The sequence below is a fragment of the Crassostrea angulata genome, chromosome 7, assembly GCF_025612915.1.
Source record: "Crassostrea angulata isolate pt1a10 chromosome 7, ASM2561291v2, whole genome shotgun sequence".
NCBI lineage: Eukaryota > Metazoa > Mollusca > Bivalvia > Ostreida > Ostreidae > Magallana > Magallana angulata.
Genome location: NC_069117.1, coordinates 17815553 through 17946916, shown reverse-complemented (window position 1 = coordinate 17946916; position 131364 = coordinate 17815553). Strand labels below are relative to the sequence as shown.

At 33.3% G+C, this 131364-nt stretch overlaps 11 protein-coding genes across 37 annotated transcripts in view; 6 read left to right on the top strand and 5 right to left on the bottom strand.

Annotated features, from left to right (window-relative positions):
* Positions 1-766, top strand: part of LOC128192124 (pre-B-cell leukemia transcription factor 1-like) — an 18705-nt gene extending 17939 nt beyond the window's left edge. For all 13 annotated transcript variants that reach the window (XM_052864591.1, XM_052864583.1, XM_052864590.1 and 10 more), the window contains one exon: positions 1-766. This exon is cut by the window's left edge and continues 52 nt beyond it. In XM_052864591.1, coding sequence (XP_052720551.1) covers positions 1-113 — 113 coding nt within the window. In that variant the 3' untranslated portion in view covers positions 114-766.
* Positions 767-4488: 3722 nt separating this feature from the next.
* Positions 4489-8919, top strand: LOC128155443 (uncharacterized). The gene is made up of 11 exons (XM_052817144.1): positions 4489-4608; positions 4735-4767; positions 5225-5301; positions 6016-6087; positions 6178-6307; positions 6455-6549; positions 6869-6940; positions 7038-7185; positions 7391-7702; positions 7877-8443; positions 8821-8919. The coding sequence occupies exons 1-11, from the start codon at positions 4578-4580 to the stop codon at positions 8871-8873; spliced, it is 1590 nt and encodes a 529-aa protein (XP_052673104.1). The 5' UTR covers positions 4489-4577; the 3' UTR covers positions 8874-8919.
* Positions 8920-13065: 4146 nt separating this feature from the next.
* Positions 13066-17980, bottom strand: LOC128155483 (mucin-2-like). Of its 2 annotated transcripts, XM_052817204.1 has the most exons (13): positions 17919-17980; positions 17737-17775; positions 17421-17500; positions 17204-17275; positions 16923-17034; positions 16328-16419; positions 16155-16229; positions 15766-15868; positions 14772-15605; positions 14482-14602; positions 14150-14367; positions 13507-13630; positions 13066-13294 (listed from the first exon to the last, which is right to left on the bottom strand). In XM_052817204.1, exons 1-13 carry the CDS (start codon positions 17938-17940, stop codon positions 13114-13116), a joined length of 2073 nt encoding a protein of 690 aa, XP_052673164.1. In that variant the 5' UTR covers positions 17941-17980; the 3' UTR covers positions 13066-13113. The 2 variants fall into 2 exon arrangements, with proteins under 2 accessions (XP_052673164.1, XP_052673165.1); XM_052817205.1 differs by lacking the exon at positions 17919-17980 and having other exon boundaries at positions 17417-17500; positions 17737-17777.
* Positions 17981-27671: 9691 nt separating this feature from the next.
* On the bottom strand, positions 27672-29604 carry LOC128191185 (neuronal acetylcholine receptor subunit alpha-3-like). 2 transcript variants are annotated; one of them, XM_052863270.1, is made up of 2 exons: positions 29478-29604; positions 27672-29153 (listed from the first exon to the last, which is right to left on the bottom strand). In XM_052863270.1, exon 2 carries the CDS (start codon positions 29135-29137, stop codon positions 27923-27925), a length of 1215 nt encoding a protein of 404 aa, XP_052719230.1. In that variant the 5' UTR covers positions 29138-29153; positions 29478-29604; the 3' UTR covers positions 27672-27922. The 2 variants fall into 2 exon arrangements, with proteins under 2 accessions (XP_052719230.1, XP_052719229.1); XM_052863269.1 differs by having other exon boundaries at positions 27672-29299; positions 29478-29598.
* A 9344-nt stretch (positions 29605-38948) lies between these two features.
* Positions 38949-43631, bottom strand: LOC128155724 (uncharacterized). Its single transcript, XM_052817572.1, has 6 exons — positions 43515-43631; positions 43333-43379; positions 42325-42473; positions 41769-41936; positions 39256-39299; positions 38949-39020 (listed from the first exon to the last, which is right to left on the bottom strand). The coding sequence occupies exons 1-6, from the start codon at positions 43614-43616 to the stop codon at positions 39000-39002; spliced, it is 531 nt and encodes a 176-aa protein (XP_052673532.1). The 5' UTR covers positions 43617-43631; the 3' UTR covers positions 38949-38999.
* A 1010-nt stretch (positions 43632-44641) lies between these two features.
* LOC128155370 (dentin sialophosphoprotein-like) lies at positions 44642-55475 on the bottom strand. Of its 8 annotated transcripts, none has more exons than XM_052817048.1 (12): positions 55325-55471; positions 54493-54576; positions 53861-53896; positions 51714-53765; positions 51157-51340; positions 50514-50640; positions 50251-50379; positions 49883-50106; positions 49260-49523; positions 48898-48972; positions 48303-48590; positions 44642-46594 (listed from the first exon to the last, which is right to left on the bottom strand). In XM_052817048.1, the coding sequence occupies exons 3-12, from the start codon at positions 53876-53878 to the stop codon at positions 45765-45767; spliced, it is 4191 nt and encodes a 1396-aa protein (XP_052673008.1). In that variant the 5' UTR covers positions 53879-53896; positions 54493-54576; positions 55325-55471; the 3' UTR covers positions 44642-45764. The 8 variants fall into 8 exon arrangements, with proteins under 8 accessions (XP_052673008.1, XP_052673002.1, XP_052673000.1 ...); XM_052817042.1 differs by lacking the exon at positions 54493-54576 and adding an exon at positions 54324-54449; XM_052817040.1 differs by lacking the exon at positions 54493-54576 and adding an exon at positions 54324-54449 and having other exon boundaries at positions 53861-53893.
* A 13635-nt stretch (positions 55476-69110) lies between these two features.
* Positions 69111-70353, top strand: LOC128155528 (uncharacterized). The gene is made up of 2 exons (XM_052817290.1): positions 69111-70022; positions 70186-70353. Exons 1-2 carry the CDS (start codon positions 69117-69119, stop codon positions 70201-70203), a joined length of 924 nt encoding a protein of 307 aa, XP_052673250.1. The 5' UTR covers positions 69111-69116; the 3' UTR covers positions 70204-70353.
* Positions 70354-71085: 732 nt separating this feature from the next.
* Positions 71086-77004, bottom strand: LOC128155529 (alpha-tubulin N-acetyltransferase-like). 2 transcript variants are annotated; one of them, XM_052817292.1, is made up of 9 exons: positions 76807-77004; positions 76484-76553; positions 75344-75435; positions 74857-75028; positions 74360-74570; positions 73769-73905; positions 73524-73600; positions 72794-73126; positions 71086-72581 (listed from the first exon to the last, which is right to left on the bottom strand). In XM_052817292.1, exons 1-9 carry the CDS (start codon positions 76896-76898, stop codon positions 72392-72394), a joined length of 1374 nt encoding a protein of 457 aa, XP_052673252.1. In that variant the 5' UTR covers positions 76899-77004; the 3' UTR covers positions 71086-72391. The 2 variants fall into 2 exon arrangements, with proteins under 2 accessions (XP_052673252.1, XP_052673253.1); XM_052817293.1 differs by having other exon boundaries at positions 72794-72979.
* Positions 77005-77160: 156 nt separating this feature from the next.
* Positions 77161-84569, top strand: LOC128157362 (guanine nucleotide-binding protein-like 1). The gene is made up of 13 exons (XM_052819865.1): positions 77161-77334; positions 78721-78829; positions 79757-79847; positions 80682-80810; positions 81019-81159; positions 81353-81575; positions 81949-82038; positions 82118-82255; positions 82404-82456; positions 82571-82696; positions 83198-83351; positions 83489-83629; positions 83982-84569. Exons 1-13 carry the CDS (start codon positions 77259-77261, stop codon positions 84215-84217), a joined length of 1707 nt encoding a protein of 568 aa, XP_052675825.1. The 5' UTR covers positions 77161-77258; the 3' UTR covers positions 84218-84569.
* A 518-nt stretch (positions 84570-85087) lies between these two features.
* Positions 85088-98656, top strand: LOC128156426 (uncharacterized). The gene is made up of 8 exons (XM_052818577.1): positions 85088-85526; positions 85909-86131; positions 89291-89543; positions 91064-91188; positions 92593-92716; positions 93038-93232; positions 93422-93541; positions 93854-98656. The coding sequence occupies exons 1-8, from the start codon at positions 85481-85483 to the stop codon at positions 97202-97204; spliced, it is 4437 nt and encodes a 1478-aa protein (XP_052674537.1). The 5' UTR covers positions 85088-85480; the 3' UTR covers positions 97205-98656.
* A 10736-nt stretch (positions 98657-109392) lies between these two features.
* LOC128155678 (uncharacterized) lies at positions 109393-120742 on the top strand. 5 transcript variants are annotated; one of them, XM_052817503.1, is made up of 10 exons: positions 109393-109502; positions 109721-109746; positions 113340-113420; positions 114144-115423; positions 115850-115940; positions 116255-116302; positions 117596-117715; positions 117979-118098; positions 119043-119150; positions 119746-120726. In XM_052817503.1, exons 3-10 carry the CDS (start codon positions 113360-113362, stop codon positions 119976-119978), a joined length of 2061 nt encoding a protein of 686 aa, XP_052673463.1. In that variant the 5' UTR covers positions 109393-109502; positions 109721-109746; positions 113340-113359; the 3' UTR covers positions 119979-120726. The 5 variants fall into 5 exon arrangements, with proteins under 5 accessions (XP_052673463.1, XP_052673468.1, XP_052673464.1 ...); XM_052817504.1 differs by having other exon boundaries at positions 109398-109502; positions 113343-113420; XM_052817506.1 differs by having other exon boundaries at positions 109407-109450; positions 113343-113420.
* The last annotated feature ends 10622 nt before the right edge of the window (positions 120743-131364 follow it).

Genomic DNA, 131364 nt, shown 5'->3' with positions numbered 1-131364 from the left:
ATGACAGTACTGATAGCTGGTGCGCAGGCGCTTTTATGCAGGGGTTGGATGGAGAGGGAGATAATTATGATGGCTCCAGCGACGAACCAGGATTAAAACGCCCTAAAATATAGTAGTCTACATACCGTGACATTTCCAAGTTCTTGCCTGAATCAAAATGTAGGACTTAAACTTTTTGTGTGGTGTTCGTAGGGTTATTGATGTGTTAAACTTGAGACAGTACGTTGTCAATATCAATATCATTCTTTATAAAGATAAAACCGTTAATATTTTTTTTTATACGCAAAAAATTCTTTTATTACATCAAAAGTGCTCATATTCACATGAGTTTTGATATATATATAGAAAAAAACCAAAGACGACATATTTTTATTTTAAACTGTTTTACGCCGTTCGTTTTATGTTTGCTTTATATATTCATTTTTTTTTAATTTTGATTTTATTTTGTGATGATGTAGATGCTATATAAGTATGTTGTGCATGCAGTGTTGTGACGACAGTAATACCTATTTACACAGGCATAGGTTGTGATTTATTTTATCATTTACAAACTATTTGGAATCCAGTCATTAACAAAGCACACAAATAGAAAGCTGACTTATAAGATAAAAAAGCATGAGAATATTTCTTATTAACCATTACAAATATATACTCATGAAGGGTTTGTTCATTTCAAAATGATCTACGTTTATCATTCTAATGATGAATATCGATACTACTTTGTTACAAAGTTCGCTGTATTAAAAATAAATGATTGAAAATGGAATAGATTGTTTTGTTGTCGTAAGTTAAAATATTTCGATTAATGGGCGATTTTCTTGTAATATTGATGTTGTGTGTTCTGAAACTAAGGACTTGAAATACAGTCTCCGATAATTCAGATTCGATCCATGTGAAGTGGACAGCAACTGATCACGTGCTATGCCAGTAGTCATCAGTAAGATGCCGTTCCATCGGATGACATGCTGTCAACGGTCGGGATTTCTCACTGAAGAAGGCACAATGATGTTTAACATTTGGCCATGGGCACCGAAAAAGGATTGACATTTTGTTGCCAAAGACAAAATGACGCCGTCTTAAACTGTTGAAAATAAAATAAATTAAAAACCCTGTAAAAACGTTTAACCGTGAATAAAATTTGATCCAAATTGATTTCTAGTCTTAATCCCCCCCCCCCCCCCCCAAAAAAGTTCAAAAATGATTAATGCATTGTAGTTTATCCATGATTCTACTGTCAGTTTTCATCAGAAGTGAGTATTTATACAGATTATCTACGTTAATTTCTCTAAACTGCTTCGTATCTCTTCACTCGTACGCATTGAAAATCATATTTGGCTAATTTTTAAATGTTACTTCTGGTGTTAATTGGGAATTGACTATAAGTTCAAAATTAACGACTTCACATGGCTAATTACAAATAATATCTGCAATATGACTGGTCACATTGCAGATATTATTTGAAAAATAATACTATATAAATAGTGCCTGTTTGGGGGGGGGGGGAGTAACTGTTGAAATTGACACCCTGAGAAAACCATTGTTAACCAACGCTAAGCGGAGGTTGATAATTGTTTTTGAAGGGTGTCAATTTCAACAGTTATCCTCCCAAACAGGCACTATTTATTTTATTATACTGAATGTCTTGGTTTTAAAGAAAATTTTACTGCTTTCATAAAGAAATGAAGTGAATTCTACGGCGAACCGTACGGGCATAATTTACGCGCATGTAACAATTCGTTTTATTATACTTTCATGTTAAATACTGAAATCTGATTGGTTTAGACGCAGTTGATAATCCGTCCTGTTACCCTCAGCGTTAGCAACACACTTAGCAACGGGTATCACTATATAAATAGTGCCTTTTAAACCCCCCCCCCCCCCCCCCCCCCCCACACACACACACGTTAAACAGAACCGCTGTAGTGACAGTGTCGTGTCCCTTGCAGATCGCTATTTGAAATTACCTTAACTATTTCCACACTAGTTTGTTTCCATACTGAACTCTTTGAATAAACGTAAACGTACCCGTCCCCATCATTTGGCCTTTGTTTAACTCCATGGCAGTTATAACATAAATGAACTGAAAAATTGCAAATCTTGTTCTCAACCATATCAACTTCACGAATTTCGTATACATGTACCAACATTCTTCATTTTCTTTTAGAGGATTGTTAAATTTTCAAGAATTTTTTTTTCTTCGCATGAATAAAAGCGGTAAGGTGGGTCTAAGATCGGTGTTGACAAGAACTTGAATTTGTCTTCATAACGCCAATATATATGGTAGCATATTTACATAACTACCGGTGTTTTCTTACTTAAACTTGTAGGTTAATGGCACTGTGTATATGAAGTGAAGAGCTGGCTTCAGATACATATTATATAAATCTCAATTTATATTCAGATGCTAGGAATTTAAGAGTTAAAACAATTCAATGTACAACTAAAGGTCTTGGAGCTGGGTATATTTTAATGGAAATCCTGGTTCTAACCCATTCAGAATTATAGAATCTTTACAGGGCCACGACTTTGTTCAAATTCTTTTTTTTCTTTTTTTATCATTTAAAATGCTTTAGGAATGTATTTCTAATAATCAAATGAAATTTGTTTGTTAGTCGAAGAGTTATAAGCAAGATACAGGGCTTACAATTCTTTGTCATGTAAACAAGGCTCGTGCCCTGTTTTTGTTTACATAGGTCCAATATACCAGTAGAAAAATCTTCTTGAAGCTGACTTCTTCATTTTTGGCACAAAGAAACAGATTTTAACGTTTAACTCTAAAACTGGAATTTTCACTACACCATTCATAATGTAAACAGAAGCTTTGTATTGCAAGCTCAGTAACTCACTTATAACTCAACGAATGACACTCAAATTTCGATTGCCAATTAAAAATGCCTTAATGAAGCAATGTAAACATTAATATCGGAAAAACAATTTTTGACCAAAATCGTGACAAAGCCCCTTTCAAGTTTTGGAGCAGTTCAGAGTATGTTTGAGTGTTGAGGTAGTCACATTTTGAAATAAATACTGGTGTTTATCATGGCTCTATCTCCAGATATACGCGGAGACTGATTTTGATTATCGAAAATGTCATAGTAACCCTTAGACTTGAATATGGTTACTTGTCCATGAAATATAAGCATAGAGAAGCTTTGGATGTAAACCCTGATCTTGATAATTTTAGAGTTTGGGGGGTTTCTTTTCTTCGAGAAATCCAGACCAGGTTGTCTTTCTTTAGCTATTGTACAATGAATTGGTATATTTATCATTAATTTTAAGAATCACAACTAATATCTTTTGGGTTTGTTTTTTAGAAAGAGTGAGTGAATGCATTATTTTTGTTTATTCTAGAAGTGTTACTAACCTAAAGGGACATAAACAATTGTTTTTCATATTACTTATTGTATGATTTGGGGGTTCTGATAGTTGAACAATAATACAGTTTAAAAAATTTGATATTGACAAAAATGTAAATGTCCAAACACTTAAAAACAGCTACATGTATCAATTTACTAAAGTTATTATTTATTGATTTTGTTTCACTCTAATAGTTATATGTATAAAACAGGGTGCCGTATAAAGTACTTCTATATGCCTAAGCCAGTACCCTTGCATTTTTCTAATGAACATTATCATGTACATGTACCAAATTTATTTTTTCATACGATAGACCATTGACTAAGAATAAGCATACATGTACTTATTTACTACATTTGCATTCAGTGTGTCTCACATGACAGAGGAGGTATTTACCTTTAAATATAAACTCCACAGGAAACTGATAATTCATATCAATTAAAATTCAGTAAGATAAATATAAAATACGGTTGAATCTTTAAAAAATCTCCAAGAATAATGTTTTCAATAAGTTATAAATATTTTTAAAAAAATATCATTATTTCCTTATTCACACAAGTTTGTTCTCCTGTAGGAAATAGTTTTGGTTTTTTTTTTACAGGATTTTAAGACAATTAAATTGAGGTTAGAAATTCTGAATATCCTATAGGAAAATTATTTCCCCTTATGTCAATTTTTAAAAATAAAAATAACGGTGAAAGGTTAGATACATCAAAAACAAAAGTAAATATAAAACGTAAGCAAAACAGCAATGGTCTACCATAGGACAGTTTTGAACTTTTGGGAAAATAAAATAATTCTAGCAGGTACAAAAAATGCCACCTTTGCATGGTCATAAAATGTATACAGGGAAATTTTCGTCCCCGTTTTATTTTCGCTCCTTTCGCCCTTATTGTCAGCATGCGAATTTAAGACTGGGCGAATTTCAATGTTTCAAATCATATCTTTCTGAAGATACTGGGTCTGGACAAATTCAAGACAGGGTGAAACTGCAAGTGTAGAGGGGCGAAAATAACTAGTATATCCGAGAGAGTGAACTCAAAATAATGAATTACAGCAAGAATAATAAAAGATGATCAATGATTTTCGTCGACAGACACAGACAATATCACATGTACTAAGATGTCTGTAGATCCCATCTGAGTGTCAGTAAGGTCAGCAGTGTGACGATAAGGAACACGGCTAACACACAACTTACATTGGACGGCTCCTTATTCTCAATGGCTGGTTTTCGGGTAATCCATTTTGCTGGTACGTTCAGCATTGCAAATACTCAAGTGTATATTTATCAATTAGCGGGCTAAATCTATTAAATAATGTACGATATTTCATATGAATCTATGAGAGTATAGTGGTTATTCTACGATTTCTTTTTAGTTCTGAGCCTTGCTGTCATAACTGTAGTAGAAGGTATGCTAAATATACTTGTATTCACCCCTTCATTATGTATTGATATTATACCTTAAATCTGCCGATTAATCCCAAGGCAAATACTATTTTTTCTAGAAATATTATTGAACAACTTAAGTCCACTTCTCTCTTTCAAACAAATCAAATACTAAGTATGGTCAGTGCCAAAAATTAGGTGTTAGAACTTCTTCAGAGGAGAGTCATGCTTCTATCACAATAAAATAATGTTTCGATATCAAGGAAAGTGAATTGCAGTTTGTCGTGTTTACGATAAAGTTCAAGAATGGCGAATGTGAGTGTTTCCAATTTATGACATAACGTCAGGTTTTTGATCACTGTAACACTTTACCAGAAATAAGTTCTGCTTAGTTAGCATGTACATAAAAATCTAACGACATATTTATGCAAGGCATAATAACGATTGTTACTTTAAGATAATCATGTTTCCTTAACACAGGGTTACAGTGTTTCCAGTGTACCGGTGTATCAGAACCAAAGGACTGCACCACCGTCGGTAACTGCTCTGATCATTACGTGAGTAACCAGCCGCCATCTTATACCGATTTTCAATAAAATTGTTCAGCTTATAAACACGAATGATAACTAGAAATGATTACAAAGCTATCATTGTTCAGCGTTAACTGATCTCCTCAAAAGTAAGAATTGGTCAGCTCAAGGTCAGGACGATGACTAATGGGTCAATCCAGGACTAACATATCAAAGGTTAATGGGTCAAGCCAGGACTAAAATATCGAAGGTTAATGGGTCAAGCCAGGACTAAAATATTCACATCGAAGGTTCTTTGTAATGAAGATTAACGATTTAACAAGATCTTTGTTATCGGTTGAATAAAAAACTTCATACTGAAGGTTAACAGTTTAACGAAGAACTTCGTAATGAAAGTTAACGGTAAAATATCAAAACAACTTCTTAATGGAGGTTTAAGGTTAAATAAAGTACTTCATTATGAAGATCAGAACCGTGAAGGTAAAAACGGGACAGATCAGAAAAACAAGAATGCGAGAGGTTCAAATCAGGATAACGTAAGAAGGTCAACGTCCAAATCAACTGTAAAGATAACTGTATAGAAATACGCTTACTTTTACCCATTGTTATTTCCTTATGCTCTGTTAAAGTTTACGAAAAATGACTTATTCTGAGTCAAGATTTTTTTTTTTAAATCAGATGTAGAATCCCAAAACAGTTGTGAAATAACGTTTTGAGCATTATGATTTTCTATCTTTACAGCAATGTTTCACTGATTTTTACGTTACTGAACAAGGATTTTTGTACTACGACTTGGGTTGTCGTATCGAAGATGTAAGTACAAGCACAAATTGTTATACACGCCATTCGCGCTTAGGGTGACTTGTAAATAACAAGCTCTGCTCATATGCAACGTATTCGCAGACTTGCCGGGTTTTGAATGGTCGAAAACGAGCGGTGGCCAATCCTGCAAAGAGACAGTTTGAAAACCTGCATCTGTGTGAAGAGTGTTGTACGACCGACTTCTGCAACAGACAAGGATGCCCTGACAAAGGTATTCTACTTATTTCGATATGAATTATTATAGTAACATATATCTAGAGCGATTTGCTTAATTAACGAGTACTTGGTATCGTACATGATAAATATTTAAATAAAACTGTTTATGAGAGACCTTGTTTAAGATTTGGTTTACTTGTAGCTGTAAACTTAGTCAACAGCACCGTCTGCTTGAATTGCGCAGACGCAGAAAATCCCGGAAATTGTGACACAGTTGACGTCTGTAACTATGATGAGGTGAGAGAGAGAGAGAGAGAGAGAGAGAGAGAGAGAGAGAGAGAGAGAGAGAGAGAGAGAGAGAGAGAGAGAGAATTAAATATTTTCATTTTCCAGTGTCTTTGTCAGGGATAAAACTATTAGAAGCGATTTTGTAATCATACCATCAATGACTATTGTAATGTATTCAATCGTGTACTTACTGAAAATTATGTAAATATGAGTAATAAGGAGTCATTCTTTTGATCACGCCCGACCGTATCTGATCACCTCATAATATTCGAAGAGTGATTCTTTATTCCTTGATAAAGACCTCTATGCTATGCTCTTTTATTTAAAGATTTGTTTGGCTACTTTAGTCCTCACCGAGAATTTTCAGGAAAGGTATCAATTACGCTGTGAAAAGAAACATGTAAGTAGTGTGAAGTTTTAACAATTTTACGACGACGAACTCTTCAGTTACAGTAACCTTTATTGACAAGTTTGGGTATGTCTGGTTACCTCCTTAGGTTTGCCAGGATTCACTCTCCGGCCAGTTTCATGGGCATCCCAAATCAGCACCGCTTCCATTTGGCAAGAGACAGTTCACGTTCCCCTTGACAGAGTGCGAGTACTGTTGTGACAAAAGCTTCTGTAACAGCAAAGAATGTGTCAAAGGTTACCAATCAATTACGTAGATTAATCTGATCATTTATCTAATTAATTGATGTTATTAATAAGTAGATCAATTTGTAAAACAAGAGATTTTCTTTTTGATGAACGCGATTAAGTTAATGAATACTACGATCGACATTTATAAACTGGAAAATCGTGTGTTGATTTAAATGACAATGTTCCTTAAAGTCATTAAGAACTCTTACAGGAATGCCAACAACAACAACTCACAAACCTACGACAACAACTCATAAACCAACTACAACAACAACTCATAAACCAACAACAACAACTCATAAACCAACAACAACAACCCACAAGACAACTCATAAACCAACAACCACCACCCATAGAACAACACACGCCACCCACAAGCCGCATCCCACAACTCATATACCAACTACAACTCATAAACCAACAACAACAACAACTCATAAACCAACAACAACAACTCATAAACCAACGACAACAACTCATGCGACAACTACAACAAAATTAACAACAACTACTACTATCCCAGGTAAAGCCTGAAATTAAAAGAATTAATATTTTTTTCTTGCATTATCACTTCATTACTTTAAATCATAACACACGGAACAATAGCGAAAATAAGGTGCTGCAAACAATGGGTTTGTTTTTGATCAAAGGTATAGTCATTTTTTTTTTAAAATTTATTGATTTATTCATATTCCAGTTTGTGGTCCCAAAGCAGCAGATATTATTTTTGCTTTGGATGCTTCGGAGAGTTTAACCGCTGCCGATTTTGAAATTGAGAAGGAGTTTGTTTATAATTTTACCAAACAGTTTAAGATTGGAAGAGACAATGTCCAGTTTGGAGCCATAACGATAGCAGACCACCCTCACCCAGATTTCTATTTAAATACCTACCATGACCGACGTCATCTTTTAGATAAAATTCAAAGCCTCGTTTTCCTTCAGTCGGGTACAAACACAGCTGACACTCTCAAAATCATTCATGATGAGATGTTCAAAGGCGGTCATGGCGGCCGTCATTCCGCCTCGCGCATCGTAGTAGTTCTAACAGACGGTATGTCAAAGGAGACCAACAGAACCAGGGAGGAGGCCCATAATTTGCAAAAAGTTGCCACTGTCCATGCAATAGGGATAGGGTCTCTAGTAAATAACGAGGAGTTGGCGGCCATAGACTCCAACAGAAAACCGGGTACTGTGACGGGATTTGACGTCCTCCATACGATGGGGGATTACCTGATGGAGATAGCGTGCCCGGGGACACACACAGGTATAGCGTGATGACTCGAGTACTGGCCCCGCCGTTGCCGACGTTCCTCAAGTCAATTCTCAGACTTAAGTCGGAGAGTTTTTTACCTCAAATTCATGGTTTTTTCCATTATGGATTTGAGTTGAGGACTGAGTTGGGTGATATAAAAATGTTGGTAACGGCGGGGCCAGGACATATTTTATTTATAACATATGTTGCCAAACTTTTATTTCATTTTTCTGAATGTTTAACATTTCTTGTGTTAATGCAAATAACTTCAAGTAGCGAAATGTTTTTTTTTTAGGTTTAGTTATTACCTTCAGTTATGATTGAATGATCTTAAATGGATCAAAACTGCAAATTCATGATCAAACTAATTTTATTTTTTGGGTTTGTAGGTTCGCATGCTTCGCATGGTTCTCATACTCATATCACGTCAGTTGTTGGATAATGATGAACTACTGATGACGTAAATTTAATAAAGCTGCAGTTCTTACTCCTGGCGTTTTCTTCTTATTATTTCCGAGTCAGATCACAAAGATTAAAATCTGTTTGTCTGACCATCGCATTGCAAGAATGTGACAAATGTCGGTTGATTGAATTTGTTGGGTAGTTCAAAATATTTAAGGGAATGTGTACTTTATTCTTACACGAGTATTGATGAAATTTTACGGTCATCTTTTTCTTTGATACGTCGATGAAAACAAATTTTTCTTCAGACCGAAATGTCATGCAGAAGTCTAGTTTTAGGCACCGTTGCACCTTTCAAGAGTTTTATATACAGAAACACCTAATGATAGCGTTAATCTGAGATTAAAATTGGAGGACCTTAAGATAGACCCAGCCTTTTATAAATTTGTGTCAAACCAAACCTTTTTTTTTTTAAATATTTAAACAGTTAAACAACTTATAAACTGTCTAAAGAGGCCAAAACAACTACTTTGTATACCTCTGCACGTTTGTTTTCCTATAGTGAGCTCACAAGGTACAAGAATTCAACAGCCAAAAATTAACATAATGAAGCATGGTATGATAGTTTATTATATTTTTTTGTTTACAAAAGTTCATCTAAATTGACCAGCTAGTTTTTGTTTGGTAGTCTCTTGAACCCTCATATTGTTTTATATAGTTTTACAATTTGTTCTTGCAAACATTAAAACATTAAATGTGCCAAGTATACGTAATCAGTCACTAAAAAGTATCCATGCACTCAAACGTTAATATCATGAATAGAAAAGTTTGATCTTAGCTGACAAAACCGTAGACACAAGTGTAGTAGTACCCCTATCTCAGGCAAGTATTTTCCACCATTTTTTAAAAAACAGATTTATGGTTTTCCTCTTTTGAAAAACATGAGCGATGTATTTGTACCGAATCATACTTGTACATTACAAAACATGTTATCTTAAATGATCATTGATGTGCCCAAAACTATAACCGAAAATTTATTACACTGTGATAAGAAAAAAGGAACCGGACACGAAAGCCACTGGAGTCACCTTAATGAAAAAAGGTAAGTAACAAAATTTAATTTTTTTGCCGGTGTCCATGAACAAATTAATGTAAAATTTGAGAAATAAGAAAATTACAAGACTTTTTGAGTCGTTGTGAAACATAAATGTGATGTCTTATTTCTACACAAATCAGATATGAAAATGTGATGCGATAAAAGAATATGTGACTTTCTTGGGACGATCGTTCTGAATTTGTCCTTAAAGAACTCTTTTATCTAAAATGTGTTGGGTATAATTAAACCAACTGTGCACTTTCTATGACCAATATAGAAAAACAAGTACATTTTGTACATGTACAATTTCTATGCTGTTTAGATAAAGTCCAGCACGACATGTCACGGATGTTAAAGGGCACATAGTTTGTGTAGTTAGAGTATTGAACTCATTTCACTGTTTCCTAAAACTTTATAGCATTTAAGCAAATTCAATTTATTTTACTACGCCAATCATTTGTATAAAAAATGTAAATATAGTTAAAATCATTCATGTACAGTTAGACAAACAAGGTTCAGCATAAATGATACGAAATGAGCGAGAAACAGGTGAGAACAAAATTACTCAGAAATTTTCAATATTCTTTGTGTTTTTAGCCTTAAAAACGTGTTAGGTTAGGACACATAATTTTTTTTCTAAAGATACTGGGCAAAAATCATTTGCTAGGGAGGTACATGCATTATGTTCTGCGCTCGAGAAATTTTTCAATGTAACCTTTAGAACATCATGCTAAATATCAATTTTATAATACCAATTGTGTATATTCCGATTGAAACTGTAGAATTTTTAAAATAACAGTTTGGATGCTCATCAAAAACAGGAAAATAATTTCAAAAGTGTTTTCCAAATGAAAAAAAAATGAAAAGATACATCAGTGTATAGAATATTGCAAAAATATTAAGACAAAAACGATTTTACATATTATAAATACTACCAGACTTTGACCCGTGCGTGCAAGGGTTGGCATATTAATGCAGAATTCAACACTTATTCACCAAATTTTTTTACTCGTTTCATATTTACACACCATGTTGACATTCTGAACTCTCGGGGGTTTTTCTTATTAAATGAACCTTTGATAAACAGAATATATGACAATTTTTCATGAAAATTTACACGAATTTCTAATTTCATTTCTGAGTTTACCCATGCAAATGTGATATTGTGGAAACATAAACTAAAAAGCCTCCTGTGATTTAGCGTGAATGTAATGCGCATGCGCAAGATTGTAAAATCCAAAAAATCCAGATGATTTCCGGATTTTTAAAAGGAATTTTCGTTGATTATTAATTAGCGAAGCTTGATTGAGAAAAAATAAAAACAAATTTGTAATCTTCAAGTACCAATGATGTTTAAAATATATAAAACAAAAGACAGTACTCTTCCGATTTCTCAGTATTAAAGCCCAAGATTCGAGTCTATTATTTTAATATAGTAGTATAGATGGAATTTGTAAATTCAATTACACAATTTTATTAAACCAATGATTATACAAAAGCGTAATAAAGCTTAAAACAAGAACTCTATAGATTTTCGTTTCATTCAGGGAGAAATGACGGTGTCCTTTTTGTGCTGAATAAAATGCAAGTCTATGTTCAATGCCAAAATGTTGACTGTAATTAGTTTGGTAAAATTTGCAAGACGAAAGACAATTACAGACCAACAAAATTTTATCTGTTACGCTACTTTCATCAGTAAAGCAGATGCCAAAGGTTCTTACAATAATCAAAGTACTGAAGTACTGAGAGGAGTTGATTTTATCGATTAACATTTAATTTCAAATCAACTTATCTTGCATGGCAATTAGTTTCTAGTCTGTATTTGAATTACGCACTTTTTTTATTATATGAATTTTTAGACTTTTCCGACAAGAATTTCGAGAAACCCCATATGAATCATCTTGTGTAACATTTAAAGATAGATTTCAAACTATGTATTAGTAATCGAAACAATTCTAAAAATCGTATGGATCCAAGCACTATTGATATCGAATTCTAGTCTCGTTCAACCAGACGCTCGGCTGTCTCCGTTAATCTCCGACAAGCAAGAGAGCCTCTCTGCTTGTCGGAGATTTACGGAGACAGTCGAGCGTCTAGTTGAACGAGACTTTATTACACTCTGGCGTAGGAACACATGAGACTACAAAAATATATAAATTGTTCGTATTATATAAAATTTGACTGTTTTCAAATTGTGTTTATAGATATTAAGTTTCCGTGAAAAACAATGCTTCAGCATAAATTACATCGAATTTTTCTATTATTTTCAAGAACTAAGTCTTGTCAGCGGTGATAATTTGTGCTTAGGTCCAAACACTGTTTCACTTTCGATGATTAAAATCAACTCCCAAAAATGATTACGTGTATAGGATTCTGTATGTGTTTCGCATTTTCCGTTCTTCACTTAATTGCCCGCGCTTACATATGCCTTCATCTAGAGTATCATGATAACCAAATGAAAAACAAATAATGAATACAGTAACAAAATTACCATTCTCATGCAGCATCAATACTGTGAATACGCACTTTACACTCACCAAAAAGGAGGAAGAGAGAAAAAAAAAACCAAAAGAGGCCCATGGGCCGCATTGCTCACCTGAAGAACAGTTCCTATATCTCTTAAATCTTCAAATATGAAACTCTTTTTAAATATCATAAAACGATAAACAAATATTAATTTCTTTTGTATTTTCACACACCATAGTAAACAATAAATAACGGATAACAAAACAATTTAATATATAATTTAAAATTCTTTGCAATTGCGTTCATTTCAGTGGAGAAAGTCCCTCCATTACAATCTTAACAAAAGCACAACCATTCTTTAAAACTCCTGCAGTTTTCAATCAGACAAGCAGTTGTTCAGTAAAATAACAGCTCAAGAGCTCGTAGCCCGATAAGCATCTTATCAAGCACTGAATTTTAAACGCTTATAAAAAAAACCCTATAAAATATACTGTTCTTGTGAACATAGGTTAAATGCCTGATAACCATTCCAGCCTGCATGTAACTACCCGTCAAAACCTTCAACCCCCGCCCATTACAACTACTGGTGTTTCCACTTTATTTTTATTCACATAGATTCAATCGAAATAAATCATATACATAGGTTCTGCATAAACCAAAACGAAAATCGTTGAATAACGTATATTTATTTCTAAGCATTAGTTTACTAACGCGAAAGTCATTCTTTGTACAAAGTGTCCGGGGGTGGCCTCGCGTGTTCATTGCATAATGAAGAGGTACAACAAAACGTGCACTCTAGCTGCATGTTCTCAGAAATGTGTTCATGGAATAGGGAGCACAGTAGCTGATGTCTAGAGCCTTCGTAGTATTGGTCGTGACATTCTTGCTTCGTACCACATCTGTTAGGTCAAAATGCAAGTACAAATGAATTAGCAAACTTTTCTGATAAACAGTCAAAATATATCCTAAAAGAACCATTACTTACTTCCAGTTAATAGGAAATAGAATAAAAGATATTAGGAAATTAAAGATCAACGCAATGGCTTTAATCAACTGCACTTGTAAACGATTATAAATGGCAACTATAAATAACAACAAACCATTCACTCACCGTTTTGATACGTGCGATACACCCCACTGAGAGTTGCTGTAATGATTTAGACAATATGGGGTACTTCCGGTACACGTTGACAAAGTTCCAGCGCCTTGACAATCATCACATACGTAACAATCAGCTAGGAAATTTATGCATAAAGTATCAACAATTGTTTTTATTTTTTTGTTTAAAAAATACATAAATAATGAGTTGATCATTAATTTAAAAAATCACAAAAGAAATGAGTAAAAACATAAGCATTTTACACTTTTTATATTGGCTTGCAATATTGAGAGGACCGCAAGTTATAGTAGTTCAAATATTTTTGAAACGTTTCTGTACAGTGAGGTAAACGAATACTTTATGTCATCACAAAAAGCATTCTACCTTTCGAGTGAGAAAACTACCGGGGAATTTGAAGCGAGAAATCAATAACGGCTTGTTAGCCCTCATCTCCCCTATTATACTGTATACGTGTACCCCCTTTTTGTTACTCAGATTGTGTCAAAGCCCTAGCTAGTACATAAAGGTTGATATCAATCAGAGAAATCTCAAGGTATTAATCGTACAACCTTATTCTACTGTCCAACTGATATGGTACAAAACAACATTCATCGTCTTTTAAAAAGTAATCATGGATGAATTAAAGAGAAATTACTTGTTTTGACTGGAGGATTGGTGATAGGGTTGGGTGGAATTACTGTTGGGAGATATGGACTGTCAGGGGAGGCCACTGTGCCTCGGTTACAGAGCTCTCCAGTGCAGCAATAAGAACACATGAAATCGGCGAAGTATTTGTGGGAAGACGAGTATGCGCGACAGTAGAAAGAGGAGGACTCTCGCGGCATCCAATAACACTCACCGGCGCTGGCGCAACTAAAGAGAAAAAACATTTCAATACAACGTATGTGTAATTATGATAATTTTGAAATATGACAATCTCATTAGCTGATGATTTTAAAATAGATATAACTGATTTTGATTAATTACACTTTTTCGACCTCGGTTTTTCCATTTACATAATTTGTCAAGCTATTGAGACAGTATGGAGCTTCGTCCGGACAACCAATGACAGACTGAGTGTCCGAGTCCTTGCTAGAGCTGTAACACCCTAAAGATGAACATATAAAAATCTATAAATGCTTCATAATATTTACAAAAAGAACCTATGTGACAATGCCATGTACATACATTTTTCAAATGATTCCATTTTCATGGTATAAAACACAAGGTTTACAAATGAACAACATAACGCGGAAATAACATGTAGATATACTTGCTGTTGGCTGGGGGCTCTGTTGTCGTTGTCGGTATAGTTGTTGTTGTTTGTGAAGTTGTTGTCGGTATAGCTGTTGTCTGTATTGTTGTTGTCGACATAGTTGTTGTCGGTGTAGTTGTTGTCGGTTTTGTTGTCGTCGGTGTAGTTGTTGTCGGTTTTGTTGTTGTGGACATTGTTATTGTTGTTGTGTTTGGGACATGAGTTAACGTGCTTGGTACATTTATCGTACTTTGCGTTGCTTGCGTGTGTATTGACGATTGCGTAAGCTGAACTGTTGTAGGGCTATGCTGTTGAACCGATGTTGGAATGTGTTGTTGCGCCGTTGTTGGTGTATGCTGATTTTGTGGTGCTGGAGTGTGTTGCTCGACTGATGGTGTATGTTGCTCGACTGTCGGAGTGTGCTGCTCTACTGCCGGAGTGTGTTGCTCGACGGAAGGAGTATGTTGCTCGACTGTCGGAGTGTGCTGCTCTACTGCCGGAGTGTGTTGCTCGACGGAAGGAGTATGTTGCTCGACTGTCGGGGTGTGTTGCTCAACTGTTGAAGTGTGTTGAACAGTTGTTGCGGTCACCAGTGTGGACGAACTTAATCCTTGTGCTGTGGTTTGCTGTACCAGCGTTGAAGGGGGATTTGTTAAAGTTACTAATGTTTTTGAAGGGACCTGACTTTGTGTATGGTTGTTTGTATACTGTCCACTGTTTGCTTGAGTCGTAGTTATCGTGACAAAAGATAGCGGCACTCTGGTCGTAGAAGTCGTTGTTGCGGCTTCAGTTGGCCTGGTCGTCGAGGTTGTCGTTTTTGTCGTGTGAGTATTTGATAAATTCAAGGGTTTCAAGTCTGCATATATGTTGAGGCACAATACATACTTTATGATATACATCGAAATCAAATTTTATACAAATAAAGACTATTCCACTCTAAATCAATGTTTGAAGATAATTTAATCTATGAAGATAATATAATGTATTCAAAAACCATTTATTTCAAATCGACATACCCCAGAACATATTGCAATAATCTGTTTTACAACAATGTCTTTTCATCGCCAATTCTTCCCTCTTCCCAAATATCGGCGGCTGGCGATGAAATATTTCACAGACCTGTCAAAATAAACGTCACATTTCATATTTTTTAAATCATAAAGTGACGTTAAGTTTTGCAAAAAGCAAAAATATGTTCTTTTGAGGAGACTATGTTTTATTTTATAACAAAATCTATAAACAAATTCCTTAAAATATTCAAGAGCCATAATTATTATATGTGATATAATGATGATCAAATTGAATAGAATCATCCACGTCACTGGGTTTTTATGAGTCACATCGTAACATTTGTAATATATTTAATTTTGTACAAAATAGTAGTAGAAATCTTAGCCAGCTATACCTCGTGGTTCACACAGCTTAGATGAATTCTAGTTTGGTAGGTTTCAGAGTCCATAAACTTATAATACATGCACTCCTATTGAATGTAATGAGAAACAGCATGTAAGTCATCCAAATACTTGAATACACTCTGTGATGAAAAAAGAACGTGGGAGAATAAACCGACCTACCTACCTGTCCTGGGTTACACAGCGTGGCGTGCTGACACTGGGAGGCGTATTTCTCGTTCTCTGAGCAGCTCATACAAGCTGTTCTCTCTGCAGAACCTACCAAACACACGACCAACTAACATTACTTCCCGAACACTATTCTTTCCCATAAAGTTCCTCTTTGTGTGTTCAAAATTGTAATATTCCTTACTTATGATAAATTAATCTTATTTAATTAGTGTAGAATTGTTTCAAATCTAAAATTCGTGGAGCCGACAAATAAAAGAGGATTCAGATGTGTTAGATGTAAGATGTTACAAGTTTTCAAAGAATATGACAATATGAATATCACATACCCATTTTTTTTTTTTACAAAATATTTGTTTCATTTCATTTTTATGTTATTTTTTGTAGTCAGATACTACAAAAGAAACAAAAGATGATAGTTTTCATTATATGAGATATTTGTTTCATGGAGGGTAATGTCAAAAGCAAAGAGGGTTCATCCAGAGAATAGCGCTCAACATGTATACAAAAAGACATTGATGATGTGACGTTTGATTAACAATATCATATCTATTTCGAGGGTGTAAAAAATAATAATGTGTAAGGTTCCATACCCTGTAATCCATTGCAACCGTCGACTGAACAGCACTGTTGCTGCTTGATGTCACTTCCGGGAGGAAGTTCTCCATATTGGTCAACAGTAGTGGTATGAAGGTTAGAACAATCCTGTCATATACATATAGTATGATAATATCTTTAAAAGAAATTCATTAAACCAGACATGATTTCACTTAGTGCACTCTCAAGAGTGAAGAACCCAATATTACAATTTAACTCTATTTGCTCTAGATCCACAAGTTAAGCAACAAAGACATCGTAGTAAAACAATACTCACCGCGTCGGCCATACATCCGGTGTAAAACCACGGTTGTCCATCGTTTACGGTATAAGTTGTTGTAAAACATTTCTGAGACATTAATATACGTAAGACATAAAAAGGTATAACCTAAAAGTTGAATGTCAGTTTACATGTACTTGTATATAGTAAGTGAGGCAGTGTTATGAAAGTATTAAAGAACAGCTGACGGAAAATCAAAAGTGAACATACCTACCTCTCCGTGGTGACACAACTGGAAGTTGTTACACTGTTGTTTGTCCGTGTGTCCGTGGCAATGAGAGCACAACAGTCGACCTAATGCACAGAATCGGGCAAGGTTTATTATATGATTCTACTACAGCAAAGCGTATGCCCCAGTCGCACCTCACATAGAAAAAACGTAAATGGAGAGGGGACGGGCAAACGGATCGGAGATTTGCGAATTTTGGGGCACTCGCAAGTACTAGTATTATCCGTTGATGTTTTTACTGCTCTTTCTAATATTACTTATGGAAATCTAAAAAAGGATAATTGAAATAGAAATCCCCTACCATTTGGGGCTCCATGCACCACTGATATAAATACCAGAACTGAATAAAATATTGAATGAAAAACTGAAATGAAATTGATTAGACAAAGGAATAGATATATGTATAATTTTAATTTTTTCAGTTAAAAATGAAGTTTTAATATTTAGTAAAAGTGAAGGATACAAAATTACTAAATCACAAACCTCCAAGATAATAAGCGATCATGGCCGACAGATCGAGTAATTGGTAGCCGGAGATAAGAAGTGACCCCTTGGTCTGTGTTAGACTTCAGAAACTTTTGTTGAAGTGCATAAATATCATGAACTTGGTACATACTAAGAAATGAACCGTAGAGAAAGCACACTCCTGCTAGTCTCTCTTTCACATTTTCCGAAGTTAAAAGTTATTAAAAATATCAAACAAGTCAACTATATGCAATAAAATTTTCGTTATTAGATTTCGTATACTGAAACTAATATTACTGTAAAAAGATAATATAAAAAAGGATATGTAGCAAGAAAGACAACTCTTATCACGGTTTTATTAAACACATGTAATACGAACTTAGCGCTCATTCAATGATATTTGGCCAAAAGTAATTTAATTTGTGATTTCATAGCATGTTTTAAGAATAAGATTTTATTTATAACCTCCTTTAAAGCAATATGAGCTGTATTTCTTAGAATTTTATTTTACTTCAAAAACACGCTTGTATGATAAGTTTGCACTTAATTTAAACTCTTATGATAAAAAAGGTTTGAAAGAATTATTAGTTTTCGTCAGAGTAAAGATTTCTCTTCTAAGGAATATATAGCAGATCAATTTTTGTACAGGACGACAATAATTCAATTTTGCTTCATTTAAGGCTTCTTTACGGCTTTTCCAATAAAAATATGTCTAACAGAACTTTAAAAACCATGATATTTTTGTCATTTTAGTAGAAAAGAACATATTTCGTAAAAAAAAATTCAGCATAAAAATTGCAGCCCATATTGCTTTAACCATTTGATTATTCTAAGTGAGCTTTTATCTTATTAAATGAATACGCCAGCTTCTAAATACGTGTACACATACAAAGACAAACAAATAGGTAATTTAAGGTATACGTTTACTCAGAATGAAAAAAAATTCCACTGATGATAATGAAAAACCATCTATTGTGTGTTAGAGACCTATCATGGTAGTGCTATTTTTCACTTTCAAAAAAGAAGGTCAATGACCTACTTTTTGAGATAATGGCCATTGAATATTTTTTGAAAATTTAAGAAAAATCCCTAAAATGTTTACACTAAGATTGAAATTTTCTTAATTATGAAAATAATACAAATTGCTAAACTCTTTTATAAATGGAATACAGTTTATGATTGGCAGTGACACTAAACGGACACAAAACATCAAGTTTTCATTCACAATTTTTATAAATATTCCAGTCCGAATTTCCTCTGTTAGTTTTCAAATTCTTACCCTTTTTTGATTCAATTTAACAAAAAACTGAATGATGATAATACTAAATAATTTATAGCATTAAACTAGGTATATTGACCTTACTCTGCAGGCATAAAACTTATATGAGGTCAATGATCAAAATTTTGAGATATGGCGTCTTTTATCGTTTTTAAGCATTTTTCAATATTTTTGTAATGCGTGTAATTTGATTATCTAAACGAAAAAATGAGATAAAACCAACAGAAAATATGTAAAATTATGTTGACTAAGAAATAAATTCTTAACTTTGATTATTACAGTACTACCAAAAATATTTCAGTGAAAAACAAAATCTGAAAATTTTAATCCGAATTTCCTCTGTTTTGCTAAAAGTCCAACTTTGTTTGAGCCTAATTCCATAATGTAGTAAAACAATCGAATGGCATGTCAATAAATATTCACTTCATGAATACTTTTAGTGTTTAGAACAAATTTTACTCGTGACATTTAACTTTATAAGAATCCGAATTTGAGAACTCAAACCCTGAGTAAACAACATCCTTAACGCGCATCGTCGGTGACCCACGTGTGATTCACATCGATTCTCTCCAAACTTGTGGACTCAAAACCGTGGTTTGCGACGATGTCATCGAATTCATTCCTTGTTGGTTTCTAATTTTTAAGTAGCTGTCTAGATAAAATGTTCTCATTTTTCATCATAATTATAAGTATGAAACAATTATACATGTGTATTTGGAAAGACATTAAAAGGGAATTGCAAAATTTGGCATTATATATATTGCTTATTTTGTTAATTTTATCGATCTCAGTAAAACAATGCCTTTTAGAATCATTACAAAATTGAATAGTGACAAAACATTTAGGTTACCCCTGAGAAATCAACAATTATTTTAATCAATACATAGTCCATATAAAAACCAAGCAGTCGTTACAAAATTCACTTTTTATAATCTGGTTGGGAAGATGTTATTAACAACCAGAATCGTTTCAAAATCGAGCTGTGTAGGACTTGACAATTTCAACTAAAAAGAAACCCAGCTCAAATGAATGATATTTTTGTTGAACATTTTATCAATAGTTACACCAGTAAATATATATATTTAAACAAACAAAAATGAGGATCCTAGTTTTATTCAATAATTTTTGTCGATAAAAATAATTTAGTAATCTCCAGTTATCCTAGAGATGTCTGGCTTTTGGAATTCTTACTCATCAGTTATCAATGTTAATTTTCGCACTTAATCTTAATGTATGTGAGTTATTTAAGAGAAATTCATGCTGAGATGTGTAAATAAAAAGAGAAAATAATAGCTTTTTGTCTCCTTTTCGTGCAGGTGTAAGGGTTGCAGCATTGCAGATATATTCATAAACAATGTATCATTTTCGACGTACGGTTGCCATAACCTTATCGGTATTCTGAAGAAGCAACATAGATCAGCACACTATCTCTTTGTTCGTCACTCGGTACGGTGCTTGCCGTGTATCTGTGGTTATTCTTAAACAGAAACAAATTAAACGACTCAAAAAATCAGTCTAGGTATAAGTTTGCTAATGGAGAGTGTAGCTACAGGTCTGTAGCTCCCGGTCTGAACAAAAATTGGACCAGGGAGTCCATCCGAATTTTTTTAAACCGGTGTTGTATAGCAGTTTTTCCCCCATAGTAGATTCCCCCCCCCCCCCCGGAAAAGCTACTATATAGTAGCCTTTCCCCCCGGGGGGAAAAGCTACTATATAGTAGCTTTTCCCCCATAGTAGGGTTTCTCCCTCACGTTCTTGGTTCAGATTTTACAAAAAATATTAATGGGAATCCAGTAAGGATAAAATCAATGTTTCTACAATCCCAGGTTGCATATATCTGCATCCATCTGTTAAGTTTCGTTTTGCCGATTTATTATTTTTTGTGTTCTAAAATTGTATTAAGCGAGAAGAATTTTTTGATAAATCTATCAGACTAGTCTGTACTGTTTGTCTGTTTGTGAAAATATCATCCAGGTTCAACCTCTGTTTTAGAGAAATTTGTTTCCGATGGTTTAGAGCCCGATTTTTAAAATCCTCTAGAGATGACCATATCACCATATTTTTATAGTGGCAGTGGTTTACCACTTGAAGATGACTCTGAAAATTTCAGCCCTTAGGGTAGGGGCCCTTTATGTTTCAGGGCCCGATGTTTAAAACCCCATTATAATGATTGAATAGTGTTCTATAAGTGGGGACCCGAATCTCAAATCTAGAGATGATCAATTAACCATATTTTCACAGTGATAGTGGTATACCACTAGTAGATGACACCGAAAATTTAAGCCCCCATGCAGGGTAGGAGCCTTTGTTGTTTTCGAGCCCGATGTTTGATATCCAATTATAACGAATATGTATTTTTAGGGCCCCATATCTCAAAAACTATAGATGACAAGATGAACATATTTTTACGGTCATTTAAAAGTAAAAAAATCATTTAAAAATACACAATCACTCATATGTTTCTTTATCAAAATGATTGAAAATTACGTTTAATTCTGCTGGTTTTTTTTTTTTTTATTTACGAACAATTTTTTTTAAAAAAGGTACGCGGGTAAAATTCATTATTCTTCAAAACATATTCTTAAATCAATTCATAAGATGACTAATGATATAATAAATAATTAGATAAATAAATCAATGAACTTTTATTTATAAAAGGAGAAACCGAAAATCAAAAATAAATATCCAACCTAAGCGCATATACGACTATTTTACTTGTTAGTTGTTAGAACAACAAGCTTATATTTTAAAAAAAAAGTCAGCTCATCACAATATTATATATATGTCTGTTGTTTGTTTGTTTTGTTGTTTTTTTTTTTTGGGGGGGGGGGGAGTTTAATTACCCTTGTTTAATTGTTCGAAGAAATAATATGGTACACAAGTAAATCTTTATTGCAAAAATATATATGAATCAAATAGTACAAAATTTTTAGGTAATTGAATCGTACATGTATATCTTGATATATATGGCATCGTTTTCAAAATTGTATATTTATAAATCACGTTGCAGACTTAAAAATAGAAAAATTAGCAAATAGTGAGTGACAATATAAACATAAATTTAGTTCAGGCTCCATTTCACATTTTCCAAAGTAACCAGCAAAGATGCCGACATTGTTCTGGTTGTAAAGACATTTCATTGTTTTCTAATATTTATATCATAATATCTCGCGTTTCGTAGAGATATGCTTAAAAATATGAATATGCGTAACTTTTAAACGAAATGGTAAACACTAACTTTACACATGCTTTTAATACATAATTAAAATACCCCTTACCCATGATTTAGAACCCCATCAATCAAAGTAAAACTAAAACATTTCAGTTTCTCATCATATCATTGCATCCTGTCTCCCGTTTGATATTTAGAAGAAGAAATATATTATTGTTTTTAAGATCGTCAATTCTATCGGTATTATTTTAAAATTGATAGCCTTTTGGACGAAGGGAGTAATAAATTTTCCTTCCTCTCGAAATTAAGCCAAAATTGGTCAGTGAGTTCTCTGGGAGAAACTTATACATTGATGGTAATAAATTGGAAAATTAATGTTCCAAACTGGCTTATTTTCACTCAAATGTGTTCTCACGTGTTCATAACGTCGAAGTCAAAACTGTAGATAAGAATCGATTAGATGAAAAAGATTCGAGGTATTCCGAAATCCGTGTAAAAGTAAAAAAATCATTTAAAAATACACAATCACTCATATGTTTCTTTATCAAAATGATTGAAAATTACGTTTAATTCTGCTGGTTTTTTTTTTTTATTTACGAACAATTTTTTTTAAAAAAGGTACGCGGGTAAAATTCATTATTCTTCAAAACATATTCTTAAATCAATTCATAAGATGACTAATGATATAATAAATAATTAGATAAATAAATCAATGAACTTTTATTTATAAAAGGAGAAACCGAAAATCAAAAATAAATATCCAACCTAAGCGCATATACGACTATTTTACTTGTTAGTTGTTAGAACAACAAGCTTATATTTTAAAAAAAAAGTCAGCTCATCACAATATTATATATATGTCTGTTGTTTGTTTGTTTTGTTGTTTTTTTTTGGGGGGGGGGGGGGGGAGTTTAATTACCCTTGTTTAATTGTTCGAAGAAATAATATGGTACACAAGTAAATCTTTATTGCAAAAATATATATGAATCAAATAGTACAAAATTTTTAGGTAATTGAATCGTACATGTATATCTTGATATATATGGCATCGTTTTCAAAATTGTATATTTATAAATCACGTTGCAGACTTAAAAATAGAAAAATTAGCAAATAGTGAGTGACAATATAAACATAAATTTAGTTCAGGCTCCATTTCACATTTTCCAAAGTAACCAGCAAAGATGCCGACATTGTTCTGGTTGTAAAGACATTTCATTGTTTTCTAATATTTATATCATAATATCTCGCGTTTCGTAGAGATATGCTTAAAAATATGAATATGCGTAACTTTTAAACGAAATGGTAAACACTAACTTTACACATGCTTTTAATACATAATTAAAATACCCCTTACCCATGATTTAGAACCCCATCAATCAAAGTAAAACTAAAACATTTCAGTTTCTCATCATATCATTGCATCCTGTCTCCCGTTTGATATTTAGAAGAAGAAATATATTATTGTTTTTAAGATCGTCAATTCTATCGGTATTATTTTAAAATTGATAGCCTTTTGGACGAAGGGAGTAATAAATTTTCCTTCCTCTCGAAATTAAGCCAAAATTGGTCAGTGAGTTCTCTGGGAGAAACTTATACATTGATGGTAATAAATTGGAAAATTAATGTTCCAAACTGGCTTATTTTCACTCAAATGTGTTCTCACGTGTTCATAACGTCGAAGTCAAAACTGTAGATAAGAATCGATTAGATGAAAAAGATTCGAGGTATTCCGAAATCCGTGTAAAAGTAAAAAAATCATTTAAAAATACACAATCACTCATATGTTTCTTTATCAAAATGATTGAAAATTACGTTTAATTCTGCTGGTTTTTTTTTTTTATTTACGAACAATTTTTTTTAAAAAAGGTACGCGGGTAAAATTCATTATTCTTCAAAACATATTCTTAAATCAATTCATAAGATGACTAATGATATAATAAATAATTAGATAAATAAATCAATGAACTTTTATTTATAAAAGGAGAAACCGAAAATCAAAAATAAATATCCAACCTAAGCGCATATACGACTATTTTACTTGTTAGTTGTTAGAACAACAAGCTTATATTTTAAAAAAAAAGTCAGCTCATCACAATATTATATATATGTCTGTTGTTTGTTTGTTTTGTTGTTTTTTTTTTGGGGGGGGGGGGGGAGTTTAATTACCCTTGTTTAATTGTTCGAAGAAATAATATGGTACACAAGTAAATCTTTATTGCAAAAATATATATGAATCAAATAGTACAAAATTTTTAGGTAATTGAATCGTACATGTATATCTTGATATATATGGCATCGTTTTCAAAATTGTATATTTATAAATCACGTTGCAGACTTAAAAATAGAAAAATTAGCAAATAGTGAGTGACAATATAAACATAAATTTAGTTCAGGCTCCATTTCACATTTTCCAAAGTAACCAGCAAAGATGCCGACATTGTTCTGGTTGTAAAGACATTTCATTGTTTTCTAATATTTATATCATAATATCTCGCGTTTCGTAGAGATATGCTTAAAAATATGAATATGCGTAACTTTTAAACAAAATGGTAAACACTAACTTTACACATGCTTTTAATACATAATTAAAATACCCCTTACCCATGATTTAGAACCCCATCAATCAAAGTAAAACTAAAACATTTCAGTTTCTCATCATATCATTGCATCCTGTCTCCCGTTTGATATTTAGAAGAAGAAATATATTATTGTTTTTAAGATCGTCAATTCTATCGGTATTATTTTAAAATTGATAGCCTTTTGGACGAAGGGAGTAATAAATTTTCCTTCCTCTCGAAATTAAGCCAAGATTGGTCAGTGAGTTCTCTGGGAGAAGCTTATACATTGATGGTAATAAATTGGAAAATTAATGTTCCAAACTGGCTTATTTTCACTCAAATGTGTTCTCACGTGTTCATAACGTCGAAGTCAAAACTGTAGATAAGAATCGATTAGATGAAAAAGATTCGAGGTATTCCGAAATCCGTGTAAAAGGTGTTCCAAAAAGGTGTCAGAACAGGTGAAATAAACGATTATGACACATGAATGTTATGAAGACGCATGCCTTAGTTCATATTTGGGGTTGAAAAACCATGTATTTTATTCTATGTAATAATATATGCCATAATTATCCCTTTTTGTGAGAAATTAATATCATATCAGTTATTGCAAATTATTGTCACGAATGGTCCGCAATAAACATGGCCGGAAAGTAAACATGGGGGAAAATCCACTATATTAGGGGTTTTCCATGGGGGTAATCTGGCTATAAATAGGGGGAAAGATCACTATATAGTCAGCTTTCCGTGGGGGAAAAACTGCTATATAGCCATTTTTCCGGGGGGAAGAACTGCTATATAGCCATTTTTCCGGGGGGAAAGATGGCTAGGGGGAAAAGGCACTATATAACACCGGGAGCTACAGACCTGCAGCTATGAAGGATGTTGCTCTATTTAAAGAGTTGAATATTGTAAATGAAATTCAACATTAGGGCAACAGAGTACATGTATCCTCCCATATATAAACAATATTATTATAGTTAGCTCTGTCTTTTCAAATTGCCTGACACAGGTAAGAGCACCTGCAGATTTTAGTTGCTGTATGATAATGTTGATGGACAGGCTACTAGTATGTCTAATATTTTTTTCCTGTGCCAGCCCATACACTTGGAAAACGTTATAAGCAAGAACTAAGATTTTGGGAGATAGTTTACACATCAAACATGAGTTAATTCATGATTTTTGAAGTTCTTCTTTTGTAATGTCCGATTACATAATTTTTGGCGAATTTTACTGCTTTTTGTTTGGGCGGATGCTGTATCAAAACATTTCATAATTTTAAAAAGGAGATTTACACCATTTTGGTTGTTTTTAAGGGGGTGAGTTTACAGAAATTGTAACGTAAAATGGTCACTTGCAAGCATCTACATGCATATCGTAGATCTTATATATGAAATCCAATGTTTGGTTTTAAACATTTAATATTCACACAAGAACTTCTTTCGGAAAGGACACAGACACATGGAAGTTGTAAACCATCAGGATTTTTAGTTCTTCTTTTCGGTCAATTTAGGGGAGCTTATTTGCTTTTAGCAGATATCAATTGTTTATAAAATGATTTAACAATTATGATACACTGTAGAACAACTGGTTAATTCTCTAAATTAGGGTGGTGGGTGGGTTGGAACATATAAATTAACGTCAGAAAGTTAGAATATTGTTAACGAACTGTCAAAATGCAATTCAACATAAGGGCAAAACTCATCACTAGTTAGCTTTAGAATTTTAAATCAGCTGATTCCTCACAGCTGTTTGAAAGTTATATCATATTCGTACCGAAATGTTTTGATTGCATATAATAGATTACTTTGGAAAAGGATGCTTTATAAAATGTTTGATGAATAAAATCCCATCTGGCGTCAATTTAAATACTATTTTAACGACAAACATTTATCTTGTGTAACTATCAGCGTTCAGTCGAAATGCGGTTGCAAAGTAGTTTCTTGGAGCTATATTTGCCGTATTCAATGTATGTGTTTATATGTTAATTTTTTTTCATAAGCTACATAATTTTAATAAAACTCTCTCCTAATCATACAGCTTTTTTCGAACGCAATTAAAATCATTGAAGATTGTCAATCGGCATTGTTTTAGTGGGCCAACGCGTTTGGAAACGAGAGAGAGAGAGAGAGAGAGAGAGAGAGAGAGAGAGAGAGAGGCCTCCGAAAGGGGTAATATTAACGTTCTTTCTGACCCCCCCCCCCCCCCCCCCAGATACTGTGTGAAAAGGGTGGTCTCTATGTTTTTTTTATATTGTTAACATTTATTAATTCGAAAGGAAAGTTTTGAATGAACAACCTATTTTGTCAACGTCATTAAATTATTTTCATAAAACTAAATTTTGTAAACAAAATTCTGACGATCACTTTCCCCGCGCACATGCGTAAATCTACACAATTGTAAATTGTTTATAAATATGCATAACAAATTATCTATTTCACCTTTATAATACCTTAGTACTCATTTAAACAAACGAATAATAATCTGCTGCATTTGTATCAAGGTTTTCTTTTACACAGCTCATCATACTATGATTGGCTTGGTTTCCAACATGGTATTTTTAACGTTACTGTGACATATATAATTTTTACATCCTCGCCATCATAAGAAATTTGAAAAAGACTATCTTTCAATAATCTGATGTTTCAGAATTGAATAAAAACCTGAATACCATCTTTATTTCTACAATAATGACGTCATATGTGTGAAATAAACAAACCCAAAATCAATTATGCTTAAAATAAATAAAAGCAAACAAAATGGTCAGCCAGTGTGTATTTTTATCTTCGTAAAAAAATGTAAACAAAATATGTAACATTCATTTGACACATTAGTCAAATATTGTTTAGTATCTAAATCTACGTTAACACCAAACAAACTGATGTTGCGTTTTTTTCTATCTACTCTCTTTTCAATAATACTATGGAAGATTAATCAATGAATGTTTCGATACAACTGTATTTATACATGGTGCGGTTACTTAAACTGTGAAATAGATAAAAAAAATATGTGTCTAACCCAAGCTCACAGTAACGAAAAACGAAAGTATTAACAGAGTATTAATTGATGCTACAATATATCCAAACACTTTGTCCAATCTGAGGGACAGTTTCTGCCACGGGTCTGTTTCGTCGACTGCACAAGAGAGTCGTTCTCTGGTGTTTGCAGGTCGACTTGCTGATATCTCGTTGTCATTTTTATCATTGTCCACGAGATGCCTGAACATCCATTTGTAAAACCCGTTCATTTTCATGTCCTTTGGCTTGTAGTATATATTGGTGACAAAAACTTCTAGCATAATGGTTAAACCACTCATCAACAGGTGCATGGTCATGAATATACCGAACTTGAACACGTGTTCAGACGATTTGGGGATGTTTGAACTGATCATAGTCATGAATACGGCAAAGGTAAGGAATATCGCCATCGTCATTCCTAATTTCTCCCCGGACTCAACAGGGACAACGAAACACACCATATTTAATACCGACAGTAACAAAATAGGAAGGACAGTGCTGTAGAGATAAAACAAGGGCCTTCTATCAATAACCATGGAAAACTGGAGATCTGTGTAATTCAATTCATCCTCTACCGGAATTTCTGTTACATGTGAGGATACGATGTCCCATTCTTCATTAGGGGAATAATTATCTAAATCTAATATATCGTACTTTTGTACAAGTCTAATATTCTCGTCCACTGAATACCAGGTTCCAATTTTAATCGCACAATTTTGTGTATCAAAAGGATATTGGCTTATATCCACATCACATCCGGTTTTCACTTCCTTGTTCCACCATATTGTAACCTTCCCAGTGTGTTCCAATAACGCCTTTCCGTCTTCCGACCTGACAAGACATTTGTTATTGGTCACTTCGTTGGTAACACAGATATCTGGATTCCAGATCTTTTCAGAGGGAACTATAATGGACTGGATGTTGTTGTACTCGCTCCCGTTCCAGGTCAAGTGTACGTCTGTCCACTCCAGGTCGATCCAGACGGTGGCAGTAAGGGTCTGAGACCTCTCCTCCAATGAATGCAGGGCTATTAGATTGACAGATACATTCATAAATAAAGTGTGTTGATATTCTAGTGTTGGTCGTACATCGGGGTTGTAACCGTTGAATAAATTGTCGAAAAGCAGATACTCTGGATGATCATGAGTTTTGCAAAGAGCGATAGTCAAAAGACGTGAACATAGACAAAGATACACAAACGTTCGCCCCATAATCTTCAGCTTCTCTCTGCAGAAAAAGGTTATCACTTTTAGTTCTACTCTCTCCGTGTTCCCTCTTATACAAGCAGACAACAAATGGAATGCAGTTTAAACTTATGCAACGTATATTTCATCCTTTTTGGATATGCACACGTAGCTTTTTCTTGGAAGTACCTCATGCAAATGAAGATAAGATATTTTTCTCAAAATTTTGTTATTAAAAAAGTGGAGCTTTGAATATCGAGGCGTAACGAATTCCGATTCAGATATCAGTTAAACAATATAATATTCAAACACAATGAATAGAATTCAATACAATATGCCGGTAAAAGAGAAAAAAAAAGATTCATACCTGGTCAAATACTACAATGTTAAATTTGTTTTTCTTTCTTCCATTCATGAATTCCTTATAATTGATAAAAAACCGTATCTATCTGAAATGCTGACTCTTTGACACTGGGATACACTCGGGCTGACAACTGACAATGATTTTTACTGTAACGCTAAAACACGGAATCTCCTGGCACCGCTCAATACAGTTCAGTTCAGATAAAACTGATATATCTCAATAAGAGATTGAAAAGAGCGTAACGACGAAGCAGAGGAACTAAATGGACGTGCTCGTTCTATTGTGCGTAATAATGCACTTTGCTTCTGTTTTGACTGTCCAAGTGGGTTCTCGTGAGGCTCTAATACACAGGGAATTGTTTAATGAATACAACGCATTTGTTAGACCAGTAAAAAATTCCTCCATGCCAATTACTGTTGAAATTAGTTTGACTTTAAGGACTGTTTACGATTTAGAAGAAAAGCGAAATACATTGCATTCTTCGACTGAAATTGAAATGACTTGGATGGATGATTTTCTATCGTGGAATGCCACAGAAATGGGGGGCATACAAGCAATTCTCGTCCCAACGAAAAGGATTTGGACACCAAACATTTGCGTAAAAAATGACATATCGAATACAAACTGTTTCGGTACACACTCAACAGTGCAAATAAATTCAAACGGAAAAGTGGTTTGGTGGTTTATTCGAGAACTCAAGACGGAATGTAACGTAGACATCAGCAGGTACCCGTTTGATCATCAACAGTGTGCGATCAAAATCGGATCTTTGTATTTTTCAGATCAAGAAGTTTTACTAAAAATCGTCGATACTAGAACCAATTCGACATCTCCAAAAGCATGTGGATTTGACAGCAACGATGAATGGGAACTGCTTGAAAATCTTAACGACGAAATTACAATATCGTATAATGGAATGGATTTTACCGTACTGAATTTCGCATTTGACTTGAAACGGAGAGTGTCGTTTCATGTAAACAACATAATTATACCACTCTTCATTCTAACTTGCCTAAATCTTTCTTGTTATTTCATTCCTTTTAATGCAGGGAAGTTGTCAACTTCGATGGAAGTATTTTTGGCCTTTGCTTTATTCTTGTACTCCATATTAGAATCTGTTCCAGCTTCCTCGAGACACGACTTCATTTTAGGGATATTTGTGACGTCACAATTAATATTCAGTGCGTTCACAGTAGTAGTGAATGCAATACTGTCTTATCTGTTTCAACTGAACTCGGAAATTCCGATGTCCTCGCCATTCCGCAGGTTGTATGGAATCTTAAACGGAGCGAGAATTCCAAAGCAACGGACCCATAATATACATGTCATGGAAAACGAAAAACTGAATTCTGATGAGCAAAACGGGGCCTCCATTCGTTCTCGTTCGTGCAGAGGAAGTGGACATTACCCCAACAGAGCTTCAGCTAGAACTATATCAATTCATTCAAAACACAGTCATTACTCTGAATGTCCTACATCCCAATCTGTTGATTGGATTATATTTGCGCATAGTATCGAGAGAATGGCGTTTGCATTTATGCTGGTTTTAAACGTCTTATGTTACCTAATTTCAGTTTGCTTTCTATTTGGTTGAACCAGCTGGAGGTTGAGGGTAAAGATACAGTAAATGAATTGTGCCTACTTGATGTGAATTTCTTATGACACGCTTAAAACAAAAGCTTGGTAAAAAATGTATTGAAGCATACTGTGTTTGTAAACAATAAAACTGTTACAATTTGTGGAGGATTTGTTCATACCTGACATGAAATTATCCAGATCGTCTACAGTCTCTCAAAATTCGTTCACCAATATATTCTGATATTGAACTTAGGTATCCGAATTAATATTCACATGATTTTTAAACTAAAAACCAAACTTCCATACAATTCACTAGTCATATAAAAGAGGAAAAGTTCTAAACTAATATAACGTCTTAATGGATTTAGCACCACATTAACTTAACCTAAACTCATTTATTAGTACTCAGTTGTTTCGACTTTTACCACGAATATCCTTTCACATTTGTTTTCGCAAAGTTTTGTTTGCAGTAAATAATCTTGAACAATCAAAAATACCACAAGAAGAGGGTTTAACCCATGTAAACCAGTTCAAATTCGACTTTTAATCAACTCTCCTATGCAGTTACTCTGGTTAACCGAAAGTGAAACAGTGTTTGGACCTAAGCACAAATCATCACCGCTGACAGACGTAGATTTTGAAAATAATAGATAAATTCGGTGTACTGTATGCTGTACCATTATTTTTCAAAAGAAACGTATTTATAAATACCTTGGAAATAGTCAGATTTTATATAGTACAAACAATATAATTGTTTTTTGTAGTTGTATGTATTCCTATGCCAGAGTTCAATTAATATAGTCTCGTTCAACCAGACGCTCGACTAGCGCTGTCTCCGTAAATCTCCGACAAGCAGAGAGTCCCTCTTGGCAGTCGGAGCTTAACGGAGACAGCCGAGCGTCTGGTTGAACGAGACTAGAGTTCAATATTGCTTGGATCCAGACGTGAACAATTTTTAGACACATTTCGATTACTGATACACATTTTGATGGAATTAATTCTATCTTTAAATATTACACAACATGATTCATATCAGGTTTTCTCGAAATTCTTGTCGGAAAAGTTCGAGAATTCATATTATAAGAATGTGCGTAATTCAAATACAGATTAGAAACTACTTGCCAGGCAAAATAACAAATCGTTGATTTTAAAATTGATAATAATCAATAAAATCAACTCCCGACAGTACTTCAGTACTTTGATTAATGTAGAATAACTTTCCTTATTTATAAAGCCCATAATACTTTAATTCTTTTTTGTATGCAATTTGAGCATGATGATTGGCTGACATGATCTTCGTCTATTAGAATTGATTTCGGGTAATATTAAATTGTATAACATACAGATTGACTGATGAAATAACATTCAGAAATAAAACACTGGCAAAGTGCTCCCTTTCATTACACAAACCATTAATATTACTCGCATGAAGTGTGCCACATTCAGCATAGGAGTAATATATTGCATCTGTAGGCTTGCTGACCGAGGAAAATGGCAATTTCTTATGATTATTTGTTTCAAAGCGTTTCGACTCCCAGACCTGATAGTAAAACACTAAAACACACTTAATTAAATGATGTGATGTCAAGAAAGTGAATGATCAAAAATAATAGAAAAATAAATTTATTTAAAAAGGAATTACATAATCTCATGGACCATGTATCAGGCCGCTGAAAAAAAGTATTGATAATGCTTTGATATTTCAAGACTAATTCTAATTAGTTCAACTCTTTATATTTTAAAATCATTTAGAATATATCAGAGAAAAACCAATGAAAATTCGCTGTTAATGTTCAGAAAGTCAATATAAAGCTTAAGGCATCCGTCGACTTGTCAGGTGATAAACATTGAAATTTACTGGATATTGGAATTGACACCGTGGAAACAAAACCTTCATGAACGAGTCATCCTACAGTTAATAATCGTATATGCAAGGCATACTCTAAAACCTTGCCCTGCCTGACCCCATATCTTGACTCGTGATGGTCATAAATCATCACCTCCTGGTTAGAGTAGAGTTTCATGCATGTGTTGTTTGTATATTTAGGAAACATTTTTTCTCCGAATTGTCATGATCAGAATTTGAACGAAGCATCACATTAAGTGACCTTTGATTTTGGTTAGAATAAGCAAATATTGACCTCTTCCATTATTTTTCCTCAAAAAAGTCGTTGATAAAAGAAGAGTCGCATTGATATTGTCTGATCCTGAGAGCAGTTTGGTCTAAGTACACTGCAAAACACGCCAATGTTATACAATGGCTGGGCAAAATCACATTCTTAAGTTCTTAAGAATTTAAAACAGACTGAATAAAAATTTATTAGAATGGATTACTCGACATACCTGTAGTCATAAATATATATTGTTAGTACTATATTTTCAATTGTAACTATCATTTTTAATAGACTATCACTATAAGACACTTAAACCACCTAGTGGAATGCTTAATGTGCACTGGAAATAAATCAATAAAAAATCAATTGAATCATCAAACATGTAAAGAAAATATAAAAGTAAATTCGAGGCCAAAAATATCTGTAGAGCCTAAATTTAAGGCCAGGCCAATTTTTGAGGTCAGGCCAAAATTTGGAGCAAAGCCAATTTTGAGGCCAAAAAGTGAGGCAAGGCCAACTTTGAGGCCAGGTCAGGTTTTAGAGTATGCCTATATGCGATGCCCAAAGATATAACAATGACTAAAACAAAAGTCAATCTGCGTCGTTTGCTCTCATTTATCATCAAACAAACATGTTTTGTTTATATAAACTGAATCATCTTGGTTTTTACATTATTTGTTGTCTGCTGCCTGTGTCACCAAAGTGTTATCAGTCACAGAGATAAAACTCGCGCAACTTCATAGAACTCTCGGGGGAGAGGGTTGTAGGGGATTGACAAAAAACGTCATCTCTCGTGAAATCAGGACAAAAAATTTGATATCCCAGGATGATGAAAAAAAAAAGCTGAGCATCATCAATGATTAAATGCGTTCACAAGTCAATGTTAAAAATCTATTCCTTTTGGATTATTATTTTCTCTTAAGCAAGCGTTTATGGGACCCCGTGGCATTGCAACTCAGCCTTTTTTCAATCTCAATTGAATGCATCGAACCTTTCCCTTTATACAGTATATGCCCTGTTCAATGTACATGTGAAATTGGCAAGGAAAGGTTAAGTTTTGATATTTGTAATGCACCAACTATCAAAATCGTGAATGCTCATTCGGCATTTGAGATGTTTTAAAAAAGCAAACTCGGAATGCGAAATTGATTTCTAATTACGAACCTCGAATGTTAAATATGCCTTCTGGCTTTCGTACCAAACATATTTGATATCGCACTTTTTGAGCATTTGGATAAATGCTAACCGTTGGTCTCCAGTCTGTCAATCAAATTGTGTCTGGAGAATCGGTAGCATATAAGAATGTCATATTGTAAAATTTTTCTGTTGTAAAGGGATACTCGCGAGACCAGTGGTGAATTTGATTATGCTGGTCAGCATTGAACACGGCGTACCAATCCCCAATGTGGATTTCAACAACAAATTACATCAATTATTCATATTGAAAGACTAAACTAACTTAATTTATCAGGCATATGCTTTTCATAAAGTGTTTATTAAAGTTTTGCTTACCAATCAATTCTATTTTGAAGCAGTATCATTTGCCTGATTATACTTCCAATGAATCTGAAACATACCAGAGCCAAAAGAAAGTGGGGCGCTTTTTCTGAAATTAAGGATTGAACATCGCAGAAAATTTGCTTTAAAAAGTGAAACTATAGCATGATGTTTGTTAAAAGTTAACGACTTAGTAATTTTTTTAATGCTTCTGAAGCTGACATTAGTATAAGAGGGAGCAACACGAGAGGAAGGCTGTATTTATATACGCCTTTTCAAAATGAAAGTGACAAATTAATCTCGAATACTGTGGAATCATTAGAATTCATGGCGGCTTAATTTTTGTGGTATTCTTGGGTATAGCCCTTCACAACGAATTTACATCCTCATCAAAAATAAAATGGAAAGAGTTATCATTCTTCCTGAAATTTAAAAACCTACGCATCCACGAATCACATTCACGCGAATCTATACTACTATATTAAAATAATAGACTCGAATTTTTGGTCTTTAATACCGAGAAATCGAATGAATACTGTCTAACTTTTGTTTTATATATTTTAACATCATTGGTACTTGAAGATTACCAATTTGTTTTTATTTTTTCTCAGTTGAGCTTCGCTAATTAATAATCAACGAAAATTCCTTTAAAAAATCCCGGAAATCACCTGGATTATTTGGATTTTACAATCTTGCGCTTGCGCAATACATTCACGCTAACGGGATCTTTAGTTTATGTTTCCACAATATCACATCTGCATGAATAAACGCAGAAATGATAATATAAATACGGGTAAATTTTCATTGCTATATATTCTGTTCATATATATTAATGATTTCTTATGAGAGAAAGTATAAAATAACAAATATACATTTCAACTAAGTTCTTACTTTTGTCTTCGGGATGACAAAAAATATTTGATTACATGCAAAAAAGTTACATTATATTTGTTAGGAGAGTGAAGATAGAAAATGTTTTATCGTAAAAATGAATAATGTCCTACGGACCCAGTTTTACAAAGAAAATAAGTGTACGTTGGTGAAAAGGTGTTGAATTCTTCCATTCTGTGGATTAAAATTTTTAGTTGAAAGGTATTTGCAGTTTCCTAAAGGTTTGTTGTGATGAATTTGACTGTTATTTTCAAGGCAACATCATTAACTTTCTTCAAAATCGTTCCGGAGCGATTTTGCAATTTTCTGCTACATAACGGTTATATATGGAAGGCAGTCTAACTGTGGTGAGGGCCTTTCCCGAGACACAGTTAGATTATACAAACTAAGGAAAGTGTAGTGAAATTAATAGCATTATTGTAGGCTTATAGCTTTGTTATGTAAATGTCAGCAATAAGGTGTGTCGATCAACCTATTTTGAAATGTCCAATATGCAATGTCAACCCGTGCACGCACGGGTCAAAGTCTAAGAAAACAAACAAAACAAAAGGCCCAATGGACCACATCGCTCACCTGGGCAACAATGGCTTTATATGGGCGATCAAAGGATATTGTGCCATATGACCACTCGGTAGATTAACCAAAAATGAATATCCAAATTTTACACTTATTTTTGCATATACTTAATCTTTGACATATTTACCTTTTATGGAATACCACCGAAAATAAGGTAATATGCAATATAAATACCCGGTAACTAAATTTACAGTTTGTGTTCACGGTTAACTTCCAGTTCCTTTTATTTTAGCCGCCCCCAAATCCCTTTATAAAACGATTTAAACACATGAGAGCATAAAGGTACATTTTCTCCCTCCACTACCTACTAGTTATTGTGTTTTATTTGAAAAAAAAATCCTATATGTGAAAGAAGAAAAGTGTACCTCAATGCACCAGAATGAGTGCGCTCAATTCCTCAAATAAAAAACATTGAAAAATTTAATTGGCCTTCTCCATTATATACGATTGTCGTTTACCCGACATGAATTCATTTCGTATGACGTTTCATATCCTTCCTGATTTGACTGATGAATAAACTTAACTGAAAAATGTTGTCACTTATGTTAAAGAGCTATAATTCAAATCAATGCACTGGCAGGCAGGTCGCTCTGTTGTACCAAGGCCCACCCATTATTTTCATCTTTATTAAAAAACAAATGTCTACAAAGATGATTTTCCCTTGCAATTATTTTTTAAGAACAACGATAATGCTTTTATCCTCATAATAATAATGTGTCAGGACTATGGAAACTGTTTAAAAGACATCGTTTTTATTTAGTTGTGTTCGAAAAACTATCAAATATTTGTGTAGATTTTAGGCAATTCATCTCTTAAGAAAGGGCACCAGAAAGTAGTTACAGCATATTATCCTTTTAGCAAGACATTTCTATTGATCAACCAAAATTTTAGCGTCAATCGTAGAATTATAAGCAAGATACATAGCTTGTTTTTGTTCACGTGAGTTTATTGTGACGTCACACAAATTTGGCAATGGCCGCTGTTCAAGATCGAGATGTGCAGAAATGGATTTAAAATGATTTTGAAGGATAATTTTGGGGAAATAAATGCAAGGAATTGATAAAATAACACCACGGACTTGATGTCTGGTGTTCAACATCAGTTGAATAGCGAAATAAAGAAAATCTAGAAAACTCGTTGTAATCCTGTCGCTACGCTCCCGAAGCTCACTGGTAGGATTTTGCTTGTTTCTCATTTATTTACAACAATTTGATAAAATCGCTGACTCCTGTGAAAACATATACGTACTAAAGCATTGTGCGCAAAGCTCTGTATCTTGATTTTAACTCGGAGCTTGACTCTCATGTTAGTAAATAGAAATTTGTAAACAATTAAAACAAGAAAAAAACCCACTAAAACAAAGAAAAAAAACCAATTTATTTTTTCATCATATATATTCTTTTAAAATATTTCTAGCAGCGAGAATAATCTCCGTTTAGATTGAAATTGCTGAGCAACTTAATAAAACATGTTGCATTAATCAACCATTACGAAGAGATCGTACCGAATTACATGTACCAACATAATGAATCTCCGTTCAAGATGGCTGCTTCTAACTTAGACTGGTCCTCTAAACTAGTTTTTGATATATGAAATATCGGGCCCGAAGTTAAACTGATTGACCCCCATTCTAACTGTCTTTCAGCTCAGGTGAGCTAAAAACCACACAATTCACGAAAATTTCCCCCACGAATTTAAATGGTACTACAAAAGTCATTTTTTAATATTGCGATAAATAGTGAAGATTATCTCTGGTGATGTTGTCTTTATACCACCGACGTGGTACGCAGCATTGTTAAGGCGTCCCGATGCTAAAATACAGCTGGAAAACGATATTATTTGATTCATGGCAAAAATAATTTTATCGGGAGTATTTCTTTAAATCTATGTTACATTTATTGACATCGATGTTAAACATTATATTTGATGCATTTTTGTGACGTCATATGTACTTCGTAATCACGTGACAGGCGAATCCTAATATTGCAAATGATCTAGTTAAAACGCATCGGCGCAGGTGATTAATGACACTAAATCATAAATATTTTTAAGAAAAATCCTTTGTTAAGTCATAAACTTTGAAGTTCTTGCTTGGGAAAGAAATAGATATTTCGTTTATAGAAGATATTGTTGAAACATTCCACAAAATCATCAAAATAATGCACATTTTTACTAATCAAAAGCGATTTACAAAAAATTGGGGTAAATCCGTAGGTTTCCGCAGCACGATTCACATTGGTACTTATATTCTCTACCAATTTTACGTAAAATATTCTAAAATTGTGTTGATCTTTCACCTGCGCCAAGCTGGTTTTACATGCATTAAAATTTCTTCATTCAGTTGTTTACACGTAGCAGGGAGAGTCTCCAAACCACTAGTTTATAAATAGTCTTTTACTTAAAACGAAGCTTTAAAACTGCCGATTATTTGATACTGGTTTTTAATATGAATGATTTCTGTACGTCTAGAATTAACTGCAGCATCTATATAAAGGAAACATGCGGTATTATACTGGTTTGATATAATTCACTTTTAACGTTAAGATACATTCCCTGAGAACTATCGACAGGAATGCAGATCGTGACGTCAAAGTTAATTATGACGTCATATCGTATGAAGTACAGACAAGTGACTTTCTACATATCGCATCGGGAAGCCTTAACATGCCCGCGTATCGTTGCCACTGTTAAATCAAAAACATAGGATTTGTTTCGTGAACGCCAGTGTGTTTTTGCAATAGTATACTACAAATACAAGTTAATTATAAAAACTCCGTTCTGTCTGCAAAATGTTTTTTTTCAGTCTCCATAACACAAATAAAGTTAAGAGTTTTAATTTTTATATCATAATACATTGTATAGCTGTGAATCAGACATTGTTGTAGATGACCTAAAAATGAAAAAAAAAAAAACCTTATCAACGAGACAACTTGATGGATAAAGTTTCTCAGTTAAACAAGAATTTATCAAGTATATCTTTCCGCGGCAAGTGTAAGTAGGACGAAGAGTTTTCTGGAGTTTTTCAATCCTGATTGAGATGGCAAACAACTAAATTGCAAATTGAACACTAAATCTAACAAGCTCTTAGTTGCAAAGCTGAGTTATAATTGTGAATACAAACTCACTGTTCTCATGTAGCTATCAAACTCTCCAAAATCAAGCACTCCATCTGTAAAATTCGAAGAAAAGAAGATTATGTCTTACTTAATTTATTTTGATTATGATGTTTCGATGTATATCAAGGAAAGTCATCATAATTCGACCGAGATTGTGTGTATACGATAACCTGGAATTCTCATCTTTTATATGATGAGAAAATAATCCATTCATACGCCCTGTGCTATCTAGAGCGTTGATGATATCATGTAGATATCGGGGAAATTTTCAGGCGGAATAATGTTGTAGAATTTGGCATATGATCGCCATACTTCTGATCAGATACCATGAACTAAGAAGTGGCATTTTTCTTGGCATTTCTAAGAATATCCAATATCAATTAGGATGAAATACCTGATAGAAAACAATTACATAATGCAGTCGAGCGACTGCAGACTCATGCAGCTATACCTATGTGGCAAGGGAAACGCCTGAACAAACGTAAGACGATGGGAATGTTCTGTGTGTTTGTGTGTGTTTAGGTACATAATTACAGTACAACAGCTAGCTTCTTGAAGAATTAGAAACCCATTTAGTAGATACTGGCATGCAATTTATCTTACTTATAAAACTTTTGACCCACGCGAGTATTCCTTGCTTACCACGTGTTAACACTGACTCCTATCATAGCCAGTGCTTACTATTTAGTGATTATTTTCCATTTGTATCTAAAAAAAAACCCAGTTCCACTTGAGCAGAATTTCCTCTTTAGTATCAAGCTCATAACACTATAGTTGAGTCGTTTGATCACTACTTCTAAGAGGAGCCAATTAACTGATAATGAATATCAATTTGCCCACCCAGCCCCCAATTCCCGCCTCTAAAATTTCCCGACACGTCCTAGGAATCAATCAAATGAAACACTAAAAAAATCTGGAAAAGCACCAAAGCTCTTGATTGAGCAAGTCGGAATGATTATCTCACTACATATACTTGCATGCATACATAAGATAAGCTATGTATGTTACTGTGTGGAATCTATACTAAAGCTGTTATTTCTTTGTTAATGGTGACAAGCGATTTTAAATAGTGGACGAAAACATATGGCAAAAACACACTGAAATTGTTCCATGACACTTTTTAAACAACAGAATGTTTTCTTTGACGAATCTTCAACAGACATAGTGATGCATCAAACTTGTGATTATCCAAAAAATCATTTTTTTTTACAAGATTTCCACATATTTTTACAATAAAATATCTCATATCAAAAATTTAGCTTTTGGAAAAATGCAGAGTTGAAAAGTTTATAATAGAAAATATAGAATTATTGTGACATTGACCAAACACATTATTACTGGTCACGCAGGGAATGGGGGAGGAAAGGAGATTTCCGGAAAGAAAATAATCCGCGTCTTGAAAATAAGAGATTAAAGGGGCGTTGTCACGATTTTAGTCAAATTCAATTTTATTGTTTTTATTATTTACAATGCTTTAGGAATGTGCAAATGTATTTCTAATGATCATTTGAATTTGAGAGTCAGACGTAGATCTAGAGTTATGAGCAAGATGCAACGCTCACAATTCTTTGTCATGTAAACAAGGCTCGTGCCCTGTTTTTGATTTCGTAGGTTAGATAAACCGGTAAAAAAACTTTTTAAGCTAATTTGTCAATCTTCTTATTAATTTTAAGCATAAATAAATAGTTCCTAACGTTTAACACATTTATTTTAGGTCTAAAACTTGAACTTAGTTTTCACTTCAACATTCAAAATTTATATTAATGTAAACAAAAGCTATGTTTACATATCAAAGAATTGTAAGCTCTGTAACTCGCTTATAACTCAACGGATGATACTAAAATTTTGGTTGCCTATTAAAAACATTTTAAACATTAAAATTGGACAAATAATTTTTGACCAAAATCGTGACCATGCCCATTTAACTGATCAACGAGGGATGCAGTGAATCAACTTTCAGTGTATAGCCGATGCATATATAGTAAAAATCCTATGTAATTGAATAACTTTAAAAAATCCCTTATTGCTCGTTCTCCGTAAATTATAATAAATTGGCATTAAAAAAACAGCAATAGTTATCAGAAATCATTAAAAAAATAGAAAAAGGGGGTTGGGTCTGTGGGCGGCACCTTATCCCTAGTTTATTCGAATAAGACATTTGTAGAAAAAATACATATAGTTAAATATAACATTATAATTAAAGTTAACAAATACTAGTACAGTGTATTAGGATATTGAAGATTGGCGATGTGACGTTTTGATTCCTTTTTTTTTGGGGGGGGGGGATATGGACTGGCGTTGTTTACATAGCCATCCTTTTATATTATAGAATGTCTTGCTTTACAATAAATAGCATCGCTTTATTCACAGTCGTGTGTTCTTCATCTATATATCATATCAAAGAAGGATATATAACATTCTTCTTCTGATAGGCTTTGCATTTCCATTATCTCATTATAGGTTTCTGCTGTTCACAAAGACTTTAGGGTGTTTTAGTTGAATGATAAACGTGTCTTACATACTTGCGTTTTTATCAGCAGTGGCGAAAACCGTAATAAGGTCAATCTCAGTAAGCGCGCCATTTTTGTCTGAATCCATTTGCCGGAAAATGTGCTCCTTCTGCGCATCGCTGTCGCCATAATCCCAGCCTTGCTTGAATTCATTGAGGTCTATACTGACTGCTTTAGAGCCTGGCAAATATAACATACTAACTACAGTAACTATGTATATGTACCTTAACTTCAATTTATGAATATAATCTTAGAATACGAATAAATTAATCTAGAAACATACCAAATAGTTCCCAAAGGAGGCTGGATGGTCAACAAAACAACCACCAGATCTGTCTCAAACTTAATGTGATATTTTTAGCCACAAACTCTCATTTAATGAAAAAATCTAAATGCTTGGGCGCTAAAATTTGAACGTTTCTCCATTTAAGTTTAACAATTAGAAAGCTCTTCGTCTAAGGAGATATATATAGCCTAACAATGACCACGACCAGCCAGCCCTCCTGAAAAGTTACGGATATACCGTCAAGGTTATCAAGTCATAGACGCCAAAAAAATACGGATATACCGTCAAGGTTATCCAAGTCATAGACGCCAAAAAAGAGGGATATCTCTGTCGTGGAAATAAAGAAGTTTTTGTCTGTATCCATGTCATGGAAGATCTGCCCTATCTTCACTTCCAAATTCAGCGGAAGGGGATGAGCTTGATGATTGATGCTGATATAAAAAGGATATAAAAGGAAATTAGAGGAAACACATTAAAAATATTCCTCGAAAAAATAATAACAATGCCATACTCCGATTACAATGGTTTGTGATTTATATTTTTTAAACAATAAAAAATAAATTCAACCCAAAAGCAAACTATCTTTCTTCCATAGGTTGAATGGAACCACACATCAACAAGAGGCCCCGGGGCCACATCGGTCATCGCCATAACTCTTATCATATCAGTTTTATGGTATCAAATAAAAAAAACTTCACAATTTCGAAGAGTTTAGATCTTGTTTAATATTATCTTTATTTTGTCCACAAACCGATAATCTTATGTTCTACATTGAGCCCCTTTCGTTTATTTAGTTTCTAAAAAAAAAGATTTAAAAAGATTTTTCTTTATTTACTAGTATTCCTATATAAAAATTCTACCTCCCATTGTGGCTCAATTCTACCCCCGGGAATCATTATGTAAACAAACTTGAAAGCGCATTACTTGAAGATACTTCCTTTTCTGACCAAATGATTTGAGAAGATTTTTGAATATGTCTCTCTATTTATTCCTCTATGTAAAAAAAACCCTACAGGAGAAATCCCTCGATTTTTTATTTGGTTAGTAATAAATGATGCTTTTAAAATGCTATTGAATTGTGTACATGTATTTGGACTAGTATTTCAACATCGTTTATTTTTTATTTTGTTTATTTGATTGTTTGTTATAAATTGAGCTATAAGACCAAACCACATATATAATTTTCGTTCCACAGTCTGTATGCAAATATAGAAAAATAAACTTCCATAATACTCAGTTTCTAAATCTGGAAGCAAGATTATGACAAGGTAGCACGTAGATTACACTTGCCTAGCAGCACCAACCAGCGAAATCAGAGCGAATGCGGCAAACATTTTCTAAAGAAGAGAAGAAAAAGAGAGAAATAATCAAACGGGAAGATTGCAACGTACATGCTCACGATCTAATGGTTTATAACCGCCATATGCATATTTATATAAACAACAGTTTAACACAGACAACAATCTACCTACCAAGTTGTATCTTATCGTCGTTTGATGGGAAACTAATATGCTAGAACGTCTGGTTGGGTTGATAATCTTAATATATCGAATATGAGTTCGTGTATCTATCATAATGTACAGATTAGGACAAGCAGACTGGTTTACAAAATGTATAAATATAGGCACTCAAAGACTACAAAGCTCACCGAGACAAGACAATACCTGTATGAGGAAAATGAAAGAAAAAGTTAGCAAACTCACATACCCCACGCTCCTAATTTTACTTTAAAATGTTACACTTAATGAAAGGCAGGGTATGCATAAAATGCACATATAAAAAAAATGAAGGGGCAGAAGTCCTAGAAAAATAATGACAACAAAACTTCCTGCAAAGTATGTACGTATATCGTTTTTGTCTTTAAGTAGGTATTCGACACCTGTCCATATCAATGTGGATAAAGGTACATTATAATCCAAAACCTTTCACCGTTTTTGAAGTTTTCAGAATTTAAAAAAGCTCCAGCGAGATTCGAACTTATGACTTACAGATTCTAGGGATTAAAGAGTTGTGCTGACTTACTGTTAATTACTGCGTTCGATAAATGGTCAAAAAGCCAACTTTATTTAAAGTTGGAATGTAAAACTTTAATCTTTAAATTTCAAACATTTTTGTTATAAATAACTGATTTCTTGTAAATTTAGCAGTACACATTGTATCACAGGTTCACTGTGAATTAAACTTATAGCTGTATCTGTCTGGACTACAAGTTTTCATATAAATAAAATAAAAAAATTTCATGTGTATGGGTGGCGAAAAGGGTAAAAAAAAAAAAGACGTACATCCAAAACGAACTAATTTTTTTTTAAAAGTATGCTTAAATACGAAACAGACCAGCTTAAACCAAAATCAGCAGCCTCTGTTGCAAAATCAATAGACGCCAATGCAAAACAAACGATCACCGATGCAAAACCAACAGTTATTTTTGCAGTGCCAGTTATCTTCATACCCATTTGTTTCTCGTAGATCATACTTGTGTTGACCAAATACAAGTTTATATCTTTCACAACGTCTCAATACATTTTATGCTTTTAGTAATACCCTGAGTATCTCATACACCTCAAATGCTTTGACATGAATTAATACACCAATACACAAAACGCTTTGGACATGTTTTATTTAAAAGCATTTAAAAGAACAAGACCCAAAGAGGGATGGAACACATGAAAATCAAATAAATATTCAAAATCATATTTTACATTATGTCATGGTTGTCCAATGCAATATTTAAATAGCAAAGTTATACATGTTAAATAAGGACCTAATTTTTGGAGCCTTCTGAAAATGGAATATTTTCTATAACAATACATAGATTAATTTAGAGGTATGTAAATTGAGACCTATGACACGTTGTGCTGCCATTTGGATGTACATGAAATAATACCAAAGCGCAGTTGTGAATGCATAAATTCCATATAGACAATGTAATAGGACTCTAAAGCATAATATTTTGAGTGACCTAACATTTAAATATTCACTTTAAGTAAATAATAGTCCGTCCACACTATAAAGACTATAGCTGATTTATTGACAAAGAAAATAGAGCACATGTAAATATGACATTATTGATACATATATAATAGTTACATATAACTTGGTGACTAGATAGTCTAAAAGTATTTCAAATTTTTTCCCCATATAAAGAACATACAATTATTTGTCTCACTACTGAATGGCTCTAGCATAGAATATACAAAACTTATAAATTATACAATGGTGTCATGCCGAAATAACAGCTCAATAAAATGTAAGACATGACATATTGACTAAATAAATATATACCTGGGTTGCTTTATATACAAAATTAATTACTAGTATTGACATGATTGTATGAACAACCAAACAAAATATCCAATCCTGGTTGTGAGTGGCATACTGATTGACACATGATTTGATAACAATCAATCAAAGACAAAGAATTATACCAGAATTGTACCACAATTTTAGCCACATTCATTTACAATATACATTCACACTTTGTTGTCTGAGATATAATCGTATTAATCATGTATGAATATGGCACAAATACCAATCTTTACAACACTTAAGAAAAATTTAAAAACAGATATATGTATACAAAGAGAAAATAATCATCATTTTGTGTACTAAAATTGTTTTTTTCTCTATATTCTGTACAATGAACCTTTTTATCATTATGCAGTTATTTTGTACACACATAATGGTTTCACAAAAACAATGATATACAATAAAATTCTAATGCATTAGTCCAATATTATAACATCATCATCATCATCATCTTTTTTGTCAAGTCTAACCACATTGACTGCAGTTTTTGCTGGGAAACACTTCTTGTCTCTTGACTTGGAAATCAGACTTGAATACTTGTTAAATGAATTGGGATTTTCCTGAGAAGGGCTGCTTGTGGTTTGTGCTGAGCTCAATAAACTTGAATGAGGGATTGATGTTAATCGACCCAGTCTTTTATCTGATCCCCCAGTATACTTTGCAGTTTTGGAGAGTAAGGAAGTTTGAGCTTTCTTATCGACACCATCTTGCTGCATCTGAGCTGATCCGAATGTTTCTTTTGCACTGGGTAAAGCCCCTCGGTTTTTAGCACTGGGATAAGCATTTTCCCCTAATAATTTTGCTCCTATTGCATTAAGTGGTATCAATTTTATGTCCTTCTGCTTAGCATTGTTGGATTGACTCACTATTTTTTTTCTGGGTAACTTTGACTCTCTTATAGAGGTACTCATTATGCTAACACTGTCATCCCTAACACCTACTTTTCCACCTTTGGTTATTGAAGATGTGGCACTGTGACGGTTGGATACTCTGGAGTTCCCTAAAGGTGTCATAGTGTGTGTAGCTTTAGATCTTGGTTTAAAACCCTGACTTCCCTCTCCAGTGAAATCGACAACAAATTTTCCAATGCTTTGCGGTTTATCTCTCTTTGCAGTGGGCATCTTTTTCACAGCAGGCAGATATTTCTTTGAGATAGATTGTAACTCTGAAAAAATTTCTGACTGAAGTTTAACGATAAAATCTTTCATTTCCTCCGGTGTTTGTTGGGTTTCTTTCACAACGTGATCTGGAAAAAGAAAAGGTTTCTTTAAGTGTTCCTTACAAATTATTAATCATCGCGAAGAATTAATATCCACACAAAATCACGAGAAGCCCTTCTTGCAAATTTTTAAATCTCGTTTTTAATTTTTGAACATATGTAAACTACATGAAACTATGATAAAATTTCGACATTCGTGATTTTATGTTCTCGCGATTTGATGGAAAACCGTTGAATCGTGGGATTAAGTACTCGCATAAAATAAGAAATCTACAGTACACTGTTAACAAAACAATCATTACTATGAATATAATCTCAATATATGAGCAAGATTCATATGCTAAATGATATCACAAGAACTTTTTTATATTATAGAATGTGCCAAGCCTCCCAAATCCTCCCCCCTACCCCACATCTTATACTTCATATCCAGAAGCAGTGCATTTTACAATTTAAGTAGAGCTACAGTACCAATCAAACCCAACCTAACAGAAAGTAAACCCAGACTAAACCCTGGGTTTACTTTTTGGGGATTACTCTGGGTTTACTCCAGAATTACTAGAGTAAACATAAAGTAAACCCAGAGAAAAAACAAAGTAAACCCAGATATTAAATCCTGTTCAGAAGTAGACCCCTGTGGCAAATGCTACATGTGTATTTGGAATATACAAGGGGTGTGAATTAAAGGCAGTAAGATAATTAGATTAAAAGACTGGTCTGCTTCACATTTCATTGTTTAAGGAGGACCATAAATGCAAACCGTGAGTAAACACCAACTGGACACAAATTTTCCAAAAGTAAACATGGAGTCAACCTCGAAAGTAAACGGTAAAACCTGGGGTTTAGTTTGATTTACTCTGGTGTTAGGTTTGGTCTGATTGGTCCTGTAGGCTTGATGGATAACATGAACCTACAAAAAGTTTCACATGTAACTACCGGTACTCAGCATTTCAGGCCAAAATACAATTATTGTTTGTTTCAACTTTGGAATAGCCTCCCGCCTTATTGAAATACCCCCCCCCCCCCCCCCAAAAAAATGAAGTGTATTAATTACTAGTACTTTTGTAGAACAATTAAGGTCTTTATATGTGTGCAACCAATGTACCATGAAATAATTGAAATATCAAATGAAATTGAGGAAGTTTGCATTCATTCACTTAATCTTAAACTATTATTACCTTTTCCATCAACCCTCAAATATTATGATATAGTTTAATTTTGATTGTAATATAGTAATATCCTATTTGTGAAGTTGCAAAATAAAATAAAATTAAGCATGTCATAATTAAAACCTAAATGATTTCTTTGGTGGTTCATGCCGGATATGAAGCTAATGACATTGCAGAAAAAATACATAACCCGTGTTATTTTTTTTCAATGTACATCCTCCTTTTAACAAGTTAATGCATTGATCGTCAATAGAAAGTAAAAGTAACTATTGACGTACTTGGTGTATTACTGTGATTTAACTATCTCTATTAATTTAATGAACAAATCTTTTACAAAAGGGTAGCAAAACTTGCATATTTATACCTAAGACATGGAAAAGGGGGACATAACTATTTAATGAATAAAGACGAATATCATTTGGTTAAATAGAGTCCAGTATGCACCCCTTCCTTCTCTTGAAACATTTCATTTGAATTAATTAAGACTAATGAGAGAAAATGAGGAGAGAGGGAGTGAGCATGGATAAAGGGAGGGAGAGTAAGAAAGGAGAGAGATGTTTAAACACCTGGTTCTTTTTTCACTTTTCCAGCCTGTCCTTTTATTGATTCAGGTAAAAAGCCTTCTTCTCGGACAATCATAATATCATCATCTTCATCATCAATCTGTACAATGTCTGATGCCTCAAAGACTGAAATGATGCTGCATGCTTCAATCTTTTTTTTCGCCCCATTGTCCTCACTATTTGACTTGGAAAGTTCCTCAGTTTTTGATTCATACACCTCCATAGTTTTTGATTCACAAACCTCCACAGTTTTTGATTCACAGACTTCCTCAGTTTTTATGTCACAAACCTCTGTAACATTAAGTTAGAACAGATTTGTTATTAGTCTCATACCAGAGAAACCGTGATGACTCTGTTTTACTGTATCTCGGTCTATCTATATATCTGTCAGTCATTCAGTCTGTCTGTCCTTACTTGTTTTCTGCACTATTTTTGCAAAATTTTTGAGAAATGAATTTGAAACTTGTAAAGTGGCTTCATATTTAAAACTCTGCTACATAAGATTTTTTTGTTGCCTTTTTTTGTGTGTGTTCATACTAAACGAGTTTCACTGCATAAAACAAAAAATAAATAAATACAAGAAATAATACAAGTATACCTTTGATTTTCACTTCAAATGCCTGCTTTATAAAGGGATTTCCTGCTGTGTGTTCTAATTCCATTTTGTCAGAACCTGAAAAAATTTAATAGCAAACTTGAAAAGCAATCATGTTTTTTTTTTTCCAATATGTACCTATCCTACTGGTATATCTTACAAGGGAATGATCTTGTAAAAGTAAAAATGCATGAAAGGCTGTCAAAAAAAAAGGGTATAAACTTGGAACGTGTAAATCTTGAATAGGATGATTATTTACAAGTAAACGTGAATAAGAGAAACCAAAAAGAGTTAAACATGTAGCAGGTAAATCTACAAAAAGATGACACTATACAATAAAGCAGTGATAACAAACACGAACTTACTGTTGGTAGAACTTGTTTCATTTTCCTTCCTCTGTTGGTCACTACTGTTGGTAGAACTAGTTTCATTTTCCTTCCTCTGTTGGTCACTACTGTTGGTAGAACTAGTTTCATTTTCCTTCCTCTGTTGGTCACTACTGTTGGTAGAACTAGTTTCATTTTCCTTCCTCTGTTGGTCACTACTGTTGGTAGAACTAGTTTCATTTTCCTTCCTCTGTTGGTCACTATCAGTTGTATCTGTTTCAGTCTGTGATTCCTCATTAATAACTGGAAAAATAAATGGCTATATCAGTATATGTATATAAATGTACTGGGGGATAAAATGCTACGGTGTGATATACAAGTCTATGTGAAATGTGTTAAAAGAAAACAGGGTGTGCCATTCTTACTTGGGGTAGAATATAACTGTAAATTTGATATAAATGCAAGGAATCAATAAAAGCATAAAAATTTGAAAATACCAGTACTTGCATACTAAAGAAAATTCTCATTCATAAACATATCAGAACTAATATCTTCTTTAGGCTGATATAAAAGAAATGTGTGTAAGTTATTTGCAGTTAATTATGCAACTCTACTTTACTACGTGTAAAATAAGTAATCTGCAGTAAATAGCTCTACTGTACTTTGATCCATCTCTGGGACTTCCACATCTTCATTGTCTTCCTCCATTGCATCCTCCTCTTCATTTTGTTCCTCCTCTTCATCATCATCTTCATCCACACCCCTTTTGTCCTGTTTCTCCACAAATTTCTCAATCACTGCATTTAGGCGTATTCTTGAAACTTTCTTGTTTTCCTCCAGCTTGAGTTGCAGACTTTTGTCCTCATAAGCTGGGTCGTCTTCATTTCTAAAATATCAGACTCCAAAATTGAAATAGGAAATACAACTTGGCATCACTGAAATTTTGTGAAGAGTACATCATCAAGTATTTTGTATACCAGTACATACATGTACATAATGGGAGTATGATACTCGACTACTAAACTCATACCTGACAATTTTTGTGTCTCGTGGCAGATGGCCCAAAAATGTGTATTTGAAGTCCTCCTCCCTTCTCTTCTGAAGTTGATCCCCCACATCTGAGAATGCCTCCCTGGCTAAACGGTCAATAGCTGACCCCCTTTTATAAAAAAGTCAAATTATTTCTTAATTGAAACACTCTGAACCATATTCAATTTTCCAAATGATCACATTAGAATAATAAAAAAAAATGCCATAAAATCTTTATTTCATCTTAAAAAGTTCAATTCTTACTTGAGATGAAGTGCTCTGCTGTTGTTGGCACTGACAATGATATCTCTAATATCATTATAGTCAGGGAAACATTTCTTTTTGTTTACAAATTTCTCAATCTTCTTGTTGATTTCAGGATATCGTGTACCTTCAAAAATTTGAAAGTGAAGTTGAGAGAAGAAAAAATTATATATAAAACTCCTTTTTTCTATACAATTCTAAATTGAATGTATAATCAAGATGGAATAACACGCCTGTAAAAAGTCACTCAAATTAACAGAAAATTATTTTATTATGAAGACATAATGATCCTCTGAGAGATTTGGACTTCGGTTTTACGAATAACAAGTCCGACACTCTGTCAACTTCGCTATGGAGTAAGTTACACATTGCCGTCGATAAATCCTTTTAATAAAACGAAATGTCGCTTCAATCAGATGTCAGCCATTTTGTGATGATGTGTTATTCCATCTTAAAATTGAAACCTTTCAAAAAACTTCGAAATCATGGGCAATAAAACTTTAACATTATATATTAAATCCAATGCAAATTGGCTTCAACTTTATTGATGTTTGCAAGTAAACATTAAAAATTTAAAACCCCTGTGATGTTTTCCTTTTTCACAGTGCAGTTTACTGAGCTTTGTGTGTGATGTGCTACCTACCCGAGTATCTAAATTTCCTCTGCGAGGGTCGCCCAGTATCTGCACTGCTTTCTTTGATCTCACACAACTTGTTCCAAACTTTGACAAACTTCTTCTGATATTTCTCTTCCATTATGTAGGCTGAATCTTCATCATCCAAGTCAACTTCTGCTTCTTTTAACTGCTCTATTTTGTCTCGAATATCCTAAAAATTGAGAATTTTTGTTAACCATTTTTTTTACATACATATCAATGATTCCTCTTACCATAAATGCAAATCATATTCAAAATATTAAGTGAGGATGCTAATTTTCAAGAAGTTATCAAAGATAAGAGACATTGTCTCAAAAAGTTTCTATTTCATTCATTCATTTAATCATTCATACAGAATATATATATATATACCGGTATATATATGTTATATAAAATTGAACCAATTTTCAAATAAAAGCTGACAGCAATAGCCAACACAAAATCATCAAAGCAAATGTTACTGTGTAAGGGATAAAATTGCAATTAATATTTTAGAAATAAAAAGATAGTTGATTATGCTTTTCCACCAAAGTTTTGAATATTACCTCCAGTAACTTTTCTAGTCTTTCAACTTGCTTCTTTGAGCCCTTTTTCTTTTTCTTGGATTCATCTTGAGCACTCGTTGATGGCTCTACATCCAGACTTTTTGTCTCAGTTTCCTTGTCCTTACTTGAAGTATTCTTGGGTTTGGTTATACACTGGTCGCCAGTTGATAATCCTTGATCACAACTATTTGGTTCATCTGATGATTTATCTTTTTTAACATCCCTTGTTTTGTCTTCTGTGTCGAAATCTTTTGTTGGTTGTTCATTCAAACTCTTCATTTCTTTATCTGTGTTATCTTTTTCACTTGCTGACAGCTCTGTATCTGATCTGGTTCGTTCTGTTTCTGATATATCAATTTCAATATCTTGATTTTTGTTGGAATTGTCTGATGGTTCTGTATTCGAAGTCTTAAATTCTTTTCCCGTCCCATCCGTCTTGGTATCTTTTACAGCCAAACTTTCAGCACTTGAAGACTTGATGTCTGAAGAGTTTGTATTTGTATCCATCCTTTCTACCCCCATATCTTTTTTTATGCTTAAACTATCAAATCCTTTCTTCACATTTTTTCCATCATTGCCTCTCCTTTGACTATCTTTTTTCGTTTCATTATTTAACCCTGGCTCCTCAAGGTTAGCCTCAGAGATTACACTTACAATTTTTAAGGGGCTATCATTGGCATTATGAAATCCCTCACCTTCAAGTCTGCACAAACCATTTGATGTTTCATTTACACTGTAGTCTGGACTATTAAATACTATGCAATCCTTATTACAGGTGTCCTTTTTTTTAGAGTCCTTGGTTTGTTGGACTTTTTGATCACATTGATTTCTAATGACCTTTAGTAAACGACTCCCTTTAGACTCCTTTAAAGAACTTGCCTCTGCAGTTTCCTTTCCTCTTTCATTAGTTTCGCTCTCTCTGCTTTCTACCCCATTTTTATTTAATTCGTCTACTTCATCTGTTTGCTCTATAAGCTGAATTTCTTCAGCAGCTGTTTCTTCTCCATTCCTAGCTGTTTCTTCCACATTGCATACATCCACTTCCATCTTTGAACTGCTATCCGGAAGTACCTCTCCAGTTGATAAAGGTGAAAGGGGAAGGTTGTCTTTTACCAAGTGTTTCAACTTCTTAAACATGTCTTTAAAATTCCTTGCAGAAAAAGATCCTTCTTTATGCTGTTTTTCTTGAGGTTCTGTAGTAGTAGAGTCTGGTGATTTGTCAATAATCGATTCGCAAGAGCTGACTTTTTCCATTTTGTTATCTGATTTGGTGTTTTCACTGTTTTGCATACATCCTTCAGAGGAAAAATGACTAGAAGTTGATGACTTGTTTAAAACTGCACTTAGATTGATATTATTTTCCAAGGTCTGCTCATTATTTTCTTCTTTATGTTTGCCTTCATTGTTTGTTACAAGGGTTTGATCATCCTTCACTGTAGAGTCACAAGTATCTTTCAGATCTTTCCCAATCCCTGAGATATTGTAATCAACCAAAACACTACCAGTGCTGTCATCAGAAAAATCATCATTCAGAACCACCTCAAAATCTTCATCTTCTCCTTTCAACACAGTTTTTCTTTTAGGACATTCATCCTCAGAGGAGCTTTCAAGTGATTCAATTTGAATATCATCCATAGGTTCAGAATCTTTCTCCGATATCACGGATGCCTCTGTACATAATTTTTTAGAGACCAGTCTAGTAGATGAACTGTTAGATGTGGTGCCCTGCATTTGTGATTCGTTTGCCGTGCTTCCCTCTTTCTCCTTCACTTTTTTGGTTGGGTGTTCATCATCAGATGAGGGAAATTTGTCTCTTTTTCTTTTTTTCCTCTCATATTCCTCGTCTTTATTCAATTTAAGTTCTTGCAAAAAATCTCTTATGTACAAGAAGACTTCATTGGGATTACTTTCAATTTTAACACGAGCAATATGAATACTGTTACGAAAAGCTGCTGAAACAAGATACTCTTCTCTGCTTTCCTGGTGTCTTTTCTTTATGAGTTTGATAATGGCAGGTTGTTTTTTCAAATGCTTCTTGCATAACTTAAGAAACTGTAAAGACACAGTTAAAAGAATTGTATTTCGAATATCTAAAAAATAGCATTCTTTACAATAGTCAAAAAATATATTATAGATGTACAGCTTACCTCTGTGAATTCTTCCATCACTGCAACTTTTGACTACTGAAAGAAATTGCAAAAATTCAATTAAAAAATTGGATATTTTACATATATATTTGTAATTATCATAAAATAATACATTTTCAAGCTCGATCTGTATGAAATAGTTTTTTTTCACAGATAATTCAATGACATTTCAACAACAAAAACCAACAATATACATGTACAATAGTTGAACATTCCTTCTTATAGCTAAATTTTTTTGAATAGTTTCAATAGTAAAGCAGAGTATCAGTTTCACACTTATATAGAGCAGGAGGTTGATTGGATGCTGAAGGATTGACAGGTATGTTTGATAAACAGATAGGCTGTAAAGCCTAGAGTGAATAAAGAATAAATGAATGATAAACATTATGCAATTTTTTCCCCAAAAAAATTATCAAAATCAAAATTGATTCCCATCTGATAGGTAAATTAGGGTATCACATACGTCTTTGACCATCAAATGGCAATTAATTCTCTAAACTTTTGGATGTACCCAACCTATTCATTCATGATGGAGTGCATCTTGCATCTCTGTATTCTTCAAAGCTTTCAGAAGTTCATCAATTTCATTCTACAAAATGTTGTGTTGCTCTGTTGAGTATTGCATGGCTTACCTATACAGTAAAAATTCATCTAAATGCCTACTTTTCCTCTAGGTTATCATTAAATGATAATTAAATAGGGTACAAAACTTCAGCCTAAAGGAATAGAATAAAATTTAATTGTACATGTAAGATACAGTATTTATATAGTAAACATATCAAGTTAAGAGCACAAGGGCTCGCTTGTCGTAAACTGCAGTTCTTTTTAATTTGTTCTTTAAGCAACCGAAATTAACGCTAATTATCAAGTGCTACATGTATCTGAGTGATTATAATATATAGAAAATTTATGTCACTCAAATGTAAACCTTTCTTGCTGTCAATAACTTTGGCAAATGTGTTTATTATGCGCCAAGCAGATAAAAGTCAGACAAAAGGGATAAGTTTCCAACCTAGATCTTGTCAAAATGGCAAGACAAATCATGCAAATAGGAGAACTTGTTAAAAACACAGCATGAACAGAGGATCCTCTAGATAGAATGTTCTATAGTTAAAATGACAGATGTCCTACGGGCCCGGTTCAACGATAGAATTCATCCCCTAAACTTGTTTCGTAGCAAATAAATTATTGTGTTGTATCTTCCTTAACTTTTATGGGATTGGACTCAAGTACAGTACCTACATTGTTGTTTTTTCAATTCATAGCCCCATTTTGCCCCATAAATTGTATAGGAAATGGAAACACTAAAACATTTAACATCTCGTTTGAAATTTTTATTTTATTTATGTCTTATGGCAAATAATAAACTTATAAAGACACTTCACAATCTGACAACCGAGCCCGTGTAGTTAGAGTTAGAAAGCGGTTGTTGGGAAACGATAAAACAAAAAAAGTTATACATACCTAGTGATAAACTATGCATTGAATTATGAAGATCTTTTGATGAGTTTACATCAAAATATTGAATACATGTAACATCACATTACACATGAACTCTTGCTTACATTTTGGAGCCATAAAATAAAGGGAAATAACTAAATATCAAAAGAAGCCACTTCCGGTTTTTATGATTGTCAAGTCGTTCTTATAATATTCGCCTGGAATTCGCAAGAATATTCCGCGGAATGGACACGACCAAAGACAGGCCGGGTAACATTATGCTTGGCGATTTTGAGGGTTTTAAATGATGAAATAGAAAACTATAAAAAATATTTTAGTTTTACGTTGACCGTATGGTAGTTCGAAATATCTGACGGTTTCCCTACCTTTTTTAACGATTTTGATATTTTATTGATATTTTCATGACTTGATTGCTTCTTCTCTTAAATCATAGTGGTATGGGACACTTCCATATTGTGACGTATTGTTTATCGAAGTAAGCAATAAAATCAATTGTAATTATATAGGTAGTTTCTTTCCCAATATTGTCACCTATAACTCTGTCCCGAGTTTTTGCTTCCACCACTTTTCGCTTGATATTTCGATAATAATAAATACCTTTGTGCTTAAACTACGTTCATCCACTGATATGAAAAATGTCCAGATTATCTGTTTTAAAACGCCCCCTCTACCGCTTCAGGTTTCAATACACATCCCAAAATAGAAATTAAGTCTACAGGAATTTTGCATTGCATCAGTCATTAAAAAGCCCGGATGATAACGTTGAAAAATAGCGCGAGTTGTCCCGAATACTTCCGAATGGAGAAAAGATGTAAACATTTTCCATTATAAATCTCAGTAAGAAATTTTTTTTCGTTCCTGTGAAATTTTATGAGTGAAAATGGATAATTTGTCAATGAAGATATCTTGGATATTTTCCGTTTCATTGATTTCATGTGTATTTCTGTTAAAAATCATCAAAATGTGATGGAAGCAATAACTTGGGACATACAATGTACTATAGCAGCATTGTTAACCAAAAGGAAACTTTATGAGTTTGTAATTTGCTACAGTGATTTACAGTTTAATTGTTACCTTAACATCTGATTTAATACATTGCAAATGAATATATAACATATACTGACAACACTACATTACTTAGATTTAGAACAAGCAATCATAAACTGCCAATTGAGATAGACAGATGGAACAAATTAATATACTTAGAAATCAACGATTTTGTAATTTATGTAAAAATAACATTGGTGATGAATACCACTATAATATGATATGTCCAGATTTGAAAGAATATAGAAAAGCCTATTTACCATCAATGTAATTTAGACGACCAAATGCTTTCAAATTTTTAAAATTATTTTCATGTAAATAAATAGCTATAATTAATAACTAATGTAAATTTATCAATATTATAAATAAGAGAATCAACTCTCCAGGTTGATGTGTACAGCATACACTCTTGTTTGTGCATACCAATGTCTGTGTGTTGTATATTTTTGTATGTTGTTTTATACAATATGAGAATAAATAAAATGAAAAAATGAAATATCAAATATTTATAATAATCAAAGATTAGTCCAATATGCAAGATCATCAGGTAAAAATAGTTTTACTTATTTAAACACCTCTTTGAAACCTCGTTCACAATTTCAGATTTGGAGGCTATCAGTTGGCGGGAGGGATTCCCCACTAAGTCAGGACTTGTGAGAGCCTCTTGCACCTAATCCATATTGTTGTTGATAACAGTTATTCTGACTAATGAATTGGTTTTTCTTATTTACAGTATTTTTCTTAATAATAACATGTATGGCAAATAAAAAATCATGTTTACTATGAAAGAAGTTTTAACAAAGCGTTAAATATAAAAATCAAAGTACTGAAAAACGCTAACCTTGGATGTAAAACTTATTTCAAAGTTCACTTACATTTCCGTTTCGATACTTTATAATTTTGATTTAGTTGATAAAAGCGTACATGTAGTTATACCAATCCTCTATACCTTCATTATTTATTTAAAATAAGAAATAGTAGATCTCAAACTATATAAAATACAATTTCTCGCTACGTTTTCTATTCAACTTTCGTTACTATTTGATATTTCCTGAAATCATAGTTTATCTCCAAACCTAGAGTTTACAATCGTTTCAATTTCTTTGTAAGATATCTTTGTTTGATAACAGCTTTATGTGACAATTTCCATCGATCGAATAAAATTTTGGGACTCTGACGATAAGTACTAGTATTTGCTTGTATGATGAATTAGTCATGGATAACTTTGATACCTTTAAATTACGCAATCATTTGATATCTGTATAGAGAAGCTTAATTTGCTTAATTTGCTTCCATTTAGGTATGGAAGAATTGTGAAGAGCAATGGAACGCGCAACATTAAGATTCTTTGTATATGTTTATAACCATCCAGTGTGATGCAGCGTACATGTAGTTCAGTCAAAATGAAAGGCAGAGAGCTGATGAAGTGGTTCTATGGAAAGGAATTACCGCCAAAATTCTATGTATCTTGCTTTTATTCTTATTATACTTACTTCTTTATTCTTCAGTACATTTAGACTTGCATGTCACTTTATTGTTTTCATATTCATGCTTATCTAATTTCACTTTGATTCTCTTTACTTCTTTATTGCTTGCTTATTTCTATGTTGCAATATTCTCTTCTTATTCATGTAAATTCTTTCCTCTATCTCTGTTACAAACGTGAATTCAAACACGCAAACAATAAGGCACTTTCAATAAAGACGGATAGAAGTTGTATGAATTTAATGCTGCATTATGACGCCAGGCGGCAGTGTGCGCGCTACAATTGCTGCTCCCGAAGATTTATTAAAACGAAACTAACAAATGGCATAAATTAAATAAATTCGTGAAAACATCTCAAATTAAATGCTTAGTATAGGAATATGAAATACATGTTAATATAGTCAACTTTTTACAAGCCACGATATACGCAGACTCAAAAAGATACGTTTTTTTTTTGTATACATGTAAAATGTCTCCGCGCGGTTCTAAAAAAATCATGGGGGGGGGGGGGGGGGTCTGAGAGATAATTTTGTATTAATTTTTTTATTGGTTGATTAAATAAGTGTGAATTTTCCATTGGGGGTGGATCTGATCTAATTCTAGATCCGCAATGCAATGTATTGTATATATATGCAGTAACAGTTTTTTTGCAAATTATATGCAGGAACGGTTAATTTTTAGAAGAGGAACATGGCATTAGTACTTGTCGACAGGACTTTAGTTTCATTTGAGGTGAAAAGAGGCGGGGTGATGCACGGTTCTGTCCAGATGTACCCGTGGAACATGTAGATTAAAAAGAAATAAATTTAAACTAAATTTAAAGATGTTTTTGAAAAACAATAAAAGGACTGGGGTACGAAATGCTTAGAAGTAGCTCTTCCTGTACTCTAGTACGTGTGAAAATTATCACTTGCATGAATCACTATGAACATGTACCTCTCGTTAGGCTACAGTACTGTGTACCCCTGATTAAATGCGATGAATTAATATCCGCGTGAAATTCCGGGTTAAAAAACTTAAAACTGCAGGTTTTAAAATCATGGCTCACTTATTTTTCTAAAAGTTTGGAACTTGTGATGTGAAAACAAAGTTTGGTGCACGCGATTTTATATTCTTGCGATTCGGCACAGAACGGTGGAATCGCAGGAGTAAATATACGTATACGCGCTAAAATTAACGAATCTAAATTATCAGTGACTTAATTACACAATAAGTAAACGAAAACAAACCAGGCAAAGAGATTAAAATACGGTATGTGATATAACTGTTTATACGTTTTGGTTTAAAATCTAAATCAAATCTTAATAAAAATTCTTGTATAAAGTTCTAAATGAAATATTTTTTTCCCCAAAATACAAAACATAAATAATGTATGCTTCTTATTCACACAAATTTTCGAAGTGATAAAAATGTGTATATATCATTCACAGCCATGCTTATTGTAGGTTAACTTTGTTTTTTTTTAATATAAATCATGTACATGTAACTGAATGTCCACGTTTAGATTTGAAGGTGTTTATATAAGCTATGATACATGTAACTTAGAGACATGAACCTCATTCATTTATACCTGTCAACTGGTCTTGATTAAATGAAGAGTTGAATTGACCGACTTCCATATCAAGCTTGCGATGATGATAATTATGATACGGGTGCTAATTATGAGAACTGTAAGATTATATCGTCTCATATAAATAACTGTTGCGAAGACTTAGTATTTTATTTTATTTTAGGAGGGGGGTCCAGTCACCCTACCACCCTTGAAAATTCACTTTTTTAAATTCACATAGTAAACCTACTAAAATAGAACTCGACCTACCCCCACCCCCTCCCCGGCAAACAAAATTATAAATTATCCCTTAGTACATGAACCTCCCCTCCATTTCTTGATCTGAACATATAAACATTGGAGCGAAATGTCATGGTGCGAAACATCCCACATTTAGCAAGCTACGTTGGGTTTTTTTTTCAGGGAGCAGCAATTGTAGCGCGCACACTGCCGCCTGGCGTCATAATGCAGCATTCAAATCATGCAACATGTATTCGTCTTTATTGAAAGTGCTTTATGGTTTGCGTGTTTGAATTCACGTTTGTAACAGAGATATAAGAAAGAATTAACACGAATAAGAAGAGAATGTTGCAACATAGAATTAAGCAAACAATGAAGGATCAAAGAGAATTAAAGTGAAATTAGATAAGCATGAGTATACTGATTTATGCTTGATTAGCAAGTATAATGAGAATTTAAACTAACGTGAAAATTTTCATGCTGTTGCCTAAGTTCGTTTTGACCGAAACGTTTTATCGGAAAAAAGTACAAGTAGAAAAGTGTTTCCATAATATTATTTTTTTTTTATAATTAGAACAAACATGTTGTGCATATTGGGCACTATAAAGTATGATAAAAACATATTTTTTTTATAAATAAAAGGAACATGTTGTGCATATTGTGCACTTATGTATGATATAAACATCAAATGATGTTACTATGGAATAAAAATAGTTGTAGTGATGTCACACGTATGAAAGGTTTGTTCCCGTTTTGCACACATTTGAAAATTATGTATAGAAAAAATGTGTGCGAAACGGGAATTTGACCAGGTGAGATAATTGCTTAATTGCTATAGTCTATATCACAGTTCCTGTGAGGGCTATTAACAATAAAATAAATAAAACATATCTACTCCCAATTGATATTTACATTTATTTTATGGTATAATATAAATTGCATAAAAGCACATTTACTTGCATGTTCTTGAATTTAATTTCACACTTCAATCTGCAGGCATGTTCACGAAACTTTCCTAAGATATGACGTAAGTGTGTTCCTAAGATATGACTTAGGAAAAAAGTTAGGAACATCCTAAGATCAACTTAGGACACGTCTTAGGATGTAGCTCGACGGTAACTTAATTAGGAACATCTTAAGTTAGGATATCCTAACCTTCTACAACCATTCTTATTTTTCAAATTTATTCATTCAGATCGAATTTGAGAGACTTGTGTAGGGATGAATCATTAAACATTTTGCCAGAAAAGCAGATAATTATGTAAACAACACGTGTGTATTGTCATTAGATAATTAACATTTGAGAATCTTGTCATTCAAGTATATGTAATATACATAAACTCGCGATTTTCATAGAATTTGAAACGTTACATGAGGAAACACATGTACCCTTACAAACACAGCCAATTTCCCTTTAATCTGCAATATATAGAATACACGAACATGTTAAATAAAAAAATAAGTTGTAATATATTTCGAAAATATATAAATACAGTTCATTAAACATTACAATTTTTTTTTAAGATTTTTTTTTCCAAATAAAGTGATAAAAATCAGGAATGATCACGCATGGCTTATATAACCCGATGTAAATTTACTTTTTAGCAAACGACATTTAAATAATTATTTTCAAAAATTATTAAAATCAAAACAATGAATGTAACGCATTAAGTGTACAGTGTAGATAAAAAAAAACATAAGTGAATAATTTTCATTCGTCAAACAGAGATAGTATTTGCAAAAAAAAATCTTAAAAATTTGTCAGCTCCCAGGCAGGCATGTAGTAACGGGGAAGTGGTGAGAGTTCGGGGCCCCCCTCCACGTCATTTTGTTAAAATGAACACACATGATAGAATAAATGACTATGTCCCCCCCCCCCCCCCCTCCCGGATTAGGAATTTGATGTTTGTCGAAAATGCTGGAACTGTGGAAAATATTGTTTTATTATACCGGTCTTAAGAAAAGGCTTCACAACATCCCAATATCCCCAAAAACGTGATTTTATAACTTTAGGATGGTCTTAGGACAAGGTAGGTGTTGTCCTTAAGTTAGGACAAAGTTACGGCGGTTCCTAAACTTAGGAGAGTTTCGAGAAACAGACTTAAGACTAAGACGTATCCTAAGATGTACTTAGGACACACCATAGTCCTAAGATACCTTCGTGAACATGCCTGCTGGTCATGAACAATTTTATTAATTTATTTAAACAATTAAACTTAAGTACACTTAAGGAAGTACATGTGCATGTTACAAGATTGAAGAGAAATTATATTTTAATATTCAATTATTGCTGACATAAATGGAGGAAATGTGTCTAGTGAAAACGCTGCTAAACATTTCTCATTTATGCTTTGGCTTGAATAATCGAAGAAAATAGACAAACTGTATGATGATCAGTCACGTAGCATCGGGGGGGGGGGGGGGGTGCAGGGGGGATGCCTGCCCCCCCCCCCCCCCCCCCCCCCCCACTTTTATGCGCAGCAAAGCTTTTTCTTAAATTTACATACAGTGTACGAAAAATTGAATTAACATGGAGTTGCCCCCCGCCCCCCCCCCCACTTTTGTGCGCAGCAAAGATTTTTCTTAAATTTACATACAGTGTACGAAAAATTGAATTAACATGTAGTTGCCCCCCCCCCCCCACCTACTTTTGTATGGGACCATGTAAAAAACAATGAATTGAAAATAAGGAAATAATCAGTGAAATTGAAGTAAAGGTATACTACTCCCCACGGTTTAGGATTTTCAGAATTTTGGAAAGTAACCTTTTTCCATTTTATTTTTTTTTTGCTTGTCAAGATGTTTTGGATGAGTCTGCCCCCCCCCCCCCCCACTTTCAAAAACGATGCTACGTGCCTGATAATATGATGATAAGTCGTCAATTTTATGATGGATGCTTCAAAAACTGTAAATATATTTTCACAAAACCTATCAAATGTAGACCTAATTCATGCATGTTCAACCTTCTGCAGATTGAAGTATATCGAATCAATATTAAGATTATTTCTGTCGGAATTTTTGTGCTCCATGTTTTTAACGACCGATTTGAGAAAACCCCCCAGAAAAGTGACCCGCAATATATACTAAAGCGGTGACGTCATAAGAACTTATCGAATCAATATTAAAATTATTATTTTTGTCGGAAATTTTTGTGTTTCATGTATTTAGCTACTATTTTAAAAAATCAGAAAGTGACCTGCAATATATACTAAAGCGGTGATGTCATAAGATGTCAAAGCCTCTACTTCAAAGATTGAAATATTTTTTGATAAAGGTCTGTTTCCTTTCATAATATTCTTTCTGTTGATACCAATCAACTAATTATAAACATGCGTTTTACATATTTTGCAACCAAGTTGTAAAAAGAGACACGGAGTCCCCCATCATCTTCACAACATCTTGTGAAGATGATCAGTGAGTGGAAACATATCGTTATCTTTATTTTATGAAATGAAAAAAAAATGGTGATAGTTATTAGACCTAAAACACAACAAAATATCTATATTCTCGTAAAGGTGCTGATAAAACACAGGTAAAAATCCAGGTAAAATCTTTGACTGGAAGCAGACTATAATTGCTATCACAACATAATTCACACCTATTGTTCTATACCCAATTATCAAATGTATGCAAAACGGGAACACACCGTATAGGTTTAGGTAAAGGTGCTGATAAAACACAGGTAAAAATCCAGGTAAAATCTTTGACTGGAAGCAGACTATAATTGCTATCACAACATAATTCACACCTATTGTTCTATACCCAATTATCAAATGTATGCAAAACGGGAACACACCGTATAAAAATGGGACGAAATAAAATAAATTATAGAATAAACATTTGTTGCTTTTGTTTCTATATACATAATCACGTATATTAATTAATTAGACAATAATTGTGTTATATACAATTCAATTCAATTCAATTCTTTATTTCTTTAAGCTTTACAGCTTATCAGTATGACATATGTATAACATGAGGTGGTAGTGTATTTACAGGAGAACTTGTGCACGTACAGATAATAACATTTACTGTTACATATACAGGTTGAGAAAACAAAAGACTACAATTATGTAATACAGTTGTCCCTTAATAACATACTTTTTGAGATGAATTTGCCAAGATTACAGAGATCTTTGACATTGTCAGTATTAAAAAGTTGAATTAATTTAAACATACAAGGTTTTTTATAATAATATTCTTTCATGTATAATCTGCGCAATGTTCTGTATAGAGGACAAACAAATAAAAAATGGAATTCATCTTCAACACTAGATTTGCAATGTGGACAAAATCTATTTTCTCTATTTGTGTTATTATATCTACCAGTTTCAATAGCCAGGCGATGTGACGATAGTCGTAATTTAGTTATATATTTCTGTAATCTAATGGGAAAAGATTTTCTTAAATAGTATTGAAGATGTATACCATCGATAAGATATTTGTAAAAAGAACATTTCTTTGAATTTTCAACATTTGCAAAAATATCTTGTTTTGCCTGATCAAAAATTCTTTGTTTTACAAGTTGTAAAATACCATTGTTTATTTTTTGGTTAGACCATATATCAAAAAAACCGAGGTCAATGAGAATTTTCTTTACATAGAAAACCCAGTTTTTATAACCGTGTTCTTCACAATTAATATACATAACTTCGTAGCAATGTCTAATTATACAATTGTCACTAATTAAGACATTTTTCCAAAACTTAATAATGTTAAACATTCTATAATGTACAAGGGGCACACGGCCTAATTCAGCATATAAGTAAGCAGTATTTGTACTTTTCTTCACTCCGAGAATTTGTTTACAGAAGTCTGTATGAAGTTTCTCGATATTGCAACCTATATTATTTCCCCATATCTCTGAACAGTAATTAACAATTCCACCAATAAAACAATCAAAAAGCGACAATAATGTTTCTATATTAAATGACATTCCCCGTATATTCTTTCTAAGCGCAAACAATGCTTTTCTACCTTGTTCAGATAATTGTTTTTCAGCTTTGGTAAACTTGATGTTAAAGTTGAAAAGTATTCCTAAGTAAGTGAATTGTTGTACAATTTCTAAAACATCATTACCAATATGCCAACACTCACTATCTTTTACTCTGCCATTGTTTCTAAAAACCACAATTTTTGACTTTTCCGCATTAACATGCATTTTCCAAGTATTACAATAGCTATGTAGTTCATTCAAAAGACATTGTAAACCTTCCACAGATTCAGAGAACAGGACCATATCATATACAAATGCACAGACTTCGCCTGAGCAGTTTAATTAGTCGGCAATTAGTCCTTCAATATAAATGAAATCGTTTAAAAAAATATAGATCTACATAATAGTTTTGAATGTAATATATTTGGAGAAAGCCGAGAAGGATCATTCGAGATTCGAGATTCGAAATACGAGATTCGAAATACGAGATACGAGATTCGAAATTCGAGATTCAATATCTAAATTAACCAATCAAATCAAGGATCTGAAAATATGTATCCTAGCGACATCAAACTGTTCTAAATAAAAATCATACGTACATGCTCTTATATACAAATAAATGCTATGTTCACTTCTCCATACCTAACTAAATAATTATTTGTATTTACTTTTACACAGAATATCTAATTGCACTAGTAATAGTGCAGTGTGCTTCGCGATCTAAGTGATTTTGTTTGCCCTAGTGCATTTCCACCTGATGCGTTTGAACCCTAAGGTATTTCACCACCAGTAATAGTTTAAAACCCGGGTTTATTCACCCCTTTTGTGTAAAAATGCGGTTATGGTAGAGAACTTCTTAAGCGTAGCTAATTTTTTCTGTAGGGGATCCTAGGCCAATTTTAAAAAATTTTACTATGTAAATTTAATAAGCTCCAATTTTCCCGAGGAGGGGGTCCAGATCCCCTGACCCCCTCCTTTCTAGATCCCCGCATGAAGATTAGTACATGTATCTAAATAATCTAAATATAAATAATATGTCCTGTTTCACTAATAAATATAAGCATTACTTATCGTTTTTATGTATGCATACAGTGAAACACTAGTACTATGATTATAAACAAATCATTGAGATATTATCACATCATACGGAAATACAATTTTTTTTCCTTTTCCTCAGTAAACAACTTATTATGAGTCTTACTTTTGGAATTGTTTTCAATATAGAAGGATACCTACTCTCTACAATTAAAGGTAGGGATGATAGGGTGCCAATTTGTTCACATTGCCGATTTCTTGTGCAGAGAACAGTAAAACCTTTTATTTGATTGTGCATGAATATTTCAAAATTAATTGTTGTACATATATTTTTTTATAATTCATTCATTGATATATCAACAAGAAAGAATCAAAGCATATGTTTCACAGCCAAGTTAAGTTTCTCTGTAGTTTCCTACCCCCCCCCCCCCCCACCGCACCAAAGTTGACAATAATTACATATAAGTCATATAAATGTTTACTTTTTTTGGTAAGTAAATCTCTAAAGATGTAAATAAGCACTGCAAACAAAGATGTGTGTATTTTATATACTACTACATTACACTTAGCCAGATAAAATGTAATCAGGATGAAGCTACAAGGGGTGAGTGGTGCAAATTTACCAATTTGTCGCCATACACACAGAACACCAAATAAAGAAACTGTGAGTGGTGTGTGGAATGCAAAAAGATGGCGGCAAATTATCTCAAATAATCAGTGCAAAAACCCACAAATAGGCTGTTATTCGTTACATATCCTGCAAAAACATTGATAAAAAATGTTATCGTCCCATAACATAGCCGATTAAGTTAATGTGTAATTCTAATGTCCATGGAGGCGGACGTATCAGGCGGGGATCCAGAAAATTAAATTTCAAAAATGATCGGTTGAATTACATTAAATGCTTTGAAAATTGTTTTAAACTATCGCACGGGTCAAAATGCGTGATAGAAGCTATGTACAGTGTAATTGGAAACTTTCATTTTATATCAATATGTAGTATTACCTATTACAACAAATGAGAGTATGGCACAACTGCCACAAGCAATACATGTCCTTTACCGGCACCACCTCCCTCCCCATAAAAAAATGAAACAATTGTCGTTTTATTTGCTAAAATGTGTGTGGTTCAAGATTTTTCTAAAGGACATACCCGATTAGAATTGAAAAAGAGTCGTACGTTTAAAACTAATTTTGTCAAAATTTTTAGATTCATTTGGTTATACTTTGGTCCATTTGGGTAAATATATGCACCAGCACAGCTCTAATTTATATATAATCAGGCCATAAATTCAAAATATTTTAAAAAACTAATAGCTTTAAATCCAGTAGATAAAAAAAGGAAAGCAAGTCGAACTCGATGAGTGCTAAAACCTGTGTTGAATGAATGGTACAGTAGGATATGCGCAAAAAAGTCCCGTCTACTCTTTCCTACCCTATAATTATTGGAATATTAAATCCGATTATAAGAGTCAAATTAAAAATCAAGTACGGATATGTACCTGTTTATCAAAAGTAAAACTACTCATAATTTATCTACAGTGCATCGTTATGGAGCTACACAGAAAGTTTTATATTAATTTGCCGAGCCAAATAAAAAAAACCTGGAAAACGAAGAGAAAACAAGGTGGGGGACAGAATAACTGACAAATTAATTAGGACTATATAGCCCCCCCCCCCCCCCCCCTTGAAATGTATATACTGAAAACAGATTATTGGCGTACAACATCCGCACACAATTTAAAGAAAATTTCATGTTTTTTTTTTATTATTTTCGCCAGCTAATGTAAGACATCACAAATACCCCAAACTCCCTCACGGAAAAGGAAATGCTAGGTGATGAGAGAGAGAGAGAGAGAGAGAGAGAGAGAGAGAGAGAGAGAGAGAGAGAGTCGATGTAAATCACAGGTGCGCTAACACCGTTAAAATTAAAGCTTGCTAGTTGGTCTGCCCTACCCTAGCTACCTCCTCTCTTTTCTCGTTTTAGAGGCTTAATTATTGTCTATATATGCTTGTAACAAATCAAATCAATTTCAAATTCTAAATCAAAACTGAATTTGACACTACAAAACTCTCTCTGTGTCTGTCTGTCTGTCTGTCTGTCTCTCTCTCTCTCTCTCTCATATCGACAATGGCATTGCCATACCCTACAATACACTATTCTTATCTGGATTTTTGTCTTTGAGGTTGTAAATCATTATATCTTCTATGGTTTAAAACTTTATCATAACCTATATTTTGACATGTCGATTATTTCATTGAGTTTCGTTTCATAGCTAAAACATTTAGATTAAACAGATCTTTCTTCGCGAGCCGATTTTTACACAGTTGGGGCGAATACACTTCGGGTTAAAATTGTTCGGGGGGAAATACATACAGGGCAAACAAAACCACTTAGATTCGCAAAGCCAACAGTGTTATTTCTAATTTAATTGTTTATACTGTGTGGGGTTAATTCATCAATGTTAATTTAACCATTTTAAAACCACTATATAAGCGCTATTAAGACATGTATTTGTAGGAAAGAGCATGTACGAATGATCTTTATTTAGAACAGTTTGATGTTGCTAGGATACAGGTTTCAGATCCATGATTTGATTGGTTAATTTAGATATTGAATCTCGAATTTCGAATCTCGAATCTCGTATTTCGAATCTCGAATCTCGAATGATCCTTCTCGGCTTTCGTAGAGAACTTAATTAATATGAGTATCTCAAGAAGTCAATAGCACGTTTTTTTTTGGGTTTTTTTTTTTATTTGATAAATTATACGTCATCTATATGAATAGATTATTTATTCATTGCTAAAATGTCCCTAGAATTTAACAAACTTTGAAAGTATCAAAGGTCTAATAACATTGAAATTACTAATACTTAAAGCAGAATACTGAAGTCTTATAACAAATATGGTAAATTTATCAACTATATAAAAATTATTTATGAAAATAAAGTTAAAAATTTTGAACTCAAATCATGTCCAAGCTATTCCCCAACTTAATCGTATTCACAAACAGAAAAAGTATATGTGTGAAAACATATATTTCTCTATATTTATGCAGTAAAATAGTATTTAAAATTATGTTTATGATTTTTATAGGGTACGTTTTCTCCAAGTACGCTCTCTCTTGGAGAAAACGTACCCTAGGTATTGGGTACGTTTTCTCCTGGGTAAGTTTTCTCTTAGGTACGATTTCTCCTGATACCACACGTATACCTACTCAACCCGTTTTAGAGAAGTGTACTAACATAACCTTCTCATGGATTTTGCCAGGAGACAAGTGCCCACTCAAGCTTAACGAAAATAAAGTGCAAATTGAGGAAGTGAAACGGCTATAAAGTGTCTAAATATATAATTACAGGAAGATGTGCTGACTATAGAATGGTTAATTGATATCATATTGTATTGGACGTTAATTAAATATATGTTATACATGAATGCTTTTACAAATACGAAACTATTTTCTCTGTTTACACACTTTTAAATTTTTTTTCTTTAGAATAGTAATGGCTAACCAAGAGTTCGATCTGTTTATTGCATACAGTTCTGCAAACACCCAGGCAGCCAAAAGGATAATGGAAAACCTGGAAGAAAGGTTTAAGATCAAATGCTGCTTTGCCGATAGGGACTTTCTTCCAGGAACTGAAATCGCAGTCAATATTTCTTTTGCGATTGAGAAATCAGACAAAGTGTTAATGTTGATCAGTCCCGACTTCGTTGAAAGTGGTTGGTGTTGGTTTGAACAACAAGAAGCGTTCCGGAAATACGCCCTAGACAAGAGACATTGCATTATTCCTGTTATGTTGGAAACTGTCGACGAAATGCCAAAACTGTTACGAAACATAACTTATGTGGATTTTCAAAAGGAAGATGACCCAGTAGAAAGGATATACAAAGCATGTATTCACCACACCGTTCAGGAAGAGGCGTGTCAAGATGAAAAAGAAAATTCAGGTTTATGCGTTCCACACTGGGGTGTTTCTCGTCATTTCTACGACTACGATGATGATTTTGTGGAGGCAAAGGAGCGCATAGAGTTCTTGGAAGAAGAAACTGATTTAAAGATATTACAGAAATACTTTGATGACGCAGCTGAAAAAAGTGATTTTGATCTATTTCAAAGCATATTGGAGAACAAGCACATGAAACTGAACCCCAATAATGTTTTCAAAGTTTGTGTGCATGTTGCTGGGAACAAATTAACTCATGAGCTTATTGATACAATATTTCAAAACATAGACAAGGGGTTTTCTTACAGACACTTTAAGAATGCATATCTTGTTGCCTGCTTAAAAGGACCTCCATATTTGGTCTCTAAATTTGATGAGCTGGGGTGCAAGAACCTGATAGATGCCTCATTTATTGAAAGCTTGATCCCCGGAAGTCCCTTCTGTGCCACTGAGAAAAATGAAGTAATTGACAGTATTCTTAATGAAACAGGCTGGAGCGACCAGGATTTGCTGTCTTTCTTGCAAACAGCAATTCAGTCAAGAAAACCAGCAATCATTAAAGATTTGCTCAATCTCATATCCAAGATTCCATTCCAAATATTTTCCCTGTTGATTTTCGTTTCAGATGAACAGACTTGTATAGAGGTTCTTCACAGAGAAAAGTATCGAGGCCAGGCAGATTTGCAAGTTGCCTTATTGAGATCTTGTATGATGAAGATGACAGCCTTAACAAGAGAAATATTAAAGCAAGGAATTATCTTAGAACCAAATATTTTCAATAAAATGGATTTCAGTGTGGAAGAAGTCGGAATTTTTATTGAAGAATACCCATGGAGTTTAGAAGAATTGATGGAAATTAACAATTTATTAACTAAACCCCAGTTCAAGAGATTGGTCAAATCTGAAATTCAAAAGAAAACTTTATCCAGCAGAAATACAACATTACTATACCAACGTTGAAAATACGATGATTATGGTTAAAAAAATTATAAAAAAAAAACGTTGAAAAAAAGTCGGTATGAAGTCTTGTATTCTGAGAAATACTGACCAAAATCATAATTTTTAAAATCAAAATCCAACTTTTTTAATATTTGTAATAAATAATGATAAATAATAAAGGTCACTACATTCTCTTCCTGAAATAAAGGTTTTTGATTGTATCTTTTATGTCTTTGACACAAGATACATGTACATGACATAATTTTATATCATATATAAAGATAAATTTTAAACCATTATCCAGTAACAATGTATTTTATTTAATTTTTTTTTAGAACAGATTTTTTTGATATAAGTATTTCAGCTTACTTGACAAGCTGACATATATTTGTACTATAAAAACATAACAAGATCAAAAGCAAGCAGTGCTCTATAGTTATCATTGAACACAATAACAACAAAAGTTACTCATTTGATAGGTCATTATGATTATTTTGGGTAAAACTGCAATACTAAAACTTGGAAAAGGAGAATGCACAATGACTCTTTACAATATCATCTTTTTCTTTATAATAAATTTGTGATCATAACTTAATTGTTAATACATGTAGTTATTTCAAACAACATTGAAAGTTATATTTCAGCAGGCTGCAGCTCACCCAAAAGCTCTAAATATGAACTCGAGAAAGACTGATAATTAGATTATATCTATCAATGGCAAAGCACATACAAACAAAACTGCACACAGTATTATACTGCATTTCATCCTAGTATAGTACATGTACATACATTTTATTTAATTTACTAGTGGATATTTGTATACCTCCAATATCTATCTAAATATACCACCATGGACCAATTAAATAAATAAATTTGCATTTAATGATTACAATTTATAAACAGTTAACATCATTGTTCATTGTGAACGCCATTGCAGATTGTGTATGTACATGTTTTTTTACATCGAATAGTCAATGTAAATGTGAAATATATAGTCATGTAGATAATTAACGGGTATATGAGACATCATGAACCAGCATTAAATGTATTCCATTTTTTTAAAAAAAAAATTAGTAGTTTAAGTGCTAGCATTTGAAAACATTTAAACACAGCACCTCTTGAATAAAAGAAGAATGTATCAATATACAGTTCAATGTACTGTATGGATGGACACATTTTAAGCCTGAGCAAAGTCAGTATTGCTATAATAACAACACCATCAACCAAGAGGCAGTTTCAAACATCATTAACACAATTTAACTTGCATGTTCATAAAACTCTAAACCGTTTTAGAAAACAGATTTAAAATTGCACAATAAAACTAACTGAAGGGCTATCAACAAATTCAAAACAGATTAATACATCTACTTAAAGCACATTTAATATTTTGACAGAAAATGTTCATTGGAAACCCTATAACTTTTAAAATTGAAAAACTGCAAGTTGCATTTATTAGGAAGAAATTAAAATGCAAATGATAAAAAATAGATAAACCTTTATGAATCCTAATCAATTTCATAATTTTGTAAAACTAAAGACACCCCCTCCTCCAAATTCCACCAATAAAATGTATGTGATAAGAAGAAGTAGACATTTTAAGCAAAATATATTCTACAACATATATATGTTCTTAATTCAAGTGGCACACTCTTATGCAACTGAAGAAATATTGTATTGTTATTGAATTGCAGAGGTAAGAGTCCACATGAACTTTTGGTGTTATTCACCATTTACAATCATATGTCTCAGTAATAAATAACTACAGTGTATGTACAGAGTTTTGTCCATGGTAAATGAGAGTTGAGCATTTCTGGCCATTATGTCAAATACACATGCTTCAAGAGAAGACGAAAATGAAAACCTCTTTTGATTTTGTTGAGATCTTATCATTATCACCACAGTCTGGTGTGATTGTAATGCCTTGAGCCAATAGTCTGATAGTTATTGGGGGCCCCGTACACAGTCCAGTTAGAGTTGCTGGGGAAGTTTCCCTTCCAAGGGGTTGGGATTCCAGCCAGGATGTTGCTTGCTGGATTCTCGCTGTACTGCGTTTTACTCTGGTGATTATTAATGGATGGTAAACTGTCAAAAAGATAAAATGAAAAATTACTAGTACAAATCCAACTATGACTGATTGCATGCCCTATTATAATATAAGATTTTTGTTCAAGGTGGAGATAAAAATTTCTCAATTTGCGAAAAGGGTAAAAATAAACGTGTGAGTAGATGAACTTTTTTTTCTGCAATTCATGATCAATTAAGTTGCATATATAGATAAAAATTTGATTCTTTACCTGGATGGAATTCCCTTTGTAACTTTAAGATGCCCATTTCTGCCCATGTAATCCTGATGAAGATTCATTTTCTCCTGATAATTGATGGGAGGTTCCCTTTGAAGCAGAGGAGGGGATCTGTCTCCATTGGTCCCTGCATTCTGATTCCTGTTCTGTGAGTGGCGGCTTCCTCTTCCCCCACTACCCCTGGTTTGCAAGTGGAGTACAGAGGTTGTATTAGGCCGTGAGTCTGTCTCAGAAGGGGTATTGGAGTGACGAGTATAATGAGAAGCACTTGCACCAATTGTGCGATGTTTAGTGGAAGGAGAGGTGCCCCTTAATTGTTTGATTTTGCTGTGAAAAGGAAAGGATGTTGAATGAGTGTGATTATGAGGAAGATTATAAGGTTTTGCAACACCAAAAGCTGACACTCAGAACACAAAATTTATATTGATTTAGGAAGCAGAACTTGATTTAGGATGCAGAACTTTTTTTTTTTTTTTACAGTTTTAAGCTGTATGTGCATGCAAGATTCAAACCAACAACTTAGATACAGTTAAGAAAGTGGTATCTTATAGATATTACTTTTAAGCAATACAGATTAAAGTATCAAGCAATTTCACAACAAATGTAAATCAAATGAAAATAATATTTGTCAACTTTTCATATCTTTGTACACAGGCTGCATGATCTTATAACAACTCCTGTTTTATTTCACAAAAAGAAGAACAACGAATACAACAACACTTACTCTCTTTCACTTAGAAGTCTCTCCAACACTTCAGTGTGAGAAGGGGCTCTTGGAGGGGTGGGAATTATTTCAGGAGTCTGAAAATCATAGTTTAAATATTTTAAATTTCATCGACCTTGGAAAAAGTTTTTCATTATAGAGACTAACATATGGACATATATAAGACCAATTATTTAATAAATTGCATAGGAACTAACAAATAAACATAAGTACTTTTACTGGTATTTAATAAATGGCAAACTGACCATGTTTTCTCCTCGCCTTGGAGATGATCGATTGGATGGTTCATAGGTGTCCGACTCTAGCTGACTAGATGGTGAGTTCCTGTATCTATAGTGACTGGAACCTTGCCGTCTCCCAGCCTTCACCTCAGAGTTATTATCTATAAAAAAGGCAAGATCCTTTTCACTAACCTTCTAATACCGGCCATTACATCTATTTGAAGAGCAGAGCAAAAAAACATGTAGCAATAAAGTTTTATCAATTCAGAGATGCTCAAAATTAATCAATTTTGAAATCATGGATGTCATGCCAAATGAAGATTTGACAATTTATTTGGAAATAAAAATTATGTTGGTCTATGCATATAAACCCCATAGGTTTTTAAAATATCATTCATAATATTCATTCTGGCATGTCCCATGTAATAAAATGCCAGAATTTTTCCTTTCTAAGAATATGAAATTCAATGATGCTTAACTTTTATATTGATGTGAAATGATAATACAAATGCACATCTGTTTTGCATATGTTGGGTCTTTGACAATTATTCTTACTTCATGAATTTGTGCCAATAGAATTAAAAAATTGAAATTCAACAAGAAACCAATCCTTACAATTTGTGTTTGGGTGTAGTGGAGGTCTGGAGTATCCTCTTCTTCCTCTTGAATTGTCCTGAGATGTCAGGCTACTAAAGAATCCCTCATACACAACAAAGTTATTCACTTGTGGAAGTTCTGCTTTTAGGTTGTAGTGCTTCTTTAAGAACTGGCTAAATTTAAAGGATGGCTTGTCTATTGCTAAATGACGTGGATCTATATCCTGGTCCTGAAAAAGAAGTAAGACCAAACTGTTATAAATCTATTTACCGGTATGCACTATGCAGAACAGTAATTAGTGTTGCATATTTAGATTCAACCTATTGAATTTTAATTCATAAAAAATGAAAATATCTATGCCATAGTAACACAGTTTTTAAAGAATATAAATATAATAAAGCATTGTTATCCTTTAAAACTGATTATCTTTATAGTTATATATTAGATTCATTATCTAGTGCTACATTTTTATACCTACATGTATATAGATAATTATCTCTTAATCATCTATTTACCTTTAGAAAGTACTCAAATAAGAGTTTACCACATCCCATCCTTTGTCGAGATTCATGAACATAAAAATCAAGAACACACATTGGCTCCATTTCATGAACACGGCCTTTGGTGTCATAGACAAATAACTTTTTATTTCCAATTTTTAGTATTCCAATTACAGCACCTTTGTTGCTGAAAATCACAAGAAAGGTATGAACATGAAATGTGCCAACACTGATATCCTAAAAACTGGTTCATTTGCAAATACCAAGCTGATGTACTTCAATATTAAAGTATTGTCTTAAAAACAGAATGCATGTATTACTTATAATTACAAGTTCTATCTGAGTGGTATAATAAATATACACTAGTATTTGTAATGTATAACAATTATGTTTATGTTGGTAATTATTTTACCCATTATTATATCCAAGAACTTAACATTCTAATTCTCTCAATTCTGTAGGCATAACTGTAACCAGGAAACTGGTTTGAAAATATACTTACTCATTTAATTGATCATCTCGCATTACATAAAGAATATGATCTGACAATTCCAGTTTTCTTCCTGTGGTAATTATAGTTCGCAGACCCTGAGCCTAAAATAATGCATTTTATCGATCTGAATACATGTATGATTATAAGTATGTAATATAAATTCAACTCACTGTTCATCAAAATAAAAATCAATATTATTAAACACGTCAGACAGTGTTTATATAAAATGTTTTATAGATATCTATATTTTAGTTCTTTCTCAAACATAAAGCCTTAAATTTTAAAAGTTCCAAATGATTTAAACATGAATTTTAAAATACTGATAAACATGCAGTCAAGCTTCAGTGTCTCAAACACTGATACCTTAATTTATGGATATTTAAGAAAGATGGTTGCCCAACCACTGTTTTTTTTCACATATTGTATATTTTAGTGCTCATATTCATGGATTTTTTAAATGGATTTTCTAGACCAAAAGTTTGAGTTATTTGGTTGCAAAAGTGACTGGTTTGTTTATATATTAACAGATAATAAATGTTAAAGTAGATCTATAAACCAATCTTTCAGTCTCTATTTAAACAATAAACTGCTTTCTTTGGTGATTCATGCGGGATATGAAGGTGGCGACAATGCAGAAAAAATAACCAACGTTAGCAGCTTTTGTAAATTTTTTCTGCAATGTTCGCTTCCTTCATAACCTGCATGAATCATCAAATAAAGCATTCTTTTTTTTTTATTTACATCTTTCTTTTAACAAATTAATAAATTAATTGTAAAAAGTAAGCTAGTAAAATTCACTAAATAACTGTTAATGTACATCAGTACGTTAGCTAAAAGAAACAGTCGCATTGTCTCCTCGGAAATTTGAGTCTGACATCATCATCATTATTTCTTGCAGATGTGATTTTTCTTAGGTTGCTGTAGGTTTTGAACAATCGATAAACAGGGAGTACTAGTGGATATTTCATGCAGCCCTAGCTGTCATTTTTAGTCGCTGTGGGTTATGACCAATTGATAAACAGGGGGTGTAGATTTCAGTCTGACTGTTTCTATAGAGCTATGAATTAAGCATAAGTTTCCGTAAGGAATAGAGGGTATCATATATATGTAACACGGTATATAGATAAAATGAAATATATATATATATACCCTCGCAGATGCTTCTCCCATTCGGTCGATGACTTCCATAAGCTGTCTGCGTAACTGTCTTGCATCATATCTGAAAAATATTAATGTTAAACTTTATGAAAGAAAAAATTACCATGCTACAAATGAATTTGAGAATGACTGGTTAGCTATAGTCAGCTCAGTTGTAAATCATTTATGAACTGTTGGTATACAGTTTCGAGAGTTTCACTTGAATCTAATCTGTAATAATTATTTCTTAATTAGTACATGCAACTTAATCATAGTTATGTTCGCATAGATTTCACTAAGAAAATAAACAATCACATAGTTTTCATTTTGCTTACCCATCAGCGTTTTTTCTGAAAGGGGTCACAGTATTATCCAATTTACTTATTGTGGAACCGAGTAAATTATTTACAGAAAACGGAAATTCCATCGTGTTGCCTTATATACTGTTATTTCATGTTCATAGTTGTTTTGTCTTGTTAAATGTCCACGAGTCAACAGTTTACAACACCCAACAGTCTCGGCACCAAGGCAAACAGAGCAGTTACGCAGTGAATAATTAAAATATTCAGCGTATAAATAATTTAAATATGATTCGTATTCGTATTATTTCTATGAAATGAGTTAATGATCAATGTTACCATCTTTATATTTGTATGAAGGTTTAAAGCGCGATATGACATTTTATATTTACCTCGGCACTAAAGTAATTTAACTTCCGGTATAGATCACAAACCTATTGCATAAGTTAATGCCCTATTCTCTGTAAGTTTTAAATATTTTGTTGTTGATGCCTCGTAAGAAGCCTTTCAGCTCTAAGCAAAAGAAGTTTCAGTTACAAGAAAAGCGCAGAAGAAAGAGGAACGGTAATATTTTGCATTTTTATAAATCAATACAGAGGAAATTCGAATTCAGTAACAATATCAAAGGAATATAACGCATTTGAAAAGTTATTCATCAGACAGTGGTGAGAGCGTTACTTGTTAATCATATAGGTACTACCAGATGACACGCTGTCAGTTAAACAAGGATAACGGTGTTTGATTGTAATTTGTTGAAATATACACAATATTAACTATAATAAACATATAGTTGTTTTAGAGGATTATAAAAAATAGGTTAGAGAATAATAGCTGCAGAACTGTAGCTCTCCGGAAATGAACATATTTACAGTCTGGTTTGTCAATTTTTTTTCCCCAGAGAACTACACGCTGTTCTGCAGCTAAGTGAATATTAAAATGACTCTCTTTAATTGGGTTTAAAAAACCCCCCTGTTCTTAGCAAATTACTCTCGACATACCTTTAAGTTCAAGCCTTGTGTAAAATATGCACTTATTTATACCAATTAATATTTTATCAAAAGAGGGTGGTGTACTGAAACAAAACTGTATCTCTTTTTTTCTGAACATATTTCTGAATAAACAATAATAAATGCATCTACTTTGCCTTGTATTCGTTTTCTCATAGCCAATTTTTTTCAAATATTTCGTATTATCATGGTTATTGAATATTTTTGTATGGTATGGTACTTTACACATGTACATCAAAATGTACTTTAATATACTGGTTTATTAAAATTACTCTGTATTAAAGTATGATCAGCCTGTTGACTAGTTGACTCAGTCAGAGGTTATGTTAATGTTTTTTTGACAATCTCTGGTAAAGCCTGCATTTGTCTTATGTCTGACATGCATAACAGTTTTATAGCAATATTTAACTTAAAAATAAAAGATGTGTATAACAAAAATTAAATTGATAATTCTGGGAAACATATTAAAATATGCGTTTTACTAACATTGCATGGTTCTAAGCCTGTGCATTCAATGGGTGGGGTTGTAACCACTGTATACATGTATATTTACTAATGTACATGTACATGTATATCTGAATCACCACTTTTAATGTATGAATTAAACTTTAGATTACCAAGACTACTATAACTTGTACAGAATTCGCTGAATTCATTGGAATATAACACATATTTTGACATATATAATAAAAATAATGACAACTATTCAATAGAACATTATTCGTGTTATTAGAAAATTTGCCTTCGTCTTGCTGCTTTATTTATAAGATGGATATTTTATCGACTGTTAGTAATTAAGATAGCTAATGGTGTATAGAAAATTTATTACAAGTATGTAGCATAAACGAAACATTCTTTTCCCAAAAGGAAAAAAAAGTCAATGAAATCATGAGTAATTTGTTGGTAAACCTGCATCTATCTATTTTTGGTACCTGAATTGTAGATAATGATAGCAGTGATGACAGTGAAGGAGAGCAAGCCACCAGTAGCGAAAGGTTAGAGGTCAACAAGCAACCTAAAGATTTTGCCGGCAAGAAAAATGACCCAAACAGGTAAAGTAGCATTATAATCAATAAGTCATGTTTTTCATTTATTTAATGAATCATATTTATAAAAATGTTAACTATACTGGTAGATGGGGAGTCAGAAATTGAAAAGGAGGCTATCCACTGACTGTGGACAATCCCTTTATTTGATACATATGATTAAAAGATTCAGGATGATGCAAAATGTTTAGAATAGGATATCATTGTTTAAATAGAATGTTGTTATAATGAAATTTTCTTAAAATGTATTATGCATTTGTATTCTAGTGGACCTTACTTACTGGTTGATCTAACTTATAAAACGCCTTTCTTTTTATGTTATACTCATATTGTATATGCTTTGCTTGTTGCAATTGTTTCATACTCAAAACCTTACATAACTTGTGTCACCATGCTCATGCCTCCATCAGCCAAAAAAAAAAAAACAACATATAATTTTCATTAATTTTCATGTTCAAAATTTTTGTTCCTAATCAAGAGAATTCACACAGTTATTATTAGGCAATATGACATTTTATCCCCCCCCCCCCCCCCCCCCCACCCTGCCATTTAATTTATATTTCATTGATTTATCAATAAACTGAAAAGTGCTTAATAGATATTGTTAACATATACAAACGAGTGAAGTTTTGCAATATAAGTTTTGTTTTGAATAGTTCAATTAGTACATCTTGGAGTCGTAGGGACAAAAACTTGTATATATTGGGAATTCTCTATCTTAAATAAGTCATAACATACCTGGTATATTCATGATTCCCAATATCAATTAAACTTTAGTTAAAGGGAAGTAAATCTACAATTCCACAAGCTTCACTATAACCATTGAAAATAAAATACAAAATTTCAGAAAGGAAGCACATTACTATCACAGTCAAATATTTGTAAAAGAATTTTAAAGACAACCCACAATTCCACTTTTCATTGATATTTCAGGTATCGCCTTCATTTTTTCAAAGAAAGTAAACAGGAAGTGGATGAGAGAAAATTAAGGGCAAAGACTGAGCCTGTTATTCCTAAGAAACTGGTAGGTCTATACAATGTATTTTTATGGTAGGTTGTACTTTGGGATACTTGAACCATAAAGGACAATTAAGCCATAATAATCTATATATCCAGATATCATTCTTAATATATGTTCAAAATGTTTTGATAAATTATATTTACCTCTGGGGCTCAATTTTATATTTTTATTCACCAATCAAGGGACCTGGTGAGGCATATACATTAAAAAAAAATTTCATGATTGTAACAAATACGGTAGTAAATGAAATACATAATACTGTACATGTTCTACTTTGATATTTTATATCAATATAGATTACAAAGATCAATTTTAACGATTTTTGCCTTAAAAAAACCCTCAACAAAAATAACATGTACATGTGTATCAGGTAATATTTAAAGTACTGTAAGAGCACTTACAATGTCTTTTCATTTACTGTGATTTTAGGCTTAAACTTATTAAGGATAGTTTTAAAGATGTGATATAAATAACTATGCAAGTAACTATACACACTACTGTATACAGGTTATTTTCTTCCCATGTAATTTTCGCCCATCTACACGAGCAACCGGTTTCGCCCCGTCTTGAATTTGCCCAGACACATTTTTGTTCAAAGAGAAATAATATGAGACTTTGAGATTCACCCAATCTTAACACAAGGGCGTAAGGGGCGAAAATAAAACGGGCAAATATTTCCCGGTATACAGTATATAAGTGATGCTGCAAATACCTATCAATTATAAGCTCTGTAATGATATAAGTGTCATAAATTTGCCACAATAAAGACACATGCATTGGTTAATACTCCAAATCATACTGTTATATAATCTAATATTGTCCCATTTTCTATCGTAGACAGATTTGGAGATTGATTTTGAGACTGTCTACAGGCCAGGGTCTGTTTTAGACATTCCAAAGCGACCACCATGGGACTACTCTATGTCCAAACAACAACTGGAAGCCAGAGAAGAAAAGTACTTCCAGGTGATACATGTATAGTCAATTCTATATAAGAATTCAGTAGTTCTCACGAAACATTAATACAAAAAAAAGGCAGATTTACATATTAAAATATTTATTAATGATTTTGGAGATATCAATATCTGACAACTTCTTTTGTGAGATTCATTTATCTATACCAAAAAAAGAAAAGCTTATTGAAAATTGTTGAATTATATTATATATGGCATAGAAATATGTTGCTGGTATCATGGAGGAACACACTGCCAAGGAGCTGAGTTACTTTGAGATGAACTTGGAGACCTGGCGACAGTTATGGAGGGTGATGGAGATCTCGGATGTGCTGCTTCTGATTGTAGATGTTAGAACACCGGTATGTACTCTCTAGGAAAGGAATGAGTACTGAAATTTTAATGTACCGCAATTCTTAAATGTTAAAATGGATGAACTGATTTGGATTTCGGGATTTCAGATTCAGTTCAAAATTTATATCATAGGAAATCCAGTTACATATATTTGATTTTTTTTTATAATATTAACAATCTTTGCCATTTATTTTGTTCAAGGTTTTGCACTTTTCACCAGCTTTGTACAGCTATGTGACAAAAACTCTGCACAAGTCCATGATAGTGGTCATAAACAAAATAGACCTGGCTCCAAGGGCCTTAACTGTGGCATGGAAACACTACCTCTTGACTAAATTTCCTGAGCTCAAAATTGTCCTCTTTAGCTCAAATCCTTCAGAAGCTGAATATGCTAAAGGTGGTGAGCTTCAGCAACAGAGAAGAGGTAATCAAGCTAATGTGTTATATCTGTGTTACCTGGTAATATTCCTGGTATTTTGCATGATGATTGAACTTCAAGTGTAAATGTTATGTGGTTCATGTGTACCATACTTTTGTTGCAAATACATGTAACATTGTTTTATAACATCTGCAGCTCATAAGATAATAGAGTCTTTTTCTTTGTTTTTCAGCAACAAATCTTATAATTATATAATCGATAACCTCTTGAAAAATTCTTAGCTATACATTGACAGAAAATATATCTTATGCACCTAATTTCATCATTGATGTTTCTTCAAAACAAATTAACACATTATTTAAACATGATTTACACGAATTTTCAAATCACTTTTTTAAGTGCTCTCTTAATTTTTCAGCCTTTAAAAGAGGAAAAATTAACAGATACAATCAGTCAGTAGGTCCATTGCAGCTACTGCGAGTTTGTCAGGAAATTGTAGGGAATAAAGGTATGATGTGGATATAGTTTAATCAGACAATGGTATTCTTTGAATTTTCCAAAAAATGACTGATGTTTTTCTTTGTCAGTTGATTTGTCTAGCTGGGAGGAGAAAATTCATGCAGACCCAGATGATGAAGTGAATGACATTGACGAATCTCTCCCTTCTGAAGAAAAAGAAGGACATGAGATGTTTAATGGTGGAGTTCTTACCATAGGATGTTTGGGTAAATATTTGATATTTATGTATTTTGTCAGACATTATCACAGATACATTAATTACCAGTTTCTCTTAATACCTCTGTATTCAACTTTATTTCTTGAGGGAATAGTTCAGAAAGAATTGATTCTTCATTTATTTTCTTTTGCATGAAGGATATCCAAACGTTGGAAAATCCTCTTTATTGAACGGACTTGTGGGAAAGAAGGTGTGTATAAGCCCTACAAAATTATTTATCAATATGATCAACTTACGGTACTTGTACAGTATTTTGTAAGCCAAGTGAAGTTTCATTATAAAGATGTTCATTTTTCTATGATAGGTAGTAAGTGTGTCAAAAACCCCTGGACACACCAAGCATTTCCAGACAATATTCCTGACACCCACGGTCAAGCTTTGTGATTGTCCAGGTCTAGTCTTCCCGTCTATAGTAGATAAATCATTGCAGGTATGTACAACTTTTAAGACTTGTCTCCCTAGGGAGATATATGGTAGGGAAATATAGGGCGAATTAAGTTTTAATAACTTGTGCCCAATCCCATTGCAGTATATAATGGCAAAGTTGATTTGAACATATTTTATTGCATTATAATAATGCAATAAAATATGTTCAAATCAACTTTTAAGAGGTTGATGATCATGGTCATTTATAGACTGTATTGATCTTCTTTAAAAGAAGAGCTCCATATCAAATTATAGGAAAGTTCCCAAATTCAAAAAATAATGTATATGGATTTTTTCTTCAGTAAATTATAGCTTATAGCTTAATGATTCAATTCTTAAAATTGTAGGAAGATCTGATAGTTAAATTGTAGACCATCCAACCACCTTAATTACTATTCCAGCTTTATTTGAAATATAGAGAAAATTAATGTATTCTTAATATTTTACATGATGCTTACATATCATGGTCATGTGTCAGGGAGACTGATTGAATTTTCCTTGATAGATTATTGCTGGCATCTATCCAATTGCTCAAGTAAGGGACCCATATTCTGTGATTGGGTACTTGGGGGAGAGGATCAATTTACCAAAGCTGTTAAAACTGAAGCACTCAGACATTGATGAGGGTGACCAATGGACAGCCTTTGATATCTGTGAAGGTACGTTTGTTTATTGACATCTGAGTGGACAACTACCCCAACTACTCCAGGAAGTTTTCTAATTCTTTAACAGCATGGATTAAACTTGGTGCTTTTACACAATAGCTTACTGATTATCAAACATGTTTTTTTTCCAGCTTGGGCTTTGAAGAAAGGATTTTTAACAGCTAAAGCTGCTCGACCCGATGCCTACAGGGCTGCCAATCATCTCCTAAGAATGGCTTTGATAGGGCGGATCTGCTTGTGTTTGCGACCCCCAGGTTATACTGCTGATGAAGGTAAGGTTGTAGTTTATCTGAAACTGATAAAAAAATTTATGCACTATGGAGCTTAGAACTTTATTCAATATACTGGTCTTAAATTTAAATACACTGTTACTGCAATACTGGTAATCAGTATTCAGTCAAAACATAATTGCATGTAAAAGGACATGTCTTGGCAAGTGAGATAACTTACATGGAAATAAATCTTTGTTTTTCATTTACATAACTACGATAATGGTTTCTGTAAAATGTTTATTCATAATGTATGCATTTCAATAGAAGTTTTAAATTTTCATTGGCAAAATAATCACATACAGAGTAAAGCACATGAACAAAAACTGCAGATTGCATTCTCTGTCATTTTCAGAACTATGGCTCCATCACCAGGAGACGAAGCAGCTGTCTGAGGAACTCCATAAGTTTGAGGCCAAGGACGTGGAAAATGAAAGTGGCGAGGAGACTACAGATGATGAATTTCAGCAAGAGAAGGGAGACAACTCTCCCTCAGTAAGTGAAGATAATTCCTCATCACAGGAAGATGAGGGGGAGAGAGGTATCATGGGAGGAAGGAATCCATTTGCCGCACTGGCTGGGGATGACTAGTCAGCTCATTCTATAGAGCTTTGTTATTTCTATATCAATTTAGGATTCAAGGTGAACGTTTACAAGTTAAGGTTTGATGATGTTTTATTATATATTCCAGTATTAGCAAAGAAGAAAAACACCTTTTTTTTACATACAGTTGTAGCAGTAAAATGAGTTGGTGCAATGAGTTTTTTTTTTACTCTAAGTAACCTTGGAGCTAAGTAGAGTTTGTTATGAAATGATTCTGTTTTTGATTATATGAATAAATATGTTGTCAAATTTTATAACATCAGTTCAACCTTTTTATATTTATTATATGAACTTGTGTTACTTTTTTATTACCTTTAATAAATAAAGATGTACTCTTGTATTTGTTTAATTGTAATTCCCCAACCTTTTGAATAACAATCATTAAATACCAGCACATAAAGTACTGCCTTGATTATGCAATGGACCTTTCATCAGCTATTCATTTTTTTTGAGGGGGGGGGGGGGGGTCTTAACAGAAAATCAAGAACAGTTACAAATTCTTTTAACAATTTATGATTTGAAATAAAATTTTATTATTATGAAGAAAATAACTTCCCAAAAGTGCAAGGTAATTGCTTTGGAAAGTTATTTCAAAGTAGGAAAATGTAACATTGCTTCTTTGAGTAATACAAGACAACTACATTTACTTCACCGTTAAGGAAGATACTAGAATACAAAGGTATAACTATTCTCCATACACTCTTTTGTATCCAAACAGTCTAATAATAAATAGATTCATGTGGATTTTTTGTAGATGTATACATCTGCACTTTGTAAACAAACAAATAATATATACAATGTAAAGAAGAAAAGAAAACATAATTAAGAACGGATATATGCCATAAAATACTAATCATTTTAGACCCATTTTCACTCATGCTCTGGAAAAGGAAGCTACTTGGACCTTCCTACTAAGACCTTTAGTTTGGCACTTTGATGACTTCGGCAAGGAATCAGTAATGATGGATCTGACATAAAGGCAAATAATAACATGTCACCGGCATTGTGCTCGGACGATTTTATGTGCAGTCCAGCACCAACAAAGCGTATAGCGGGGTCCCCAGCTCATCTCTGGCGGCGAAGAGCGCACTGGATTGGATGTCACCTGTAACTAGAGGTCTCCATTATGCAGTCCTGTGACCAATTTGTGCTTTGGAATTGATCTTTTTAATTGAATCATTGATATTCTTTATTGGGAATTTATTTTGGTGTTTTGTTCATAATTAACGATTTATCAGATCTTTCCAAGAGATGGAACAGATTGGTTCCTTGTGGGTTTATTCCGCTTTACTCTTTGGTAAGTACGGCTTTTTTGTGGTACTTCTTTTAATGTGTCTCAAAATTATAAAACCGAGTATAAGTAAACGCTAAATAGTATCAGCAAAGGACAAGATGAATATGGTCAAAATTATGTTATATAAATATTCTACATACAGTAATCGACAACTATTGACTGTTTATCGCATTTGTATGCCAGCGGCCAGTTGTCTGTAACAAAATTACCTAAGGGTCGGTGTTTAATCTAGTTTACAAAGTTATTACATTTTTCCTTGACCAATAAAAAAAGAAACGATACCTGTTCAAATTAACATGCATAAAAGTTATATTTTCCAATATTTCTTTAATTTACAATAAACTATGCTTCCAATGAAATAAATTTTATTTCTTTTTGTTTGTAGCAGTTTTAACAGCTAACTACTCCTCTGCTCAAAAGCAAGACTACAAACGTGTGTGCTACTATACAAATTGGTCCCAGTACAGAACAGGACTAGGTAAATTTAAGCCCCAAAACGTGGACCCGTTTGTCTGTACTCACATTGTGTACGCCTTCGCAAAGACTTCTGGGAACAGGATAGAAGCTGCGGAATGGAACGACGAGTCTACGGAATGGAGCAAGGGGATGTAAGTTAGCAACGGAAGGTCATAGTGGAGTAAGACGCCACGTGGGGGTGGCAATGGGGGAGGGAGGTACAGCTGCAGAAGAAAAACGGGACAGGTTCTACATTTATGCTTAATTTTTGTTCAGCATGCACTTGTCTCCCGGTCCGTATTGTTATTAATAATTTTATAGTTAGTTGATTATTATCCTGGTAGTAAATGATACTTTCTTAAGGCATTTGAGTTTCAGAGGTTTTTAAATGTAGTTAACTATAAACTCTTGCGTACATCAGTTGTCCATGAATAAAAAAGCGAGCATTATGGTTTAAGGCTGGTAGACCACTGCATATATCATTCAATTCATAACTCACTTCGCATGTCAGGTGAAAAAGGAGAGGGTTATATGAGGTCGAGACTAAGCTGTTCACGTCATATACATGTTGACCTATGATGATGCAAACACATGTTGAGGATAAATTTTAAGGGGCATGGTCATGATCAACATTTATTTTCCGTTTTTAATGCTGTTTACAATGCGTCAGTAAGGCATGACCAATATTCTAATATTCAACCAAAACTTGAGCACCATTCGTTGAGTTATAAGTGAGATACAGAGCTCACAATTCTTTGTCATGTTACAAAACTCATGTTTTGTTTTTTTATTTACATTTTTAATTTTTTAAGTGTAGAGCTAAAACGAATGTGACAAATGCTTGAAACTGTGTATTTATGTTCATAACAAAGCAGATAAAAAATCAGCTTGAAAATGAACTTTTTTTTTTACGGTAAATTGAACCAATGTACACAAAAATATGGCACGTGCCTTGTTTACATAACAAATCATTGTGAGCTCTGTATCTTGCTCATAACTCTACAACTGACTCTTAAATTTTAATTGATCATTTGAAATGCCTTACTAAGCATTTTATGCTATAAAATTATAAAAAGCAAAATTTGATCGAATTCGTGACTATGCCCCTCTAAATTCTGTACAAAAGGGAAGGAGGCCATTAGCCATATTAAAACAGGAAAGGGATTGAGAGGGGTCAATCGCTAATAAATCAGGTACGCAGAAAGATGGATCATATGATTCCAAAATCGAGTAGTTTAAATATGAAAGCCCTATTAGTTTGTTTGTCCAATGTCTTAAAGCTATACACGCTATAATTTGCGTCAATTTTGAATGACAGTGAAAACGCATGTGTTTGTCTACTTATAAAAGTTATCCTTAATCTGTAAATTACAATGGTGAATTCCATCTCGTTACAAAGATATAGATTTTTAATTGTTTACTTTCCTGCCAGGAAAATATACCTTTTCATGAATATTGATGAAGGAAGAGCAAACCGACCTAATTGCGCATGTCCGCGGAGAACTAGGTGGCCGTTATTGTTTGCCTAATTAAATATCCAACTTGATTTTTGATATGCTTAACAGTTGTTAATTTGAAATACATACATGTATAATGAGTAAAATACGTTTGTCATTCACGATACCCTTACTTCTGCATTAACACTTTATAGGATCTATAAATAGCACATAGGGGAAAAACACAGGTCCACGTCATTTTTTTTTAAGGAAGTATTCATATCTACTCACAGGCTTGTATTTTTTCTTTTGTTTGTACTCGTATATCGGAAAAATTTATGCTTTACTCAAAATATCATTTCCTTTGTGAAACTATCACAATTATGAAGATGTTGACCCTTCACCAGATTTGGTATGATAGACTAAATTTAGCTGTCGATATCACGTGATAGATTGATATTCACGAGGAGGCATTACTTTCCTGGCAGGAAAATAAATATTTTTTATTGTTTAATATTTGATATATTTGTTACGTGATCGAATTGAGCATTATAATTAACAGCATAAAGGTAACTTTTATTAGTAATCAAACACATACATTTTCCCCTGTATTCAAAATTGACGCAAATTATAGCGTGTATAGCTTTAAGAAATTCTTGAAGAGAAATATAACTTATTCATAATTTAGACAGCTTGTTAAAAGAGTTTTGATCTTTATTTTGTGATTCGAGGGATGGGAAGGGGGTATGTAATGGAGGTTGAGATGCTAAAATTCAGAACATCACAAATGCGTCCATTACTAGCATATGCACTGCCTGCTTCTGTAATAATGATAATGTCGGAATTGGACCGGTTGCTTTCTTGCGGTGAGCAATGGAATCCGCAAGCTTCTTTGTGCTCTGCACTTTATGCTAATGAAACCAAAAGCAAAGCATGTCATCTTGAACCAATTGGCATTAATGTGTAACTTGACCGAGTGATATGCATGTCACAATGTACTTGTGGGACATGAAAAGTCAACCAATGTCTCCCGCCTAAATTACATGATCTTGCACATACAATAACCCCAAAGAGTAATCAACCATATAAAATTTTTAAAAAACCCGATTTTTTTTTTTATAATTTCCGGTAATCAAAAGGTTCTGATATTTAAAACAACCAATCTACGCTAAGAATACATCTTTGCAATCATTGGTCATACACATGTAGATGGTCCACTCTGAATCAGCTCAACCGCATTGCCCTGTCGAGGTAATGCGTAGTTCATCGACATTTTATGAGAAGAGCAGTCTGTTTCATTGGTCAAGTATTTCCCCTTGACGTGGTTTCAATTATTACAGTCGTAAACCAACATTTTTATGATGACCACAAAAATAGAATTGTTTTCACCTTTTCTTGATTTCCGCATTTTCGAAAGAATATGACCTATTTTGATACCAAGATAAACACAGTGGATAGAAGTTTTGGACGATACAGAGAAATAACGTAGTCATGAACTATAAAAAAACATATATTATTTATATTTTTCAAATCTATCGAAAAAATCTTTTAAAGAGACGTGTTTTATGTTGAAGAAATATGACACACTTTTCGACAATAATTATTTTGGCTGTACTTCTAAAGTTGGCGAAATGGGGTCACACAGCTTATTTCCACATAGATGGAATAGTTTGCATTTGCATGTCGTCAACTTATTTCTCATTTCTACTGTGTAACAACTGATAAACAATATGTATGTGTAATGATAAATTATAAGTTTGATTTAGTATTAATATCATTAATATAATATAATGTTAGACCTAGGAAATAAAGCTTGTACGTGTAATATATCAGCCACCCATATAACCTTGATTTGTTGTTCTGTTAATTGTAAAGGTATGCCAAAATTAATGACCTTAAGAAGAAAAATCCAAAGCTAAAAACCCTATTGGCCATAGGAGGCTGGACGGAGGGGAATGCACCAATCAGCACCATGGCGTCCACCAATGAGAGCCGAGACGAGTTCGTCAGCACTACCATCCAGTATCTACGAACACGTGGTTTTGATGGCCTCGATTTGGATTGGGAGTATCCGGGTTCAAGGGGCGGACCTCCGGAAGACAAGGAAAATCTTATACATTTATTGAAGGCAAGAACAATTTTAATGCTTCTTTGTCCTTAAAGTTTTCAATTTAAACAATTATTTAGCGAAGAATGCAAAAGGAATTTTAGATTACATTGACTTTATCTCTTGAAAATAACTACGACTGCAACCGGAACAAATCTCCAAAATACATGATTGTGAGGTTCCTCGACACTTCAATTTTTTTTGTTGATTTTTTGATTAGTTTTTATCCAAAGTTTAAAAAATATATAAAAATTCTTGATTTTAATTTTCATATACAATTTTTTTCTTAGGAAATATAAAGTTTATTTGACTGTCTTACCTTGAACATGTATCGATGGATAATTGTATTGTGTATCGATTGATATCAAATTTTTAGCCCTGAAATATCCTGTTCGCAGCCAAAACGATGTTTCCAGTTTCTACAAAAAATACAAAAAAGTCAAGTAAAATAATGGAAAGCCGATATCGGTCTCATTTTTGTAAAATCTATTTTTAAAAAGGGTTCTTTGTCGATCTTGTCAAACAATGCACTGGTGTGTCGAGCCATCTTAAAAAGAAAGCGTTGTTATCGCCAAAATGTAAACGTGGAAAAATAAACCATGACCGTTACCGTTTTAAGATCATATCGTGATGCATCTAGATACAATGCCCTAATATATAACATCAGAACATGCTCATAAACCATGCATGTCATTCACATAACGTATTTGCATTTTAGCATTATAATGCAATAGTTTGTAATGGTATTGTGTTATAGGAAGGACAACAAAGTTTGTAGCCATTTAAGAACTAGATAATGATATCCTGGTCATTAATGTGCTGTAGATATTTTGATTTCAGTCTAGTCTAAACATATCTAGAGTGAAGCATGGTCATCGCAAATCACCTACAATGGATTCACTTTTAAAGCAAATTGATTTTCACTCACCACAGTTTTAAATATATGGATAATTCGACATAATCAAAATTATACGTCCATGCAACCTCGGTGTAAGCATGTTCTAATGCTGTACCTGTTGAAAAATCTAATGAAACTCAAGCAAAACAAAAGAAGGAAATATAATATTTTCAATGTTACAGAGGCTAAAGTCACCCTGTTTGTTGTTATACACTATCTGTTTCAGAGTCATTAACCAGGCAGTTACTGTCACGAAAATTAATATCTTAGTAAAGAATATAGTATTTTTTATGGAGTCAAGACATTTATTTCAATATAAAATCTTGATATTTACCAAAAACTAGACTTTAAAGCAATATCAAAACATTGTTTAAAAAATGAATTTTAAGATCCTTAGAAATTTCAAAAGGAACTAATATTGATCGATACAAATACACGAAAAAAGATATCAAATGAAAACAGGTGCAAATAATATGTGCATACTTTGAGGTATCTTTATTGTGTTTAAAACACATGTACATGTTTTGATGTTAAAAAGTGGAGAATGAATTTATCTGCTTAGCCTGTTGTACAAAGTGTCAATTTAAAGAAAATTAAAATGTCTGGTGTATTAAAAAATGAATTTTGTTTAATGCTTTTCCAGAAATTAAGAACCGAATTCAACCGAGAAGCCAGAGAGACTGGAAGAGAGGCGCTGTTACTGGCGATTGCGGTGCCCGTGGGTGAAGAGAGAATTAGTTCCGGATATAAGATCCCAGAGGTGGACAGGTTAGTAGTCGAAAGATTAACTCGTGGATTTGTAAATCTTTTTATAATATAAATTTTGGTTATCGGTTGAATTGAAGCTGTCGCATACAAGAGTCCATACTTGCATTTATATCTAACCTTGCCTTTTTTAAACATGAATATCACTTTAAAAAAAAAAAAAAATAAATAAAACCCAAACAATTTTCGTCATATTAATATAAAACCTGCATGTGAGCATGAATTGGTCATCCCTTTTCTAGTTGAGAAACATCACATAGATTTTTATTCAACCACGTACAAAATTTGTCTCATGTTTTCGTTTACGTCACTTTTTGAACTCTTATCTTCTGTATCATTAGATAGAGGACTAGGGAAAACGGCCAATCAAATAATACCCCCCCCCCTTTTTTTTGAACGTAGAATTTTTTTTTAATAATGTAGCAACAGAATAATGTGAAATTACCTCCCAGGTAAAAAAAAGTAGATACAAGTGTCAGGGTCTCTGCTTAGTTTTGCATTTAATCAATCTTTAAAACTAGATATGTTGCCTCTTGTAATACCTTTTCATCCAAAATAAAGCAAACGATATATACCTTTATTTATAATGAAATTAGTTATAATATTTGACCCAAATTCTAATAAGCTCAATCCATTTTATTCATTCAAAGATATTCTTGAAGGTCGATATACATGTATATAGCAAAATGAGAGAACACGTGAACTTGGGACAAACTGCATTCTCGAAAACAGCTTATTTCACGATACGCCCACAGGTAAAGCTTATCCAGGAAAATCTCCGATTATAACTTTACTGAATTGTCATCAAATGTCGGTGGATTATTAGTTAGTGATGTGTGGTATACTGGGCATCACTGATTAACCTGACCCCTTTACACGCGCCTTTATCTTTTTTTTCAGTGTGGGCGAAAGGCATCGCTCCCACACGTGGATAGTTAATGTTTTATTTTAACGTGCATGGTTAATTCATATATACCTGATCTCATCACGATTTTTGTTAGTTGAATATTTGTGGCCAGAATACACTTTTTTGCAATAATATTTGGTTAAGCAACTTTGAGTATATCGTTAATAAATATTTACGACACACTTGGGCCTCATTTTTTCTATATCAGTGCCAATTCGTGAATATCGGTTTCTATATATGTGTTTTATAGTACAGAAATCGCAGTGCCAATTCACTCGTTTATATGTTGTATAATGATACCAAATCATCGTTCTTTATTCTGCAGAACTTCACTGTCTTAACATTTAATCACATCTGTCTCCCTTACCTGGTTAAATATTAAAAAATACGTAAAGAAAACCCTCACTGAAGTCCCAATTGCAGTTGAATTTATAGTATAGTGCTTTTGAACCAGTAATACCAATGTTAATGAGTTCCTGTGTGATCCGACTCTATTGTAGATACGTGGATTTTATCAACCTGATGGCGTACGACTTTCACGGAGCGTGGGAGGCCCAGACCGGGCACCACAGCCCACTTCACAGGGGCAAGGCAGAGAGATGGTACGCAGCACAACTGAATGTTGTAAGTCTTAACTGTCATTGCCAAGCCGGACAGACCCCACCGTCACCAACTTTCCTCAAGTCAGTACTTGGTCTCAAGTTTGAGTTTGACCTCAAATTAATGCACTTTTATATAAGGACTTGAATTAAGGGATTTGAAAATTTTGGAGACGGCGGGGCCAGATCTTGTTGATTTCAAAGAGTCATAGCTAAGTGGCCAGCAATGAAATAAACAGACCTACGTCACATTGCTGCTTGCCACAATTACCCAAAGCCAAAGCTCTTGTTAACATGGTTTTATATAAATATATGACGAATATTAAAAACTTTCTTATAACCGTAGCAATGGGCTGCAGGATATTGGCGGCGGAATGGTGCGAGTAAGGAAAAACTGTTGATTGGGATAGCCATGTATGGTCGAGGATTCAAGCTCCAGTATCCGTCCATCAATGGAATAGGAGCCCAGGCTCTTGTAGGCAGTAATGGCAATTCCATGGGACCATTCACTAAATCCAAAGGACTTCTCTCATTCTATGAGGTATCATTTAATAATCAAAACAGATGGTTGCATTTACCTATTGTATTTGATTATAAAAAGAAAAGTTTAAGGTAAGAGGTAACATAGCCTGATATCTATGACCTCAAAACCACCTCAATATTTAACTAGAGTCAACACAAAAAAGCTAGTTTTAATGTGAACTAATATTAATAACCCTTTTCTCTGTAGATCTGTGACCGCCTCAATGGTAATGGTGTCGAGGTGTGGGACGAAGAGAGGCGTGTCCCCTACATGTATGACGGAAGTGACTGGGTGGGCTATGAGAACGTGCGCAGCGTTATCGAAAAGGTGACCATTTCTTTGAGACTGGACATTGTCCAAATTTTGATTTATATCAAAATGTATAATAAATATATTTTACAGAATTTGATTTTTTTGACACATTGACTTTCCTTGTAACCAGTAGTCGTCTGCTTGGTGATAGGGTTAGGTAAAGATATTACTGCAGTCGCTTTGTATAGCCTTATTGACCTCGCGTCTCAGGTTCAGATCCCACTCAAAAGACAAGAGACATCCAAAGTCATTCAGGCACTTAACTCGATGTGTAATGATTCATAATTTGCTATTTCCATTACTTTTATCCGAATTAATTCTTTTCAGACTAAATGGGTGATGGATCATGGCTATGCAGGGATTATGATTTGGGCCCTTGATCAGGATGATTTTACTGGGCACTTTTGTAAGGCAGGAAAATATCCTCTGTTGTCAGCAATCAACAAAACTCTGAACGAGCATACTCCGTCCACAGAAATACTGACAGGCCAGCGTGATATTCTTCAGGCAACCGAAGATTATGGAGGCATAACTAATCGGATTGTAGACTCAACGTCCCTGAGCCTTACTGGACTAACCCTAAGGCACTCACAAACTCCAAACGCTATCATCCATACAACCACAATCGCCACCACTTCTACAACAGCTGCTAGCATCAAAACCACAACAAATGTTGCAACGTCCACTATCACTTCAAGCACAACGTCTACCACTGAACCTTCAACCACTACCACTGAACCATCATCCACCACGACCTCTGAGCCTCCAACCACTACCACTACCACCGAACCTCAAACCACTACCACTACCACCGAACCTCCAACCACTACCGTTGAACCGTCAACTACTACTGGTCTACCAAAGGCAACCTCCTTCACTGAATTGACCACAGCAGCCGAAGACAAAGAAAACTCAACAGCTCCTAGCACAGGTAATATTTCAACAACAGAGACGATGGAATCCGAGGCTCAAAATGACATTGTAACTAATGAGAAAATATCACCGGCAATAGCAACTTTGGATATAGTTAGTGACAATATCACATCTGACTTGCACCTGATGCAGAATGTTTCCTCTGACATTGAAAATATTACAGTAGACTTTTTATCGAAGAATGAATCAGATATAACAAATCATACTACTATTTCAAGTATTGCCTTAACTGAAAACAGCACAGAAAGTCCAATCAAAGAATCGACAACGGCAAGAATAATGCGGTCTAGATCACAAATAATGTCGATAGTGGCTCCTTCAGATATATATTCTTCCACTGATATTGTCCACAGAGGAAGAACCTTGTTACAAGTCGATCTGAATAGAAATGAACAGCCGAGTAATAACGGTGATGGTCAGACATCGGGATTTACTAGCGTACTTAATTCCTTATTCAGTGTTCTGTCTGAGTTTGGTGGATTTGCGAGGGGTAGTCGATCATCTTCCAACAGAAGAGCAAACAGTGCAGATACAGCAGGTCAAGGAACAGTTGAGTCACAAAGACCTAGAAACGCTGAGCCCCAGCGTTCACGGAACGTCGATCCAACACGCCAAAGAAATGCTGGTATGCAACGTCAACGGAACGCAGATACACAGCCGGCTAGAAACAGAGAAGTTCCAGTCAGGAGGAACGACGCCGATTTCCAGAGGGTTCGAAATGGATTACGTGCTAGTAATGGTGATATTTTGCGTCAAAATAACGTCGATCAATCCAGACTAAGAATGTTGCCTCGTACAAGGGGTGCAGATTCTGCTCGACCGGTACAAAGTAATGGGGATCCGACATTACGTCGTAACGGAGAAACGTTCCGACAGAGAAATGCCGAGCCTCCTCGACAACGAAATGAAATTTTGAGAAGAAACAATGATTTGATGCGACAACGAAACGGCAATAATGATATATTAAGACAGCGAAGCGAAGACTCAGAGCCGTTTCGTCAACGAAATGTTAATGGTGATATAGTACGACAACGAAACGGTGACTTGTCACAACAACAAAGAAATACATTTCGTAACGGCGATCTCATTCAGCAGAGAAATGCTGCAAACCTAAATTCAAGAGATGCCGAACCGCGTCGTCAAAGAACACTGGAGACGACACGGCGAATGCAACAAAGAACACCAAGTCTAACACCCAATCGTCGCTCTCAACAACTTGGTGGAATGAACACCGTAAGTCCCCAGTTTGACCCTTTTCAAAATGTTGAGATGGCCACTATACCACAAAACCTTGGTCCCCGATCCACGAGAAGAGGTGAATCAAATAGTATTCCAAGTGTAGATTTTTTGGAAACTCTTGTACAAGGGTCTAGTTCACGAAACATTGATCCTACCGTGATTAACAGAAGGGGAATAGAAACAAATAGAATTCCGACCCGCAATCCGAACCAAATATCCCAAGGTGTTCCGGATATTTCTACACTGACCGATATGTTTTTCGCACAAGATCCCCAGAATCAATTACTTCAGCAGGAAGCGGTACAAACATCAATATCTGAAGCAATGCTTTCCCCAAACTTCGTAAACAGAGCAAACGGTTTCGGAAGATTGCAGCGTATGATTACGCCTGAACCAGTTCAATCATCAAACATCTTCGACAACAGAAATATATCTTCAAATATGCAAGCTTCGCAGATGCGAGAAACGCTTTTTAATGAAATAATAAACAGACAACCGTCTTTGAATACAAACTCTATTGATACAATAGATCTGGCATTTTTAGAATCTCAAGTCGAAGAAGGATTTGCGAGGGATCGTGCCCAACAGATTGAACAATCAATGTTGAGACCGGGAATGCTGGTAAACGAACCACGACAAGGTATTTTGAATGGAGTTTTACCTGCAGCAGCAAGATTCCAGGGTCCTATAGGACAAGTCCCCTCCCAACAAGGCTCCATTGGCAGGAACTCAATGATTCCAAGACCAAATCAGTTTCAACAAACATCAATGCAACTACCACAGACAAATCGGAACACTTCTATGGCCGTCATTCCATTTAATAACCTTGATAGAACTTTACAAAGAATCGTAGCCAGTGGACCAGGGTTTCGATTGCGAAATCAAACTACATCTACACGATCAGTTCTTCAAAATCCCACTGAGCAAGGCTTCTTTCCACAAAATGGCCAACGAACACCGAGGGCGGGGAACCTTCTAAATCCTACCTTAGTAAGGCCTGGTTCTTCACAGGAAAACAACAGAAATATCTTAACATCTCAACCTGGGTTGCCCGGACCGCTTCAATTAGCACGTCTACAAGATAGTTTACGCCCAAATAGAAACATGCTGGGTCCACTCGGACCAATTCAAGGAAATAGAAACGCGCAACCCATGAACAACTTTTTGACATCATCATTGAGGGGTTCGCCAAGAGTAGGAACACCTCTATCACAGACTGCTAATACGAATAACCAATTGCCTCTTAATTCACTGTTTTCTCCTATGAACCAAATATCTCCACGTGTGTCGACTATCGGAAGTCCCGGTACACCCCATCGAACACCGCCGCCATTTGCATCTACTGCAATTCAAACACCAGATGAAGTGATACAAGGCAGAAATGTGATTGGATCAAAATCTGTCTTTTCTCAAAGAACAAACTCAAGTGTCAGTATTGATGGTTCAATGTTAAAGTCAGAGCCTGTGATTCCAAAATCAGAGATTTTGTGGAAATGGGATGTGTAAAGCTGTATAAAGCATGTGGATGCGCATATCGTATCATTTCTGGGGATTGTTGTTATAAAAAAAGAAAAGTTTTCAATTTTTATTCTTATCTTTCAAGTCACATTGATTTGCTCTAGTGCTGATACATGTGCTAGTACATGTAGTAAAGGGCATTATGATGAGAATAATCCTTTTTTTCCATATCGCACCCTGGATCAAAGACATCAATATTAGCTTGGGGGTAACTCACTGATCATCTTTGCTTCACAAATTCAGTTTCCAAACGGAATCATTATTGTTAATCATTTTATTTTGTAGCGTGCAATATTGTTTGCATCGCTAAAATACACATTTGATAACAAGGCAGGTGCGTCGTTTTGTCCCAATGCAGATCCCTTTGTACTCGTATAAACTTTGATGTATCCCAGTGATACCACAAATGAAGATTAATTTTATCATTCATTATGAACTCATGTGGGATATTGAGGGGACATAATTCACGGTCTAGGACTTGGCAAGGTCTCGAATTTAGACCGTGAATCTTGTCTGCCTCGTCCTAGACCGTGGATCTTGTCCCCTCGATAGAATTTCACTATCCCACATGAGTACATTTCAACAATGATTACTTTTCTTGCATTATTTTTCATTAAAAACGATGTCTGACAACTTTTCGTTATGATATTCAAAAGATTTCTTTCGGTTTGTCCTTCCGTGTGCTTCGACTAGTGCAAGTCCAAATGAGAGCATACGACAGTTTTTAAAAAATAAACATATAAATAATTGTTATTAATTATGCAACAAAATACTTAATGAAAAATAACAATCTATCATTTTACATTTCTCGACAACAGACGTTTGTTTACGTTTTAAAGCGGCGTAGTAATACTGAGTGCAAGACAGAAAAATCTCACACTGCTGTCTCACACTGGACAAACCGATCACCCACCGGTGATAATGCGAGAAAAACGATGCCTTGATAAAAATCTACGTACTAAAACGCATAAGAAATGAATCTCAGCTAGCTACAATGCATGGCATTCATTTAAGTTCCATGTACTGAAGTTACTTGGGATATCATTTGTGCTCATATTTAGCATTATTGAGTACATCAAAATTCATGTGGGGTATCATTGGGGTGTCTTTGTGGTTCACTGGGGTAACATTGGGGTATCGTTGCGGTTAATTATGATACCATTGGAATTTATTTGAGTAAAAGACGCACCGTGTTTTTTTTAAATATATATTTAGGAAAGATACAAAGCCTGTCCCTAATAAAATCTACAAAAAGAACTGAATTGTGATAAACTTAAAATAAATGCTATCTTAATTAAGAATGAACAACTTTGAATAGGATTTTTTCAGAGAATTGTATCCCATTGCACGTTTAGTGGCTCATTTGTATACAATGAGTTCTGAAACTCATTATTTAGATAATTTTTACATGATAGTGAATAAAATCGACACATCCCAATTGGTTTAATCTCACTTATTCTTTGAGATAATCGTATGACACGCAAAGCAAACAAAAGTTATTAAAACATTTAAAAAAACCCACCTTATCTCAAAATATCGATTACTGACCTCATATACGTTGAATCCCAACAGAGTGAAGTCAATATGGGAAATTTAAGATAAAAATGCTTTAGGGTTATCATCGTGAAGATGGAAATTCGGAATAGAATATTTTTTGAATTGTTGCTCAAAATTTATTGCTTTGTATCTATTTAGTTACACTGTTTTCATTTTTTTTCATTATTTTAAATGGCTTTTTTTCACTCCGAGTTTACGCACTCATATCGGGTAATACTTTATATAATATAGCGGTGGGTGGGGTGGGGGTAGGGGAGGGGGGCTTATTGACTGTTTATGGAACGGTAGTGAAGACTGTTTACTTAGTAGAAGCCTCTTTACTTATTCTTATGATGCACTCAGTTTGGCCTGCAAGATGCCCGTTATTTGACATTAAGATAATATTATAAACAGATAAATGAATATTAACTTTATGACAATTGACCCCCCCCCCTTCCTCGGGAGCAAACACAAAAAGCATGACTCAGTGATCACAATCTTAATATATTTTTTTTATCCTCCATGTACTTAGAACGTCTGTGGGTTGTTTTAAGTCAAACAGTCGAAAGACAATGCACAATCACGATGTGACACCCCTCTACACCATCAACTAAACAGGTATCCCTGACCCAAGGTTAGGGATTTTACAATTCTAGAAATGTTTTTGATCACCACAACAAGCACTTGATTTGCCTTTTACATGCCCGGATTTCGTATTAAAAAGTAAGAGTTCCGCTACAATTCCTTACTACAAAACCCCCGACCCTGTACAACGAAGTTGTGGAAAAGAGGACTATCAAAGAGTATAATAGGCATATTCATAGTATGACCGATAGATCCCTACCCTTATAACAAAGCCCTTTATATTGCGGTCATAAATTTTACAATTTTGGTAGAGGCCACCTTGCTTATCCTGACAATCCACTTCAATTGACTGCCAGATGCCTAGTTGCAGAGAATAAGATTATCAACGAATTAAAGCATATATGTTTTTATTGTAAGACTAACAGTAACCAATCCTTACACCAGAGCCCTTGAGCCTTGCATGGGTCATAAATTCGACATATTTGGTAGAGGCCTCCTCGCTTATCCAGACAATTTACTTAGCTTTACTGCTAGTTGTGTAGTTGCAGAGAGGAGAATGTGCAAAGAGGTATTGTTTAATGGATACAATTCACTTTATTACCTGACCCCACCCCAATAAAAAAATAACCCGACCCTTGGTTCATAAACTAAACAGATTTTGGTAGAGACCTCCTTGATTATACTGGCAATCCGTTTTGACTGTTATATGCCTTGTTGTAGAAAACGATTTTAAAGAAAAAATGCATATTAAATACATGACAAACCTCAAATCAGAACCCCTGACCATTTGCCCATAAGTTTCACAATTATGGTAGAGACTTTCTTGCTCAACATCGCCCTGCATGTTTAGTTGTTTAAAATACCTTATTAAAACTGCACCAATATTTACAGTGTTTACACAAAATTTATTGCCCCCCAAGGGCGGAGGTCATGAATTTCACAAATTCTGTTCCCCTCCTCCCAGAGATGCTACACACTTTTGGTCAAGATAACCATTGTACCTTAAAATGTTCAAACGCTAAAGCACGACGCACGACGACGGACCTTAACAAATTGCAATCGGTCCTGTGAAACTCAGGTAACCTAAAAATCGCATATCTCGGTTTGATATTTAATAAATAAATCTTAATACGTATCAAAGGGATAGTGTACCGCTAAGTGGTATTAGTTTCAAACACTCTACGCATTTTTCTCGATTCCCAGGCTTAGTTGTTCATCGTGACAGAAGTTTGTGATTCTATTACTTATTGGCATGTCGTAAGCTTTAAAATCTAGACCCTAGTAATTTTGTCAACCAGTATTAATATGATAACGCGTTTGGTCTCATATCAATTTTATTGTAGGATACCTTTTATTCTTAATTAATCGAACCAGAACTAGCAACTAGTGTGTATCATTACACCTAAAATATGGTGTAAATTTCATTTGACTGCAGTATGATGAATTTAAAATACTTTTGACTAAAACCCTGCGATAAATACGTGAACAATTTTTTTTTTAAAATCGATGTTCAGTTTTCCTAAGTCCATTTTCTCTTCCCTTTTTGTGCAAGCTATTTTTCTATCAAATATTTTGACATGCAAGATAAATATTTTGACAAGCAAGATAGTTATGTCAACATGCAACATAACTATATTTACATGCAAGAAAATTTCAATCAAATGAGAATTATAAAAATCTCAAATATCGCCAACATGTGACATCCAAGATGCTATATGCAATTTATTTATGTCGACATGCAACTTATTTATGTTAACATGCAAGATAAATATGCTGGCATGCAATTTACTTATTTCAACATGCAACTTCGTTATGTTCACATGTTACTTATTTATGTCAACATGCAGTTTAGTTATGTTCACATGCTACTTATTTATGTCGACATGCAGTTTAGTTATTCACATGCTACATTATTTATGTCGACATGCAGTTTAGTTATGTTCACATGCGAGATAAATATGTTGACATGCAGTTTAGTTATGTTCACATGCGAGATAAATATGTTGACATGCAGTTTAGTTATGTTCACATGCGAGATAAATATGTTGACATGCAACTTACGAGTTGCATGTCAACAGAACTAAGTTGCATGTCGACATAAATATGTAGCATGTCAACATATTTATCTTGCATGTTAACATAATTAAGTAGTTGCATGTCGACATAAATAAGTTGCATATCAACATAAAGAAGTTGCATGTTAACATACATACGTTGCATGTCAACATATCCATCTCGCATGTTAACATAGATAAGTTGCGTGTCGACATAAATGATGTAGCATCTAGCATCTTGGATGTCACATGTTGACGAGATTTTAGGTTTTTTGAGATATTATAAAAATTTTATTTGATAACAATTTTCTTGCATGTCAATATAGATATGTTGCATGTTGACATAACTATCTTGCATGTCAACATATTTATCTTGCATGTCGACATATTTGATAGAAAAATAACTTGCACACAAGGGGCAGAGATATGCCACCATACATTCATGTATTAAATTATGATTTATTTCATTTTGTTAACATTCCTTTCACATAATTGCACATAGAGAGACACCCCCCCCCCCCCCCCCCCCGTTTCAATAGATAGGAACATTCTATTTTAATGGCCAGTATAAAAATATTTTTTTTTTTAAATAACATAAGAAAGGCTATGGGAATTAAAAAAACCCCAAATTGATTCGTTTCATCTAAATTGAGATTTTTTAATACCATCGCACAATTTTTGAAAATGCAAATTAAAGGTAAGTAATTCAATCCTTCTGGGTATCCTAAATCTGGGCGGATTACTCTAAAACTTTGACACAGTAATCTTCGGAGGTAAGCCAACATTTTATCCCATCTTTTGTAATATCGATAATTTGGAATTATTTTAACACCCTTGCTCTGAAATGACGATCTCATCAAGTTGTTTTGACATCCATAAAGGCAGAGGTGATTGTATATCTTGGATATAAAGACAAGTGTTTAAAAGATAGCTTGCAAATTGATCAAAATTCTTTACGAACCAGATGGTTAATCTTTAACGAGAATTTAGCCCATGCACCTTAATGAATTACCTTCACCATGATAACAGCTATGGCAACTAAGTGAAAGATCGCAGAGATAGGTCCCTTCCATTTGTGGAGACAAAATTTTAATGCTTGTTTAAAATGTTAACTTTCCTAAATATTATAATACCTCTTTTAAAATCATTGTAACACAATGAAGACTTGTATGATTTATCCTTTTAATCTGATAATCTAACGCCTCTTAATTTGCGTGGTGAATACAATCAGTAAGCTCTTGCAGAATACTTATTTATAAAAAATGCATAAAATTTGTATAATGTACAGACCCTGAAACGTACTACTACACCAAAAAAGCGTGCGACTTTCGTGCGAGAAACGTTTCGTGTAAACCGTTTAGCGTTTCGTGTAAACCGTTTAGCGTTTCGTGTGAATCGTGAAGCGTTTCGTGTAAACCGTTTAGCGTTTCGGGCAAAGCGTGCAGCGTTTCGGGCAAAGCGTGTAAATCGTTTCGAGCAAAGCGTGCGAGAACCGTGTGAAACGTTCATCAGATTTCATTCGGAACTCTCCGACAATTTAATTGTTTCAAAATAGCGCTCGTGTTAAACATTACTTTAAACTGTTTGTGATTGGCAAAACTCCTATGAGATATTCTCGTGAAAAAAATCTATAAGAAATGATATACTTATCTTTTTACAAAATTGAATTAATTTTTAACAAACAAAAGAAAAGTACGCGTATTGAAAGAAGACTAGTTACTGAGACTATTCGGCTCTGTACAACCAGTACACATAACCTCGGACATCGGGTAAGACCTGCACCTGGCTGAACCTGTCAATCAAACTCTGTCTATTCGTTTTCATTGGATGGTCACTCGTCTCTTTTTTTTGTCAATAGCCAATAGAAATTTAATGTCTTCAAGGTAGACGGAATCAGTATTTGATGATGCACACAATTTTAATGATAGATTGTTTAACATTAATTTGTACAAAATTAAATGTAAACATAGAAAAGAAATATTCTGTTCATTTCTATGAAATGCGGGAAGTAAATTCTTCTGAATCCCGATTAAAAATATTTCTACAAGTAATTTTTTTAATTATTTAAACACTGATAACGGAAAACAACAAGTAATTAACCCACTGAAATTTTCCTAAAATGTACACATGCAATTAATTATTATGGGAATCTATATGCACTGTACTAAATTCAAATAGATTATGATAGAGATATTGTACGCCGTTATGCGGGGCGCCGGTTATGTATACGAATATTGAAACAAAAATTTAAATCATGTTTTATTTTTTGTTCTATCCGAAATAATAATGACAACTTTCTTTGTTTAATCGATCGATTTTTTTCTGTGATATTATGTACGGAACATTTTTTTTCGCGAATGATTCGGCATAACAAAAAAAATATTCGGTTGTTTTATAGCATTTTTCTAACTTATGTGACTAATTTTATTTTACATAACTTTCAAAATTATCAATGTAAATAATTGCAGGTTTATTTACTATTACATGTAGTATTTTTACATCGTATTCTCTGAAACCAATAAAAATATTAAATAAATGTGAGAAGAACAAAAAAAATCCCGCCGAATACTGAAAAACCGATTTCAGTTTGTAATCATACGGATTTTATTTTTGGTATTAAATATTATGTTACAGTAACTTTTTTCTCTGGAATTTTTTATTATTTACGGCACTAATAAGAATCATGGATATTTCTTTTGAGCAATAAATATATTTAAAGAAGTAATATTTTTGGCTAATTCTGTGAACAAATGGTTTTTTGCTTTAAATATAAGTACCAAATTAATTTAATTAATCAATTCAACACTTATGTACATATATGTTTCTAATATCAGTATTTCTATTATTTCGTGTTTTCTTAAGATTAATTCTTACTAACAGAGTCAGGGTAAAAATCCGAGAGGAACCGAATCGATCAGGATAAAAGCGTGTCCAAAGCGTGTGAAAAGCGAGCAAATCGTTTCGTGCGAGAATCGTTTCGTGTAAACCGTTCAGCGTTTCGTGTAAATCGTTTAGCGTTTCGGGCAAAGCGTGCAGCGTTTCGTGTAAACCGTTCAGCGTTTCGTGTGAACCGTTTAGCGAGCGTGTAGCGAGCGTGCAGCGAGCGTGTGGTGTAGTAGTACGTTTCAGGGTCGACCCTGAAACGTACTACTACACCAAAAAAGCGTGCGACTTTCGTGCGAGAAACGTTTCGTGTAAACCGTTTAGCGTTTCGTGTAAACCGTTTAGCGTTTCGTGTGAATCGTGAAGCGTTTCGTGTAAACCGTTTAGCGTTTCGGGCAAAGCGTGCAGCGTTTCGGGCAAAGCGTGTAAATCGTTTCGAGCAAAGCGTGCGAGAACCGTGTGAAACGTTCATCAGATTTCATTCGGAACTCTCCGACAATTTAATTGTTTCAAAATAGCGCTCGTGTTAAACATTACTTTAAACTGTTTGTGATTGGCAAAACTCCTATGAGATATTCTCGTGAAAAAAATCTATAAGAAATGATATACTTATCTTTTTACAAAATTGAATTAATTTTTAACAAACAAAAGAAAAGTACGCGTATTGAAAGAAGACTAGTTACTGAGACTATTCGGCTCTGTACAACCAGTACACATAACCTCGGACATCGGGTAAGACCTGCACCTGGCTGAACCTGTCAATCAAACTCTGTCTATTCGTTTTCATTGGATGGTCACTCGTCTCTTTTTTTTGTCAATAGCCAATAGAAATTTAATGTCTTCAAGGTAGACGGAATCAGTATTTGATGATGCACACAATTTTAATGATAGATTGTTTAACATTAATTTGTACAAAATTAAATGTAAACATAGAAAAGAAATATTCTGTTCATTTCTATGAAATGCGGGAAGTAAATTCTTCTGAATCCCGATTAAAAATATTTCTACAAGTAATTTTTTTAATTATTTAAACACTGATAACGGAAAACAACAAGTAATTAACCCACTGAAATTTTCCTAAAATGTACACATGCAATTAATTATTATGGGAATCTATATGCACTGTACTAAATTCAAATAGATTATGATAGAGATATTGTACGCCGTTATGCGGGGCGCCGGTTATGTATACGAATATTGAAACAAAAATTTAAATCATGTTTTATTTTTTGTTCTATCCGAAATAATAATGACAACTTTCTTTGTTTAATCGATCGATTTTTTTCTGTGATATTATGTACGGAACATTTTTTTTCGCGAATGATTCGGCATAACAAAAAAAATATTCGGTTGTTTTATAGCATTTTTCTAACTTATGTGACTAATTTTATTTTACATAACTTTCAAAATTATCAATGTAAATAATTGCAGGTTTATTTACTATTACATGTAGTATTTTTACATCGTATTCTCTGAAACCAATAAAAATATTAAATAAATGTGAGAAGAACAAAAAAAATCCCGCCGAATACTGAAAAACCGATTTCAGTTTGTAATCATACGGATTTTATTTTTGGTATTAAATATTATGTTACAGTAACTTTTTTCTCTGGAATTTTTTATTATTTACGGCACTAATAAGAATCATGGATATTTCTTTTGAGCAATAAATATATTTAAAGAAGTAATATTTTTGGCTAATTCTGTGAACAAATGGTTTTTTGCTTTAAATATAAGTACCAAATTAATTTAATTAATCAATTCAACACTTATGTACATATATGTTTCTAATATCAGTATTTCTATTATTTCGTGTTTTCTTAAGATTAATTCTTACTAACAGAGTCAGGGTAAAAATCCGAGAGGAACCGAATCGATCAGGATAAAAGCGTGTCCAAAGCGTGTGAAAAGCGAGCAAATCGTTTCGTGCGAGAATCGTTTCGTGTAAACCGTTCAGCGTTTCGTGTAAATCGTTTAGCGTTTCGGGCAAAGCGTGCAGCGTTTCGTGTAAACCGTTCAGCGTTTCGTGTGAACCGTTTAGCGAGCGTGTAGCGAGCGTGCAGCGAGCGTGTGGTGTAGTAGTACGTTTCAGGGTCTGTAACAATATGAAACTTCATACCATACAGCAACCATGAAATTAAGATAGCTGCATGTATCGAAAAATTCAAATACTAGTATGCCATTTGATAGACCATAACTTATATTGTTATACTTTCATGTTAAATACTAAAATCTGATTGGTTAAGACGCAGTTAATAATATTTACTATTACCCTCAGCGTTAGCAACGCACTTGGCAACGGGTAACATTAAAAAATGTTACATGCGCGAAAATTATGCGCGTACGGTTCGCTGTAGAATTCACGTTATTCCTATATAAAAGCAGTAAAATTTTCTTAAAATTTTTAAAAAAGACATTCAGTATAACAAAATAAATAGTGCCTGTTTGGGAGGATAACAGTTGAAATTGACACCCCTCGAAAACCATTGTCAACCTCCGCTTCGCGTCGGTTGACAATGGTTTTCTCGGGGTGTCAATTTCAACTGTTACCCTCCCAAACAGGCACTATTTATATAGTATAACCACCTTAAGTTTGTTATTAATATTTTTCACCTGTCAGAAGACAGATTTACCTTTTAAAAAGAAATTCCAAGAGGAAAATTCCCATAGGAAAACAATTTTCCTATCTGTATTTGGAATTTCCTACCGGAATAAAAAAAAATTCCTATATGAATTTAAATTCAGATAAGATTTGAACAAAACTCCCATGGAATTTTAAAACCCAACAGGAAATCATAATATCCTATAGGACATCTACCTAAATCAAATTCCTGCAGGGAATACTTTTATCCTACAGAAAATATATCACCTATTGAATTTTTATAAAATCCTATAGGATTTTAAATATTTCCTAGTGGAAAACTGTTTCTCCTATGGGAATTGTTATCGTCATATTGGGATACATTTATTGATTTTTAAAGGTAAATACAGGGCTCACCTATCTATATTTTGGTATATATGGATTTTTACCAAATTGCATCTTAAGCAGGTGCAAATATACCACATTGGAACTGGCCTAATTATTCGGCACGGTGTTAGAATATACAAAAATCTATATATAAACAAACGTTAAAATGAATGTAAACATTATGATTGAAATGTAAAATGTAACGTGCTAATTACATATACATTTCATTACATGGGATTTTTACAAGAAAAAAAATGCATTTATGGCAACAATGGTAAGGAAAACGTTTACATCCAACAAAACGTCGAAGTAGTCACCTTGATATGCATTATTATTTGAAAATCATTGAATCAAATAATGTGAAATGTTCAACATTTTGTAACTGATATGTCTTTTCATCAATAGTACATATAAAAAGACAACATCGATTCAAATCAATTACCTGTGACAAAACGGCAAAAATATCAAATATGTAATTTTCTGCGCGTGCTAAAGGTACCTCACTACACCCAGACTTATTCTTTTTAAGACACTACGTCACAAGATGGCGATTTAAATGTTTTGTTAAACTGTTTATATCGTTGTAGCTCAGTGGTTGAAGTATTGGGCTTCTGAACCACAGACCATGAGTTCGAATCCGCCTGGAGGTTTTGTTCGTGTTTACTTAATTAAATTTTCGAAAATGTAATTTTTCATCCAAAATTGCACATTTTTTGTCTATTTATTTATTCTTTGAAAATATTTCAAGGTGTAGTGAGCCACCTTAATGTGATTGGCAAATTTTTGCGAATGATGTAATTTAGTCTTTGATGAGAGAAAAAGAAAAAAAAAGAAAAACACTTAACATGGCTAAAATGATCATCATGACTGAAAAAACAGCCAGAGCCGTTGGAATATTGGTGTCTGTATTGTTTCTACGACAGATAGTACTCACTTTAAAGAGGTATAGCGCCTTTTTCCTTTATTTCGCCTACACTTGTGTTTGGGCGGAAAGTACCTGTTACTAAAAATAGCTTCAGGTACATAGTTGTCGCAATATTATTTTCGAAACTTGGATACACTGACTGTACAACTGCAGACTAGTAGTTAGCAGATCTTATTTTTTGTTGAGGTTATTGTCTAGAGTTCTTTTTAAACTAGGATCATACCATGTGCTGTATTAGTATTAAATAAGTATTTGAAGGAGTTCACGGAAGTTAAATGTTCTACGATCGGTCTCAACATTCCAAATACATGTACTAGAGACATTTTTGATAGAGAATACTAATACCCCAAACTTCATTTGGATGTGCTGTCTTCTAGAGTGACTTGTATTCCATTCAAAAGCCACACCCCTGCGAAATTAATCGACAAGTATAAATTATTTTCGTAAATTGGTGCTCAGAAACCAAAACATATCGACATTTCTATGAATAAGAATCTATTTGAAATGGTTTGTCCAAATTTCTGCCTCAATAAAATAAATTTCTGTTTTAGATCCATATTTTATCCTCAGTCAGATAGGTTGCAATATTACTTTATTTGTATTCTATCTATCCATCAGTAAGTTTTTTTTTTAAATATTAAAATGATACGAGTTTTTTTTTTGTACATTTCTTTATTAACAATTCGCAGATGCCAAATATTACAAAAGAATGTATGAAGTAAGCCAATTCGAATTTTTTTTTTTAGAGCTATTGTACTTATATGTGTTTGTTATTATCACAAATACCGTCTTAACAAAGTCAGGCTACAACATAAACTGATTATCTATATCATATGTGAAAATATAATCTACAATAATCAATAATAGTATTTAATTATAGTTATATTAAATACTAATATCCCAAACAACAAATCCAGCATTGTATGAATTCATAGAGAATACAGCGCGTTTTACAAAAAGAAAACGCAATTTCCTTTTTGTTGTTGTTATTCAAAACTTAAAGAAAATCAACGAATATGAATTTACAAGATATATGTAAATACATGTATTCACTTGGTATCATCGAGCAAAATTTTAAAAGTAAAAGGTACACAATTAATTTAAAAAAATGACGCTAAATGCCAAAAAAGATAACCCTGGTTTTTTTTTATCTGGTGTGCTTTGGATGGACCAATCACCTCTCACTTTGACCACATATAAGACGTGAAAGTAACATATAAGACGTGAAAGTGACAGTGTAAAGAATCAACCACCAAGAGGTGCCTTGTTTGAAATAAACCGAGGTGATTATTATTTATTTTATATCTTGCAGTGATCCCCTGGATGGATTGTAAGGTAAAGTCATGTCCATCAGGAAAGAAAGTCTTCAGTATAAAGCGAGTAAATCCGTAATTTTGTTTATCTGTAATTTAAATGAAACCCAGATAGCATTTATGAAAACAAATCTCCTAAAAATTCCCAGTGAGAAAAACTCTTATAACACTTTTATTAACATTTGGTATCGTATGAATTCTTTTTCATTCGTTTTGAAATTTTTGATGTTTGTGTTTTAGGTATCAGAGGATGATGTAACATAATTGTAAGTTATCATTGATCATGTAATTTTTCGATGTTTTTTTTTATATATCAACAAGTGTAATGTTTCTGAACTTTAATAAGTGCTAACTTTTTTTTTATCAATTTATAAAAACTCATTTTCACTAGCATGAGAAAAACAATGAGAATGTTCATTCGAGATTCGAAATCTAGTTAACCAAATCAAGGATCTGAAAAGTAAACCTGTATCATAGCGACATCAAAGTGTTCTATATATCATTCATACTGTATATGCCCTTACCTTGAAATAAATGTCATTTTCCCCCAGCTTATTGATTATGATTATATTGATTATGCTTATTTTGTATGATTTATTTTACAGGGTAATTAAGACAAGAATGCCGTGTTTTTCGCGAATCTAACTACATGTAATTTTGCTCGCCCTTTGTGTCCCCCCCCCCCATTTGTTTTTGTTTAAACCCGGGTAAATTTCACACTGAATGCGTTTAAACCAGAGACTTGGTGTGTAAAAACGCGGTTATCGTAGAGAAATTCATGAGCCGGGTAATGGGGGGGGGGGGATAATTTTATTTTCAGAGGGTACAGGGGTGGTTCGAGGCCTATTTTCAGTAATTTTACAATGTGAATTTAATAAGCTTGAATTTTCTCTGAGGGAAAGGGAGATCCCCGTATAGAGATTCTTATTTAGAAAAGGTTTTAATCTAAATAGTAAGTATTAGGTTTCAACAACGAATATAAGCATTACTTGTTGTTTGTTTTGTGTGCAATATGATTATAACATAATCATTGAGATATTATTACAGCACATGTTATCGATACAGAATTTTAAAATTTTAAGACTATTTTCTCCAGAGTAAAACCCAAATTATGATTCAAACATTTTGACATTCTAATACAATAAAGAAGAATACTATTACTTATTAGGTTAGTTACTGACTCACTACGGAAATATATTGGGTTGATCAATCTCATAGATGGCGAGGCGAAGCCGAGCCTTCTATGAGGTTGATCAACCCAATTTATTTTCGTAGTGAGTCAGTTACTAAAATAATAAGTGTTTTGTTTTCCCGAGGACTATCAAGCGACATATTTATTCACAAATAGCGAAGATCTATGCAAAGCCATGTAAAAGATCCAATTTAACTCATTTAAATTCTTTAAAATTTTCAATCTCACCTTTCAAATACTCTTTAAAAATCTTTTCTTCACCCATGTTTACTTACAATGTTTTGTTGCTATTCAATTTTAAATGTTTTATTCCTTTCCTCTCCAGAGATTTGAGCAAATTTCGACGCTGCCATTTATTTCTGCTCCAGACAAAACAATGTGACGTCAATATTCTAAGGGCAACTACTTTAATTTTAAAGAATTTCAAAGGGCAACTACTCCAAATACTTTAACAACTTACGGCATGCGGTGTATGTATTAAATACTACGAAATGTCAAAATGAGTAAGCGAAGCGTCGGCCAATGACGGCCATATTGCCTAATATTATTTCTCACCGAACAAATATAGAGATATATGAGGCAATCACGTGTTATGTTTTAACCAATGAAACTGTGACATTTCAGTCCAAGGGAAAACAAATGTATGTATGTAGTATATACGATCAGATATATGAGAAATAGAGTGTTCTGTGTAAATAACAATCATGTAAATAATGCATAACCTAGCGTGATTTGATTTTATACTTCTTTAATGGGAATGCCCCTTCCCCTCCAGATTGTTTTTCAAAACAGTCTTTCATCTGTAATTCTTTAGGACAGTAATAGAAATTATTTTGAAAAATGACCTAAAGAACTAAAATTGAGAGAGAGAGAGAGAGAGAGAGAGAGAGAGAGAGAGAGAGAGAGAGAGAGAGAGAGAGAGAGTAAATACCCATTCTCTGGTTTGAAATAAATAAATACAATAAAAAGGGGTTTTTTTCAGTCAGCTGCAACAAACGGGATTAAGGCCACGTACATGTATATATATTATCCATTTCAATTTAGATTTTTCATCCCTGCCCGCTCCTCAAAGTATCCAACAATGCAATTTATTTTTGATTTCAATTTTAAAGAAAAAGATAAAAAAAAATCGGACAAAGTATATACAAAATGAGCAAAAAAAAATGGTTCAACATATTATATCATAATAATCGGTAAAGTGTTAATTCACGTGCTTGCGGGGGCTATCATCTAGTTATCAAAATGTTAAGACTCCTTTTTGCGTGGACCCTGAGGTCCACGCAGAAAATATATAAGCGAGGTTAAACCGGATGCAATGGAGAAAATTCATTCTGCGCATCAGCTAGCCTGGTTCCTGTGCGTAATGGGTAGCTCAGGGAACCAGGCTAGCACACGTTTATCTGAATCGGGATTCCGTGTCATATGTGTTCATAAGTTCAAAGGCGCTGTAATTGTAATGTTGTCGGTAAACAGTACAGAAACAAAGTATTCCTTTTAAAGAAATGATTGGCATGTGATATGAACTATCAGTATTATGAAATATGTTAATGTTATGCCGAAACTGCAACATGCATCAAATAGCATAATTTGCAATGTTTTGTTGTTTTCCGAATACACAATCATGTAACTTAACTTTACTTTTACAGTAGGCGAGGCTAGAGTACTTCTTGATTAATTTTTTTAGCATTTAAGTATGATGGAATAATTATGTTCCTGCATAAAAGTTTAAATCCCAAGAAAAATACATCAAAATATGAAATTTTTAATTTACACAAAGCTGTCACTGCATAGTTAACAAAGTAGTGCGAATCGTAATGTGTGCGCAAATAGTAGAATTCGCCGAATGCATGATACTATACATGCAAACTTCATCAGCTGTTCATTCATAGATAGATCATAATTATTTTAGAAGTATGAACCCTTTAAATTCTGAGATAAAAAGTCAGGACTATACATAAATGTATACGTAATACAACATACAAATTTAGTGGTTAAAAGCAGAGGGCTAGAGTCGGTGGAATCTCTGATAATCTTAAAGCTTTTACGTTTTCGTTGGAAACACCTGCAAATGGTCCACGTATTGTAGTCCTTTTTTAAAGGACAGCAACTTGTCTTATTATGAGTCTAAGTTTTGGCATTGTTTTCAGTATAGAAGGTTACATATTTTGTTAAAAGTAGTATCATATTTATTTATCAAGATAATCAAATACTTGCAACATTGTTGAACTATTTTTTGTTACGTCATCTTAACCGAAGCGGCTCTCTATAGGTCATCACAAAAAAAAGTATGGAGCATTGTTATTCTCATAATTTGCAACAAATGTAAATATAAAAAATACTGTATCATTTTTGTATGTATATTGGGATTTAAATACGGGTTGGTACTTTATCAAATCTTCCATAAACCCTTCGGGCTTTATGGGATTGATCACGTGACCAACCCGTATTTATATCCCGATATACATCCAAAAATGATACCTTATTTTTAGATAAGAGCATGTACGGATGATTTTTATTTAGAACAGTTTGATGTCGCTTGGATACAGGTTTTCAGATCCTTGATTTCATTGGTTAATTTGGATATTGAATCTCGAATTTCATATTTTGTATTTTGAATCTCGAATCTCAAATGAGCCTTCTGGGCTTTCGTGCATATCTTCTTTTTAGTAGGTTTTCTAAACAAGAAAATGAAGGCAAAAACAAGAATGATTTTACTCGTCTTTTTTTCGATGATTGTTTCCTATTTAGGTAAGTGACATAATGCAGGTGTACAAGTGAGATTTTATTTGATAACTAGCAACCAAAACGGTTAATATTATAACTATGAAGAAAGATACTGGTAGTTCGATTCTAAAATGAACAAGAAGGTTAAGGACTTTTTATTTCATAAGTTGTGAATGTGTTTTACGCGACGCCAAATTAATTTTTTGTCTTGTTTTTCTAGAAAAGACCAATTTTTCAATATGACAGTAACATTTGCTTAAATAAAATCCCCAAAGCATCCCACGAACTAAAAAGGAGGGGATTTTATATAATATTTCTCACGTAAACATAACAGATTTTATGCACTTATAACAGTTTTATTGTTTTAAAGATGCAACTGTAGTCATCAACACTCATGTTTCCAAAAAGTCAATTTTTCAATGTTGCAAAAGTAAACGTATCTCTTCACCATGTATATCAAAACCTCATTGGTGCGCATATATATATATATATATATATATATATATATATATATATATATATATATATTGTCCCATATAACATGCAAATGTTATCACAACAGAGCTTAACTCAATTGGGTATCATGTGAAACATAGAGTAATAAGCACATGAACTTATGACATCTAAGGTGTTGAGAAGAATAAATTTAGTTTCGATTAAAATTATAGGATAAAAGGAAAAGGATAATTGCAAAGAAATCGTCTCAATGAACTTTGAACTTATTTAATGCTCCCTTGACTTTACTAGGTAAAGAAGTACCAGACAATGCTGGGAAAGATTTCATCATTGGATTCATGGAAGCATCCCAATCTCATGGGGGTACTTCACAAATCCCGTTAAAAGTATTTATAACAACTTCGAATCTTGGAATCGTTAGCGTTTCAATATCAGCTCCTCTTGCGAAAGATATTTACTCTGGAGAAAACATAACAGTGAGTAAAGGGGTTGTTAAAGAGGTAACACTTCCAAAGTCTCTCAGAGTTCAAGGAACAGGACGGTTCCATAAAGCTGTCCATATCATCTCATCGGATGAAATTGTGGTTTTCGGCATTAACGAGGCTCAGCATTCAACAGATGGATTTCTTGGAATACCTATTGATGTGTTAGGAACAGAATATTTTGTACCCTCCTTTTTTTCCGTTTATGCAAGTTTCTTTAAATCTACAATTGTAATAGTAGGCACAGAAGAAGGAACTACACTGCAAATAAAGATAAAGTCAACAAATAGGGGGGAAATTAATCTTGAGAGTAAGAAGTATGAAAATAATGACTGGCTTAATACCACTATCAGTAGATTTGAGGTATTGCAACTCCAGTGTAAAGGTGACCTAACAGGAACCTTTGTTCAATCATCACAGAAAATATCTGTTTTTGGAGGAACAACGGTAACAAACATTGGAGAAGGAACTTCAAAAGATCACATCGAGGAACAAATACCTCCTGTGAATGTTTGGGGTAAACAATTTGTAATGAGTCCTGTTCCTAATACTAGTCCTAACTTTATCAGAGTTTTGGCAAGTGAAGACGACACGGTGATTAGAAACAAAAATAATGGGATACACACATTACAAGCTGGACAGTTTTACGAAACAAGAGTTTCAAGTGCTGACTTTATTTCATCCAACAAACCTATCTTAACAGTTCAGTATATTCCTAGTGCAAGTGGTGGACGTAATGGCGATCCTGCTATGACTCTTGTTCCACCAATAGAGCAAAGCAATGTTTTTTACTCTTTCTTGACACCAAAATCATCCGAAAACAAAAACTTCGAGAACACATTTATTTTCCTGATGGAAGGTCTGTCCTACAAAGAGTTGGTTCTGGATAATAACCCCATTCCACAGGAAGGCTTTTCCAATGTTGCTCAAATCAACAATATCTCGATCGGTTACATTACGATCCCACATGGCAGTCACACCTTGAAACATTCATCAGGAGTGTTACCACTTGGGGGCATTTTATACGGTGGAGCATATCATGAATCGTACGCTTTTCCAGTCGGTCAAAGATTCACACCAATCAATCAGGTATTAAGTGCAAGGATGTAATAATTAAAGTAGATTAACAACTTTTTTGTATTGCGTAATTTTTGTATCTGACTACGGCTGATGTATACACGTGTGGAATAACTGCATCCAATTATACTCTTCGACAGCATCAATTTGATTGATGTTCTGTGTACAGATTATTCAATGCACAAAGTTTCCCAAATTAATTTCAAATGTTGATGTCAAAAAGACTTTTTTATCATGGTTACATGTATTCTATGACATTGACGATCATTTCCAAGACTGTCTCATACTCTGTCAAGAAAAATAAAGGCATAAAAAAGAACAGCGAACTTTGCCTCAAACACGAGTTCATAAGTTTATTTTGCAACATTTTCTACCTTGATACTCGCATGAAACACCAAAAAGGGGCGTCATAATATAAATTCATTTTGTATTGCACAGGAATGTCAGCCTCAACCTATGGTGGTTGGCGATGGTTTAGACAATGACTGTGATGGACGAGTGGATGAAGAAATATGCAATGACTATAAAGGTTAACTGTAGCTGTATACTAGTATTTATTTCATAAGTTTTATGACAAGATGATTATTAAGTAGTGACATAGAAACTTGGGAGAGTGAGTTGTGTAGGAATAGTTAATCAATAATTGAAAAAAGTAACAAATAAAAAAAGAAATCACTAGCTATGAAACACAAATCAGTATCTACGAATACTGCTTTAAAACAGAATAGCTGTACAAATTGTAAGATTTATACTGACAATGTAAATTTTCTAGACTGATTGTTGATATTCAACTTAGCTTATGATAAAATGTATTACAACTAATGACGATAAACACGTTTGCAGACAATGATGTGGACGGAAAGGAAAATGAAGATTGCGTCACAGAACAAAGTAAAATTCTTTTAGCAATATGAAGAATTTTTTAAAATCTTATTTTGCTTAAAATCTATGTAAATGATAATAAGATAAATACAGGGGGGCCTCAGGTATCCGGACGCCAGATAACCGGACACTTCAGTTTACGGACAATTTTATTTGGGAACAGAATTTTTATACGTTATTTTGTTTCATTTATCCGGAATTCCGCGGCCCGGATCCGAACGGTCTGTTTTACCCCCCCCCCCCCCCATAAATTGTTTTACTATCAATTTTGCTTCATTTAACAGGACGATGAAAGCTCATGGCTCAGTTTTTACTTTTTTTGACTCTAGTTATTATTTATTGATAAGATTGCCGACTCCTATGGTATCACACATGGACACAAAGAATTTAGCTGGATTCGGTTATCAATATAGTTTGGTTAATATTTCCTGACATAATAATAAGATAAAGCAGGGTTCCTATTAGTATGAAAGGCAAAAACAAAATAAAACAAAAACCATTCATGACAACAATAAACACATTTCAGATATCCGGACGCCTCACCTATCCGGACAATTGAAATCGGGAATGAAAGCGTCCGGATAACTTGAGGCTCCACTGTAAAATCATTTAATGTTATCAGTTTCTCTTTGAAACAATATATAGCAAACACATTTTTGTACAGGAAGCAAGACAACGGTGATTCAAGGCCTCTTAGTAGCTCTCCCCCAAAATATGAGATATTTTTTAAAAATAAAAGTAGATTATTGAAATTTCACAATAAACATTTTTGACATAAACAATGCACACATTGCTTTGAAATACTTTAGATTTTGACTTAAAAGTTAAAATATATATATATATATATATATATATATATATATATATATATATATATATATATATATATATATATATATATATAGCTGTACAAATTGTGATGCCATTATATAGCTTCTGAAGATTTTAAAATGAAAGCGCTTAAGCTATATTGAACGTTTTTCGTGTTTTCTTATTTAATTTTTATCTATAACTCGCCGACCACTGTGGATTTTATTGTGTTTCAATATATATATATATATATATATATATATATATATATATATATATATATATATATATATATATATATATATATATATATATGAAGGAATGCAAAATGGAAGGAAACAATTATTTACACTGCAACTACTATTTATTTTTGATTATCAGTATATAAATATTCAGAAATGCTGTTACAGTTATTTTGATGAAATGATATGATATTATTTGATATGATATGATATGATGTGATATGATTAATATGCAACTCTTTATAATGAGGTACGACGACAATGGCAACAGCGAAACTAACAACAACATCCACAAGTTCAACACACAGATCAACTACACCAACTACATCAACTACACAGACCACGACAACAAAACAACCAACGACAAAGAGTGAGCAACGCTACATTTAATTTTATGCTTGTGGAGACACATAACATCACAAATATAACGTTATTTCGGCATTCATTGTTGCTTTGAACTTGTACAAAAAGTTACCGGTGATAACGTGTGCTAATATTTAAAGATAATTATCAATGACAAAAGTTTCATTTCGGATCGAAAGCTTGGTGATGAATTTGTTTATTTATTCACGAAACTCAAAGATATTGTTTTATTTTGATAAATGATACATAAAACGAATTTTTTATTATAAGGAACGACTAGAATGACAACAGCAAAACTAACAACAACATCCACAAGTTCAACAGACAGACCAACTACACCAACTACATTATCGACACGGACCACAACAACCAAACAACCAACGACAAAGAGTGAGCAAAGCTACATTTAATCTTATGCTTGTGGAGACACATAATATCAGTAACTTAACATCACTTCTGCCTTTATTTTTGCTTCGAATCTCGTACATATAATCATTGGTGACGACATGTGCTAATATTATGAAATATTTACACTTGCATTTGCTTTTCCCTTTATTTGTTTGTTTTATTTATTCTGTTTGTGCAATCCGCTGTTATTCCTGCATTGCATCAGCCTGGGTCAAGAGGTCAAACTAGCGCATAAATAATCTAGGTCACTCTTTTCTACACACTTAAACTAACCGACTTACGCTAAAACACACCTAATTTCGTAATGAAAACATAATCATTTTTGACTCTTGTAACAAGTTTCGATCAAAATCACAGACGCAAAAGACAGACCTTTTTGTTATACTTTAGTTTATTTACGGCCAAATTTAACTCCTTCTGCTTCTCTGTCCGTTTTGATCCGTAAAAGAAATTAGAAAAGATTGCCTCTGTAATGTCCGAGGAAAATCATTATGATCTTGAATCTGATTTTGCGATAGAATTTCATCTGAAAATGCCCAAGTAGACTCTTTCAAACTTTCCAATCGTTTTGTTTTCAAATTTTCAACTGCTCTGTGACTTTAATGGTAGTGATACTATTCTGCAAAGCTTCAATCGTTTATTTGTCAATTGTACAAGTAGGATTTTTTTTTACCTTTTCAGGGTTGGTACGTGATTAAATCTTCCATAAAGCCTTCGGGCTTAATGGTATTTGATCACTTGACCAACGCGTATTTATATCTTGATGTACATCCAACAAATGATACCTTATTTCTTTAAAAAAATCATTGAAATAAGTTTTATTTTGCCTCGAAAGCTTAGTGATAAATATAATTATTTATACACGAAGCTGAAAGATATTGTTCAATTTTGATAAATGATACATAAAACGAACTCTTTCTTATAAGAAACGACTACAATGACAACAAAAAAACTAACAACATCATCTGCAAGATCAACAGCAAGACCAACTACAAGGACCACAACAACAAAACAACCAACGACTAAAAGAGAAAGTATGATTAAATTTTATCTTCATTTTGATGCATCAAACTTCCTAATGTGTACAAATGCAATTATCAGCTATTTTCTCACACATTAAAGGCGATTTGCCCCAAAACGTCGCGTACATCTCATATAAACTGTTAAGCGTTTCCGTTCTTATATAGATGTAAGGATTGCAGGATATATAAAAAATATTATTCTGCTTAAATCAAATTGTTAATATTGCTTGAGTTTGCATTATCCCATAAATATCTCCATCTTGAATGCAAACAACACAGTAGCAAATGATGTGCTTCATCAATAGCATGGCAATCGATAATAAGAAACTGTTAGAAAACAAAATTGCTTTAAAGAAAAATTATGATTTGAAATCTATTTGGAGATTGACAAACCTTGGTTACCAAGGCGATGCAAAGGCATTATGCATTTAGTATTTTTACGAACAGCAAAATTGAAACAAAATGTCAATGTTAACGGCTTATTAACCGAGCTTAGTTAGATTTGAAATTGCAAAATTTCTATAATTGCTTTTAAACTAAAAATACAAGCAATTTATATGCATCATTCTTAGAAAATACAGGCGAATTACTATTTTTTATTTTTAAGTAAGCATGGATCAGATTAAACCGCAGTGGTTCACTTTGACGGAGATCGGAATAACCAGTGGCGTGGCTATCGTTGTATTGGGTGCCATCGGGGCTTGCTGTAAGAAATGCTGGGGTCTACTCAAAAACCGGGATGACGATGACGATGAAGATGAAAAACGATATAGACGAAAGAGAAGGAGTACGACCAAGCTGCCTATCGGAGCCCCTAGTATTCGACCCATGTATATGTAGATTTGCAAACAATGTTTAAAGTTATTGTTTAACTTAGCGTAGCATTTGACTGTTATGTTGTCGTAGTTAAGTTGTGAACCATCGGGATGTCCTGTAAGAAAGGCTGGAGTTTATTTTGGGCCTGTATGATGCTGACAATGAGGATGGAGAAAATTTAGATAAAAGAGAAGAAATACGTTCAAGCTATCCTTTGGGAACCGTAGTATTCGAACACATGCATGTGTATACTGGATTTGGCAATCATGTGACAAGCATTTTATAAAGATTTGATATTTATCATAGTATGGTACCTTAGATTTCATTCTGAAATAAACGGATTTGTGACAAATGGTTTTAGGTATAAATAATGCTAATTTGGATATTTCAAGTTTTATATGTGCACTGATATAAATATGGAAATTGGTAGAACTTCTCTGGCGTTTTACATTAAAAAAACCCACTTACGAACAATAATTCAGATAAAAATTGTGTTTATTTATTCATGCAGATACTTCGAGCAATTTTGGTCAAAGCCAAATTATTTCTTTCAAAAAAGCTTCCCAGATTAACAGAAAAAACTATGTTCTACTAGTAGGTTGATTCTATTACTTTATTAGTTAGACATAAAAATAACTCCGATATTTCTTTTCTTACAATTGAAACACAATTGATCTTTTTTTAAAAGGCAAATATCCAAAGGACATTAAAATGGCATTGATTATTATTGTCTTGAATTTGGTGCAAACTGATGTCAATGTACAGTTAACAGGGGTTTATGCTATAGAAAATGAATTATTATGAGAGAATTTTAGAAGTCAAAAAACGTGCATTACAAACGTTAAAATTTAATAGTTTAAAAAAGGTAGAAAAATATGGGATTAACGATACATTCGAATCATAACGGAGTTGAGATTGCAGCAACATTTCAACTCTTTTACATTAAAGACGTAAAATCGTGTCTGCTACTTGGTAAAGTGTTATAATAAGTCATAAAATCTTGTTAAATTTCGATACACAAAAATAAGTTAATCAAAGTACTGAAGAACTGACGGGAGTTGATTTTGTCGATGGTTATTTATTTTAAAATCAATAATATGTTATTTTGCATGACAAGTACATGTAGTTTCTAATTTGTATTTGAATTATGCAAATTTTTTATAACATAAATTTTTGGACTTTTTCGACAAGAATGTCGAGAAACCCCCATTTGAATCATGTTAAATAATATTTAAAGATAAAATTAATTCAATCAAACTATGTATCAGTAAAAGAAATATTTCTCGAAAATTTTATGGATCCAAGCAATATTAAACTCTATTCTCGTTCAACCAAACGCTCGACTGACACCGTAAATCTCCGACAAGCAAGAGAGACTCTCTGCTTGTCGGAGATTTACGGAGACAGCCGAGCGTCGAGTTGAACGAGACTATATTGAACTCTGGCGTAGGAATACATACGACTACAAAAATATCTAAATTGTTCTTATCATTTAAAATCTGACTATTTTCAAGGTATTTATAAATAAGTTTCCTTGCAAAACAATGCTTTAGCATACATTACATCGAATTTATTAATTATTTTCAAGAACTAAGTTTTGTCAGCAGCGATGATTTGTGCTGAGGTCCAAACACTGTTTCACTTTCGGTTTGTCTGAGTAACTGCTTTGGAGAGTTGATTTAAATCAACTCCGAAAAATGATATCATATTAACAAGAGAAAAGCTGTCAATGTGACAGCAATAAATGTATTCTTGTTTTGAACACAATCCGCAATTCTTGTGTCGATCCTACATTGATTGATTGAATACCACTACTTAAAACGGATCCGACTTGAATAAAAGTGGTCGTTTCGTCTCTTTTTTGTACTTTTATCATAATGATGAAAGAATCAAAATAAGATGTTTATCTCTATGGCGCATGTACCATTCAACTGCCAATAACGTGTTATCTTGAAAAGGGTACATTTCCCGCGCGTTGCAGGGACCAAATTAATAAAAGTCTCAATTTCTGATCTCTGTACGGGGTTATCGCTGACAAAAAATCGACTTTACAAATTCCAAAAATGGAGATATTTTGCATCCGCCTGAAAACCCCAATATAGAATATTTTCGTCAAATTTTATCTCTTTTTCCACTTTTATAAAATTGTATTGTCAGATATAGGTTGAAACTTTTAAGCCAATGGTTAAACCCAGAAGCAACACACTGCAGACCGAACTGTTAATGCTTCTTTAGCAAGGAATTACTTTAATCACTGTAAACATGTTGTAAAGCGGGACAAAAATGTCTTGATTAAAAACAATGTCTAAAACGAGTAGATCAATTTCAATATCCTAGCCGTAAGATCAGCCATTGGAATTTTTCTCATAAAACCAATATGCAAGTGATAGACATGTACACATCATGCATATATGTACAACTGAAATCCAAAACAGAAACTATTCATCTTGAAAACTGAACATATTTATCCGGACAAATGGAGTAGTGTTGTTAAAAACGACAAGTTGAACAACTAGCATCTATACTACTATATCAAAATAATAGACTCGAATATTTGGCTTTAATACCGAGAAATCGGACGAGTACTGTCTTTTGTTTTATATATTTTAAATATTATTGGCACTTGAAGGTTACCGATTTGTTTTTATTTTTTCTAAATCAATCTTCGCTAATTAATAATCAACGAAAATCCTTTTAAAAAATCCGGAAATCATATGGATTTTTCGGCTTTTACAATCTTGTGCATGCGGCATGCGCATTAAATTCACGCTAAATCACGGGAGGCTTTTCAGTTTCTGTTTCCTCAATATCACAGCTGCATAGATAGACTCAGAAACGATATTACAAATACGTGTAAATTTTCATTGAAAATTTGTCATATATATATTCTGTTCATCAAAGGAAATACGGGAGATAACTCAGTGCAATTTAAAATATGAAAAATCCCAATAGTTTCAAATGTCAACTCGATGCGAGTGAAAAAAGTATTGAATTTTTCATGAGTGTGAATTACATTTTTAGATGAAAGGTATTTACAGCCTCAAAAGGGTTTATTTTGAAAAACTTGACTGTTATTTTCAATGCAGCTTCATTTTTTTTCTCCAAACTCGTATTTTTTGCTACATTACGTGTAAATCTGGGAGGCATTTTAACTGTGGTATAGGCCTGTCCCGAGACACAGTTAGATTATTCCAACTAAGCAGAGTGTAGTGAAATTAATAGCATTATCGTAGGCTTAAAGCTTGGTTATATAAATGTCAACAAAACGGTGTGTCGATGTATCTATTTCGTAAATGTCCGATATCAGATACAATATCAACCCGTGCACGCACGGGTCAAAGTCTAGTTTTTCTTACATTAAAAATATATTTAAGTAATATGCAAATCTCTCCCATATCTAATATTGATATAAAGAATTAGAGTAATCCTGAGGAAAGGATTACTCTATCAGCAATATTATATGCAAAAAAAAATGTCTGAGTTCAACAGGTCATGAATTATCAAAATCAAAGCAAGAGTTACATGCACATCTCTGATCAGTGTTCAATTAATCTGCAAAACGAAAATTATCTTGAAAACTGTATTAGGAGTTATCTGAACAACAGGGGAATAGGGGCACCCTTAAAACAGCCGCACGCCCGCTCGCCCGGCCACCCGACCGCCATTAATACCATTTTAACAAGCATTCTGAGAGTATTGCATAAGTAATACACGTCCCCTACCGGTTTGTAGAAATTTGTGAAAACAATGCACTGTCATGCAGAATATCATTTCTTACTGTCTCAACAGACCAACCCTATAACGAACCCGATTGTAATAATACATAAAACCCTGTCGATTAAATTTACAATACAATGCTTGACATTATTTTACAGAACTTATTTGTTTGTTAGAAACAATTAAAGGAATGATCAAAGAATTGCACGATATTATTACTGACAACATACTTTCCTCGTTTATTTGATACACACCGAGCCCGATAACGAACCCGGACATTTGAAAATTGGAATATAGAAATATAAAATTTTCTCGAAAATATGTCAACCAGACGCTACAAAAATGTAAACTTGATCTGTAGTTTGACATTTTGAAGCTGTTCAGTAAATTTCATATTATTCCTCAAACGCATAAAGAAAAAAAGTGTGGAAAACTGAAGTGGGACGGACGGACGGACGGACAGACGGACTGACGGAAGCAGAGGAAAGCTATAGTCCCCTCCGGTGAAAACCGGTAGGGGACTAAATAAACGGCTCAACCCAGATGAATATGGCATTTTCAAAATCGTTTTTCTTATTAAATTGACTTTAACTCGATATGCATATTATTTCCTAAATCAAAGTATGATACTGAAAATATGAACGTGTACGTTCTTTAAATAGACAACTTTTAAGTAAAATAAAAGTTAAATAAAAAAACCCAGATTGTACGAAACATGACGTTATTAAAAGTACAACTCAAAACAATCCCTTTTTGCAGAGAAAACACATAACACAGGTACAGCAAAGTGGTTGTTTATACCGACCTTTCTTTAATCAAAGTACTGAAAGTACTCATGGGAGTTGAACTTGCATCAATTTAATATCAGTATTATGTTTGTAGTTGTACAATTTGATTAATTACTAGACACAATTGAGATGGTCACCATCTCAAAGGGCCCTGTTTAAATAATGGACAAAGAAATGAAAAGAATTTCAAAGAATTTTGCTTTGACATTGACCCATCAGTTAGAAATTTTCTAGCTGGCTAAGAACGTTTCTTTACAAATAGAGATACCTGATACCTTTACGAGACGATTCAATAATACACATAGATATAGCCGACTCTCGGGACAAAAAGGGACCATTTTCCACAAATGATTCACTTTTATGGCCCGAAAATGTGGACGAAGCCCGGCATCGTAGCAATGTCTTTTTAAAACAAAAATAATTTGGCAGATCACATGGATTTAGATAAACATGTGTAGCATACTGACAAAAGTGCTGATACAGCTCATCTCCATTTTTCAATATATATCTCCTTGGCATATTGGTTTCAATTTTAAAAACAGAATTCCTTCATAATAAGTTGAAACACTGAACATACACATACCAATACGCCCTTCCCTTTTATTGATGTCAGATAAATAACTGTTCTCGTCCCATGTCACTGATTTGCATTAAATTCCTCTTTGAAAGTTCATCTCCAGAATGTTAATCTTTATATTTGTTCCATTTACCATTGGTAGCTCAACTCTACGATTTAATCTCAATGATCATCTCTACGATATAATCTCAGTAGTCAATGTCAATGTTTTTTATCTCCATGTTTTTCAACTCTTGATAAATTCTTTATTTATTAAAATCAACATCACATTTTTTAAGTTTAACCATACATGAACCTGCATTTGTGGTAAAGAGCAAAACTGAGTAAGATATCTAGTATATAAGGGGTTTCAAATCAACATTTTTTAGATTTCACGGAATAAAAACCTGCCAACTTTGTATCTCTTACACCCTGCAGGACAATAATTTCATAGACCACTACAATGTACAGTCATAGTAAATACTATTGCACAAATTAATAAATATACCACTAAAACATCAACGTCATATCATTAACACATCCTCTAAATCACTGTAAAAAGACATTTAATTACCTTCGAGATTCAGAGCACTCAAGACTTCAATTATTATAACTTTCAGATTCGCAGACTAACAAAACACACTAGACATGAAACACACAAATAAGGTTTATTCTAAAATATTCAAATAATAGATTCTTATATCATAGACATAAACATAATCAGAAGATTTTACATAGGTCTTGTTGTACCTAAACCACAAAACGAAAACACTTGAACATCGAACATCGGCTTGTAGAAATACAGCTCAAATCTAACGGAATGCTGACTTTCTGGTGAAAATACGAATTTGTGCAGTAAATTTTTTAAACGTCATTTCAGCATTCAGCTTGACTTTGATAGGATTGGGCAAAAACCTGATTTTCTTTTCTTCTTCTATAAGCAGTTTTCTTCGATCTTCTTCGAATGTAAACAAACCTTTATGACGCTATCGTGTATGAATATTTTAGTGTACGAAAAGTAAAACTAATGAATTTTCACACGAAAAATTGTGAGGTATTCATATACAAATTGTTCTAATATACTCAAGATATCCATTAATTAAAAGATAAAAAAAAATAACAAACCGTGAACCTTTTAAAAATCCATAACACGAAATACAAATTCAAAGCAGAGAAACACGGACCTCCAAATAGATAGAGGTAGGATCAGGTGCCTAGGAGGAGTGAGCATCCTCTGCTGACCGGTCACACCTACCGTGTGCTCTTTGTAGTAATCGGGAAAAATTCGGAAAAGTCCGTAGACAATTAAGTGATTAATTATGGTCTAACAATTAGTATGAAAAACGTCAGTCAGCATGCGACCCATTGGAAAATTGTATTTGCTGACAAGGTCGTTGTATCGACCATAGAACTTACGAAAAGATGTCTTCAAGCGAGACTGTTGATAGTCCTGTTTTATCAACTTGTTTTTTCAGTAGCTTGCTTCGTCTTAGAAAATGTTCATACGAAGAGCATGCCCTTGCGTATCAAATCAACTGAGAGACAAAACACCATATGCAGGTGATACAGGTATATTGCTACATAAGTAAGAACAGTTGACTATAGAAAAATTAAAGTCATCGCGTTTATCATAAAGTTTTGTTGTTAGGTTACCATCAATGTCCATGTCCAGTAAAATATAAAAATGTGAATATCAAATATCTTTTATTTCAAGTTCACTGGTATATATCGAGTCGACGTAAGTATGGAAATAACAATTGTTAATTGATAATACGTCGTCGATATACCTGAATGTTGAGTTGATGCCACAACGAGTGATTTTTTTTTCACGTACAATTTTTTGAATAAATTCTGCTTCATGAGAATACAAAAATAGATCTGCTAACGATGGGTCACAAGTGGTACCCATGGGAATTCCAACAGATTGTTGGAAGACTTGATTTCCAAAAACTACATAGATGTTGTCTATCAGAAACTCAAGCATCTTTTTAATGTCAACTTCAGAGTACTTGTGTGTGCAATCAGCATTTTTACGACTTCCATTTTTATTGAAGAAACAACTGTCGATGATATAAAAAAGCCTAGATTTTAATTTGTCATGGGGAATGGTTGTATAAATCGTTGAAAAATTGTACGTTTTGATGCTATTGATTTTGGTAAGATTTTGTGACCTCAAAGTTTCTAATAATTCTTTAGAGTTTTTTAATATCCACATCTGATTCACACCACTTCTGGAGTATATTGTTGTGCATTACTCTTGAAGTTTCTCCTTCACCACTGTTAGAATTTTAGTAAGGAGTAAAGAGAGAGGTTTGGTAGAACATTTACTGGAACCTGGTATATATAATTGTTTTAAGGACTCTTGTGAAGCTTTGGAATCCAGTACAAATAAGGTAAATCAAATTCATTTTGTGTAGAAGGGATATTAAAGATATAAAACAAACAATGAAATATTTTTCATTACACTCTATAAATTGTAAAGTCTCGCCCGCGTCTCGTCAAAAGCACAGTTTCGCTACAAAACATAAACCAAAAAAAAATAATAATTCATTATACTCCAGATATCGATTCAAAATTTAATAAGAATTTGAATAGAAAATATGAAATTGATATTATTAACATCATATTCATCTGTTCATGTATTTTATCAACATCGATTAACACGGATTATTTGAAAGCGGCATACAAAAACTTTATATTGAGTAGTTTGTCCCAAACAAATTATTCTTGCTCTGAGTTTGCGTGACAGCCTAGGGAGGTTGAACATACATGTAGTTTAACTCCCAAAAATCAGGAATTTCAACATGCAAGTGCTTGTGTACTCGACTATTGCCTGGTATTACTGATCATTGACTCAGATTGTCTTAGTCGATTACTTATCATAAAGAAAATAAGAATTAAGATAAATTATCTACCCAGTAGGGTTTGAGCTACAAAAGAAATCAATCGTTAATCTTTCTCACCATTATTGAATCTAACGTTGGGGTCTGTTTTAAGGCAGCTTTTCTAAGAGTGTCAAATGCATGTAGGATCGATGTCTGTTTGTGTACAATTTTTGAAACAGGTCTCGGCTTTCAGACTACTGCTCATTGACAACGATACTTCTTAATACATCATTATAATCATGTCATCTGCAATAACGGCAATTTTAATGGGCGTATAAACTTTGATATAAATAACATCCTTTTTATAAATTTTTCGTGACGAATTTTATTTTTCTTCACACATGAAATGTTTTTCTGAAATGCTTTATTATTAGGTGATAATATTTCGAGGAATCAATTACAATGTTGTGTTTTGTACATCGCAAAATTCAAATCATATGATTTAAAAATTGTATGCACTTAAAACTTTATAAACTACGAGAGTATGAGTAAATGAAGAGCATAATAGATATTTCTTGCAACTGCAATAAAAACAAGGTCGTAGGGTAATTTTTCTTTCCTTGTTCGTTATGAATACCAATGATTAGTAACTAGTATTTGTCCTAATAAAAGTATGAAACTGTGTATTTTCTCTTCAGCATCCAATTATGTGAATAAAAACATGGCCTGAGCTTTGTTTACAATAACAGAATAAAGATATGTTTCTCACATTTAACAACCAACATGTACATTTTTGTTGATTATTATGGATACCTGAATAAAGCATTATTTATATTTTAAAAAATCCAAAAAATATATTATTTACATCAAAAATCAGGCTCCTTTAAATGTAAAGTATTTTTTTTTTTAAATTGACAATTAGAGAGAAGTTTTTAGTGACACACGTGTATAAAAATTATAACTAAATATCGATCGCCTTTTTGTAAATAAAGTTATTGAGTGTTACCATTACCCCCTTGGTTTGTAATGACAATCTCTTCAAGTTAATGAGACATCTGCAAATACGCAGATACTTTTATCTTACGCATGAAGGCAAAGTGTTAAAAGATAGCAGATTAAACAGATTTAAATTCTTTACAAACCAAGCTCAAGCGGTACGTCTGTAGAGAAAATGTTACTATGAAAAATAATGCAGTATACAGGATGATAAGGCAGATGGCATTGTAAATAAATCAATACTGCATATGCTCATAATTGTTGTAATTTTACATATTTTCTTTGCTTTTTCCATTACATTTGTGTATTCAATTAAAGACTTGTCTATTATATCTCCTCATTGAATTAATGACTTAAACTTAAAATCATTTTTTCAAAAGATATGTAACAGCTGCCCTATGATAATGTCAGTTCCCCCAAACCTTAGAGAAAGGACTATGTGCGGTATGGTCAAATATCTGCCCCCGATTTCAACCAATTTTTAAATAATATCGTATAAAAATGAAATCTTCACAAATTATTGTAAAGAGGATGCCTATAACTTTAATCTTGATTTTAGTCATCATTGCTCACTCGCTGTTTATCTATGACGTCACCTAAATGACCTAATTCCCACAAATTTGCAAACAAAGGAAGATATTCTCATTTTTGCTCTATATTTTGCATTCGGAAGTATAGAGCGCAGGTCTGCTCAAGTGCGATTTTAACATGTTTTTCTTCAGATAGTTATACATATCATACTAAAAAATGGTACTTGAGCAAGCCTGCGCTCGATGTTTCTCAGTCGAAAAATCATCGGAAAACACCCATATTTTGCCACAAAACATCAATTTATCAAAATAATGCAATATTCATGACGTCATTTCTACATTATGACGTCACTGTGGTGATAACCTTTTACACTTTTATTTCCAATATGATTTTAACTATCTTTCACCTTATTTTAAAGCTCTTTCTAGAACTTTGATTTTGGGGGGCAAAAATTGCATAAAACCGCACTTAGTCCTTTACAAAATATTTGGTTGAATTGTGTTAAATATTGCAGTTTTCACGCACGCACAGAAATGAAATAGATTTATTCTACTTAATAAAAAGTAAATAGTTGCACTTCAGATGTCATTTTTCCTTATACATGTACAACCCACTAATGTAAATAAAAATGCAGTAGTTATACATTTCTGAAAGGTATCATACATTTCTAGTTATTATCACATTACAGCTATTTGCATGAACATTTTCTTGCCCTTTCTCAATAGTAAACATGCAGTAAGAATTGAAAAGTTTAAATAAAAAAATTTGCTCTGATAATTATATAATATTATAACAGTTTTATCAAAAACTGTTGTTCAAATTTACATTGCACTGACAATAAAAACATTATATTTTGTATGGAAATAAACCGAAATTGCCCCGAAAATTAGTTTAACAATTTTCTATTTTCTTTTTTTCTAAAGTCAGTTTAAGACTTGATTGGATGATTATATGGTTTAATCATATATTATATTCTGTATATTTCTTTAAATTACTATAAATAATTTACACATGTAGCAGTGTCCTACTCTAATAGATTTAAATAACCATTTCAAAGGCAAACTCCGTTTAATCAATTTTAAAGGAGCAGATCTTTGCAAATTGTAAAACCAAAGATCATTGCAAGTTCATAGGAACTGGTGTGCTATTTTGTAATCCAAAGCAAGGTGGCCTACACCATCTATATCATTGTAACAGTTAATTGTTCTGGAAGCTAACCCGCAGGCTAGTGCTTTCACGTCTAAATTTAGAATGTTATAGAAATCAACCAATTATGAAAGATCGAGGAAAAAAAGAGTATCTGCAAAGAAAATGATGATATGTTCATTTAAACTGTTAAGAAAGTAAGCAAAGATTAATTGAAAATCGACAATATGAATTTGATTAATATAAGTACATTTATTATCTAACAATATTTGAACTATAGGATCAATATCAACTAGGGATTATAAAAATGACATTTCTAAGCAATTTGCCGAAACTGATTACCTCCTGTGGACTTATCTGGTCCTCTTTGATTAAGCCAATCGTCACTAACTTTGTCTTCTTATAAGGCAAGAAAATTCTCAGGGCTTTGGTTTAAACGCATGGAGGTTTTTATTTCACTATTCAGTGATCCATTAGGTGTAAGGCGATTCCACGTTTATAAGGCAAGACACTCTTTAATACTTAGCGATAATATCTGCTATTATATCTCTTTTTAATCTTAATAAAAAAAATCGGCAAAATAACTCCAATGTATAATAAACTAAATGTAGCTTTTATTTATTAGTGGGTTTGTGTATAATTCATTGTTTAAAAAAAATACCATTAAATTATGTGCTATATATACCTTTTACAAAGAAATAATAGATATGAATGGAATGAGACTTCTTAAACGATAGGCGAATTTTTGTCGCCTTTTAAATCACATGTACATACATATTTCGTAATGACCAAGAGGATCATGGGATTACCGTAAAACTTTTTAAAAATGAAAAACAATGAGCGATATTTGA

Excerpts from the sequence above, each read along its gene's own strand:
- LOC128155529 (XM_052817292.1), bottom strand. The coding sequence starts at position 76,898 with ATGGAATTTCCGTTTTCTGTAAATAATTTACTCGGTTCCACAATAAGT. Across the intron at positions 75,436-76,483 it reads TGGGAGAAGCATCTGCGAGG|GCTCAGGGTCTGCGAACTAT; the intron begins GTATATATATAT and ends GCATTATTTTAG. Across the intron at positions 72,582-72,793 it reads ACAAAGGGAATTCCATCCAG|TTTACCATCCATTAATAATC; the intron begins GTAAAGAATCAA and ends TCTTTTTGACAG.
- LOC128155370 (XM_052817040.1), bottom strand. Across the intron at positions 50,380-50,513 it reads AGCAGAGCACTTCATCTCAA|GGGGTCAGCTATTGACCGTT; the intron begins GTAAGAATTGAA and ends TTTTTATAAAAG. Across the intron at positions 46,595-48,302 it reads AAAAGTGAAAAAAGAACCAG|ATCACGTTGTGAAAGAAACC; the intron begins GTGTTTAAACAT and ends TTCTTTTTCCAG.
- LOC128155483 (XM_052817204.1), bottom strand. The coding sequence starts at position 17,940 with ATGATCGCTTATTATCTTGGAG. Across the intron at positions 17,035-17,203 it reads CCGGATGTATGGCCGACGCG|GATTGTTCTAACCTTCATAC; the intron begins GTGAGTATTGTT and ends TGTATATGACAG. Across the intron at positions 14,368-14,481 it reads AAAACCGAGGTCGAAAAAGT|TTGCGCCAGCGCCGGTGAGT; the intron begins GTAATTAATCAA and ends TTTTCTCTTTAG.
- LOC128155443 (XM_052817144.1), top strand. The coding sequence starts at position 4,578 with ATGGCTGGTTTTCGGGTAATCCATTTTGCTG. Across the intron at positions 6,088-6,177 it reads TGGGTTGTCGTATCGAAGAT|ACTTGCCGGGTTTTGAATGG; the intron begins GTAAGTACAAGC and ends ACGTATTCGCAG. Across the intron at positions 6,550-6,868 it reads ACGTCTGTAACTATGATGAG|ATTTGTTTGGCTACTTTAGT; the intron begins GTGAGAGAGAGA and ends TTTTATTTAAAG.
- LOC128157362 (XM_052819865.1), top strand. The coding sequence starts at position 77,259 with ATGCCTCGTAAGAAGCCTTTCAGCTCTAAGCAAAAGAAGTTTCAGTTA. Across the intron at positions 81,576-81,948 it reads GCTTCAGCAACAGAGAAGAG|CCTTTAAAAGAGGAAAAATT; the intron begins GTAATCAAGCTA and ends TTAATTTTTCAG. Across the intron at positions 83,630-83,981 it reads AGGTTATACTGCTGATGAAG|AACTATGGCTCCATCACCAG; the intron begins GTAAGGTTGTAG and ends TGTCATTTTCAG.
- LOC128156426 (XM_052818577.1), top strand. The coding sequence starts at position 85,481 with ATGGAACAGATTGGTTCCTTGTGGGTTTATTCCGCTTTACTCTTTG. Across the intron at positions 92,717-93,037 it reads ACGCAGCACAACTGAATGTT|CAATGGGCTGCAGGATATTG; the intron begins GTAAGTCTTAAC and ends TTATAACCGTAG. Across the intron at positions 93,233-93,421 it reads GACTTCTCTCATTCTATGAG|ATCTGTGACCGCCTCAATGG; the intron begins GTATCATTTAAT and ends TTTTCTCTGTAG.
- LOC128191185 (XM_052863270.1), bottom strand. The coding sequence starts at position 29,137 with ATGGGGCGAACGTTTGTGTATCTTTGTCTATGTTCACGTCTTTTGACT.
- LOC128155724 (XM_052817572.1), bottom strand. The coding sequence starts at position 43,616 with ATGATAGATACACGAACTCATATTCGATATATTAAGATTATCAACCCA. Across the intron at positions 41,937-42,324 it reads TGACTTGGATAACCTTGACG|GCTCTAAAGCAGTCAGTATA; the intron begins GTATATCCGTAT and ends TATATTTGCCAG. Across the intron at positions 39,300-41,768 it reads CACTGCTGATAAAAACGCAA|ATGGAGTGCTTGATTTTGGA; the intron begins GTATGTAAGACA and ends CGAATTTTACAG.
- LOC128155678 (XM_052817503.1), top strand. The coding sequence starts at position 113,360 with ATGAAGGCAAAAACAAGAATGATTTTACTCGTCTTTTTTTCGATGATT. Across the intron at positions 116,303-117,595 it reads AGATTGCGTCACAGAACAAA|GTACGACGACAATGGCAACA; the intron begins GTAAAATTCTTT and ends CTTTATAATGAG. Across the intron at positions 117,716-117,978 it reads AAAACAACCAACGACAAAGA|GAACGACTAGAATGACAACA; the intron begins GTGAGCAACGCT and ends TTTTATTATAAG.
- LOC128155528 (XM_052817290.1), top strand. The coding sequence starts at position 69,117 with ATGGCTAACCAAGAGTTCGATCTGTTTATTGCATACAGTTCTGCAAAC.